The following is a 106,948-nucleotide window of genomic DNA, read 5'->3' as shown; positions in this document are numbered from 1 at the left end:
TTTTATTTTCTCCAATTTCCTTATTCCTTTAATGTAATCCAAATTTTTCTCAGCCTGTGCTATGTGTCTCATCATTTTTTATTTGATTTCTGGAAAAGGTCTTCATTTTTCTTCTGTCCACCACACCTTTCCTTTTGATTAGTAGAATTGCTTCTGTTCTATTCTGTTTGATACAAACACTACCAGTGTCTGGCACTGTCATTGCTTTTGACCCTGAACACCTAGGAAATCTACCCCTCAATGAAAGTGTCTGCATTCTTTGACAAGGATATAATGGTTTAGCAGGTTAATGACTATATTATGATTGTAGTATTCAATGATACCCCTTTTCTGATATTAGTTATCTAATACAGCCACCCTGATATTCAGAAATATTGTACACTGCAAAGATTTAAGTAACTTTTGTGGGAAACTGGATTGTTTGTTATTCTGATAATTTCCCCACTTTTCATTAAGTTGTCACCCTGCGGAAAATACTGCTTTAGAAATGTTAAGGTTGGAAATTAAATTTTAGACAACTGAAACAAAGCATCAAATTGACTCAAATTCCTTTAATACAAAAAGAAACAGAAAGATATGAGGCAACATTTAAGATGTAATCTTGTCAAAGTACAGGACATAAAAATATTTTTCAAAGCATTTGCAGCTGTTGATATAAATGAAATGTATGCTTCACATGTATTCTATGACTGATGTCTTGCTAGACTCTGACTACCAAACACAAGATAATACAGCAGGGGCCACAGCAACATTTTACTCCTGGAAGTAGGACACATCAACATGAGCCATGCAGTGAAATAAAGCAACTGATCAGAAACGCTGCTCAATGCTGCCCAACTATTTTGGACATTCTTTCCCTGTAATCATAATGAGGGCACAAGATGAGTTGGCAAAATAGGCAAAACAGACACTTGCTTTCTCCTGCTTTTAACTCAACAGTTAACAGGTTCTGTGGCAAAGCAGATAAACAACATGTTATGAAGGGAGACAGCAGTGAGTTATTCTGTCTCACAGAAAGAGTCTTAACTGGCTAATTATCATTTCCAAGTAAACAACTCATTTACAAATCAACATTGATGTAGGTATGTGCGTCTCAGTGTGTTACTTTGAAACAACCTGCTGTCAAAAGAAAGCTAAAGAATTTCAATTGGACTTATTTTTATTTTTATTTGGAAGAACTTATTTGACAGGGGCAAGTACAGTGTTGCCGTGGTTGCCTTACAGAAAAAGGTCTCAAAACCTGTTGACTGACTTAGACCTTTCTGTGTGAAGTCTGCATTTTTCCCCAGATTCCCTCTGTTGGCTTCTCTTTGACCAATTACTGCAGTGATGAATATGTTTCATTTGGCAAAAACGTATTTAACTCTAGCTGATGCGGTTAGTAGCTTCTCATTTCTTAAACATCCAGGTCGGAAGACATATCCTGTGGTCGTGGAAAGGATGTTACTCTGTTTCAGAAGGGTCAAATTATTGGCCTGCATCATGCAAAGAAAACAACTAAGGAGATTTGCTATGGACCATAAAGATTCGACTCTGGAGCAGTGGAATAAGGTTGTGTGGTCTGACGAGTCCTGATTTACCCTGTTCCAGATTGATGGGCACATCAAGGTAAGAAGAGAGGCAGCTGAAGTGATGCACCCATCATGCCTAGTGCCTACCGTACAAGACTGTGGGGGCGATGTTATGATCTGGGGTTGCTGCAGTTGGTCAGCTGTAGGTTCATCAACGTTATGACAAAGTATGAGGTCAGCTGACTACCTGAATATACTGAAAGATCAGGTCTTTCCATCAATGGAGTTTTTCTTTCCAGATGACACAGGCATATTCCAAGATGACAGTGCCAGGATTCATCGGGCTTACATTGTGAATGAGTGGTTCAGGGAGTATGAGACATTTTCACACATAGATTGACCAACATAGAGTCTAGACCTCAGTCCAACAAAATATTAGAGTGTGCAACTTTTTGGGGGACGGGCGGTGTATCTTGCATCTTCCAGAATGCCTGCTGGGATTGACTTCATTCCTCACTGATCTTGCAAGGGATAAGCAGTTGAAGCTGATAGATGTGAGGATAGATGAATAGATGGATGAATGGATCTTTATAGTGACTTCTGTACATATGTTATCATCAAAAGTTGACGGTCCTCTGGTCATGACTGAGTCAAAATTTTCCACTTGTGAAGACTATGAAATGTTTCAAAGGAAGACACCTTTTTGATGTGTGTAAGCTACCTTTGGCATTAAAACATTGGCTTTGTTGTTTAATAAATTTATTGAAGTATCATTTCATCATTATCATTTAGAGAGGGTAATTGGATGGTGCCTTTTACAATGTCTAAAGTGAAGTCCGCCATGGGTTCAGCTATTCAATCAGCACCTTCAGCTTGCCCAGGTATTCTCTCGCTCTCTTGCTCATACATGTTGAGGGCTGACATCTGGAACTGATGCTGCCTCAGATGCACTCACTGATGCTACAGGTCAATCACAGTAAGACAGAAATAGGCTTCAGTAAATATAGTAACAATCATTTGTCATTATCATGTACTTTATATCACTAAAAAGAATACCACATATATTAAACTGAGTAAATCCAGAACTACAGGTGCAACTAAAAATACTAAAATATCCTGAAAAAGTTAAATATTTTCCTTTGTTTTTTTTTTTATAAGGAATGGGAAATTTTCCAAATTCTAGACTCATGTAAACTAGAATGTTTCGAACATTTTTCAATTTTAATTTTGTAACCCCATAGATAATATTTGGTACTGTAACAAGAAGATTAGAAACACCTGTCCCAAAATACTGGGGCCACTGTTAATTAAAGCAACTTAATCTTCCAAAGCACCTCAGCAGTGCCAAATGTTAATTGCCTCAATGCCACATCTCATTGCCCAGACCAAGTATTGTATATTAATACTTGGTCTTTCAGAAGTTGGTCATTACTGAGGTTTGAATCCTTTTTTAATTTATCTTAGGGAAATATTATATTTTGATATATTGGATTTCTGATTTTCATGGCTTTAAGCCATAATTAGCGAAATAAACATAAAAAGGCTTGAAATATTTCTCTTTACATGCAATAAATACAAGAACATATTAAAAAATTACATTTTGAATAACATTTTGACATATGAAGAACGTTTCCACAATATCTGTTTTTTAAAGCTGCAACAGTAGTCTGAAACAATGAAAAACTAAGCTAAAATTAATAATCTCTCCTTTATACAAAATGTCAATGTAGAATCCCCAAATTAAACAAAATGTACTTTAATGCTCTTCAATCATACATGGCCAACTTCCCACCAACTACATAAATCCACATGTTAAGCTAACGTATGTTTATATTCAGGTGAAATAGAAATTGGTAGCCTACATTACACCAAGACCTCAAAGCACATCAGATAAGTCTGACTTATTATGCATTTTAATTAGGAGAGTATTATCAGTTAAGCTTCGTTATTAGCTTCAGGCCAACATTTTGATCCATGCAAATGAGCTGTGGATATTGTTGGTCATCTGAGGAGGAAATGTGTTGTTTTTATTACCAGCCAATAAGGCCAAAGTCCTGAACTTTCATTCACAAAATATTAAAAAATGTCTGCAGTCTGTAATGTGTAAACATTTTTTTTTAAATCCTGTCCTCTTCAGAGTTCTCTTGTGACTTCCAGTTTGCATTCTGTACCTTGGTTATCAGCGGTCATGGTACAAGCTCCCACCACCAGCTCTTGGGCCTCCACAGCTAGTTGAGAGGCTAGATCAGGAAGTGGTGATGGGGTGTCAGAATGTCAGTGCCTGGGGACGACCTGTTGCTCCTGATAAATAGAACATGTGAACAGTTGTAGGTACAATGATTTTACATGTCTAAAGATGTGTTACTGATCTGTAGATATTCACTGTCTCTTACCTGCCCTCTCCTCCAAACAGGCTTGGTGTTGTCAGCACTTTGTGGACATTCTAAAGACAAAAATACCATAGTTCTCATGCCAAGCTCTCTGACAACCTGTTTTCTTCACTAGACTTAACCACTTTGGATGCCAGGTACTCATGTGACACACAAATAGGAACTCAGGTGACAAGGAGAGAGAAGGAATAAATAGAAATCATACCTTTTATTGGTATGATTCAATTACCAGACTTAATGTTATTCAAAAAATGTGTAATTAGAACTGGCAGAATATCAAAATGTATAACTTGTCATGCACAGAGCTTTGCCTTTTACTGGATACTTAACATTTTGACTGAATGTACCATTCACCTTGCTATGGGGCGCATTTTGTAAGTTGTGGCAACACCAAAAATCACAGCAACAATTCTCTTCATTTAGCTATTAGCAAAACATTATAAAAACATAGTGTGAATTTTTAAAGTAACTTTTTTATCACATTAAGCGCAATGTTTGATCTTCTTCACATTGTGTGTTGTTGTAAAACATATACTTAAGTTACAATCACTGTTAAAAAAAAATCTATATGTTAATCTAAATCTAAATGTTAAATCTAAATGTTGATTGTTAAATCAAAATTTTTAAATCTAAATGTTAAATGTTGATTTGCGATCCTTAATATTTAGCTATATGTAAATTCACACTGCCGCCTAGTGGAAATACTAAAATAAAAGCTTCATTAAGCAATACAGACTTAGCAATAGCAACTTAGCTTGTCCATACCACAAACTGGGTCAGTACTCCGTCTATATCTTTATGGCCTCTAAAACTGCCATTCCAACATTTTGCAGCGGGCAGTTTGGCTAGTAACTCATAGGAGTGAGTACTGACAGACAATGGTTGGGATATCAACCAAATTAAAGTTCCTTTGAAAAGTTTTTAGGTTGTTATGACACAGACTGAAATTAGCATGTTGCCTCTTATGAACTACAAATTCAAAAAAGTTTCTATAATATAATTTTAAATGCCTGTAACCGCAGCGGCAGTGTCGGCATCAGACCAGACAATTATAACACACTGAAGATTTGCATCCTTATATTACATTTTCAAAGCAAATACTCACAGTGTGTAATACATTTTCACTGCTAAAAGGCAGTGGAGAAGATTTTGTTTAGTCAGAACACAACTCACACATGTACAGGAGAAAATCAACAGAGAGCCCAGCAGAGGATGTACTTCCTGCGTCAGCTCAGGAAGTTCAACCTGCCTCAGGAGCTGCTGATCATGTTCTACACCTCCATCATCCAGTCTGTTCTGTGTACCTCCATCACTGTCTGGTTTGGCTCTGCAACCAAACTAGACAAACACAGACTGCAAGCGGACTATAAGGACTGCAGAGAAAATCCTCGGTGTCGACCTGCCCCCCATCCAGGACTTGTACCGGTCCCGGGCCAGGAAACGGGCAGGGAGCATTACCGCTGACCCTCACACCCTGGACACAAATTCTTCAAACTCCTCCCCTCCGGCAGGCGCTACAGATCACTGTGCGCCAAAACAACCCGCCATAATAACAGTTTCTTCCCCCAGGCTGTCACTCTGATGAACACTAAACCATAACAGTGTCATACCTGTCAGATAAATACTCTCTGTAAATATACATGTAGATATACAATGCAACAATTCTCAAGCAGAATTCCATATTTCTATTTTTGTATATTTAACTTCTATTTTATAATGTAAAACTACCTCTGCAACTCACCACTGCACTTTATCATATTATTTTAGCCTGTACATATTAGTCAAGCTATTTGTGTTTCTTTGTATTATAGCTAAGGTTATTGTTATTATATTTTCATTTATTTTTTATTGTAGTTCTTATTCTTATTCCCTATTCTTATGCCTTGTACAAAGAGAGCACAGTTTACCAAAGTCAAATTCCTTGTGTGTTCAAGCATACTTGGCGAATAAAGCTGATTCTGATTCTGATTCTGATTCTGATTCTGAGAGATAAGTGGTATCACTTTGTTCACAGGGGGAGCCAAAATCACTAAAACAGAGCAACTTCACTGTTTATTCTGTTTGACTTGTAATGATGGAGGAGGCCAGCTTAAGACTGGCTTCTTCCCCCTGGTGGCAGCAGCCAGTCCCCATGAAAGTTGTGATATTGGTCTACGATAGCTGTTATTCAGGCCATGGTTTCTATACAGTCTATGGGAAACATGCATCAAGCATTTAGGATGAATAAAACAAATTTGACCTGCGCAGAGCTGTTTCGCCAGTCTGTTCTGCCAAAAATAGTAGAAGAACAAATCTTCCTCTCACCTGTTGATGTAGTTAAACACTGCTGTTGCTGAAGCCTCCATATTAATCAAACACTCCTCAAAGTGCACCCATATAATTCATTCTCCTTTAAGTCTGTGACTTTGAATATATGTCTTTATTATTACGATTATTATTATGATTGTTATATTATTATTGTATTATTATTATTGTATTATTATTATATTATTATTATAGTAGTAGTAGTAGCAGTGTTAAGTTCTTTCTTTTTTTGTCTATTGAGATGTTCAACAATCCCGGGATCTTTCTAAAATCTCTAGCAAAAAGAATGGTGTCAACTGCAGATCAGTTTTTTTAAGAGCTTTAATATCTCCATCCTTCCCTTAATAACTTAGTAAAAAAAAATGGCATCAACCAGCCCCCTTAATTGGAACGGCATGTCTTTCTGTAGGAGATGAAGGGTTGGATCAGTCTCTTCCATTTGAGCTGTTACTTGAATATTTTTTGTACTTAAGAGGCTCTCATTTAAATCATTAGTGGCCCATGTAAACATCCATCCATCCATCTTCTTCCACTTATGCGGATCCGGGGCAGCAGCCTCAGCAGGGAAGCCCAGACACTCCTCTCCCCGGCCACTTCCAGCAGGATGATACCGAGGCGCTCCCAGGCCAGCTAAGAGATATAATCTCGCCAGCGTGTCCTGGGCCTTCCCCGTGGCCTCCTCCCAGACGGACATGCCCGAAAACACCTTCCCAGGGAGACGTCTGGGAGGCATCCTGACCAGATGCCCGAACCACCTCATCTAGCTCCTCTCGATTCGGAGGAGCAGGGCTCTGCTTTGAGCCTCTCCGGATGTCTGAGCTCCTAACCCTATCTCTAAGGCCAAGCCCAGCCACCCTGCGGAGAAAGCTCATTTTGTCCGCTTGTATTCGCGATCTCGTTCTTTCGGTCACTACCCGCAGCTCGTGACCATAGGTGAGGGCTGGACCGTAGATTGGCCGGTAAATTGAGAGCTTTGCCTTCTGGCTCAGCTCCCTCTTCACCACAACAGACCGGTAAAGCAACCGCATCACTGCAGACGCCATCCCGATCCGTCTGTCAATCTCGCGCTCCCTCTTCTCCTCACTCGTGAACAAGACCCTAAGATACTTAAACTCCTCCGCCTGAGGCAAAGACTCTCCTCCGACCCGGAGAGGGGCAAGCCACCTTTTCCGACTTAGGCACCATGGCCTCAGACTTAGAGGGCAGATACCTCATTCCCGCTGCTTCACACTTGGCTGCAAACCGTCCCAGTGCGAGCCGGAGGTCACTGTTCGATGAAGCCAATAGGACGGCATCATCTGCAAAGAGCAGAGATGGAATCCCAAGGCCACCGAACCGGACACCCTCCGCCACTTAACTCGTTAATTAATACAGCTGCCAGCAACTGTATATGTACAATAACAGTACTCTACAGTAATTTTTGACCATGCACAATGTTCTGCCAACAATCTTACAATTTTTAATGTTTTTTGGATATTCAATATTCTTTAGATTTAAAAAAAAACATTTCAAAGTAGGGGAGAGCATACAAGTTATCTTGCCTTTTTCAAAAAAAAAAAAAATGGAGGAGGGATTTAGGTCCTCAGCCACAAGGGGGCAGACTGACTCCTCAACAGTTTAGGAGTCTTGGGATATAGTGATATTTAAAAGTGTAATGTTTTTTTTTGTATGTGTTTATGTTATGCCAGAACCCATGCTGATTGCCACGGGATCCAACCAAAAATGACAGTCTAACAGTAAATAATTATTTTTATCTGACACCACAGGCATCCACTAGGATTAATTAAATTATGGTACTTTTCTGTTGGATTTTAAGCAGAGGGTTTATTGTTGCTGTAATTAATTGGGGCAGCAGAGTGTGTGTAAGACATGATATTTTGCCACCAAGTGTAACGTGTCGCTGACTGAAGTGTTTGGAATAGTTTCAAAGTGTACCTGAGCAAAACCCAGCAGTTTCTTGTTGGAGATCTCTAGGTGTTTCCTGCTCAGCTCTGACCTCCTCAGTTGGCAGTCAATGGTTGTCAGCCTCTTGTTCAGCTCCAGCACCTCCTCCTAACAAACACACATCAATCAACAGTAATGTAAGCATGTGCAGAGTAACAGCAGCTGACAATGCTTTGAAGAAGAGGTTGCCAAGACTGCGAAACAGAGATAATGGAAAATAAATCTAAAATATTTTGTATATAAAAAGATTGATTGAAAATGTCTTGAATGTCCATAATCCAAATATTGCTTAAAGTACACATTTGCACACTATCTCAAACGTATTTGAGTATCTAGAAAAAGTGCTATATAAGGCCTATCCAATTATGATTATTATTATAATAGTAGATCAACTATTCTAAGGCAATGTGGTGTGTATGTTTCGTTGGGTGAGAACAAAAGTTATGAGGTTGATTTTAAATGTGCATTGAAACAGGTGGATTTAACCACACTTAAAGTCTTTGCATTAATCACAGAGTAATTCAGCAACTTTCAATGACCTACAAGGTCTTCATTAGGGCTTCTTCTTTGTTTTTTTTCTCTGTGGAAGTGTGAGTGAAGTACAAGCACGAGTAACAAGCTAAAGTTTGTGACATGTAACTTTACTTATACCTTCTTACCTTCTTACCTCATTACACCATCCTTTATTCATTTTGTCTGTCTGCATCTCTGATACTTTTGACTTTCATACAAACTTGTCCCCCTCCAACTAGAGCTGAAAGCTCTTTTTGCTGCATTGTATATCACCTATCTTCAATGTTTGCCTACAGCTGAATCTTTAGCTCCAAAATGATAAAGCATATACAGTATAAGCAGGTGTAAATCCAAATATTTAGTTAGCAGGTAAGAGGAAGGTGGAAAGACAGAGAGAAATACAGGAGAAGGACAGAAAGGGGAAGAATGATTTTTCCATGATGCCTCATCTAGCCAAGTCACACTTTTTTGTGCTCTGAAGGAGAATAGTCAGTTTCAACTTTTTTTTCAGTTTTCCCTTGATCAACTATCAAAACAGAATTGCTTTCCGTCATAGCTATTTTAAGGCGGTGTGTTGTTGCACAGTCAGAGGATTAACAACCTGAGATAAAATGGCACAAGCAGCCCAGTAAACTATTTAGAATAAAAATTATATCCATCAAAGCATGCTGATGTTGAAACAGCGGCAGAACTCTGCGGCTGAGTCTGCGGGGGCTGTTAGAAGTGCAGTTTGATGTGTTCCACAAAGATCAGACAAGAAAGCTGGCAGTACACTGACAGTGCTGCAGGGCTTTCAGCTCAAGACAGAGAAGGAGCACAGAGGACAAAATTTGACTCACCGCTTTATTCACACAGTATCATATGCAAGGAGAGAGGGTTCATATTTGCAAAAACATGTGTTGGCACTAACTTCAAAGAGAGGCATTTCTTAAATACAAATGCTTTTGTTGTCTCCCAGTACAGACTCTCAGATCAATAGTTGTACAAACTGGGATATGATACAGAGAGCCTACACACAAATCTGCACGAGAACATATAACCAAACATTGCAGCAATGCTACATCAATCAATCAATCAATCAATCAATCAATCAATCAATCAATCAATCAATCAATCAATCAATCAATCAATCAATCTTTATATAGTGCCAAATCACAACAAACGTTATCTGAAGACGCTCTTAAAAATATAGCAGTCTAGACCATACTATATGTTCAATTATTAAAGCTGGGGTTGGTAGTCAGATTTAGATCCACTTTTTGTCATACTGGTTAAAATGATCTTTATGTCCCGACGGCGATCAATACATAGTGGGGTTCCTAAAAAAGAGTGAAAAAAAGCTGCTATCTACAGCCGGAGTAAACCTGAGAAAACACCAACCAATCACCATTTTGGGTCCCAAAATTTTAAACCAGTCAAATCCCATCCTGCCGTTCTGCCTGCCCTCCTGTGCGTACATTTCACCGGCGTGCACTCCCCGTCCCCTGCCTCTGCTTCCCCTGACTCTACTGACTGCCCCTCTCGCTCCACCTTGGACCTGTCCCCTCTGACCCGATGAGGTACTTTGCTCAAGACTGTAGTCCGGATCAGAGTCTAAAAGCTCACACCACGGGGGCTGACAAGCAAAAGAATTAATGACATTCAGTAAGTCCTACAGAAATGTATATGTATGTCCGTCCGGACTCTGTAGGGATTCGTGGAGGAGCTCCGAGGGAGGAGGTGAGGGGTTAGACAGAGTCATGAGGAAATGCTACATTCAAATTCATGCTAGATTCCGAGATTACCAACCCGGGTTTCCGTTATCCGGTAATTTCCGGACTTTGACTGGTAAAATCTGCCAAAGTCGGGTAATTTTTAATCCCTCCGGTCAAAATGTCCCCCCCCGAATCGTATTATTATGAATGTGAATGCCAGGCCTATATGTGGAACGAAATGTTTCTTTTTCATGTGGAACTAAGCTTGTCGCATTTGTTTCATTTACCCTGATAAGCATGTACCACGCTTTAAAACAACAATAGCGGGATAGGTCGGACATGTCGAAACAAGCTAATCTAAAAAACTATTTTCTAAAACCAACAGGTCTAAGGAGAGGGATTATGTAGAGACTGAGGTGCAATCTGAAATCACGGAGACTGCCGCAGATGATGCCGTGGCTCCTGCCAAAAAGAAACAGAAAAGTCGGGCGTTCCGGCCCGAATGGAAAGACAAATATCCCTGGCTGAGGTGGGACATTATCGATGGATCAGAAAAAATGTTTTGCTCACACTGCGAAAAGTCAGACAAGAAGAATGGATTTACCAGAGGATCAACAAATATGAGAAGCTCATCTCTAATTGAGCACAGTCAGTGCAATGATCACGTCATCGCGGTCAATTTATTTTCACTGTTTATTGACGTTTCAGTAAAAAATAAATAAATCACTGTTTCATTATCACTCCGTCTGTTCAAGGTCACAAGACTGATGCGCATTGCAAGTTGCGGAGAGACACTTGAGACTTTTGATTTTAAGTCAGCTGCTGCACAGTTCACTGCAGTGAAAATGCGTAAAAAGTAGGCTAAAATGTCCCAAGTCAGAAACATGTTATGAGATTTTTTTTGTTTGTTTATCTTGAGTTTTTATTGCAATCTATTTGATTTCAAGTTGGCAGCACGCCGCGTTATTAAAATGGTATGAGCCAGTACAGATGTGTTTTTTTGTTTGCAAATTGTAGTTGCAATTGTTTGCAATTGTTTTATGTTCCTGTAAAAGAGCGCTGGCTTGTGCAATATTTATTTATTTATTTTAGAAGTCACGCACGTGAGTCAATTGACGGCACTCATTCTATTTGATATAGCCTTCTTCTCAATAAAAAGATTATGCTATAAATTGACATGCCTCAATATCATTCTTATATAGCCTGCATATCATTTTAAGCTCAATAAATTCAGATAATATTTGACCGCAATTTCAAACATTTGTCCAGTAAATTGAAAACCTGCCGGTCATGTTGTCTGGTGGCAATTTTTTCTAGCGGAAACCCTGCTACCAACCCCAGCTTTAAAGCTGGGAGTAGGACATGTTATTTTGATACATTTTTATCAATCACTAGCAAAAAGCAATGTATACATCGATAGGGAGTAATACACAAAGTGATCTAACACTGAGATGAGAAATCTCAGTTGTCTGTGTCAGCAGCTAGACTGCAATAAGTTTGTCCAATCATTCATTCGCCACCGAGCACAATGATTGGCTGACCGGCCGGATGACCTGTGACCTGCCGAAAGACAAACCGAGAGATTCATAAACCTGAGGGATCAGAATGATCATTACCGGTGTAAAACATTCAGCCACTGTTAGATGGAGGTTAGTCAATAATTATGTAGCACTTTATAATAATGGAACAGTTTTCTTAGTGAAATAATGCTTAATCCATGTTGAAGTAATGCATGACTAATGATGAATTTCTGTATGAATTATAAGTAACTCCTGTTGTTCACCATGAACTAGTGATCCTGTCTGACTTCATGTAATGACAACGTGTTTAATACATCATTAGTTAAAGTATGGTAATTAACAATACTTCATACATCAGTTCATATTTCACCAAATTTGCTGGACATACAAGTTTTTATTTTTAGGATGATTGAATATGAACAGCCTCTCAGGCAGAATTTTAAAATGTCATATTTCTGAGAACATACTGAATGGTAAATATATATATATATATACATATATATATATATATGTATATATTATATATATACACACATATATATATATATATATATATATTATGGCAAGCCGTTCAGGAAATAATATATTGAATGAAAGTCTGAATATATTGAATGAAACTCGATATATATGGAATGAAGTCTGAATATATGGAATGAAACTCGATATATATGGAATGAAGTCTGAATATATTGAATGAAACTCGATATATATGGAATGAAACTCGATATATATGGAATGAAAGTCTGAATATATGGAATGAAACTCGATATATATGGAATGAAAGTCTGAATATATGGAATGAAACTTGATATATATGGAATGAAAGTCTGAATATATGGAATGAAACTTGATATATATGGAATGAAAGTCTGAATATATGGAATGAAACTTGATATATATGGAATGAAAGTCTGAATATATGGAATGAAACTTGATATATATGGAATGAAGTCTGAATATATTGAATGAAAGCTTAAATAAGTACTCTGAACAACACTTCTAATCGTATTGTTTATTGTCATCAAAGAGAACTCATCTTTTATTAATGTCTCTCTGAAAATAACCTTTTGCACTTCTTTTTAGTGTTTCTGAGGGGACACATTTTCCTCTACCTCTGTAACCTGTGGTAATTTGGTCGTACTTTTTCATTACACTCACTCACTGTGTGATGATGCACACAGGTATGAGCTCCACCTGTTAACATTGAACAGGATGCTACATTATCACAAGTCATAACAAAAGTTAGCTAGCGAGCTAGAGGACTGAACCACCTGAATAAAGAAGGGGCAATATCTTTAGCCTTGTAGAAGTGTGTATAACCTGTGATATTTAATATTTTCGTATTTTCACTTGTTTACTACCCTCCTAAATGCTTCTGCAGCCCACTGCTTCGCGTTCCTCTCGTCTCTCTGTGCAGACGGTCCGATCATCACTTTTGGATGAAACCAACTTAATGGAGAGGAGGGGTGGGTTCCTTTTTCCTATACGGATTGACTTAACAGCACATGCATTACCCAAGGGGTTGATAACCCCTTCATTAATTAAAATTGCAGTGAAAACATCTCGTGCCTCTCTCATGGTTGCATTACTAAAAGCTACGTCTAACCGGAAAACAAATCACCACCCCTATGATCACACCCCAGAAAGACAAGATGGCGCAGGCCATACATGACGTGATTTTTCATTCCATATATTCCGAGTTTCATTCCATATATATCGAGTTTCATTCCATATATATCAAGTTTCATTCAATATATTCAGACTTCATTCCATATATATCGAGTTTCATTCCATATATATCAAGTTTCATTCAATATATTCAGACTTCATTCCATATATATCGAGTTTCATTCAATATATTCAGACTTCATTCCATATATATCAAGTTTCATTCCATATATTCAGACTTCATTCCATATATATCAAGTTTCATTCCATATATATCAAGTTTCATTCAATATATTCAGACTTCATTCCATATATATCGAGTTTCATTCAATATATTCAGACTTCATTCCATATATATCGAGTTTCATTCAATATATTCAGACTTCATTCCATATATATCGAGTTTCATTCAATATATTCAGACTTCATTCCATATATATCGAGTTTCATTCAATATATTCAGACTTCATTCCATATATATCGAGTTTCATTCAATATATTCAGACTTCATTCCATATATATCGAGTTTCATTCAATATATTCAGACTTCATTCCATATATATCGAGTTTCATTCAATATATTCAGACTTCATTCCATATATATCGAGTTTCATTCAATATATTCAGACTTCATTCCATATATATCGAGTTTCATTCAATATATTCAGACTTCATTCCATATATATCAAGTTTCATTCAATATATTCAGACTTCATTCCATATATATCGAGTTTCATTCAATATATTCAGACTTCATTCCATATATATCGAGTTTCATTCAATATATTCAGACTTCATTCCATATATATCAAGTTTCATTCAATATATTCAGACTTCATTCCATATATATCGAGTTTCATTCAATATATTCAGACTTCATTCCATATATATCGAGTTTCATTCAATATATTCAGACTTCATTCCATATATATCGAGTTTCATTCCATATATATCAAGTTTCATTCAATATATTCAGACTTCATTCCATATATATCGAGTTTCATTCAATATATTCAGACTTCATTCCATATATATCGAGTTTCATTCAATATATTCAGACTTCATTCCATATATATCAAGTTTCATTCCATATATTCAGACTTCATTCCATATATATCAAGTTTCATTCCATATATATCAAGTTTCATTCAATATATTCAGACTTCATTCCATATATATCAAGTTTCATTCCATATATATCAAGTTTCATTCAATATATTCAGACTTCATTCCATATATATCGAGTTTCATTCCATATATATCAAGTTTCATTCAATATATTCAGACTTTCAATCCATATATTCAGAATTCATTCCATATATATTAATTTCCTGAACGGCTTGCCAATAATATATATATATATATATACACACACACATATATATATATATATATATATATATACACACACACATATATATATATACACACATATATATATACAGTATTTACACACAATGTGTGTTTATTTAACAACATGTGTCTTGGCCAGCAGGCCAAACAAATGGGACAACCTGAAAATAAAATACAAAGTGTATACAGACATGGATGATGATATTGAAACTACTATGTTTTTTAAGATGTTTTGTTTTTCAGAGCTGGCAAAGAGAAAATCAACAGAACACTTCTGAAAAGGTGTATGACAACATTCACATCACATAGTCAAATTTTCAAATATCCTGTCAGCTTTTAGCTCTGACTTAATGTAGCATCTACGTACAAATGACAGTTTGTACATCAAAAAGTTACCCAAAAACTTGTGCAACGTGTGTTCCCTGACCAGCTTGCCACTGAGCCCAACAACTTTTCTAGGGGAAACCCTGATATTTGTTTTACTGTATTTGTTTTTACCATGCAAGTTAATAAACACTGCTGAAAATGACTGCTGTTGACGTGATTTATTTGTACACAAGATTGTTTACGTGTTTATGTGAAAAAAATACAATATTGTTATGTTTCAGAGACAAAAAGGGACTGAATTTTTTATTTTATTAAAGAAGAGTTTTTATTATTGTCTCCGCTCCTGGTTGAGGGGGTCCAGCAGCACTGCCAGAGACTCTCTGCTCAGCCTGAAGTCTGGCCTGGTGTCACCCTGGCCAAAACATGTGTCCGGTACAGGAACAGCCAGGTTGATCCTGTAGTACAGGTGTCTGTTCTAGATTAGGAAAAAAGGAGAAAAACAGAAGAAGAAAAATGGTTCATTAAACAATAGCTGCATAATTTAAGTTAATAAATTAATTCCAGTTAATTTTAGAGCTTTGATAGATAATGCTAAATCTGTCTATTTATCCACTTACAGTCAATCTAGTCTTCTCAATCTGGTTTTGATGATTCATGACACATTTTAATATTAAATTAAGGTCAGGGTTACTTAACTATGAATCAATTGTCAAAGTTAAACCATATGCCAAGCTATAGTTTTTATGCCTAGCTTTAAAGTCACTTCACGGTTATTAACGTAATGTATAGGTATATTAATTACTCCTGACTGTTAACTAGCTAATGATAATATTACTGTGGGTTTAAAGAACAGATTTACCTCTCTACGGTCCTCTCAGCCAGTGATACACCTCTTCTTCCAGCATAAAATTAAAAAATAAATAAATAAAAGTAACAGCTCTGGCTCCATAAATTATCTTCTCTTCTTTCTTTCTTTCTTTCTTTCTTTCTGTCTTCCTTTCTCTCTCTCTTTCTCTTTCTTTCGCGGGCCTGGACGGCAGAAACCTTGACGTAAAGGTGAGGTCGTGAACAATTGGTGACGCAACCCGGAAATCCTCCGAAGGCCAGACCGTCTCATTTCACAACGGTTAATGTGGCCCTCGAACGTGCCTCCAAAGGACTCACCTCCGCAGACCGCGTAGGCTGCGTCCTCCGAAGGATGCAGCCCCTGAATTGAGACACAGCTTGTGATCGTCACCTCACAGGCTATTCACTAACACAGAACACCTGATAAACATGTCAGAGGGAGAGAGAAACCAACGATTTAGCCCAACTTTTGCCCTCAAGTTCTGCCACTACGCAGAGCAAGAAGAGGAAGACTGTGATGGAAAAGGAGACGACTTAAAAACGCTGGATGAAGATACAAACACGAGTCAATATTCGGGATGCATTTCTGAGACAGCTGAATGATTAGAAGGGTCTCTAAAGTGACGCCATGGTTGCTGATTTTCTACTGGACAGGTAATCATGTCATTTCATTTGTCTTTGTGTTTATGGTTTAGTTCATCTATGAGACAGCTAGCGATAACTTCGGCTAATGCTAGCGGCCGGCTAACAGCTTGTAGCTATGTTTATAGAGACCTGTGTACAGTCTGTTAGCTGCTAGCTCTTCTGTTGCTCTGTATCAGACCTGTGTACAGTTTGTTAGCTGCTAGCTCTTCTGTTGCTCTGTATCAGACCTGTGTACAGTCTGTTAGCTGGTAGCTCTTTATCAGACCTGTGTACAGTCTGTTAGCTGGTAGCTCTTCTGTTGCTCTGTATCAGCATGAATGGGATTTTGTATAAAGTGTACATGCTGTCTTGTCTGTGTTTTCATAGCAACGAGAAGGAAACATCGACGTCCACACCGTTAAAACACGGGACGCAGAGGCTTGCGTGAGCTGGGGGGATGCCCAAGAAGAGAACAAGGAGGCCGGATGATCCACGCCAACATGTTTACCTTCAACAGCCATTATTTTTATTTCTGTAATAAATACATTTTCTAATAAAAGTAAATGTAAAACAACTCTTTGATATTGCAATTATTTGTTTATAATGTTGCATGTTACTTGATATGTATTCAATTATTTTGCAATTTGAAGAGAGAAGGCCAGTGTAAATTTAAAGATTTATTTAACAAATGTATACACAGCACACTCAAGTATTTTTTTTTACATGAAGATAAATATGAAATATGTACAAAGGAAATAAAGGGTCACCATAAAAGTATTGTCTGTAATCATGTTATAGTTTCATTCACTCCCAACTGAAACCTTTTTACTGTCCATGTGGGTCACGGATTTTCCAGATACAGCAACAAGGTATTACTACTCTATGACCTGCACCAAGTGCTCCATGCTGCCAGACAACAACCTGTCTGTGCAGCATGGCGGAACTTTCTGTTGCTGTCCCCAGGATCTGGAGCTCGTCCCCTTGCCTTGCACTCGACCCCGGCATTGTCCTCTCCGACCTGAGGTGCTTGGCTCAGGATCGTAATCAGCAGTCATCATGAGAGCTCTAACATATATAGGCCCTGTAGCCGTCTAGTAACTAAACATCATGAAATGCTAAATCAAAATAAACATGGCTAGCCAGGAGTTATTAGCCCGGCAGCAACAACTTACTCTAGCTGTATTCAGATGATAAAAACAAACACAAGTAAAGCTAACATGCAAGCTATGCTGTGCATTCTAACTAATTACATTATTTTTTAGTGTGGTAATATAAGCGGTTTACTTACATTGGAGTCAGACATGTTTTCCTTCGATGAAAATAAAGTAAATCGCTCGCCTCGCCACAGCTAGCTATCGTGACGTCATCCTCCAGCTGTAGTCTGCCACAGCGCGTTCATGTGTTTGGAGGCGTGTCCCTCCCCTCTCCCTACAGGCTGCTCTGAAGGGAGGGGGAGGGCTCTGCTCGGCTGTGTGCTTTCAAAATCAAGCTAACTGCTGCGGCTTTCTCAGGATGTCCTACTCCAGCTTTAACAAAGACCCAACATCAAGACAGGATACAACTCAGTCCCCTCTTACTGATAGGACTCGATCTTATCTTAATCCACCATGAGCATTGCAACTTGCAGTATTCAGCTAGTTACAGCGACGAGGAAAAACGTCCTTTTAACAGGCAGAAACGTTGAGCAGAACCAGACTCATGATAGACAGCCATCTGCCTCGACCAATTGATAAGATGCCTCAGTTACCTTCTTTTCACAAAAATCTAAGACAGTTCTACTACAAACCCCTTCATCATGGAGAATAATATACAGGATTATTTGATAGATTAGAACAGTTTCAAGTTCAGTTTTTATGCAGGGAAAACTGTTCCCTCATCTTGTGAAAGATGACTAGTGAAGATGAATAACAAGTCCACATTTTTTTAAAGGGTTTCCAAACCTGACATAATGTCATTGTTTAGATTTGACCAGAGAAGTATATATATGTATATGATGTTAATGTCCTGTCATTAAATGTCTTGTAAAGATACAATCTGGAAACAACAGAATGTAGATGTAGTCGAGCTACTTTATAAAGCATATTGTTGGCTAGGCTTTTTGTATATAAATCCAATTACATATATAAAGTCACATTAAACCAAAGCACTCAAATGTTTAGCATATCTTCACCAGTTATTTTGGGGGATTTTACCTTTATTTTTGGATAAGGCAGGAATATGGGGAGTTGAGACTGGGGGAAGACATGCAGCAAGGGTTCAGGCCAGAGGTCAAACCAGCAATTGCTAGGACTATGGAGGTTTAATCATAGACCAGACGTATGCCTCTCTTTGCAGCACAGAAGTTTGAATCATAAAAACGTATACAACCAGTTACTATAAATACCTCATTAAGACTTACCTTGGTGACATCTGCTTCTTGTGCTTGCCTCTTGCCAGCCAGTTGGTTCTTTAGGTCTCTGATCTCAGCCTCAAGTAGCTGGATAACCTCCTCGTAGTCCTGCTCTGCACTGCTGGTCTGGCGCTGCCCTGCCTCAGCCTCGGCTTCCTGGAGACGAGTCTTCAGACGGCTGTTCTCCTCAACAGTCAAACACGCTTTCTGAAAGGAGGAAGAATATTCATCTAAGTTTCTCACCTTCAATGATTGATGAACAACTTTGTGTCTCAGTTTGGACACATTTTAGTATGTCTTCACACTGTTTTGGCCTGTCTCTTACCTCTGAGGTTTTCTGCAGCTCCTCCTGTAAGGTTTTCTTGCTGTGTTCCATGTCCTTCAGCATCACCTGCCAAGAGAGGCAGCAGATGAAGCCGAGCAGACTTCTACAAGAGCAAAAGTCACATACCTGTTGTGGTTCTAGACCTCGTAACTGAAAATAAACTCAGATTTTTAATTTATCAAGTTGCCAAGAACATATGTAGGCTGTCTACCTAGGTTTTGGCACTTTTCTTGTGGTCCAATGAACTTTATTCATGCCAGTGAACAGTATACATTTTTAAGTCATTTTTAATACTACAGTTAAATAAATTACCAGTTTTTACACTTTTTATGGCCAACAATGTATTTACTTTTTTGAATCACTTTGCTATATAACAGTGTACATTTTTCATGGAGAAGTGGACTTTTACCACTTAGGGGAAGGTGCACCTAACTGTGAGTGTTTGTGAAATCTTTTAACTGATACAGTTCTTGCTTTTTAGTGACTGATTTACGGCAACTGTGTCAGAGCTGTACTTGCGAAGACACTGCAAACAAAACCTTCCTAATGATGTTGTGCCGTTAAGTACTCAAGTTGTGGGACTCCCATGCGGCATTTATTAAGCCTGGAGAATGCACTGCAAATGTTTAAACACATACACTTCTTTTGCTGGTAACAATTTTCTGGTAGCACATGAGACTCAAGTAAAACTGAGTATGTTGCTGCTGTGTTACACACTCTGCTCAGTCTTTTTTCTCCAGTTTAATGATATTATCCAAGAGAATCTGTGACATAAGAACAGTTTGATATGATTGTGGTTATTTGAAGCCCCAATCATATCAAACAACACTCTTTATGAGTGTTTATGTTCACCTTAAGCTGCTTCATCTGGGTTTGCAGTTGCTTCACCTCTGATTGAAACTGCTCCATCTCCTCACTGCTGTAGCTGCTTTCTGATTCATATGTCTACACAAACACACACACACACACACACACACACACACACACACACACACACACACACACACACAGACACACACACACACACACACACACACACACACACACACACACACACTGTTATACATTAATATTTCTGTATGTGTTTCTTCAGAAGTGAGGAGTAAAAAAACCTAAAGCCACAAACCGAAAAGTATTGCAAATCAGAAACTGTATAGACTGCTTACAGGAGAGTGGAAAGCTGACGTGTCCATCAAACTTGCAGCTTCGTGATAAGAAAACATAAAGGGACCCTCCCCTAAACCAAGCTCCTCAAGGTCTTCCTGAAAGATGTTTCGGGTGGCATCCATGAAGTCTGAAAGAAAGTCAAAAAAATATATTTTTTAAATGGCAGCATAACTGTAGCAAGAAGAACACCATTTGCTTGAAAGTAAGGGGTCTTGGAAGTATTCAGACCCCTTCACTTTTTTTACATTTTGTTATGTTACAGCCTTATTCCAAAATGGATTAAATTATTTTTTCCCTCAACATTCTACACACAATACTCCATAATGACAAAGTGAAAAATGTTTTGTAGAAATGTTTGCAATTAATTAAAAATAAAACACTAGAATATCCCATGTACATAAGTATTCAGACCCTTTACTCGATACTCTGTTGAAGCACCTTTGGAAGGGTTAGAGCCTCCAGTCTTCTCAGGTATGATGCTACAAGCTTAGCACACCTGGATTTTTAAGAGTTTCTCCCATCTTTCCCTCTATCCTGACTAGTCTCCCAGTTCCTGCCGCTGAAAAACATCCCTACAGCATGATGGGATGGTATTGTCCAGATGATGAGCGGTGCCTGGTTTCCTCCAGACGAGACGCTTGGCCAAAGAGTTCAATTTTGGTTTCATCAGACCAGAGAATGTGGTTTTCTCATGGTCTGAGAGTCCTTTAGGTGCCTATTGGCAATCTTTCATGAGCTTTGTGCTGAGGAGTGGCTTCCTTCTGGCCACTCTATCATAGAGGCCTGATCTGTGGAGTGCTGCAGAGATGGTTGACCGTCTGGAAGGTTCTCCCATATCATATATATATATATATATATATATATATATATATATATATATCCATCCATCCATCCATCCATCCATCTTCTTCCTCTTATCCGGGTCCGGGTCGCGGGGGCAGCAGTCTCAGCAGGGAAGCCCAGACACTCCTCTCCCCGGCCACTTCCACCAGCTCTTCTGGGAGGATACCGAGGCGCTCCCAGGCCAGCTGAGAGACATAGTCTCGCCAGCGTGTCCTGGGCCTTCCCCGTGGCCTCCTCCCAGTCGGACATGCCCGAAACACCTCCCCAGGGAGACGCCCTGGAGGCATCCTAACCAGATGCCCGAACCACCTCATCTGGCTCCTCTCGATCCAGAGGAGCAGCGGCTCTGCTTTGAGCCTCTCCCGGATGTCTGAGCTCCTGACCCTATCTCTAAGGCTGAGCCCAGCCACCCTGCGGAGAAACCTCATTTCGGCCGCTTGTATTCGCGATCTCGTTCTTTCGGTCACTACCCACAGCTTGTGACCATAGGTGAGGGTCGGAATGTAGATTGACCGGTAAATTGAGAGCTTCGCCTTCTGGCTCAGCTCTCTCTTCACCACGACAGACCGGTACAGCGCCCGCATCACTGCAGACGCCGCCCCGATCCGTCTGTCAATCTCCCGCTCCCTTTTCCCCTCACTCGTGAACAAGACCCCGAGATACTTGAACTCCTCCGCCTGGGGCAAAGACTCCCCTCCGACCCGCAGAGGGCAGGCCACCCTTTTCCAACTGAGCACCATGGCCTCAGACTTGGAGGTGCTGATCCCCATCCCCGCTGCTTCACACTCAGCTGCAAACCGTCCCAGCGCGAGCTGGAGGTCACCGCTCGATGGAGCCAGTAGGACGACATCATCTGCAAAGAGCACAGACGGAATCCCAAGGCCACCGAACCGGAAACCCCCCGCCACTTGGCTGCGCCTAGAAATTCTGTCCATAAAAGTTATGAACAGAACCGGTGACAAAGGGCAGCCCTGGCGGAGTCCAGCCCCCACCGGGAACGAATTCGACTTACTGCCGGCAATGCGAACCAGACTCTGGCTCCGACAATACAGAGACTGAATGGACCATAGCAACAGGCCATCCACCCCATATTCCCGGAGCACCCTCCAAAGGATACCTCGGGGGACACGGTCGTAAGCCTTCTCCAGGTCCACAAAGCACATGTGGACTGGTTGGGCAAACTCCCATGCCCCCTCCAGCACCCTCCCGAGGGTATAGAGCTGGTCCAGTGTTCCACGGCCAGGACGAAAACCGCATTGTTCCTCCTGTATCCGAGGTTCAACCAACAGCCGGACTCTCATCTCCAGCACCCTAGAGTAGACCTTCCCAGGGAGGCTGAGGAGTGTGATCCCCCTATAGTTGGAACACACCCTCTGATCCCCCTTCTTGAAAAGGGGGACCACCACACCCGTCTGCCACTCCAGAGGCACCGTCCCCGATGTCCATGCAACGTTGCAGAGGCGTGTCAACCAGCACAGCCCTACAATATCCAGAGCCTTGAGGAACTCGGGGCCGATCTCATCCACCCCCGGGGCCCTGCCGCTTCGGAGCTGTTTGACTGCCTCCGCGACCTCGGCCCTAGTGATGAACGAGCCCACCACCAAATCCCCCGGCTCCGGTCCCTCCTCGGAATGCATGTTGGTGGAATTGAGGAGATCCTCGAAGTATTCCTTCCACCTCCCGACTATACTCTCAGTCGAGGTCAGCAGCTCCCCATCCACACTGTAAACAGTGCGAACAAAGGGCCGCTCCCCCTTCCTAAGCCGTCGGACAGTTTGCCAGAACCTCTTCGAGGCCGACTGAAAGTCATCCTCCACGCCCGAGTTTTCACCTCTATATATATATATATATATATATATATATATATATATATATACATATATATATATATATATATATATATATATATATATATATATATATATATTGCAAGCCGTTCAGGAAATAATATATTGAATGAAGTCTTAATATATTGAATGAAAGTCTGAATATATGGAATGAAACTCGATATATATGGAATGAAATTCGATATATATGGAATGAAGTCTGAATATATTGAATGAAACTCAATATATATGGAATGAAACTCGACATATATGGAATGAAGTCTGAATATATGGAATGAAGTCTGAATATATGGAATGAAACTCGATATATATGGAATGAAGTCTGAATATATTGAATGAAACTCAATATATATGGAATGAAGTCTGAATATATGGAATGAAACTCGATATATATGGAATTGTGTCATTATAATCAAAGAGACCTCATCTTTTATTTCCTTCTCTCCAAAAAATAACATTTTGCTTTTTTTTTTTTTCTGAAGGGACGCATTTTCCTCTACCTCTGTTACCTGTGGTCATTTGTTCGTATATTTTCAGCCCACTCACTGTGTGATGAATCATCACTGATGATGCACGCAGGTATGATCTCCACCTGTTAACATTGAACAGGATGCTACATTATCACAAGTCATAACACAAGTTAGCAAGCAAGCCAGAGGACTGAACCACCTGAATAAGGAGGGGAGTGTCCCTCCTTATTCTTCTGTAGAAGTGCGTAAAGCCTGTGATATTTAATATTTTTACATGTTCACTGGCTTACTACCCTGCTAAATGCTTCTGCAGCCCACTGCTCCATGTTCCACTCGTCTGTCTGTGCAGATTGTCACTTTTGGATGAAACCAACTTAAAGGGATAAGTCAGTTTTTTTAAAGTGGCGTCGTATGAGTTACAGTACACTATTGCTCCTGTTAGCCACAATGCGTGCCGGTGAGCTCTTCCCCTTTAATGAGAAAATTCCCAGAGGACCGGCAGGTAAGCTAGGCTATTTTCTCTGTGGACAGGGCCCCCTATTTCGCGTAATTTTGCTAAAGTTAAGAAAATATGGTCCAGGCACTCATCACAGTGCAAATGCATGCACCAGTAAAACAAAATTGGAACTATTCAGTTTGCTGTCAGAAACCCCCTTTGTTTTGGCACTATTTTCGGACGCACCTTGCAGACCGGTGTTATTTTGCTGCATGAGCATGGATACACGCCGATCAGCTGCTTGGATCAACAAGCATGTAGCATTTTTAGCAGACACTTTTTGGAACGCTTTTTAGGAACAGCGACGATGACCTGCCGTTTACTGTGGACACAAGAGGATTTCTCTATGAACCAGAGGAAGAACTCCAGGTGCAGACCCAACGTACCGAAGAAGAGGGGAGAAAGTTCTGTGCTAACGAGTGAGCAGGAGAGATCCCACGTTACCTGGTGGTGCCGGTGTTATCGCCCTACTGGTTTCTACGCTAACTGGTTTCCGTGATCCAGCTGTGTTGTATTTACTTACAGGCAGGCGCTGTGTTCTGCATCAGACACAAGATTCGCCACACATTTACAAACATGTTAACAGAAGTTCTCGGGTCTCATCTCACATCTACTGCAGCAACAATGGTTGGATCAGTGAGCAGTACAGCATAGCTACCGACGAAAGTCATTAGATATGTAAAAATAAAGTATTTTCAAACTTAAACGGAGTTGAATTCGTTCCCACGAGAGCAAAATGTGACGTATTCGCCAGATCGCTACCTAAGCTCGTGAGCCACGGAGCTCACTCTAATTCACTGATTCTGACAGGTATCAATCAAGTACGTCATCATCCAGGTCACCGCCAGGGAACATGTTGGTTTGTGCCCATCTGAAACAACTGGTTTCCTTGAGTTCATATCAGGAAATACTGGACCATGTTTAGCGAAAGTTTTCTCTGAACTACGGCCTTATTAACCTCTGAACTGCAGCACACTACTACACCTTACTCTGTGACAGGTAAATACTTTATAACGGAACGTCTAACCGGAAAACAGTATCATATCCCAGGAACATGAGATGGTGCAGGCCACACATGACGTATTTTTTCATTCCATATATTCAGACTTTCAAGCCATATATATCAAGTTGCATTCCATATATTCAGACTTTCAATCCATATATATCGAGTTTCATTCCATATATTCAGACTTTCATTCAATATATATTCAGACTTTCAATCCATATATATCAAGTTGCATTCCATATATATAGAGTTTCATTCACTATACTCAGACTTTCATTCAATATATTCAGACTTTCATTCAATATATTTAGACTTTCAATCCATATATTCAGACTTTCATTAAATATATTCAGACTTTCAATCCATATATATCGAGTTTCATTCAATATATTCAGACTGTCAATCCATATATTTGGAGCTTCATTCCATATATTCAAACTTTCAATCCATTTATATATAGAGTTTCATTCCATATATTCAGACTTTAATTCCATATATTCAGACTTTCATCCATATATATAGAGTTTCATTCTATATAATCAGACTTTCATTCCATATATTCAGACTTTCAACCCATATATATCGAGTTTCATTCCCTATATTCAGACTTTCAATCCATATATATCGAGTTTCACTCCATATATTCAGACTTTCAATCCATATATATCAAGTTTCATTCAATATATTCAGACTTTCAATCCATATATATCGAGTTTCATTCCATATATATCGAGTTTCATTCAATATATTCAGACTGTCAATCCATATATATGGAGTTGCATTCTATATATTCAGACTTTCATTCCATATATATCGAGTTTCATTCAATATATATTAATTTCCTGAACGGCTTGCCATATATATATATATATATATATATATATATATATATATATATATATATATATACACACATACATACACCTATATACATATTATTGGATAATATGATGTGATTGACTTTTAATTGTCTTAGCTTTTTTGCTTTCAACAGTTGTGGTACATTCATATGCTTATAATCAAAAAATAGTCCTGAAGCAATAAAGCTATCCAAGACTTAGACATATGAAATTTGGAATTTAGTTTCTTGCTTCTTGTCAGTAGGCTTGTCAATGTAATACCAGATAAAGTAGGTTATACTACTTATCATAGCATATTTTGATAACATTTAATTACCAAGTTCAGATGAAAATAAGAGTTAAATGTTAAGAGCACTTACGGTAATACATAGACTAGTCATAATGCTCTGACTGTCTACAAGCTTTCACAAGAAGTCTCTGATGTTACAGGATTTGAAGACAGACATTTCACTTGCTGTTGACACAAGTAGAAGTGTGCCTCTTCTTGTGTGTCTCTGTAGTTGAGTCTCACCTCCATAGGCAACAGTGCCTTGCGGGTCTGTGCTCAGAATTTGTTTCAACTTGTTCCCCTTCTCTTCTGTGACATCCAACCCAAGGAAGGACAGAGCCTAAGAAAAAGAGGTCAAAGGGTAAACAGAGATAGAAATAAAAACAAGTTGGGACGCACTATGTAGCTATTGCTGAGAGAGGAGAGACGAAATCCTGCCATCAAACTGCAGCCCTCTGCAGACAGTGCATGTACAGTTATAATCCTTTAGTACTTCAGTCCTAGTCCCAAGAAGAGAAACATTAAAATGATTATATAAATACATATTTTTTTTTTTTTCTGCTGACAGTGGTTTATATACATGGGTAAAACAAGTTCCAGAGAAAGATCAGAGAATACCAGAGTTATTAAGCACTACTTTATCATTCAATTGTTTGTGAGTTTTTTTTTCTATTTTTGTACAAAAGATACTGGTAGCTGTGTGTGCCTTTTTTAATCTGATGCAATTGTTCTGTCAAGTTCATTGCATTACATGTTTGAAGGTTTTTGCACATGTATCCAAGAGTTGCGTGCTTCAGGTAAAATACAATATATTCCTCTGTGTCAAAGATCATTCATCATTAGATATTCCATAACTTTGCACCGATTGATTTAAAAATGGATACTTTCTCAGCCAAAAAAGCTAACTATCCTTAGAAGTTTGTCTAAGCTGAAGCTTGACTAAGTAACTTGTTAATGTTTGTAATGGCCCTGTCACACCTTGCCGATTTAGCCAGCGTTTTCCCGACTTATCAAAATGCCTCTTACGCTGACATACGCAGATGTTTTTTTCAATTTTGGGCATACATAACTTATTCATAACTTATGCCCAACGACAGTCCACTTGTGCAAAGCGCACGGCAGCGTAAGAACGCAAACGAAGTGTATAAAAAGGCTGCCGCTTGTTAATGCCAAAGATTTTTTTGATGCACTTGCATTAGTAATTAAACAAGGTGTGTTGTTAAATACTCTGCAGTCTCTTTGTAAGAACATTGTGAGCCGTGGAGAGTGTTAAAGGAGTGAAACCAGCAGGAACACATCCTCTGGTCTAACAAGAAGTTACACTGTTATTGACTGCGCTTTCAAAAACGTAACATTTTGAACTTCATTTAATTCAACAACAGCAGATTTAACGTTGAACATCACCAGACTCCAACATGCTGGCTTCAGCTTGAGACTGAGTGAGGGCTCCAAGCAGGGGTCGCGTTAACCGAATATTTTCCGTCGTTGACTGGGTTTTTAAAACGGTGAGGGGAAATCTGAAGGCCATCTGTCATTTTGACAGATTGACAGCATGACTGTGGCTAGTCCGGAAGACTTGATAACTGGGGCAGGTGAGGCTGAGAAAAAATTCAACGAGGCCTCACAAGACGGCAGGTTCTGCGGCGTCACACTCACACATGCAGACACGCAGACATTTTCAACTTTACGCACAGAGTATACATCAGTAACATTCCTCCTGCTGAAGCGAGTGCTTGCGGGATCAGAAAACAACATCAAAACAGCCGTTGTCTGTCCGGGGGAAAAGTCCAAAACCTCATGACAGTAGCCCCTGCATCACTACCACCGGAGACATTTGATTACGCACAAGCGGGCACACAATTCAAGTCCATGCGGACCAGGAGGAAGGTGTGAGACTGTGCGTCCAGGCCACAGCAGGTGAACTGTTCCTATTTTAAGTGCAATCGTTTAATTTCATTGTTCATATGGAGCTTCTGGGGCCACAGTCAGTGGTTTCTGTCACTGCGGAGAAAAAGTTACAGGTATTCATCAGCTTGATGTGTGATGGCACGGTGTGGATTCTCTGTTCAGCTTGTTCGGACTGAATATTAGTTAAAAATGAATGAAAATTAAATGCTATGGAACATGTCATTATCATCATTTTAAAAAAAAAGTGATTGGTAAAAATAGATTATGACGGGATTTCAATGACCCTGTCAGGCAAAAGACAGACAACGAAAAGTCTAGCATACCTCTGGCTCCAAGGCTTCTCACACACACACACACTCATGCAGACACACAGCTCTACGTGTGTGAACGTGTGTCAACGACTGCATAACTTACCTACAACTTATGGCAGGCGTATCCACACGCTGCAGTAAGTCAAAAAGTTTTGTGCATAAACAAAGCTTTTTTGACGTACTCGCCGTACTCCGACGTGTACCAGCGTGCTTCAGCATGCTCTTAACTTATACAAAACTTACCTATAACTTATGCTAACTTTACTATATGCCAGCACACGCTGGCTAAATCGTCAAGGTGTGACAGCTACCTTTAGATGTTTTTTACTCATAATATGTCGATATAGATCGATGATAGATATAGATGAAGATGAAAATCACTTCTAAAAGTTATTCAAATACACTATCTGAGAAAAGTGCTTCAAGAGAATCGAAAACAACTGTAAATAGATCCACAATTCTAACTACGTATAGTTAAAAATAAACTTGCAAAAAACTGAGCAACCAGGCCTTAGGAAATACATTTTGTACAAGGATACAGAATTTACAGAGCAACTGATCCCAAAATATCAGGGTGGGATACCACACATGTCCACCTTGAATCACAAATGCCTCTACTTCCTCTTAATGCATGGCTGCCCCCCTATTCACTTTACCAACACTATCCTCAAATTTCCTGATGACACCGAGTAGAACTGATAACATACAACAACTTAACAGCCAAGGTGGGGCTTAGGAAGCTGAGACAAGCTCACGTCCCTTGACATCTGTTGATTAACTTCTGTTGGGCCACCACTGAAAGCCCCCTAGCCAGCTGCCCACTCTCTGTTCTACCTTCTGCCTTCTGGAAGGAGACACCAGACAAAAAATATCACTTTTAAACTGAGAAACAGCTTGTTGCCACAGTGGGTAATATGTGTGCCCCCCCCCCCCCCCACCATGAAAGACTGAGGACTCTCGCTGACAAGTGCACCAACCCCCATCCAACCAGATTAAATCATTACACCAGCACTTAATTTTTTATTAGTGTCATTTGATTACTGTTTTAGAAATTGATGGAGGTTTTTTGTAAAGTTTGAATTGTCAATCTTGTATTTCCTGTGCATTTTGAAATATCTTGAGAGCTAATCTTGATGTATTTTAACATTTTAAATAAATTAATAATCATAGAAAATATTATTTTGAGCTATTAAGTGATCTTAAAGTGATAAAACTCCTGCATTTTAAATTGTTTTAATGCTGTCATGTGTTATAACCCGGTGGTTGTCAACTGGACGCATGTATAAAACCACCAATCTTACAGAAGGCAATACAAACTGAAAAGTGTATTTTTGAAAAAGAATTTGCATTTTTTGTGTGAATTGAGGCTGTATCAATAAAGATTCATTGATTGATTGAATGTGTCCCACAGTGTGTACAGCGTCTTCACTGACTCAGACAAAGTTCAATGGCTCCCTATTGATTATGAAAATAACATTGCCAAGTAGCTAAAACAAAGTTTATAGGTGTCTGAATTGTTTGGGTAATGTTTTTGCTCTGAACTGGATCATTCAATGTGTGACAAAGACAGAATGTTCATTGACTTGATTGGCTCAGAAAGAGCAATCCTTGCTCCTCACAAAGCTATGACTGTTTTTGAAACGGCCTGCAACATACTACCTAGTAATGTAGTAGGCAGTAGGTACTGCCCACTACATACTGCATTTAAATTTAGTATGTAGTATGACTGTTCTGTTTGATCTGTGTTGTAGTACGCTGGGCCAGACGTCACTGAATTTCCGGTTTCAGAAAGCGGAAGTAAACAACGGCCAAGCTGATAGAGAAACTGCTTCTTTAGCATTCACTTATAATTTAAAAACTTAAAAAGTGATTTATATGGAATTTAATCATTTTCACAGCACCCTAAAACTGAGTTCCCCCCGTCAAAAAAAGAAGAGAAAAGAAAAAGTGAAACGAGCGCTGTGCATTGTTGAAAACAGTACGCGAGGGAGACTTATCCAATGCATACTGAGAAATGTTCCGAAACAGTAGACACCCTGGGAGTTTTGGCATACTGCAGATTTTGCTCTTGTTCACATACGACTTACTACATACTGAATTTTGGCCAAATCACTACGTACTGCTAGTACTGTACAGTAGGCGGTTTCGAAAACAGCGTGTGCTAAACAGTGTCCTGGCATATGATTGGCTAAGAAGGCTGACCAATGCCTGACAAAGTATAACTTCTGATGATTGACATGAGATGGGCCCACAAACTGTGAGTTCCTGATTGCCTGTGGAATGTTTTTTTCTAGTGTACTCAGATTATGATAGGCTCAGGCAAAAGCTTTTCAATCAGTTTATTGGCTTTAGACAGTGTACTGGCTACTAATTGGCTTAGTCAGTATTTCCCTGCCCTTGATTGGCTTACAGGCAAACTGTCCACTCTCCTTATAGACACAGTCCAAATGTATGTGCAACTGATTGACTCAGAAAAAGCTTTCAGTACTCTGATTTGCTATGTTTTTTGTCTATTCAGACCTGGTTCCCAATATACTTAGGCAAAACTGCCTTACTTTAGATTAACTCGGACTATATGTATAATACCTTCATTAGCACACAAACAAAATCACCTGGTTTGATTGACTCAAAAAGAGGCTCTTAAATGTCTGAGCCAAACTATCCTGGCCTGTTATTGGCTATTTGTGTTTTGCCTCCTCATTGGTTGAAAGAGAACTGTCGATATTTAACAGCAAAGGCAATGATCTAACTCTGGATTCTTCCAGACTGGCCTGGTTCTTGAAAGGTTAAGTATACTAAATATTAGTATTCTGGCTTTTGATTACTTCAGGCCATGTTTCCAATGACTTTTCAAGCTGAAGTTATTGATAAAACAGATAGTAGAAGTTTTCAGTACTTTGATTTGCTAAGATTGTGGTTTTGCTTTACCATTGTTTCCATCCAATTGCTGAAAAAGGAGAGTAGATGCTCTCTTTTGTATTGACTGCCGGCTGAAACACAGTGCTCAGTTCTCTGGCTTAATTAACTCAGACGGTGACTTGAATGGCTTATGCAATGTCTACTGGACCTTCTTGTTACATGAATTTGTGCATCCTTAGGTCTTCTCTACTCGGCTGATCTGGAAATTGTTTCCCCTCCATCACAATAAAGGATCTTCCTGTTCTTTGGATGCGGAGTTGAGGAGAGAGGGATCTTTTGGGGGAGCTCAGAGCAAGGATATACAAGAGTATCCTCCACAGTAGTCTTTTGACCAAAGATGCGACATGATTGGTGCAGCATACACATACAGTATAACAGTTTAAAACACTGTGACAGGGTAAAAGATACACATTACAACTATTCAATGGTTATATCATTAACAAAATGTAATGGTATCACATATATAGCAGCAGTTTATATAGTTTTTTAACTGTTTAATAACATAGTCAACATAAATTCATACAGCTCCGTTGCTTTTATTTTTTATCATACTGATTGCAACTAAAATAAGCCAGAGTAATCATACCAATTAAAACTGATCTGTTCACATACATTAGAAGATTTCAAAGCAAGATTGAATGATCAAAACTAACAACCAAAATACACCAGCCATGTTAACACCTTATACATTACAATGAACCAAGGGTTCTTTGTATTCATATGTTTGTGAAATTATCTAAAAGATCCTACAATAGTATTTTTAATGAAGGGTTCCCTGGATGTTTGTACCTGTGCTCGAGGTCTCTGCCTGTTAGAAGGAACTTTTTCCTTGCTGCTGTAACTAGCTTAATAATGGGATGTGCAAAGCTCATGGTGGATTAAGTATCCTAAAAAGAAACCTTGCTCAAATCAAGAGCTTTGGGGAAAATATCGAAATCAGTCCATTGAAATAAAAGAGTAAAGAGGTCCCTGATACCTGCCCTCAAAGTACCTCATGAAACATGAAAATGGTAGCATTTAATGATAAATCATGGTGTATATCTGAGCTGTTATCATTCAAACCACACACTAAACCATAAGCAAATAATTATGACTCAATGTCTTGAATAAATCACACCAGAAATGCTTCGCCTCACACATCTGGATAAATATATTTTGCATATATTAAGCATCATGGCTCTACAGTAAATTGAGGACTCACCAAGTCTAACTTGTCTGATTTCAGGCGTATGTAGGGGTCCAGAGTTATTTTGGGTTTGCCCTCTGTCGGGGACCTCTGGCTTGTTGAACCTTGAAAGAGAAAAAAAAAGGGGGTGGGTATTAAACAAAGAGTGAGATGAGGTTAAAGAGAAAAAACATAATGCATATTATAAGAGGGGACACACAATCCTGGAACTGAGTGTTATAAAATAATTTCCTTAAAGAAAAGATGTACAAAATGTAGTAAATATTCTGTTTGTAAGCCACATCCAAACTGCAGCTACTAACAGAATGGAAAGTGTATGTAAGGTACATATAGAAACAACAGGGGGCAAATATAGTTGGACTGTGTGTAATATGAGTGTTGATAAATAGTTCATATTTAGATTTGGAGGGTGTGAGTGTTTGGGTGATGAAAGAGATGTGTGTGTTTTGGTGGGAGACTGTAAAGCAGACGAATAAAAGTAACAGAGTGTAGGAAGGTGGATGATTACAAGAATAATTGTGAGGGACAGTAAAAGAGGGTAGGGCCCACAGCCAACAGTGATATCAATTTGATGCGTTTGACTGTCCCAGATTTATGTTTGCTTGCATTGGTGACAGGAACATTTGTGTGCCTGCACTCTTCCTGATACATTGGATATATACAGATCACTCCATCTCCTCCTATACCACCCAAAGGATATTCACAATCCTCCCATCCTGTCTGGTGGTGATTGATCTGCTGTTGTGACAAAAACTTATATGGTAATCACACGGCTTGACATACTTGTGTGTGTGCGGCAGGTACAGTCTTACAGGTTTACTGAGACTATATGAGCTTGTAAGGATCACACACCCATTGCCTGTTAATAGGAAGAAAAAACACTAGACTTAAATACTAGCGATGGATTTAGGCTCTGTCAGTTGCAGACTGCAACAACGGGAAACCCTCAGCATATTACAGAGGTGTAACATAATGATTGAGACTTCAATATAAGCAGATTTTGTAATGAGCTTGGCCTTATGTTTTGCTTTATTCCTTAAAAAACAGCAACTTTTAAGGAGACAGCAACTATAAGAGTTATTTCTACTGGCTGGATAATTAGTTTGTGAGAGTGTCTAACTTTAGTAACAGTCTCTAACCATCTACATGTACAAGTGTACATCTCTGAATGCCCTTAGTGTGGGATTGTGGCCCTAATACAATCAAAACTGATTCCAGAAGCTAACTGAATTATTAACCCCCTACTAAAGGATTCCTTAGTTTTTAGAACCATCCTCCAGTGGACACTTAGAGAGCTTTTGGCTAAGGTTCAAAGGGACATGATTTAATTACACCAGAACAAGCAACTCTTTCAGCTGTGGGATTTCTTGTCATTGTTCTAAGGCTAGCAAACATATTAAAAGAAAAACAAAATTATCCATATACAACTGATTCTCATGAATGAATGTCGCTTAGACGAACCATAGCCATAAATTCTGAAGTAGTCCAAGTAAGTTTCTTCTCTTCAGCATACTGCTGAAATCTTCCATGGCTAGCAACTGGCCTAACCAACAGGAGCCTGTAGTGGAGCTAAGGGGTCACAGCACCTGAAAAATAATCGTGACTGGGTAATCCAGGTCAATGGGATTTGGACAGGCTGTCAAGTGGCTTTGAGCTAAGATCCATGGAAGATCCTTAAGATTAGAGCTGCTGGTCTGTTTGACATTCTACAATTATGTGATCAAGGACCTGTTTTAGGTGGGGAAATGAGTCTTTACTCCAAATGAGGGAGCTAAAGTATCTCAGGGTCTGGTTCACAAGTGAGTGTATGACAGACACATTGGTTCAGCTGAAGCAGAAATGCAGGCATTGCACCAGACCATTATGGTGAAGAGGGAGCTGAGCCTGAAGGCAAAGCTTTCAATGAGACTCCTGGGTAGGCCTTGGTGCATTGGAAGGGATCATATATCCTGTCTGAATCCCTAATCAGGAGCTGAAAAATATTTCTGGGGCAACTCGCTTAGCCTACTGCCACGAAGACACTGTCCCACATAAATAGAAGAGGATGGACATACATATGCCTTTGCAATGGGTGTCTGCCAGCGTGCTTAACATAATAACGTTTAATGTCAGAGGCCTTGGCCACCCAATTAAGCTGAAAAGAGTTCTCACATTTTTGAAAAAAAGAAAAAGTAGCAGTGGCCTTCCTACAGGAAATTCATCTGTCCAATGAGGAGCACAAAAAAACTCAAAAGAGACTGGGTTGGGCAGGTATATTACTCTAGCTTCACTAGTAATAAGAGAGGAACAGCAATACTTATTCATAAAAATTTGCCCTTCATCTTTAAAGATCAACATACTGACCGTAAGGGTAGGGATGTAATAATTCGAGGGATGCCATATGGGCAAGAACTAACACTGCTTAACATCTATGCACCAAACGAGGACAGTCCTAAATTTATGCTAGATATGATTACACTATTTAGTATAATACAGACTTTGGATTAATCTCTGGAGACTTTAACTGCTGTATGAATAGTAGTCTGGACAAATCCTCCTCCACACTCTCCAACCCTAATGCATCAAAGACGCTGAGGATAGCCTCAAATGATGTAGGTCTTGATGTATGGAGCCCTACAGTGAAAGACTACACCTTCTATTCCGCTAGACAAAACTCATATTCTCTATTAGACTTCTTTTTTTTACACCAGGAACATCTTTCATCTGTAATTTCTTGTAAAATAGGGCCCATTCTCATCTCAGATCACTCACCAGTTCATTTAATGCTATCCCTTCCTCAACAGACACATCAGACCAAACACTGGAAATTTAACTCTTCACTCCGCACAAATATTGAAGCCTGCAATAACATTAGACAGTGGCTGGAACAATATCGACAGGATAATGCGGCCTCCCCTGTTTCCCCCACAGTAATGTGGGATGCAGCTAAAGCTGTAATTAGGGGCCAACTGATCTCCTACACGTCTGAACGTGAAACTGAACAACTTAAGAAGGAGTTAATCAACCTGGAACAATCCCATAAACAATCACCTACAGATGAAAACTTAAAGAAACTAAATGCAACCGGAGCTAGTCTTAATCTCATTCAAACTGAACATATTAAAAAACTCTTGTTCTTCACCAGACAGCAATATCATGAATTTGGTAATAAGCCCAGTAGGCTGCTAGCCTATCAGCTTAAAAAAGAACACGCAGATAACACAATAAAATGCATATGCAATACGACAGGCCAATTGAAATACAACACACAATCAATACAGTCCTCATTTTTTGACTTTTATAAACGGCTTTACACATCACAAAACCCTTCTGTCAGCGCATTCCTGGACAAGGTATCTCGGGTTTGGATGGATAGCCCATTGTCCCCATTTTTATTTAACATGGCGATTGAACCACTTGCGGAAGCCATACGGGCTAGTGAAGAGATTACCAGTATTGATATCAGGAAAACAAAGAATAAAATTTTGTTGTACGCTGACAATATAATCTTATACCTGTCCAGCCCAGAGAGATCGATTCCAGCAGTGTTGGACCTCATCTCTAAATTTGGAATGATATCAGGCTATAAAATGAATCTGACCAAATCCAACGCCTTACTGATGAATTCACCCATCTCTAATAAACTCAAGACCACCTCGCCTTTCATTTGGGCTCAAGGTGGCTTTAAAAATCTTGGTGTGCATGTGTCTCCTAAACTAAAAGATATTTTTCAGATGAACTACATCCCATTACTTAAGAAAATGAAGGAAGAGTTAAAACATTGGAAAATGCTCCCCATCTCATTTCTTGGGCGAATTAGTGTAATTAAAATGAACGTATTGCCACGTTTCAGCTACTTATTTAAGTCACTGCCCTGCTACTTAGATAAACCATTCTTTAAGTCCATAAATAAAATGCTAACCTCTTTTATTTGGAAGAACTCCACACCTAGAATAGCCTTTCAAACTTAAACAAAATCCAGAGAGAAGGGTGGGTTAGGATTGTCAGATTTACAAATGTACTACTGGGCCGCCCAGACAAAAGGCCTGATTAGCTGGGTACAAAATCGCAACAATGCCCACTGGATTGACACAGAAGAAGACCTCTGTTTCTCTACCTCCATAACCTCACTACTATTTATCAACAACATAAGTACACTACATCTGGTAAAGAGAACCTATGTAATCTACAACACTCTCCGGGCTTGGAAAGATGTAAAAAAGTTCTGTGGAACCTCTGACAGAATCTCCGGGCTTGCCCCTTTATCCTCAAACCCAGATCTGCCACCAACGATTGGGAAGTCCCTGCTGATAAAGTGGAAGGAGAATGGGATTCATCAGTTTCAACATCTGTTCAGCAAAAACACACATAAATCCTTTGCTGAATTAAAATCAGAATTTGATATTCTGGAACAAGACTTCTATAAATACTTACAAATTTGCCACTTAATTAATACTCTGAAAGGGGAGGGACGACTATCTTTGGGATTGACATGCCTAGAGGAGGTTTTGACAAGTTCCGCGTCACTAAGAGGTAAAATCTCTGTTATCTACAATGCTCTGGTAGATCATCATAGCTCTTCCCTGACCCCACTGAAGAATATGGCAGAAGGACCTGAGAAGTGACCTTAGTGAGGACCAGTGGGATACTATTTGCCAGAATGTATTTATTTCACTGTCTTGTAACAAACTAATTGAACAGAATTATAAGTTTATGCACAGGACGTACCTTACTCCACTCCGCCTAAGCAAGATGTTTCCAAATTCCCCCCCAGGATGTCATTGTTGTAAAACATGTATAGGGACAATTATGCACATCTTTTGGGAATGCAGAAAGTTAAAATACTTCTGGAGGGATGAACATGACCTGACTGTCAAGGTTGTGGTGACCTCGCTGGACTGTACACCAATATGTAATCTCTTTGGTACAGAACTGAACAAAACACTGGATCCCACACACGAAGAGGATTGCTATGATATCGTACATAGCAAAGAAATGTATCCTGCTCGGACCAAATCAGCACAGACCCCCTACATTTAACCTGTTCAAACAAACTTTGAATGAAACCTCACGTCTGGATCAACGCACATACACTCTGAAAAACAAGGGGGATGTTTTCCTAAAAGTTTGGCAGCTGCTTATGGACCTCTGACATCCACCCAGCATGGCTGGCCATGCTTGGACTCTGAGTACAAAAAGACAATGTAATATGACCATGGTTTATGTATTTGCACTTATTATTTGTACTTATTATATATTATTATGTACGTATTTGTGTTTTACAAACTGTTTTTATTAGTTTTTTTTATTTTTTTATTTTTTATTTTTTTCCTCTTTTACCCCTCTTCTTTTGACTTTCCTCTCGTGTTTGTTTTTCGTCTTGTATGTTATAAAATGTTGAAAATAAATAAAAAGATAATTTAAAGAAAAAAAAGAATGAGAAGGGTGTTAGAGTTCTGACCAATAACAGTAATATTGCTGAGCAAAAATTACCAAACCATAATAAGTATATGTATGAAATTGCTTCATTATATATTTCCTTAAAACATAAGCCTGAAAATGATTGTCATCAATTCCAATACAGAAATTAAATCCAAAAGCTCATTGGTCTGTCTCAAAGCACTCTCTGAAATCCTTGCAACATTTGTATGTTTTTTAAGTTGTTTGAACAATAATGGCGGGGACGGAGGCTGTGTTAGAGCCATATGTGTGTCAATATTATGTGTGGACTGTTTGTGTGTTTGATGCACTTGTGTGGACACTAGGTGGTGGGTGTGTCAAACCAGGTGTTAGAAAGCATATAGGGAAGAAGACCCAATCAGTGGCAGGTGAGCTGCCTACCGGGTAGCAAACAGTTTTTGACCGTCTCGATCGTCTCGATCGTCTCGAACGTCTCGTTCCGTGTTGTGCCGTCATTTTCATCGTATTGTCTACAATAGACGTAGCCTGTAATTCTACAAGTTCGATTAGATGCAAGTGTGGATTGATCGGCTGTGCGTGTATTGTGTGTCTAATAAACCCGTTGATGTCAATGCACGAGCGGACTTCATTCATTCATCCTGACGAGGAGGACGCGTCAACTGAGTCCCGGTAAAGCAGCCCCTCAGTGGCTTATAGGTGTTTGTTTAGTTTGGCGAAAGCAAGCCACTACACTAAGTCAAAAACTCTGCTTCACTGGAAATTGGAAGCCGAAGTAAGTCAAAAACTTTGCTTCACTGGACATTGGAAGTCGAATTAAGTCAAAACTTTGCTTCACTGGACATTGGAAGCCGAAAGGACGCCGAAAGGACGCCATCACGGCACGGACGCAGATTCAGCGATGGACGCGTTGGATTCACGCCCCGTGTGGCTCTCTGGAGGACGCCGGATGCATTGGTTCCTGCCGGGGAGGATACCGATCTTCAGGATAGACATCCGACGAGTCAGTGATCCGAACGGGTCTACTCATCGGCGCCCACCGATCTCATGAGGTATGTGTAGCGCTACCAGCTGTATGGCCATGTTGAATGTGTGCACACAAATTTGCGAGTGTAAACCCAATGCATTGGTTTCTAAAATCGAGTTGATGAGCGCGTAATAGGACTGAACTTTCGGATGAACTGTGACTTTTGAACGTGCGTTTCTGAACACTATAGACTAAAACTTGGACAATCATGGAGAGTAAATCTGACGAGCCGGCTGCGGCTAAAGAGGTCACGGCTGCGCCTGCAGCGGCTGTGACTGCGTCTGTTGAGATGGGCACTGTAAATGAAACGTCTGTAAAAAGTAAAAGGCCTGTTAAATTAACTTTCAAAGCTTTAGTTGAAAAAATAGATAGGCTACAAAATGTAAGGAAAGATCAATTGAATAAGGCCAAAAATCATAGAAAAACAATTCAAGAGCTCATGCAGTGCAACAGCGTTACAGAGGTGAAATGCTCACTGGAAAAAATGGGTTTCTTTTGTGGGAAAGCTAAAAACGTGCATGATGCTCTGGTGCCTTTACTTCCTGCGGAAGAAAGGGATAAACAAAATACATGGTTTGCTGCAAAAATGATTGTGGAAAAAGGTTTCATTTCTGATGTTGAACATTGGTTGACAAATAATGACAATATTGGTGTTTTGTTTGATGATGTTAACCCGGTTGATGATGTCAGATCTGATGACAGCATATCAAATGTTGTTAGTAAACGCTCCCATAGGAAAAGCACATGCAGTGGTAGAAGCAGTCACAGAAGTGGTAAAAGTACATCATCTGCCCGCATCAAAGCAGAGGCAGAAAGGGCTGCACTTCTTGCTCATGTCACAGCTTTAAAGGAAAAGCATGCTCTGGAAGCGCAGGAGGAACAGCTGAGGAGAAAAAGGGAACAGCTTGAGCTTGATGCCCAAATAGCTGCATCTACAGCAAAACTGGCTGTTTTTCAAGCTGCTTCAGTTTGTTCGAGTGACTCTCAAGCAACATCAGATGGAATGAATTCTTACCTGGAAAGGAAAAAAGGAAAAAGTTCAACAACCAAAACTCTCAACCCTGCAGCAAAACCATATGAACCCGTAACATGGAACACACTGCCACAACAGAATATTTCAGAACCTTGTGAGGAAACAAGTGCACAGTACACAAGGATGGAACACAGGACTCAAAGAACAGCTCAGTTTGGAGCAACACAACCATAAACCCTCTCAGCCAACAATGTGCAGCATGCACAACAACAACAACAACAACAACAACAACAACAACGAGACATCTTTACTGTGATGCATCGACAAAATGAAATAACAGCAGCACTTGTTCAGCAGCAGCGCCTAATGTCCTTACCATCTCGAGACATCCCAGTATTTAATGGTGATCCTCTTCAGTACAGAAACTTCATCAGAGCCTTTGAGCATGGAGTGGAGTCAAAGGCTAACGAAGCTGACTGCCTTTACTTTCTGGAACAGTTTACAGGAGGACAGCCCAGAGAGTTGGTTAGGAGCTGTCAGCACATGACTCCAAGCAGAGGTTACCAACTGGCTAAAGAGCTTCTACAAGATCACTTTGGAAATGAGTACAGGATTGCTGCAGCTTATATAGAAAAAGCCCTGGCTTGGTCTGCCATTAAGTCTGAGGATGTGAAATCACTTCAAGCATATGCTCTCTTTTTGCGTGGCTGTTGCAATGTAATGGAGGAGCTTCAATATATGCAAGAATTGGACATGCCAACCAACATGAGAGCGATTATGACGAAGCTGCCATTCAAGCTCAGAGAACAATGGAGGACAAAGGCATATGATGTTTTGGAGAGGTACAACCGCAGAGCTTGTTTCAAAGATCTTGTTATGTTCATTGAACGTCAGGTGAGGATTGTCACCGACCCACTCTTTGGGGACATCCATGATGTACATTCTGGTTCTGCTGGATTCAAGAGTGTTGACAAGCCAAAGTTTCAGCCCACGTTCGCCAAAGTTGAAGGTAACAGCTTTGCAACAACGGTCACGGTAGTTGACAGGAACAAGGAAGCAAGGAGTTCATGCTCAGTCTCGCAAAGGCAGGACTCCATGAAAGGGTCTCAACGTGTTTGTGTATGTTGTTCTCAGGTTCACACATTGGCAGAGTGTCACATGCTGGAAAAGAAGAAGCATCGGGACAAAATTGACTTTTTGAAGGAGAAAGGTGTGTGTTTTGGATGTCTGTGTATTGGACACAGGAGCAAGGATTGCGATAGGCGCTTGACTTGTAAAATTTGTGGTCAAAATCATCCAACTGTTCTCCATATCTCGAAGCCACGAGTCGGTGCAGAAAGTGAACGAGCTAAGGAAACAGCACACATCACACCAGCTTCCTCTGAAACTTGTGGTCATACAGGGGCTGGAAAAGACATATGCATTCCTGGATCCTGGAAGTACAGCTACATTCTGTTCAGAGAGGCTGATGCAAAGGTTGAACATCACCGGCAGAAGAACTAACTTCCTGTTACGCACAATGGGTCAGGAAAAAGTTGTTTCTGCTTGCGCTTTGAACGGTCTGGAGGTGGCTGGTCTTGACAGTAACTTGTTTTACAGTCTTCCAGAGGTGCTCACACAAAGTAAAATGCCGGTGAGCACTGACAACATTGTCACACAGGAAGAGCTGGTAAAATGGCCTTACCTCTCTGACGTTCAGATCCCCTGCATACATGCAAGCGTTGGCTTGTTGATTGGAACCAACGCCCCCAAGGTATTGGAGCCTTGGGAGGTTGTCAACAGCCAGGGGAATGGCCCATACGCCGTAAGAACTGTGTTGGGATGGGTGATTAATGGTCCCCTGCGAGACGGAGAGAACAGCAAACCTAAAACAGGATTTTCAGTGGCTGCTGTTAACAGGATCTCTGTGTGCAAATTGGAGGAAATGCTGAGCAACCAGTACAGCCATGACTTCAATGAAAGAAGTTCAGAGGAAAAAGGAATGTCGAGAGAAGACATCAGGTTCTTAAAAATTATGGATGAGTCAGCACAGATTCAGGGTGGACATTACAGCCTGAGAATGCCCTTCAGGAACAATCATCTAACTCTTCCTAATAATCTCTCCATGGTCAAGCAGAGGCTGCTGGGATTAAAGAGGAGGTTCAGTAAAGATGAGCTGTTCCACAAGGAGTACACCAGCTTCTTCACTGATGTTATCAGAAACGGCTATGCCGAGAAGGTGCCTTGTCATCAGCTGGAACCTGGAAATGGAAAGCTCTGGTATATTCCCCACCATGGTGTTCGTCATCCTAAAAAAGGTAATCTAAGTGTTGTGTTTGACTGTGCAGCTGAGTTTAAAGGAACCTCTCTCAACAGTCAGCTTCTTCAAGGCCCGAACCTCACAAGTTCGCTGTTTGGAGTCCTTACAAGGTTCAGAAAGGAGCCCATAGCATTCATGGGAGATATACAGGCCATGTTCTATCAGGTCAAGGTGGCTGAAGAAGACAAAGACTTTCTTCGTTTCTTGTGGTGGCCTGTTGAAGTAAAGAGAGGTCGGAGTCTTTGTAAAAGGTACGGTGTAATCTTTACCTGTCTTGCAAGCAGAGCTGTGCATTTGGAAGTGGCTCCATCCTTGGACACTGATGCCTACATCAACGCTTTGAGGAGGTTCATAAGCCGAAGAGGACAAGTCTCTTGTATACGTTCAGATAATGGCACAAACTTTGTTGGAGCAAAGAAAGAGCTGAAGGAAGCACTGTACAACTTGAATCACAACCGGATTCAGGGAGTTCTGCTGCAGGATGGCATCAAGTGGAGCTTTAACCCACCTTCAGCATCCCACCATGGGGGTGTGTGGGAACGCATCATCAGGATGGTCAGGAAAGTTCTCACTTCTGTGTTACATCAGCAAACTTTGGATGATGATGGGCTCCACACAGTTTTGTGTGAGATTGAGGCCATATTGAATGATCGCCCCCTCACCAAGCTTTCGGATGATCCCAACGATCTGGAACCTCTCACTCCTAACCACATTCTCCTGATGAAAGGTAAACCAGTTTTACCACCTGGATTATTTAACAGGGATGATGTGTACGTGAAGAGAAGATGGAGACAAGTCCAGTACATTGCGGATCTTTTCTGGAAAAGATGGGTACAGGAAAACCTCCCTCTACTCCAAGAGCGGCAAAAGTGGAACCAAGAGAAAAGGAACTTTGTTCCAGGAGACGTCGTTGTTGTGGTGGATTCTGGAGCTCCTCGTGGATCCTGGCTGCTTGGCAGAGTGCTGGAAACTTTCCCTGACAGGAGAGGCTTGGTACGCTCTGTACGTCTCCAAACAAAGACAAACATCTTGGAGAGACCTGTCACAAAGCTTTGTCTGTTGCAGGAGGCTACAAGCTGTTAGAATTTAACAGTTAGTGTTTTTTTTGTTTTTCCACATGGGTACATTACAAAGAATTTAAGGGTTTTGTACAATTATATGTATATTGCTTACAGTATAGCTCTTTGGGTTTAAAATGTAATGAAATTGTCATGTCAGCCGCCATTAACAATTAGGGGCCGGTGTGTTAGAGCCATATGTGTGTCAATATTATGTGTGGACTGTTTGTGTGTTTGATGCACTTGTGTGGACACTAGGTGGCGGGTGTGTCAAACCAGGTGTTAGAAAGCATATAGGGAAGAAGACCCAATCAGTGGCAGGTGAGCTGCCTACCGGGTAGCAAACAGTTTTTGACCGTCTCGATCGTCTCGAACGTCTCGTTCCGTGTTGTGCCGTCATTTTCATCGTATTGTCTACAATAGACGTAGCCTGTAATTCTACAAGTTCGATTAGATGCAAGTGTGGATTGATCGGCTGTGCGTGTATTGTGTGTCTAATAAACCCGTTGATGTCAATGCACGAGCGGACTTCATTCATTCATCCTGACGAGGAGGACGCGTCAACTGAGTTCCGGTAAAGCAGCCCCTCAGTGGCTTATAGGTGTTTGTTTCGTTTGGCGAAAGCAAGCCACTACAGGCTGATTTCATGCTTTGAATAAAAAAAAAAATTGGTCACTGAATATATGAATTGTTAATTTGTGTCCTCAAATTGATTTCAAAATCAAATAATATAACCAGAAAAATATAGTCTGCTATACTATCAGAAACAAATGAGTCACAAATTTTTAATACGAACACTAAATAAAAAGCCCATTATGCACAATTACAAGGGTCTCAGCAGCAGAGAAAGGGAATCATGTTGATTATAATGAGATAAAAATTGCTCATAAGATTCAAATTAGAGTGTGCACATGGAAGTGTTTACCTGAAATATGTATATCTGGCGGGCAGATGTCAGGAGAGGGGGAAGACACTGTAGCTGGCTCCTCTGTACAAATCTGGAAAAATGCAATAAAAATACAAGCATTACTACCATGGATATAAAATATACTACACAATAAAGACTTTTATATCAAAAAAGTCATTAATTAGGATTAGCTCATTAGTTTTTGTCAAGCACCTTTTACCCTCCCTCTGCTTTCTATATAACCCCATCTGGTCATTCAGTTTTCATCTAGGATGGGGATACATTTTATTCCCAATTCTGCAATAATGCATCTGTAAAGGTGGATTTATACTTCTGGGGGCCCCCTTACGCAGCAGCTAAACAGAGTTCTTATTCTTTGTGACCTTAATATACATGTCTGTTGCTCTTCATCATCTGTGTTGACCTTTAAATTAATCAAACCTTTAGATAATTTTAACCTGACACGTGAAGCACTCCAGTCATGACAAAGGGAAAAAACTTGATATTGTGATCTCTCTTTCTCCTGACCCCAATCGACGGTTTGATCTGCTCTAGTCCCCTAAATTAACTCTCTGTCCCTAGCTTTTACTGCCTCTAACACGTCTCGGTGGCAGTGAACATGGTTCCACTGGGGAACAACATAGCACTGAGATGGCTCGAATCAAGGTCTCCAATGTTTGATTGCTTGCCAACGATTCTCTTTTCTAATTCTCCTTGACCTCAGCTCAGCCTTTGATATAGTGGACCACAATGTCCCATTCAGCCATCTGCAATATTCGGTTGCAATTAGGGATGTTGGACAGGTTCATTTCCTATCTATCAAACATAACTTTTTCTGAAATGCTTGGAAATATCTCCTCCTCCTCTTGTTGGGTCTCCCAGGGGTCTATTATGGGTCCTGTCTTTTTCAATGATTACATGCTTCCCCTGGGGCAAATCATGCATAGGCATGGTATAGACTTCCACTGTTATGCAGATAATACTCAGTTAAATGCCCTGTTAACGCTTGGCACCACTGATGTTTCTCACATTATGTCCTGTTCAACTGAAGAATTGGATGTCTGAAAATGTTTTGCAGTTGAAATCTACCTAAATTAAGAATCTGTCCTACCCCTTGGGTGCTCTATTTAATCATTTTTGTAAAGAGGCCCGCAACTCAGGGGTCATTTTTAGTCTGACTTTTCCTTTGACACCTAGGTGACCACAGTTATACAGTCCTGTTTGTCTCAGTTGAGACAGTTGACTAAAACCAGGTCTTTCCTTTTCTTCTGCCGATTTACAAAAAGTCAACCATGCACTTATTTTTTTCCATATTTGACTAATGTAATGCACTGTATTCTGCCATCAGGCGCAACAGCCAAATGCTGCTGCAAGGCTTTTAAATGCCAGAATAGAAATCATACAACACCTGTCCTTGTTGCTCTTCACTGGCTTCCCCTGAGTTTCAGATTTGATTTGAAGATTTTACTGCTAGTTTTTAAAGCCCTCAATGGCAAGGCTCCAGCCAATACCTGTCAATTCAAACTCTCCTGCATGAGGTTCTCCGGCAGGCCCCTACATGTAGTTCCTAAATCTCAAATGGTCAAAAGAGGTGACTGAGCATTTGCAGTTCGGGCTACGCAGCTGTGGGTTTCCCTACTTGAGGAGTCTCAAGGCTCATTTATACTCTACATTGGATACACAAAGATACAGATGGGGTCTTCAGTCCATACTCTTGGTTAAATTCAACATATTTATTAATTTACATATTGTGAATGTTTTTGATGGCTGGAACAAAGAATGCTGACCTCAGGTGATCTGATGTGGACTTTTAAGCGCCCGGAGTTGTGACCCGCAGCACGATGGACCCCATTGTGAAGAGATGTGCTGCTGGGAAAAAGTCCTTTTCCTGGGATAAAGGCTATTTCCACTGCACTGTCTTGGCTGGAGACACGCAACATACAAATTTAAAGGCATGTACACAGTTAGTTACATATTAACATAGAAAAGAGAATAAAATGGTGAGAGTATTTGCAGCTAAGTCAATTTGTGATTTACAGAATCAAACACTTCTTCACTTTTTATTCTAATATACAAACAACACCTACCTGAATTTAGCTTTGTTGAGCATGCTTTTGGCCTCCTCATGGGTTACACCTATCAAGGACTCCTTGTTAATGGCAATCAGCTGATCTCCAGGCCTCAGACGTCCATCCTGCAAAACAAGTAGGTAGAGGATTGAGTAATGCTGAGTGGAAGAACCCAGGGACCCCTGTTGGCTCAAATGGCTCATTTTTGTTAAAAACATATTCTATATTGTGTTAATATTTGCTAAATTGACTTTGTGTATGAAGTAGGGATGACCACAATTGATCAATTATCGATTAATTGATTGTTAAGAAATTACTCGAAACACACATTTTTATTATCAATTTTCCGTCATGTGGAACAAACATCATGTGGTCTCATATTACACTCATCTAACAGGGAGGTTTTTTAAGTTTAAAGCATGTTTGGATGTGAATCAGCTGTTAAAGGTGTTGCGCACAGCAGAGACGCTCAGCTGGGGGCTGCGGCTGCACATCAGGTCTCCACGTGCGCTTTTTTAAAGAGGATCAATACAAAACTGCTGCCAACAACGACACTGACACGAAGGTTCATAACTATAAACATGACATTTCCACCTCAAACATGTACCTGTATTCAATCCCGTCAGTTAGATGCATTTTGTTGCTGTAGAAAATATAATTTAGGGGTAAAACAACGTATTTGGCATTGTTTTTGACGTAAGAATAACAATGTTTTTTTTTATCAATTAATCGATAATCGATCGTTAACATTTCCAAAAATCGATCACGGAAAATACTTAAAATGTACATCCCTAGTATGAAGGTATGTAGTATCGCCATTATTTCCAGATGAAAAAAACATAGTCTAAGCCATTTTCCGCTGAAACCCCTTGGTTATAAATGGAAAATGGACTATGCTTTCTCTAGTCTTCTGACCACTCAATACACTATTAAATTGCAATATTATCATCATTATTATTCTTATTCTTCTTCTTCTTATTATTCTTTATCTTCTTCTTCTTCTTCTTCTTCTTCTTCTTCTTCTTCTTCTTCTTCTTCTTCTTCTTCTTATTATTATTATTATTATTATTATTATCATTCTTATTTGCATTCTTATTTGCATTTTTATTTGCATTATTATTACTATTATTACAGTTTTTTTTATTATCATTGTTATTATTATTAAGCCGATATAGTATTTATCTTATCTTCTCCCACCATGCCTCTAAACACACTGGTCACTGTATGAGTTATGTTGATACATGAATTGATGGTATTGCCACTGAAACAGTCCTACTGCACAGCATGAATGACAGATGGCTTTCTTAATAAAATTAGATGCTGTGTATATTAATGCACGAGGTACAGCAGCATAACTTTGAAAGCTTTGTAAATATCTGAATATACCAAAAGCATTGGACAGGACCAACAGACCTAACATCCAATGCGCTTTACTACATCCATAATTGACATTGGACACTTATTTTCAAGTTTATTTTTCTTTTTTTCTTTTTTTTTCTCTTTCTTTTTTACTTTTCTTTTTCTTTTTTTTTCTTCTTTTTTTTCTCTACTCTTGTCTGTATATATATTTCTGGTTTGTGTCATGTTTGTCACAAACTGTCAAATATTAATGCAATTTATTCTTGCAGCAAAAGAAAAGAAAGAAAACATTTTCTTCTGTGCTTGTGACTGTGTGCATGCGACCATCACCATCCCTCTTAGAACTCTGGCCTATCTTTTATTGACAGCTAATATCATGTTCTGTAAAAGAGGGCGTGCACACCTAGGTGGGCCAAAAAAAAAAAAAAAGAAAGTAAAAGAAAGATTACATAAGGATATACAAAGGGACAGGGAAAGAGAAGGAGAGAGAGACCTAAGAATATTTTCAAGTTTAAAAAAAAAATGTAACCCCTCAGTTGCAACACGAGTGTATCTATTTCTGTGTGTATAAGAGAAAGCATGCATTTGATGGGGGACTTGGTGTCAGTCTCCAGCTCAACCTCTTGGCAGAGGTTTAGCGAGTGAGGGGAAAGTGGTGAGAATCTTCTGTTTTCATGGCATCCCTAGAACGTCCCAAAACACTGATATTTCCTTGTGAGTAGGAGCACTGCTGCACTTGTTGCCATGTTTCTGTCAAGCACAAATGTAAAAAGACACTGTAGCCATGATGCAGAGCTCATTCATCATGTTAACAATCAACCTGGGGCGCTGCTGAGCAACCTATGGAGTAGGACGTGTTTTCAGAGTCTTCTGCAGAATCCGTTAAAAAGTATTATTCAAAGGCGTTTTTTTTCCCACGCAAAACGTTAGTTTGCAAGACTTTTTATGCGCCTGTATTGCCACTTGATCCACCTTATGAGTTTTGATGGCTAGTAAGAATACTAAAACTTGTGCGACAGCCCAACAGAGGCCTAGCTCGCAGGTAGCCGCGGCGGCAACAACAACTCCGCCCTCTGGCTCTGCGTTGCCGGAGGCAGCACCCCGAGCTATCAACGTCGAGACCTTGAAACTAGAGCTGTTAGCATCTCTGTGGAAGGATATTGCTGATATTTTTAAAACTGATTTCCGAGCGGCTTTGGGAGATGACCTATCCACAATTAAAGCTGACCTACAATCTGGGAGAACCAAGCTTGTGAAGGATAAAGCTGCTTTGCAGGCCAAATTTACGACGCTGAGGGCTACTGTGGGGGGAATGGAGGAGTCGCTGTCCGCCTGCACGGATGATGTTGTCGAACTTAAAGTTCGAGTTGAACATCTAACTCCAAGCTCGAGAACAAATGTGAAGACCTTGAAGCCAGATCTTGTCAAAATAACATAAGAATAATTGGGGTTCCAGAGGACACGGCCATTAACACCGCTGCGGTCGCAAACCTACTGAAAGACAGCCTTTGGACTGGATAAAGAGCCACGACTAGACCGAGCACACAGGAAACTCCAGCCGACTCCCACACCAGGTGAGAGACCATGGCCTGTCATCGCCAGGTTCCACTACTACAGCGACTGTGCAGAGTTTCTACGACGTGCAAGAGAGGCTCAGCAGGGTGACACCGGTGATATGAGGATCTCCATTTTTCCCAAACGCACCGCCAAGGTTGCCCGTGCACGGGCTGCATTTGGCGAAGTCAGAAGGCAGCTGCGAGGCATGGAAGGGGTCCGATAAGGTCTTTTATACCCGGCCCGACTCTGGATCAGCTACAAAGGTACTGAAAAAGACTTTAACACAGCAGAGGATGCCAAGGCTTACATTAGAAAGATGAACAATAGGTGATGTTTCGCACCAAACAATGTGCTGTTGCCACCATACTTAAATGGTTGAATTTACACAATGATACCTTTCCAGCAGTCGTTCACATTTTTATACATGTAGATGTTTTACTGTTTTGATTTTGGAGATTGAACTTATGCTTGTTTGGTCTTGCATTGTACATCTCTTAAAATGCAGGTACACTCAAAAAAAGCAACATGGTTGTCTGTTTTATCAACATAAGTATAACATATAGCTTCTATTATATTAATTCATGTTTAGTGGTTAAACATTTTTAATTCATGTAGTATTAACACAATCTGGAAAATCCTTAAAACTTCAAGATTGCTTTATGTCCACACAACCTAAAGGGTCTAGGTAGGAATCCCATCTGCAATACCTCTCCAGAGCAGAAGTGGCAGTAACATGCAACATCTATGGTGGTGAAATGTCTTAATCAGTAAGCACTTCTTTTAAAGGCTACCAAGTCAAGATCCATATTTTTTGTTTGTCATTGTTTGCCTTCTCTGGGGAAGAGTTCTACTCCAACAAAACCTAGTCTGTTTTGTGGTCTTTTTCCAAACTTGACACCAACTGGGGGTAAACTAAGTTGGCACGTTTAAAGTGCTAAATGTAAACATTCTTGATACGTCAAAAATGTATTATTTTCTCAATAATTACTATTTTAGAGTTTATTTTCACATGATAAAAAGGTTTGTCTCATAGTTCAAATCAGTTCTGATGAATATACGGGCTGCACAGTGGTGCAGTGGTTAGTGCTGTTGCTTCAAAGTTAGAAGGTTCTACCTACCTCTCTCCTTGATTGGGAAAATGAATGTGGTTAAAATGAATGTCTTGCCAATGTTTCTTTACTTGTTTCAATCAATTCCTCTATTTTTACCTAAGTATTTTTTCGATTCCCTTAACAAACGTAAATTTAATGGTGGCCTTGCACTCACAAATTTTAAAGGTGACATATCATGCAAAATTAACTTTTTAATGGTTCTTTACCTGAAATATGTGTCCCTGGCATGTCTACAAACCCCCCGAGAATGCAAAAAATCCATTCTGCCCCTGTTTGATTTCTACACCTTTCTGTAAATGTGTGTGAAACGAGCCGTTTCAGACTTCCGTGGTTTGTTACGTAACAACAATATCCGGTCTGTCACGGAGTCAGAGCTCGGAGCTTGTTCAGCCCCTAGACTGTATAAAATAATACTGAATCCCTCCCCCGTTTTTCATTACCTGCACAAATGTGTGCTAACAAGGAGCTTAGGAGGGAGGCATGCTAGTTGTAGGCTGTCTTAATAAACACAAAGGTCGGTTTTACTCCCCACGTCTGCAGATTTGAAGATCTAGTGGATGATTTTTATTTATCATGGATAAGTGCTAGCGCTAGTTAGCATAGCTACATAGCTACATGTCGTAGCTGTAGCTGTGTACCAAGACACACGTCGACATACTGACAAATAAAACAACAAGAAACACAGAATCTGTGACCAATCCTTCAGAAAAGGTCCCGCTGCCTTTCTGGCAGAGGTCGGTTTTACTCCCCACGTCTGCAGATTTGAAGATCTAGTGGATGATTTTTATTTATCATGGATAAGTGCTAGCGCTAGTTAGCATAGCCACATAGCTACATGTTCGTAGCTGTGTACCAAGACACACGTCTACATACTGATAAATAAAACAACAAGAAACACTAAATCTATGACCAATCGTTCAGAAAGGTCCTGCTACAGGCGCCTCTCCGTCAGGATCAGATTCAGAGGGTTGAAGTAACGCGATCTCTGAGCAGCCGTGTATATTCAGCCAACATGTAAACATTAGATCAACGTGCTGGAGAGCCGAGGCACATCCACTTCCGGAGGGGGCATGGTCAGAGGGAAAACAGAGTGTTCTGAGGAGGAATGAAGAAAAGGACTTTTCAGGCATGCCAAAATCTGATTTCAAAGTGTTTTTTTGAGCATAAACTTTAAAGACATGTTTTGGGGACCTCTTAGATCAATATATATTGATGAAAAAAGCGTGATATGTCCCCTTTAAGTTTTATTATTGGGCCATAAATATTCATAACATACTCTACTGGCTAGGTTCACCTTGTTTATCTTGGTGTAAAATGGAGGCTTCCTCTTGCTCTCCTTTAACTTCCATTTCTGCGCTTATATTTTCCTCTATCCCAGCCAAGTTCTCACAGTACGTCCAGAATCCAGTTCTTTTAAATACTTTGAAGATATGGTATCAGTGTAGAAAACATTTCAAATTTGTAACTGCATCTCTTCTTGGTCCATTATATACCAATCATCTGTTTTCTCCCTCCCACTTGGACTCTGCTTTTTTTTCATGGCATAACCAAGGTATAAGATGTCTTCTTGATCTGTATTCAGATGGTATCTTTCATAACTCTGTTGACTTAGCACCCAATACAATTTGCCTAGAAACAATTTCTTCAGATACTTCCAAGTGAGACATTTTGTTTCTCAGCGTTTGCCTGGTTTTCCCTCTTTGCCATCTCAACATTTCTGTGAACAATTTTTCACTCTTAAGTTCAAAAAGAAAGGGATTGTCTCAGAAATATATAACCTCATTCTTGACCATTGCGATCGGTCCAATACTAAAACTAGACTGGCATGGCAGGCAGAGTTGGGACCTCATCAAAGTGAGGAGTGGTGGGAGGATGTTGTAAGAGGGATGCGTACAGTTGCCTCTTGTGCACATCTTACTCGCATTCATTTCAAGGTTGTACACAGGGTTAATTTCTCTAAATCAAGACTTGCTGAGTTTTATAAAGAGGTAGAAGACAAATGTGATAGGTGTTCAAGCTCAAATTGTCACTTAAGCCATATGTTCTTTCTCTGTCCACGCTTAAGAAACTTTTGGTCTTGGTACTTTAACACTATGCCAGTCATCTTGGGTTTACACTTACAACCTTGCCCATTAATAACTATTGTTGGGACTCCAAATGTATGAAGTAATTTCAAGTCTATTCAAAAAGAAATCAATAACTTTACCTCACTGCTTGCTAGACGCCTTTACATTGCAAGTCTCCCAACCCTCCATCTGTTGCACAGTGGTTACAGGATACATTCTCCTTTTTAAAACTTGAAAAAATCAAATACACTCCAAGAGGAAACACTGACAAGTTCTTTAACAAATGGCAACCTTTTCTTTCACATGTTAGAGATCTGCAGACTCTGCCGGACTAAGAGGTGTCTTATTTCTTTCATCATTGCTGTATTCCCACATTTGTGTGTGTTAATTTCTCCTGCTGAGCTGGGTTGGGGAGGAAGGGGTTATTTTTCTTTTTCTTTTTGAGTTATGGGACTGGTATATTTATATTGTAAATGTGCAGGTGATTCTGTATTTATGTACCTCTACAGGTATACAATTATGCACATGTATGCACCTTGTTTCTCCTGTTAGGAGTGTCGTTTTCCCAGTCTCATTGTTGTGTTTTTTCTTTTCTCCATTTAAATGAAAAATTTTAAAATGTAAACTTGTACGCAAATTACAATGTCATTGAATTTCACTCAATAAACAGAACTGGCAAAAAAACAATCAACCATGATAAATGGAGTATTTACCTTTTCCTCTCTCAACTAAACACTTACATACTTCCACCAATACACTCCTGTGTACTCGCCCTTACTCCTAGGCTAGAGGCAAGTCTTGAGATAGTCAATAATTAGCTGCTTTTAAAACAGAAAATTAGACATGTAAGGACTGTACAGTATGTTTCATGCAAAAAACCCAGCACTTGTTTAGTGTGTGTGTGTGTGTGTATGTGTGTGTGTGTGTGTGTGTGTGTGTGTGTGTGTGTGTGTGTGTGTGTGTGTGTGTGTGTGTGTGTGTGTGTGTGTGTGTGTGTGTGAGATTGGGGAGCAAAAGCAGGGTGATGTGCTGAGGAGTGTCCTAGCCCAAATGCTGACCTTAACACATGGTTCAGCAGGTCCATTCTGTGACTCAGGGACCTCTCTGATAAAGCAGCATGAGCATTAGAACAGCAAAAACACCAAGAAATACCTCAGCAATATTTCAGCAGTGTTTGAAATTCTTTAATCCATCAATTCCTAAATATTCATCCGGATTTAACAGGCTAGCAAGACTGTAATAATCCCCTTATGGTAATTTTCTTCAGGAGGCCATGGTACTACAGATAATAGAGAAAAATATGTTGTGCTTCGGGAGCACAAGAAAAGAGTTTTGGCATTATGTGATTTAACCGTGCACTAATGATAATGTGACACAACATATTATTTGGATGACCTTTTTTTAGAACATCCAGCCCCTTGAACATATTTCATTGCATTTTAATAATTCAAAGACAGCTGCTGCTATATATGTTATTTGGGCTATTGCTTCTGTAACTATATTGTTTTACCATGCTGTGATATAATTTCGTATATTTTTTATAAGATTTTCTTTGAGGAGATCTGAATTATGCCTAATGGTGGGGGAGGTGGATCAAGATTTACAGATGTAATGTTCAACTTTGTTTTTTATGGTAGATTCAAGCTGTAGGTATATATATAAAAAAAAGGTGATTTCTCCTGTTTCTGAATTTCTCAAAAAGGTCAGATAATGTTAATAATATGGAGCTGTTACAAAAAATATGCAAAAGATGGGTGATTGTGATTGTCAAAGAGTGGAGTCTGTCATTTTATGGAATTTCCACCAGACTGTCAGAGTAGATGATATTGTCAGTGACTTAAAAGAGTATTGATGTTTGATTGATTGACTAAGAAACGGTAGGTCTGAAATATTGACATCCTTGCAACATTTTTTTCTCTATCTCTATCCATGTACTGCTTTGTTGGTTATTGTGGACCCATTTTGGTATTATTGGAGTTGGGTTGCTAAAAGAAATGGAACGAAGTGTTTTGGTTTTGGTTATGTTAATTTGATTCTTGGTGCCTCATTTTTCCAGTACTATTTTGTGATAGTGGAGTCAAGTGGTTTGAACCAGAAGAGGGTGGGTTGAATTTGGATCATAGCCAACAAATAGTTAATTTTGGGGAGGACTGACATTTTGATAGTAAGTGTTATTGGTAAGTTCTGCCAGCATTGTAGATTAACTTTCATGGTCTGTTTTTTTTTTGTGTGTTTTGCCCTCCCTCCTGATCCTTTTCCTTTCTCCCTCAGCAGGTACATGCAGAGGGGCGGGGCCGATCTCCACGGGAGCGAGGCTCACAAGACACACCTGCCTCTCATCCCGCAATCAGCCCGGCTTCTTAAGCCTGCTCCAAATTCTCCTCAGTGCCAGAAGATTACCGCTCATGCTTGTGTCTCGTGTGTCCTCGCTTTCGTAAAGATCTTCTGTCTAAGTATTGTGCTCAGCGTAGTTACTCTGGTTTTTTTTTTCTAGTGAGTTTTTTCCATCCTGGACACCCTTAGTTATTTCTGACCTTTTGTTCTCGTTTCCCGTCAAGGTGATTTTCTGTTCATTACCTTTTTGTAAATAAACGATTTTTTTGTTCGACTCGGCATCTGGGTTCTGGCTCTCCTTACACACCCGTAATATTAACTTCATTATTAACATTATTGGAAGCACAATAGATGAAAATAACATTTAAAAACATAATATAGCAGGACAAATCATATTAATCACAATAAATATTCAAAAAAAGCCAGATGTGAAAATAAGATCAAGAGCATTTCTACATATTTGAAGGTAATTGACTACCTGTTTTGTAACTCTTGCAGATAGGCATCCGCATTGATTCAAATATTATGATAAATGCTCTTCAGTGAAATTCCATTCAGTAATTTTTCAGTCATATTACTGCACTCCACAGGCATCATTATTCATATCTACAGCTGTAGGGTTTAATTCAACCATGCTCATTCTTACCCGATGACAGTCTCCCCCAGACAGCACCTCCTGAATGAAGATTGCTGGGCCATCAGGCCTGTTGGAGCCTCCTCCAATGGTGATGCCGAAACTGCTTGATCGTGCCACTGAAAGTAGCTGAATCACTCCTTCACCTGGGTGACTGTGAGCATGACACACAAACACGAACACACACACACACAAAAACATTAGTCAGAGTAGGGGGACTCTATTTTGCAAGAGACAGCACTGTCCAGTGCTCTGTGCCCAGGATGTTGAGCAAGTGAAAGTGTACTTTTAGTATTTGTGCACCAGGGATATGCCAAAATGTCTATGCATATTGACTTGGTCTAATCAAGCCAACAGAACCCAATGCAGAACATTCAGTTCATGTACTTTCCAAATGTATCTGGTCACCAAAATGCCTAAAATACCAAACTAAGCAAATGCCCCAATACTAGAAGCAGTTCAGTACTGTGATTTTCAGATATAGGAATGCTTAGACTGCTTCTCAAACAAACTGCATAAATAAAGGGCAGTTGCGCTTAGTTGTAAAACATGAAGGTTTTTAAAGAGGACCTTGACAAAGAGCAGATAGCTTTTTCAAGTGTTGCACAATTATATTTCAATAATAACATTTTCAAATGGTATTGGCCATAATGTTGCAAATTTACTCCTCAGTCTTCTTGACAGTAACTCTAGTTAATAAAAATATATTTCTAACTTTTTACCTGAGGGATCGCAGCATGGGCCCATTATTGTTGTACATATTTTGGGAGCCTGCTGGGCTCAACAACAAAGGACTCTGGGAGCGGGACGAGGAACCAGATGATGTACTTTCCAGGTGGCGGCCACCTTCAGAATGACAAGTAAAAACAAAAAAAAGAAAAAGAACACAAGTTAATGCAGTCAATGAACCTGCAGGGTAATGAGCAATTGGCAAAATGAGGAGAAAAATGTACACATCTACATTAAAAATATTTAAATGTGTTGAAGTAAAAAGGGCACAGTAACCAGCTTCATAGAGTATGTGGTGATGAGAATTTTTTCATGACCCATTTCAAACATACTGCCCTAAAAAAGAAGCCTTCACTTAATTGCTGCTGCCAAAGATGGGTACATTGGCTTTCAACTGAAAACCTGTATTGTACAGTTAAACATTTCTTAAGCCTGAGTGACTCTAAGCACTGTATAATACCCCATATGCTGACCAAATCAACTCCCATTTAGGTCAGTTGCAATAACTGCATGATCTGCATGACTGAATGTTGAAGGTGGGGTGGATTTTCATTCAGAATCAGCCTCCATTAAGGCAAGACCAGTAAGTGCTGAGCAGCTGGCCCCCATCTTCACAAAGATCTTCAACACATCACTGGAGCTGTGTGAAGTGCCCTCATGCTTCAAAAGCTCCACCATCATCCCAGTCCCAAAGAAACCCGCCATCACAGGACTCAAAGGGTGCATCTCAAAGCTCTAAACTGTAGTCTCCTCGCTCCTCGCTTCTTGCTCCTCGCCCAAACCGGAAGTAGTTACTGACGCGCCATTTTAACTTGCGTCCCAAAGCTCTAAACGCTGCTGGAGGTGCGAGGATTGAGGAGACTGATCGGAGGAGGGATACTTAACATCAGCTGAGTTTAATAACAGAAAAAATATGGACCTTGAAACAGTCACTAAGGGTACCCTGAAACAGATCATAAACATTTATTGGTTTCTAAACAGTCTGTATGTGATGAGCTGAGATTTAAAAGTGTGTGATGTGAGTTTTAAACACAGAGTCTAATATCATAGATAGAATATATATTAATGATCAGTTATTCCTCCTGTTAACGTCCCTGTTTGTTCTTGTTTTCTTCATGAAGAGAAATCTGACAGTAAAGTTTGTCTGTTAGTAAAAACACTTGTTATATTTTCTGTCAGGTTAATAAAGTTTCATATGAGGCTGATCATTAATGAGCACAGGGTTTGAAAAGAGTTGAATGGTTTCTATTTTCCCTTAAAGTAATAAATAATTTAATATTTTAAAAGTGAATCGATCCGTGATGCTTCAGGACAGAATAAACAGAGAGCAGATTCTCGTCATGTGCAAGTGTGTGTTAAACAGGTAAACACAGAGTTCTGTTACTGTTTATATTTATCAGTTATTACAGTGAACATGTGTGTTAAACAGGTGTTTGTTAAACAGGTAAAGCACAGAGACAGAGCTCTGATACTGTTTATATTTATCAGAGTTATTACAGTGAACATGTGTGCAGACACAAACAGCTGTTAAAGCCGTCATCACAAACCGACGTCGCTTCACGTGACGTTCCGGAGGAGAGGACGTCTCAATTCTCTAAATACAAATCTCCTCTTTCCTCTCTCCTCTGGTTTCATTTCCTCCCATCTCTGGTGGGCGGGACTAAGACACGAGGAATCGACGCGAGGAAACGACTCGAAGGCGCTTAGAGCTTTGAGATGCACCCCCTGACGTCTGTGGTCATGAAGTCCTTCGAGAGACTAGTGTTGAGCCACCTGAAGGACATCACAGGCTCCCTGCTGGACCCCCTGCAGTTTGCCTACCGGGCAAACAGGTCAGTGGAGGATGCAGTCAACAGGGGTCTGAACTACATCCTGCATCACCTCGACCCCCCTGGGACCTATGCTAGGATCCTGTTTGTGGACTTAGCTCAGCGTTCAACACCATCATCCCGGACATCCTGCACCAGAAACTCACCCAGCTCACAGTGCCGGCCTCCATCTGTCAGTGGATCACCAGCTCCCTGACTGACAGGAGACAGCAGGTGAGGCTGGGGAGCACCACATCCAGCACCCGGACAATCATCACTGGCGCCCCACAAGGATGTGTTCTCTCCTCACTGCTCTTCTCCCTCTACACCAAAGACTGCACCTCACCCCTGAAACTCCTGAAGTTTGCAGACAACGCCACCGTCATCAGTCTCATCCAGGACGGAGACGAGTCTGCTTACAGACAGGAGGTGGAACAGCTGGTTCTTTGGTGTAGTCAGAACCATCTGGAGCTGAACCCGCTTAAGACGGTAGAGATGACAGTGGACTTCAGGAGAAGCTCTCCTTAACTCTCCCCCCTCACCATTCTGAACAGCACTGTGTCTACTGTGGACTCTTTCAGGTTCCTGGGATCCACAATCTCCCAAGATCTGAGGTGGTCCTCCCACATAGAGACAATCAGAAAAAAGGCCCAGCAGAGGATGTACTTCCTGTGTCAGCTCAGGAAGTTCAACCTGCCCCAGGAGCTGCTGATCATGTTTACACCTCCATCATCCAGTCTGTTCTGTGCACCTCCATCACTGTCTAGTTTGGATCTGCAACCAAACAAACACAGACTGCAACGGACTATAAGGACTGCAGAAAAAATCATCGGTGTCGACCTGCCCCCCCCATCCAGGACTTGTACCAGTTCCGGGCAAGGACACGGGCAGCAAGTATCACCGCAGACCCCTCACACCCTAGATAACAAATTTTTCAAACTCCTCCCCTCCAGCAGGCGCTACAGATCACTGTGTGCCAAAACAACCCGTCATAAGAACAGTTTCTTCCCCCAGGCTGTCACTCTGATGAACACTAAACCATAACAGTGTCATAACTGTTGCTGTGAAATAAACATGGATCAATACTCTGTAAATAAACATGTAAATATACAATGTAAATTTTTTTTTTATTACTTAACTCACCTACATATACTTTTTTTTTATGAAAAACTACCTCTGCACTACACACCACTGCACTATTATCATATGTCATGCCTATTTGTTGTTCTTTTGTTCTTTTGTGTTTATAGTTGATGTTATTATTATTATATTTATACTTTTATTTGTATGCCTTATTCTCATGCCTTTGTACAAAGAGAGCACAGTCTACCAAGACAAATTCCTTGAGTGTTCAAGCATACCTGGCCAATAAAGCTGATTCTGATTCTGATTCTGAAGACCATTAGGTGAATCTGTGTTCAGGATGGTAAGACCCTGTAGTCAGGGACTTATGAGCACTATAACACAAGCCAAAATGTCAATGGGAAATATGCAAAATAAAAATAACCACATTGGTCTGAATATAATATGTTTTTTGTGGGATTTTCTTGCATTCAAGGTCTGCACTTTTGCATGCCAATATACGTAGCTTACTTTCATAACAGTGCAGGGAAGTGCCTACTTTTTTCCCAATCACTTTCCCCTCTACTTTCAGTAAATTCACAGCCTTTGAATATAGCATCAATGTTACAATCTCCCTTAAAGTGATCAGAATGGAGGTTAGATACATTTACACAACAATTAAAGACAGGAGGAAAAGTGAAGACTGCTGCTTGTGCTGGCTTGGAAACAGAAATAAAGATGTAAATAAAAGTTGAAACAACAATGAAAACAAACATATTTCCTGCGTTGTTTAACGGTTATATTACATGGTATACCATAAGGATAATAATAAGCCTTCATGTCTGGAAGCACTGGTAAATTATATATTTACAAGGGTCTCCAATCTCAGTGCAGCAGGTTGGCAGTGACGCGCTGTCTCGCAGTGCATACATAATCATATCAAAAATAAATTCATTAAATACAAAATTTACATCACGTTGTTGGGTTAGTGTTTGTTGTGTTTTATTGCTGGTAAATATAGGTTATTAGGCATGTAAGGGTATTCAAGACTTTTGTGTACTGTATCCAGATTTCCACAAAGCCTGGAGGCAAATAATTAGCCTTTTTAGCAATTGAGCTACTTGAGTCATTAGAGAGTACTTTCAGCCCTAATTTGAATTAAAGCTTTAGACTGAATTCTAATAAAGTTGAATGAAAATGTTATTCATTATTTTATAATGAACTCTTAAATGAATTCAGTTTCTTTGAAATTATTCATACTGAAAATGTCTAATTCCATCATTAGTTCTTGTAGGTTAAGTCAGTTCTCACAATTCAGTTCATTAGAATTCATTTTAAGCTTACTGCAACATACATCAGCTTGAAGAGGGAGAGAAACCAAGTGTAGATTCACAAACACACATTTTTTGCCAAACAGCATTCAGTGAATCTCAAATGCAAAAAGACAATGGATAGTGAAAATCTCGATAGGGTTAGGGACACATTTCAAGTTACATATTTAATAACCCATTTCAGAAGACAGCTAATGTCAACATAACGCCATTTATCAAGTTTCATTTATGTTTGAGAAAGGCATATGTTCATTTGATTAATGCTCATCTTGGAAACATAAGCACAAGAAAACCCTGGGTGTATTTAAGCTTACAATGATATGATAACTGTGTGCCTTTCTCTTGAAACTCCATTGTTTTTTCACATTACTATGCAAGCATAAAGAAAAAAATAACAATAGTCTTTTTCACTTTTGCCTAATAAGTGCATTATTTTGATCATTGACTACTTTAGTAGCTCAAACATATGTTATTGCTCATATTTGTAAAGCTGGGAGGCCATCAATACAATGTTTACAGTGCAGTACAAGCAGACGTAGCATCTAACATTGTGGGTATAATCCTCATTCCGTTTGCTGTATTCTTTTTTAAATCCACTTAAAGATCCTGACAATTTCATCAGCTTGTTTGTCAATTATTTCATGAGAAGGTACACAAGTTAGCTTTCTTGCCATATTGCCATTTTCACTATTTTTTTGCAATTATTCAATAATCTTGTTTTAGATATAGTTTTTCGATGCAACTTTTCAAGTCTAACAATACAAATTCAAATTATGGGATTCAAGTTCAATCATCTTACTGAAGTTTAGCTATTCAAATTCAAATACAAACGATTTAAATTCAGTCCCAACCAAGCGGCAACCTCCGGTCTAAAAATATGAGTCAATGTGGAAGTGTTAAAAGCTGCAGTTCATCGAGGATCCGCTTGAGGCTGGCTCCGGAAGTACCGGAAGTCACATACACATGAATGGGAAAAAGACGATCTTTGCAGCATTAATAAACATGTTTACAACCTGGTACAAACGATGAGTGTAGTCTGAATAGCTCATTTCTCGATGTCCTCTCACTGTGAGGGGGGTGAATTTTTTTCTAACGCGGCAATTTCGAAGATATTGAGATTACTAGTCTTCCAATGAGAGGCACAGCTGCCTGTGAGAACACTGCAGCTGTTGGCTAGGAGGCTCAAAGCCCGCCTCTTTACGTCACACTGGGTCGACAGAAGCAATATGGCTGCTGCTGCCGATTGGCTTCAGAACAGCGTTCAGAAACAGATGGGTGACGTCATGGATACTACATCCATATTTTATACAGTCTATGGTCCCAACTGACACGTATTTCTTTCCATCGTTTTGAAGTGTTTAACCATACAGAATAGAGACTCTTATCTAAATTGACAGAGTTGCCTTACATTTTTGTATCCTCATTGTGGAACTAATGTGCCATGTTTATTGATGCCATTGCCAGCACAGAGCATAAATGATTGCTTATTTACTACAGCAGTGCTAGAACAAACCTGAACCAGCCTGCTACTTGCTTTCCTACTGTAACAGATGTTGGCTATTATGTAATGGACAAGTGCCCTTGTCATGAGCCATTTTTGAAGGCAGACTTACTCCATCTACCCTTAGGCTTGGTCCACCAAATAAAGGAAAGGTCCAGTGGCTTTTAAAAATAGAACTATGGTTAACTGTAGATACCATGCTTATATCTGATCACCTGGGTGGAAGTGTCTAAAATGATTACCATATGAAACATTATTAATAATGAGATAACATTTACATCAACTGGTGTATAACTATTCCTGCACATTAATATCCAATTTACTGCTTGTAACATACAAAGAATGTGTAATGCACAGTGGGAAAAACAAAGCAGGATTTGCCTACCTTGCTGGATTGGAGAGTTGCGTGTAGATCCTGTGCTACCACTAGATCCATACTTTTCCAGCAACTCAGAAAATTCTCTCCTATGACGGTAAACCAAAAGAGAAATGTTATTGTCAAATTAGTTTGTCAGTCAGGGACAATAAGTGAAGATTTACTTATTTATTGCAGTTCTCTTGACTGTGACATTGTATAAGTCAGAAATGACCTTAACTTTATTCACCAATAAGATTTTTTTTTATTATTTTTGGGCTTTTTGCCTTTATTTGTATAGGATAGTTTTAGAGACACAAGACTTGTTGGGAGAGAGGGGCGCCCAATCTGCCAAGTGAGCTATACTGGTGCCCACCAATGAGAATTTTTTATTTACTGGAAGATAATGAGTGTTTTACCTGAAGAAAATAAATGTTTAATCAATAACAATACATTACTTCCACAGTAAGAGTGTGTATAAATGCTATAATGGTCAAGCAACAGACTGTTGTTGTAAGACTGGTGTAGAGTACAATCCAAGACATGTTCAAAATTCAGTCAGGATACATTGACCAAAATGTCTAACTGTTGACGAGATGATGTTAGAAACTATCTTGGAAAAGAAGACATATTTGAATGCTCATTCCTCTATAAATGATCACTTAGCTGCACTATTTGTTTATAAACTCTTATCACCTTTTCTTTGATGACACCACTTACTCAAACTACCCAATGCCCGTACCGTGTTGCACTTTGTGGTTGCTTTATAACTGTTTTCTTCAATTTGAGTCAGTGTTTCTGTCACTCAGCTCCTTGTGTATTTCAACATTTTAACATCCCTTGCTCCGCTTGCCCACTTTTCTTTGCTATTGATTGGTCAGCCCTTAATCAGGAATCTGTAGTTTTGTGCACTTCAGATATTCTATGAGTAATGTTAAAAATATCACCATGTTGTTTACTAATGTGATAGGTATATTTGCTATTATCCACAGGAAGAGGTGAAGTCATAAACTCTATAAATGAGCCAGACTCCTTTCAGTGGATATGACATCTATGATCCAGTTGCCCCTGGCTTCACTCTCACTTTCAGAAATAATACCTGTTGTTGTGGGATTTTGATCAGAAGCAAGTATTAAACACAACCGAATGATTAGTAAGGAAGCTAGGTAATACCTTCTCTCATTGACTGTTACTCATTTGCACCACAAAAATCCTATGTCCTGCCCTGAAATGCTTGAACATGGCCTCAGTGATAGATTTTGCCAGTCAGCATTCAAGCTGTCTCATAAATGTGAGTGGGGGATTGAAGATTATTTTTCTATAATGCCTCATTGACATACATTTTTATGATAAATAATTAGAAAGGTTCCATTCAACTCTATACATCACATAAATCATACAGACATACACCCATCAGTCAGAGTCCCCCCTACCTAACTCAACTGGGCCTGAACATCCTGACCTGATGAGAGTTGGACCCTAGACCTCTGATGGTGTGCTGTTGTATATGACACCAAGGTGTTAGCAGCAGATACTGTGAGTCCTAGAATTTGTGGGGTTGGAGCCCTATGATTCAGACTTGGTTGTCCAGCACATCCCACATATGCTCGATAGGATTGAAGATCCTAAGGTCAAGTCAACACTTTCTATGATTGCTCCATGGTCCAGTTCTGATGTTCACGTGTCCATTGTAGGTGCTTTTCAGGAGTCAATATGGACACCCTAACTCAGGCATGTCAAACTCAGTTTGGCTCTGGGGCCGGATCCAGATCTTCTGTTCTCAGGTGGGCCGGATCAGTAAAAGAATGTCAACTCCAAATATTTAGCTTTGTTTTTCAGTACTGTGCTTTATCATTCAGCCTACATTTGTAGCCTACCCTACATATTATAATCACGGATGACAAGGGATCTGTTCTAAGCACAACACATTTATTCACAAACAATGGAATTGGAAAAAAAAAATATTTGGCAGTGAATGTGTTAACAACTGGTTTATTTTAACAGTTGAGTGAATGCAGTTTTACACCTGAACCAACTCACCACACTAAACAAACTCAAGTGGGAGCTATGAAAAAAATATGTTTGCCTTAATTGTCATACTGCTTTGAAATAAATAAAAAAAGAAATACAAAATAAAAGTTATAGCAGTGCATGGGCAATAAGATTAAGCTACATCAGATCAAACTATAGGCTGGGCCTACTGAAGCTTAGAATATACTGTATTAATTGTCTTTAATATGAAACCAGCTTAATCTTATTTTTAATGATCTGTATTCATGAGTGAAAACAAATTTCGTGTCATCACACTTTTTTTCTCTCTCTCACTGCACTCCTGCAGTCTACTTGCTGCTGCTGGCTCCTGAAACTTGGCATCTTTTTGCCTTCACAAGTGCATCGATATTAGGTGTCAAATCCTGAGTAGCAGCACACTTAACAATGTCATTCAAGTGTTCATTTGTTAACCTTGAGCGCTGCTTTGTTTTATTATTGGTCATTACGGAGAACACCTGTTCACAAAGATAAGTAGTCCCAAACATGGATAGAACCTTTGCAGCCATGGCTGTTAATTTGGGGTAGCCTGGCACGAGATATTGATAAAACTTATCCAATCCCACGGACCCAAATTTATCCTTCATAGCGGAGTCGCACTGCAAGTCAATTAGCTCGAGTTGAATGTCAGCTGGCATATCAGAAGGCTTCACTGTAAATGGCGAGCGAAAAAAGCCAAATTTGTTCTCAAGTTCACTGAATACCTGAAACCTCCGCTCAAACTCTCGCAGCAAATCTGTTATGTTGTCTTTATATTTATCCAAATCACCATCGGGATGGTCCGGTGCCTTCGGACGCACAGCTGTTAGACAAGAGAAATGCTCGGTGTCACCGTTGGATAGCTGCGTCTCCCACAGTGACAGTTTCATCTTGAACGCCCGTATACTGTCGTCATATTGAGTGACAACTCTGTTACGGCCCTGCAATGTAGTGTTAAGTGTATTCAAGTGTTGTGTAATATCAACCATAAATGCAAGATCCTGCACCCATTCCTTGCATTTAAGTTCCTTCACTGGGCGTCCCTTCTTCTCCATGAACTGTCCAATTTCCCCTCGTAGCTCAAAGAAGCGCTTGAGTACTGCACCTCTGCTTAACCACCGCACGTCAGTGTGGTATGGTAGGCCAGCATGAATGTCATTTTCACTGAGAAATGTGTCAAACTGACGGTGATTTAGACCGCGCGCTCTGATAAAATTGACACATTTCACAACCACACTCATAACGTGGTCCATTTGCAGTGTTTTGCAACATAACGCCTCCTGATGCAAAATACAGTGGAATGCCCAAAACTCTTGTGCTCCATTTTCGGTCTGTACTTTGTCACGGAATTTTGTGGCAACACCTGCCTTTCTCCCGACCATTGATGGCGCACCGTCGGTAGCCAGGCTCACGGCACGGGACCAGTCCACTCCCACCTTGTTCAGTGCTCCAACGAGAGAGCTGAAGATGTCATCTGCTGTTGTGGTGTCCTTCATGGGCACCAATTCAAGCAGCTCCTCTGTGATGGTCAAAGTTTCATCAACACCTCTAATGAATATGGCCAGTTGAGCAATATCTGTGACATCGGTGCTCTCATCTATTGCAATTGAAAATGCGATAAATGACTTGATTTTCTCTTTCATTTGGCTGCTCAAGTCACTTGATAGTTCTGTCACCCTGTCTGCGACAGTGTTCCTCGTTAGACTAATATTGGCAAAGGCAGGTCGCTTTTCAGGGCACACGACTTCTGCAGCCTTCAGCATGCATGTTTTTACAAACTCCCCATCAGAAAATGGCTTGGATGCCTGCACCAGCTCGTTGGCAATAATGTAGCTGGCTCTCACAGCCCCATCAGCGATATCGCGGCTGCGAGTAAAAGCAGACTGCTGTTTCTTCAGACCAGCTAACATTTTGTTTATCTCGTCTTTCCTTAGTTGTCCTTTCAAGTGGTCATACTTGTCTTTATGGTGAGTCTCATAGTGGCGCCGAATATTAAACTCTTTGAACACTGCAACTTGCTGATTACATACCAAGCACACTGGTTTTGTATTCACCTCTGTGAATAAATAATTCTCAGTCCATTGTTCCTGGAAAACTCTGCACTCCATGTCTACTTTTCTTTTTTTTGACAGTGCCATTTTGGGAAGGGTGTGTTGACCAATAACTTGTTTAGTAGTGGTGAATGGTGAAGATTGCCGGTTTATTTTTACGTGGACACATCACGTTGCGAATGTATGTTCCCTGTCACTATCTCGTGTCAGTACCGCCTGCTGGACATGAGCCCTTTTACACATTTGCTGCCCTCTAGCGGCCGGAGGGAGCATTTGGTTTGTATTTATTTTAAAAAATCATAACTTTTGATAGAAATGAGCTAGAGACTCGCTTTTTTTTTTGACATACTCAGAAATTTATGCCGGGCCGGATTAAATCATCCAACGGGCCGGGTCCGGCCCGCGGGCCGTATGTTTGACATGCCTGCCCTAACTGGTCTGCAACTTCACAGCCCCATACATAAAATTGTGATGTACTTTGTGTTCTCACACCTGTCCATCAGAACCACTGTTCACTTTTTCAGTTGATTGTGCTCCAGTAGCTCTTCTGCTGAATCGGACCACATGGGCCAGCCTTTACTCCCTACCCACACCAATGAGCCTTGGTAGCCCATGACTCTGTCTTCGGATCACCAGTTTTCTGTCCTTGGACCACATTTGGTATGGTAGGCCTACTGAAAACTGCAGATTGGGAATTGTTCACAAAGGCTGCATTTTTGGAGATGCTCTGACTCACGGCCAAATTCCACCAGATCCGTGTCTGGCACCGGATCTGGGGTCTCATTTATAAACGTTGCTTACGCACAAAACGGGGCCTGAAATTGGCGTAACAGACCTGCATCACCATCATCACTAAAATCTACATATTCTATTTGTTTATGTGTGTTGTTGTTTTTCTATGGTGAGTCGTTCACAATAAGCTGTCATTAAAAGATAAAAGCGTGTCTTAAAGTTCATCAAATATTTCATCAGCTTTGTCTCACCGTCACATTTCTCCAGCGTGTAGAGGAAACACACGGGCCGTATCCTAACGTGTTCGTCAGAAGGTAAAACTAAAATAACATCAGAAGACGTAAATCAGCCACAGAGCAAAGTGACAGTCATTTTTTCAATGTTTCTAACGCTGTGCAGAGTCCCTGAGTGTAATTATACTTTTAATAAGATTGCTGTACGACGCATGTGGAGCGCAGAGACACGGCCCCAGCAGCCTCACACACTGATTACATCTTCCTCACCTGCACGTGTTTACTGTGTTAATGAGAAAAGTGTGGAGTAAAGCCATGCCCGGTTCTCACAGTTGTTATCTTACATATCATCATAATCAGTCAAAGCGCAGGCCAAGCTGCACGTGATGAAACACATTAAAACTTATATTCACGGTTTAAACTTCTGAGAGAGGAGATCTCTGAAGGACGTGAGCTCTATGTATGTGAAATAAAAAGTGTGTCCTGTAAACATGAAACACTGCAGTGAGACCTGTGTGTAATGATGAATGATGGATGCTCTGGCACTGGTGACGGATACATGAATGCTGCAGCGACGTGCAGTCACTCCATATTTTTATTTTTTATTTGCATTTCTTTTGTGTCCCTCCTGCTGTAAGAAACAAACAATAAGTGCTCTCTGACCTCCGCTTCATTCATGAGGACCACGGTTTGTGTGTCAGAAACTTTATTTTCTCCGTCTTCCTCTCTGTTGTTGCCGTGATTCACCGTGAGAACCTTTGATCTTCCGGCTCATTTGTCTGCATATTCATTCATAAAGTGCTTTGCATTGATTGTATATGGTTGAATGTGGGCGTGAAAAGGGCGGAATAAGAGGCTTATCTACGTGCGCATATCTCCAGGTGGTTTGTGATTTATAAACAGAACATGGCGTAAAGTTTGTGTGCGAACGGTTTTATAAATCAGATTTCTTTTTGGCGTACGCCATTTCTGGGTTTTCAGAGTACGTACTCTTTTAGTAGGGATTCTACGCACTCTTTTATAAATGAGACACCTGATAGGTTTCTAATCTAGTCAATGTGTCAACTCCCACTGGATCCGCTCCATTGCGTTCCGGCTGCGTCTCTGATCCGGGACACCAGAACGCAATGGATCAGATACGCAAGACTTCTGCCGGATGCCGGAGCACGACGCATCAATTAGCACAGAGCAGATGGAACGGGACAAGAAGTCAGGCACCAAAACCAAATTAAAACATCCGGTTAATTTTCAGAATAAAACACTCCGTGTTATCGCCAGATCATTTTCACTTAACTACGACAACAAACTGTCAGAGCCAGGCTTTGAGTCATCAGGTAAGAGGAGGTTAATCAATGCAGTAATTACCGCGGGAAAAACCTCGGTCACATGACTCCAGCTGTTCAGCAGTCCCGCTCCCGCTAGTCTTCTAGCCATTACAACTTGTTATTAGTCAAAGTTGCCCCATTCCACTCACCTATTTTTCTTGCTTCCAACACACTAGCTTCAAAACCAAAATGTTCAATTGCTGCCAAACACATCCCAACCACTGACAGATGCTATTGTCAAGAGATAATCAGGTTTGAGACCTATTTCCTTTCCCATGTTATTCTCAATTGGAACCAATAAATTGTACTCCAAAGATGATCCATCCAGACATTTAATTAATCAAATATTGACCCCAACAGTGTAAAAGGTAAGACTAAATTAAACTAAGAACAGTGCAGTAAACAGTTACTAAAAATGATGGTCCCCTTCTGTTCATCCTGTACATGCTCCCCCTCTGTCACATCATACGCCACCATGGACTCCAATTTCACTGCTACGCCGACGATACCCAGCTCTACATCTCCACAACAACCATCACTCCTGCCGTCATCTCCACTCTCACAAACTGCTTCACTGACCTCAAACATTGGATGAGCAAAGATTTCCTAGAACTCAACTGCAATAAGTCTGAAATCATTCTAATCGGCCCCAAATCCCTCCTCCCCTCCACCCAGAACTTCTCACTACGCATCGACAACCACACAGTCACACCCTCCCCAGTAGTCCGTAACCTTGGCATCATCCTCGACCCCACCCTCTCCTTCAAACCTCACATCAGAAGCATCACCAAAGTATCCTTTTTTTCATCTCCGCAACATTGCACGGCTCAGATCCTCTCTCTCCTCCTCTGCTGCAGAAACCCTCATCCACGCCTTCATAACCTCCAGACTGGACTATTGCAACAGCATTCTCTACGGCCTCTCCTCCACCGACCTCAAAAAACTTCAATATGTCCACCCACTCCCGCTCCAGAGCCCACATCACACCCATCCTTCAGCACCTCCACTGGCTCCCCATTCAGCACCGAATCCCCTTCAAGATCCTGCTCATCACCTACAAAGCCCTCAATAACCTCGCCCCCTCTTACCTGACCAACCTCCTCAAACGCCACTCCCCATCTCGCCGCCTCAGATCATCAGATGCCAACCTCCTGTCCCCTATCACCAAGTCCAAGCACCGCAACTTGGGGGACAGAGCCTTTGCCATCGCTGCCCCCACTCTCTGGAACTCTCTCCCTCCACACATCCGTAACATCCGTTACAGTACACTATTGCTCATGTTAGCCACAATGCGTGCCGGTGAGCTCTTCCCCTTTAATGAAAAAAATTCCCAGAGGACCGGCAGGTAAGCTAGGCTATTTTCTCTGCGGACAGGGCCCCCTAGTTTCGCGTAATTTCGCCAAAGTTGAGAAAATACGGTCCAGGCACTCATCACGGTGTAAATGCATGCAGCAGTAGAAAAAAATTGGAACTATTCAGTTAACCGTCAGAAACCACCTTTGTTTTGGGACTATTTTCGGACACACCTCGCAGACTGGTGTCTGCCGATCAGCTGTTTGGATCAACAAGCACGTAGCATTTTTAGCAGACACTTTTTGGAACAAAAACTACAAACTGCAAAAATTAGTGATTCTGACAGCAATGATGACATGCCATTTACTGTGGACACAAGAGGATTTCTCTATGAACCAGAGTTTACAGAGGAAGAACTCCAGATGTAGACCCAACGTACCGAAGAAGAGGGGAGAAAGTTCTGTGCTAACGAGTGAGCAGGAGAGATCACACGTTACCTGGTGGTGCCGGTTTGTAAACTGTGAGCCCATGTCAACGAACCCAGAGAGCTTCTGCTGTCGGGAGAGGGACTTAGTGACAACAATACTTCAGGACCTTTCTGAATCAGAGGATACCGGTGGCTCAAATACGGCTCCAGTCTGCATCACCCATCATCCAGAGTCCCCTGCCTTACAGGAGGTTTGCTTGTTTGAACAGCCGGGATAAAGACAGGTATGTACCATCTTTTAAATTTGCAGAAAAGTGAGTTTAATTCACTCTAAAGACCGATACCATTACTTGATCCTGCTACGTGCTTGTTGATCCAAACAGCTGATCGGCGTGTATCCGTGCTCATGCAGTGGAAGAGCACCGGTCTGCGAGGTCTGTCTGAAAATTATGCCCAAAGTAAGGGGGTTTCTGACGGCAAACTGAATAGCTCCAACTTTTTTACTGGTGCATGCATTTGCACTGTGATTAGAGCCTGGACCATATTTTCTCAACTTAAGCGAAATTACACAAAATAGGAGGCCCCGTCCGCAGCGAATTTTAGCCTAGCTTACCTGCCGGTCCTCTGGGAATTTTCTCATTAAAGGGGAAGAGCTCACCGGCACTCATTGGGGCTAACAGGAGCACTAATGTACTGTAACTCATACGACCCCACTTCAAAAAAACTTAAATATCCCTTTAATGTGAAACTACCTCCGGCTTTCTCATTTATCTAGAGCACAATCACAACAATTTGTTGGTGGCGTGGTTTGTGAGCTGAAGACCAGGTTGATGCAAAAGAAACATCCTAAACCTGCTTAGGAAGTGTGCTGCATACATTTGTGACTCATTTACTCTGGACAGTTTTCTAGGCTCTCCCTGTTGGTAAGCATGTCCCTTGTGCTTACTACATTTTGACTTGATTTCAAGGAGAGAATCTGTTTGAAGTGAGACACAAACAGACAGGCATAATCCCCCTCCTCTGCCCACCATCCCCTCTACTCCTCTTCATCTCCTCTGATCTTGACTGCATGGCTAAAGCAGAGAGCACAGATTAACACAACTCATCTTGTCAGGAGCCCTGCTCTAGGTTAAGCCATCTCCCCTCAGTCTGCTCTCATTCCAATATGGGGGGTGGGGCATTTATGCTTCCACACTACTGACACCCTATTTTGAGAATATATCACTACATACTGTATGCATTTATTTATGAATAAATGCTAAGGTAGATAAGAGACATGGAGGAGAGATAACACCACATCTAAGCTACAATAATGGAAGAGTGAATCCTGAACAAACTGAAGTTTGACTCATTAAATAGCTTGGATCCCTCTTCTTTTTTAACTTAAAAAATCTAACACATATCTAGTCAGAGCTTAGGCGTAAATACGACCTGCATCAAAGTCTCTTCATCTCTTCATAGCATCTTCAGATAAGACAGTTCTGCTAGTTTGATTATACAAATCCACTTCCAACTTTCACCTTACAAGTAGATGATAGGGTTAGGAATGGATAAGATAAGCCCTGTGATGCTGACAGCTGGTAATGGCCTTGTTTTTTCTCACCTGGTTCCAGTAAATGACTTGAAAACCAACGCCAGCCAAAGCCCCAGTATTAATGTCTATACTAGCTTCAATGTTATATGTATTGCATAACAAGTATTTTTAATTAATTTTTTACCTTGTTTTTTAGTGGTTAAGTCCATCATTACTTTGTCATGAAACTAAATTAATCAAAACTTGTTTTTTGATGGTTTATTTTATTATCTTCTATATGTATGTCAAAAAATGAGCACTTGAAGTGTATAATTAAATCAATACATACAGTATGAATTGCATGAAATGTATGTTGTAAAGTTTTAAAGTTTTTTTGTTGTTGTTCTATGGTGCTGTCATCCGTCTCCCCCCAAAAAACCTCTATATGCTACTGGTATTTATTCCTATTTACAGCAAACTGGTTCAGGGTGATCCCATTCAAATATTGCTTTGAAAAAGCAACCCACTAGTAAGATGGGTTAGCTGATCCTGGAGAGCAAAGTATTTGATTTTTAAATTCAGATAAATTAAATGCCAACAAAATTATATAGAGCCTCTTACTTTGCTTCCTCATCTCTGGCTATGAGAAGGCGCATGTGATTGGTTGCTGAGGCTGCTCTCAAGACGTCCACAGCTCTGAAAAACAAACACAAAAACAAATGTGCATTATTGCTGAGGTATAACCTTGTTCAATCTTGTTTGTTAAACAAATACAAGATCAGGAAGACTGGACTACCTTTCACTTGTGACTCCAACTAAACTGTCACCATTCACCTCCAAGATCTGGTCCCCTGGCATGAGGTTTCCTATCAGAGATGGAAGAAAAGGTTTAAGTTATCTACATCAGCAACAAACGGCACTAGTTCTACTGGTTGTAATTCAGGTCAAAAGGGTGGTTGACATTTCTAGTGTTGACAAGAATTGGGATGGACATTTGGTAATTGAAACAGAGAACTTCATTGCTGTGGCATACAGAAAATGGATGATCACTTATCAACAGATGTCCAAGTGTTCTTTATTGTCAAAAACAGCAGTATGCACCAGACATACAGAGGATTTGATATTGCGTTTCTCTCTCAGACCCTAGCAACAACAACAACAACAACAACAACAACAACAACAGATAAACATAGGAAATACACACATGATGAAGAAAATGGATAAAAAGACCTAGCTTGAAAGAGATAGGCTAAAGTTTAAATAAGTAAGCTAATAAATATAATAAAATACTGTTGGAAATATGTGTTACGACAACATTTTAACATTACTTCCAGAGAACGTCAGCATTAGATGATATTTGTCACTTTATTTACTACATTGGAAAATAGATGGAGATACACTTTCTGTTCTTCAAGATAGACACAGTTCTTTTTCTATAACATCCATGGTTTTGGAAAAGCCATATTCCAGAACAAAGACATTGTATCTATTATAACACATAACACAACTTACAAAATCTGTTATCTGAAGATTTCTAAAGCCAAAGCTGATGGGTAGTAGCCAATCAGGGTTTAAAAAATTGTGCTTTCTATATCTCCATGTGTTTTGTTGTTTGGTGTTTGGTGTTTGTTTAGAGATTTCTCTATCCCTTTTTTCACATCCACACACTAAAGAAGGACTCATTTGGAGTTAGGTATCTTTGAAATGTAGACTGGATGAGCCAGGAACTGGGATGTGATCAGCTGATTTTTCAGCAGCCTGACATGAGCCATAGCCACAGCTTTATTATACAATTATACTAATAAGTTAAGCTTTCACTTAGCAAAAAAAGCTAAATTGGAAAATGACAAATTCTAACAAATTCCAGCATGAAATTCTGGATTCTATGTGCGATGATAGTAGGAGAAGAACAGATGGCATACATTGTAAATCGAACCTGGACAATAAATGACTTTCAAATATGAATACAGACTCAAAAGTATCCTATCAATGCATCCTTGACAAGTTTTGTAATGTACATTACAAGACAAACATGTGTTGTGGGACATAGTACAGTTACAACATTAAGAGGACAACTTGGGTATTTTAATGTTTGGAGTTACTTAGATCAATAAATGAAAATCATTGTGCAGTTCTACATCTAGTATACAAGTTATCAAATAAAATGTGGACGCAGGGGTTTATGTTATGTTATGTTATGTTATTTTTATGTTTTAAAATGAAATGACTGTATGACTGTACACCCATCCACCAAATTGGAAAAACCTGGCACTGATAAAGCTTATTTTCTTAAAATGTTATCAAAATGTCAAGTTGATTTTACAACCTTAAAGAAATAAAACTAGCTTTTTTCTGACTAGTCTTGTTAGATATTGAGGTTACACTCAATATCATTGCCCCTCACATCCTATTATAGAGATTGGAACATTTAGTTGGCACTAACACACTAAGCTGTCTTAATTCCTATTTGTTAAATCGATCTCAGTCAAACAAAATGAAAGTAATGAATCCTCTGGCATATGGTGATGACCAAAGTGAAACACTTTAAGCAGGTTCCAAATTTTACAAACCAAAGTAGAGAGGTGAGAGAAAGAATAGGGTGAGGCAGGGAAATGTGACTCCAGTCTGTTGGCTGCTCTTCTCTGCTGAGATGATGACTGCCAATAAAGTCTGCTACACCAATTGTAAACCATGCAATAGCAATACAACCTGTGATGCTTATTTCCACTGTAATTGACTCTGGAGAGGACAGCACTGTCAGCAGCCTGGCAAAGAGGACACTCAGTGATGGCCTTGGGTTTTATACTGTAGCTGAATATGAGTAGGCACACCAAAACTGCGTGTGCTGTGTGAAAAACTTGAGTTCTCAGAACATGGATGTAAAAAGGTTTTTTATTGTAGGTCTTACAGGTACAAAAGTGTGATGCAGAAAAAAAAGCCTTAGTAAATTCCATAATACTTTTGTTGTTATGCAGATGATACCCAATCAGCAGATGAAAACTATTCAGTGAGCTAACACTCATGCCTTCATGAATTTAAACGTGGATGACTGCAGTGATATTAAGTAATATCTCTGCTGTGTGTTTTTTGTTGTGTCCCCCCTCTCTCCTATACTGTCTGCATACGGTGCTGCATTCAGCCTCACTATAGTAGCATATGATTGAGCTCAACTGTGCCCGACTGAAAATCAGGAACTAAGAGTGGGAGGGAGGATGTGTGTGCGCATAGTGATATTCTTTAATTGGAGGCCTTACAGTTTTTGACATTGTTGTGCTTTCAGTTCAGTCAGGTCATTTAGATTCTCTTTTGTTAGTGATTTTTTGGAAAGAAGTTTGTTTAGTAAAGTTGGTCGTTTTCCATATTAATTTAGATAAATAATTTAATTCTGATCCCTCCTTTTCCCTGTGTTTCATTTTTATTATTACTCCCTAACCATGTTTAGGAAATGTAACAGTTTCTCTAGTTACTTGAAAATACAACAATAGACCAAGAGCTGAGCAGTATGTGATTCACCTTACAGTGCATGCAAATCCCTCTTAACTGCACCAGAGAATGGAGTAGAGTAGAAAAACCCAGGAGGTTACACAAGGCAAAAACTTTTCAAGCAGGGTTCATGGGTTGAAGCTTTTAAGTGTTTGGTATTTGATTACAAAGTGTCAGGATCCCTTGACAAAAGTTCACTTTAAGGGGTTCAGTTCTATGTTTTGTAGTACAATGTCTCCAAGATTCAGCCTTAAATCTCCTCCTTCATGTCAGTGGCAAGCTCCTCTGCAAAAAAGACATGCAGGAGGATTTTGACTAAAGATGTGCGTGCCTTTTTAGAACACCAGGCAGACAGATTGCTTTTGTCTTATGTATTAAAGGATTACAAAGCGGTTATGTGGTGGTTGAGTCAAGACAGGGGGCTCAACTGAATACTGTACAAGGTACTGATAATTGAACTGTACTCTTCTAGCACTATTCTAGTTATCTGACCACTAAAAGTGCTATTACAGTGCATGTCACACTGACCCATCGCACAATATTTCCCACACTATGGCTGAAGATGTTACATGAAGTAAGAATTTAATATTCCCATTCATTTGCGTGCACACATGATAGCTATACCACCCGGAGCTATGAGGTGTTCAGTGTCTTGCCCCAGGATGCACACATTTTCAATTGAGGGACAACTGACTCTAACACTGAGTCTCAGTTGTGGGTCACAGCCACTCCCTTTCTGTGGTTGCTTTCATACAAAATGTATTTTATATTGCGTTCTTGCAAAATATTGAAGGAGTTTAGTTCTATACTGCTGCATGTGAATAATTACTGCTCACTAAACAAAAATGCTTATCATAATACTGATTCTTAGCTAATTAATGCTTGCTTCACGTTGACTGGTAATGACAGTTATGACTGTGTTGACAGGTAATGACTACATGTTTAAGATTGTGACTAAGATTAAACAGCCATTACCTGAAGTCATAGTAACTTGATTATTAGTACATGATTACTAACTGGGGCAAATGGTGCAACCTACATGAATTCAAACTGAAATGTATCATGAGTCATGCATTACTTCAACATGAAGTTAACATTAATTGGCTAAAAAATGTATATCATTATTTCAAAGTGTTACCTCGAGAGTTGAACCAGTGAATAGGTTAGGCCAATTGGCGCCCCAAATATTGATTCATTTTAAAGTAATTTAAAAGACAATCTCTATTAAGCACCACGACAACCAATAAAAGAATACCAAATGCAATATTCTCTTATTATTCAGAACAGCAAGGGTCTGTTTGTGCCCAATGTTATTTTCAAGAAGCGTGCACAGTCTCCCAAAGCTGTTGCCTGTAAAAATCTTCTTGATTCACAAAAAAGGCAGTTCATATATGGAAATGAAAGTTAGACAACAACAATTAGTGCAGAAGTTTTTTGTTTGCATATTTGTTTATTTATTATTAGTAATTATAGGCAGATAATTTAATCATTATGACACTTACTACTACATTGTACTGTCACTGTAAATCTGAATATTCTCAGTCTTGACAATGAAGACAATGAAACCCAGTCTACAAACCAGTCTAGGGAATTAGTTATAGCTTGCAAATGTTAATTTTTCATCAATAGTGTCTCATTGACCAAATAATTACCATAGACGTCTTTTACTTATAAGACCCCCTAATTTATTTAGCCTTTTTTATTATATTGCATATTTTTAAAAGGTAAGGTCTGATAATTCTCAAAGATGTTTTAGGTCTATGTCAGTACCAAGTTGAAAAACAGGAACTGGACTCTGGTATGGAAATTCTGAAGGTTCAGGAAAGTCGAGCAAGCAGGGGTGAGGAGCAAGAGGGAGGTTGAGTAACAGCCCTTGAATGCTTTGAGCCAAAACCAGTACAAAATCTACCTGAGGGCTGTACCTTGCAAAATAGAGGAGTGACTGTTCTGTACTGGATTAAGTTCCACTGCTTACCACACACCATTCTTTTAAAAAGAAGGGAAACAAACATACAAAAAAAAAAAATTGATGATTATTTTAAATACTTAAAAAAATTGCCAAATTGATTGTTGAAAGTGTTTATGGACTAAAGCATGGTGAAATGGAGAATCCCAACTTTGTGGGTTGTTTCTGTAGTTGTAGTCGTAACAAACTACTGCAAGAAGACAGCAACAAGAACCAGACAACCTCAATGAAAAGTTGGTTTCACATAGCAAAACTCAAAACTAAGCAAACATTTTGTCTCTTTTCTAGAGAAAAAACTTCCATTATCTTCATTAAGCCACAATTGAGCCAGAAAATTTGGGAAATATATACAAAATAGAGGGAATATTTAACACAACAAAATGTATATAATATATATATTTCTTGAAGATGGATAGTCGGGAGGGACTCACAGTAGAGGCTACTCAGATAAGCACACTTTTATAATTTATTGTCCTTTTTGTCATACTTGAATTTGAAGTGTTTTTAAAGCATCTGTGCATATGTGCCATCTCTGATATCTATGGTCATAGTTACATTTCAGAGGATAGAGAAGTTTCTTACCATCACTTGAAGCAAGGCCACCTGGTAAAACCCTTTTGACATATACTCCGAACTCCTCCCCTGTCAGCTCCTTTACTCCACCAATCACTTTGATTCCTGTTGGCATAAGAAGAAGAGTGGATATAAGAAGCTGCAATTGAATGCATCCTTGTTCCATTATAGAAAAAAAGTTTAAAAAATGAATAATTTAGGTCAGCTTTGCACAATGCAAGTGTTTGAGTGGAGTATCAAATCAGAGCAGTTGTGCAACATGAACAGAATTAATGAATACATCAGAATTTGTCTTCCTCAAATAGACAATATCTCTTCAGCGCATGTGTCCATCATTATGAAGCTCCTTATCCATATATGTCCCAACATGTACTGTATATGTTAAGACTGAGGGTATGCAAAGAAGGAATACAGCAAGGACAAGGTAATCTTTGATTTCTCCTCTAATTTGGATCATGTTTGGACCTAATAGTCCGACTGAGGTTTACATAAACCATTTGTGTCATGTTTGGGCATTTATGCCCTTCATATCTAAATACTAAAGGCAGATTCCATCCATCCATCCATCCATCCATCCATCCATCCATCCATCCATCCATCCATCCATCTTCTTCTTCTTCCACTTATCCGGGTCCGGGTCACGGTGGCAGCAGCCTTAGCAGGGAAGCCCAGACACTCCTCTCCCCGGCCACTTCCACCAGCTCTTCTGGGAGAATACCGAGGCGCTCCTAGGCCATCTGAGAGATATAATCTCACCAGTGTGTCCTGGGCCTTCCCCGTGGCCTCCTCCCAGACGGACATGCCTGAAACACCTCCCCAGGGAGACATTCTGACCAGATGCCCGAACCACCTCATCTGGCTCCTCTCGATCCAGAGGAGCAGCGGCTCTATTTTGAGCCTCCCCCGGATGTCTGAGCTCCTAACCCTATCTCTAAGGCTGAGCCCAGCCACCCTGCGGAGAAAGCTCATTTCGGCCGCTTGTATTCGCGATCTCGTTCTTTCGGTCACTACCCACAGCTCGGGACCATAGGTGAGGGTTGGAACGCAGACTGACCGGTAAATTGAGAGCTTTGCCTTCTGCCTTCAGCTCTCTATTCACCACAACAGACCGGTACAGTGTCCGCATCACTGCAGACGCAGCCCTGATCCTTCTGTCAATCTCCAGCTCCCTCTTCCCCTCACTCGTGAACAAGACCCCAAGATACTTAAACTCCTCCACCTGGGGCAAAGACTTTCCTCCGACCCGGAGAGGGCAAGCCACCCTTTTCCGACTTAGCACCATGGCCTCAGACTTAGAGGTGCTGATCCTCATCCCCGCTGCTTCACACTCAGCTGCAAACTGTACCAGTGCGAGGTCACTGTTCAATGAAGCCAATAGGACGACATCATCTGCAAAGAGCAGAGATGGAATCCCAAGGCCACCAAACTGGATACCCTCCGCCACTTGGCTGCGCTTAGAAATTCTGTCCATGAAAGTTATGAACAGAACCGGTGACAAAGGGCAGCCCTGGCGGGGTCCAACCCCAACTGTGAACAAATTCGACTTACTGCCCGCAATGCGGACCAAACTCTGGCTCCGACAATACAGAGACTGAATGGACCGTAGCAACAGGCCATCCACCCCATATTCCCGGAGCACCCCCCAAAGGATACCTCGGGGGACACGGTTGTAAGTCTTCTCCAAGTCCACAAAGCACATGTGGACTGGTTGGGCAAACTCCCATGCCCCCTCCAGCACCCTCCCGAGGGTGTAGAGCTTGTCCAGTGTTCCAAGGCCAGGACGAAAACTGCATTTCTCCTCCTGCATCCGAGGTTTAACCAACAGCCGGACTCTCCTCTCCAGCACCCTAGAGTAAACTTTTCCAGGGAGGCCGAGGAGTGTGATCCCCTTATAGTTGGAACACACCCTCTGGTCCCCCTTCTTGAAAAGGGCAACCACCACGCCCGTCTGCCACTCCAGAGGCACAGTCCCCGATGTCCATGCAACATTGCAGAGGCGTGTCAACCAGGACAGCCCTACAACTGTTCCTCCTCGGAATGCATGCCGGTGGAATTGAGGAGATCCTCAAAGTATTCCTTCCAACGCCCGACTATACTGTCAGTCGAGGTCAGCAGCTCCCCATCGACACTGTAAACAGTGCAAAAAAAGGGACGCTTCCCCTTCCTAAGCCGTCGTACAGTTTGCTAGAATTTCTTCGAGGCCGACTGAAAGTCGACTGAAAGTCGACTGAAAGCACCAGCAGCCTTGCATCCGCAACTCTGGACAGCCGCCTCGGCAATGGCAACGTTGAACCAGGCCCATTCCGACTCCATGTCCCCCGCCACCCCCAGAACACGGTCAAAGCTGTGCCGGAAGTGGGAGTTGAAAACCAGCCTGACCAGCAGACCCTCACTGTCCATTTCGGTCTGCCAGGTCTATCCAGCATCCTCCCCCGCCACCTGATCCAACTCACCACCAGGTGGTGAACAGCTGACAGCTTTGCTCCTCTCTTCATCCGAGTGTCTAGAACATACGGCCGCAGATCAGCTGATACGACTACAAAGTCGATCTGCGACCTAGGGTGTCCTGGTGCCACGTGCACTTATGAACACCCTTATGTTCACATGGTGTTCGTTATGAACAAACTTTGACTAGCACAAGTCCAGCAACTGAACACCGCTCAAGTTCAGATCAGGCAGGCCGTTCCTCCCAATCACGCCCCTCTAGGTTACGCTGTCATTGCCCACGTGAGCATTGAAGTCCCCCAGCAGGACAATGGAGTCCCCAGTCGGGGTGCCTTCCAGCACCCGTCCCAAAGACTCCAAAAAGGGTGGGTACTCTGAACTGCCGTTCGGTGCATAAGCACAAACAACAGTCAGGACTCATTACCCAACCTGAAGGCACAGGGAAACAACCCTTTCGTCCACTGGGGAAAACTCCAACACACAGACAGAGAGCTGGGGAGCTTTGAGCAAGCCGTATGAGTTACAGTACACTATTGCTGTTAGCCACAATGTGTGCTGGTGAGCTCTTCTCCTTTAATGAGAAAATTCCCAGAGGACCGGCAGGTAAGCTAGGCTATTTTCTCTGCGGACTGGGCCTCCTATTTCGCGTAATTTCGCCAAAGTTAAGAAAATACGGTCCAGGCACTCATCACGGTGCAAATGCATGCACCAGTCTGCATCACTCGTCATCCAGAGTTCCCTGCCTTACAGGAGGTTTGCTTGTTTGAACAGCCAGGATAACGTTACCATTATATACATTTTAGAGGACTCGTTACCCGTTACTTTATTTCATATTTCCAACTGCTGATGAAGACAAACGATCTCTTCGGGCGGGGTACTCTTATGTCAGCACAGTAGCATTGTGGGAGTAAAAAAGTGCGTCTAGTAGTAAACAAACACAATGGCTAATAATGAGCATTCAGGCACGAGTTTTGAGACCAGGAAATACAAACATTATTTCTCCCTCCTCGAGACAAAGGAAAAGGTTATAGTTGTGAGTTGCCGTCTATGTGAAGGAAGGAAAACGTTGTCCACCTCCAAGACCAGCAATTCCAACCTCACGAAGCACCTCACGAAACAACATCCCTCGTTGCTGCCAGAAAGCACGGTGCTGAACACACAGTCGACCCAGGTGAAGCTACCGTTAGCTCGACAGAGCATGGAGGACCCACTCCATCAAAACAGCCAAGGCTAGTTTTAAAGGTAACATATTACGCTCTTTTTCATTAAAATATATTGGTCTAAGAGGTCCCCAAAACATGTCTTTAAAGTTTATGCTCCAAAAAACACTTTGAAATCAGATTTTGGCATGCCTGAAAAACCCTCTTTTTCAGCCCTGCTCAGAACAGTCGGTTTTCTCTCTGATCACGCCCCCTCAGGAAGTGGATGTGGCCTCGGCTCTCCAGCATGTTGATCTAATGTTTACATGTTGGCTGAATATACATGGCTGCTCACAGACCGCGTTACTTCAACCCTCTGAATTTGATCCAGAATCTGATACTGACGGAGAGGCGCCTGCAGCAGGACTGAACTATTGGTCACAGATTTAGTGTTTCTTGTTGCTTTATTTGTCAGTATGTAGACGTGTGTCTTGGTACACAGCTATGAACATGTAGCTTATGTGGCTATGCTAACTAGCGCTAGCACTTATCCATGAAAAATAAAAATCATCCACTAGATCTTCAAATCTGCAGACGTGGGGAGTAAAACCGACCTCTGCCAGAAAGGCAGCAGGACCTTTCTGAACGATTGGTCACAGATTTTGTGTTTCTTGTTGTTTTATTTGTCAGTATGTCGACGTGTGTCTTGGTACACAGCTACGAACATGTAGCTATGTAGCTATGCTAACTAGCGCTAGCACTTTTCCATGAAAAATAAAAATCATCCACTAGATCTTCAAATCTGCAGACGTGGGGAGTAAAACCAACCTCTGTGTTTATTAAGACAGCCTACAACTAGCATGCCTCCCTCCTAAGCTCCTTGTTAGCACACGTGTACAGGTAATGAAAAACGGAGGAGGGGTTGACTTATATTTTATACAGTCTATGGGCAGAACAAGCTCCGAGCTCTGACTTCCGTTATAGACCGGATGTCGTTGTGACGTAACAAAAACACGGAAATCTGAAACGGCTTGTTTCAGCACACATTTACAGAAAGGTGGAGAAATCAAAACGGGCAGAATGGATTTTTTTCATTTTCGGGGGGTTTGTAGACATGCCAGGGACACATATTTCAGATAGAGAACCATTAAAAAGCTGATAGGCGTGTATCCGTGCTCATGCAGCAGAAGAACACCAGTCTGCAAGGTCCGTCCGAAAATAGTGCAAAAAGGAAAGGGGTTTCTGACACCAAACTGAATAGCTCCAATTTTTTTTACTGGTTCATGCATTTGCACCGTCATGACTGCCTGGACCATATTTTCTAAACTTTGGCGAAATTACGCGAAATAGGAGGCCCCGTCCGCAGAGAAAATAGCCTAGCTCACCTGCCGGTCCTCTGGGCACGCATTGTGGCTAACAGGAGCACTAATGTACTGTAACTCATACGACCCAACTTCAAAAAAACTGAAATATCCCTTTAAGCCTGCCGCCACAAGACAAATTGGCAATAGTACTTTGGTCAGAAGAAAAGTGGTGCATGTTAACTTCCTTCTCTCCTTATCCTCAGAGCACTCCCCCACTATAGCATATCATCAGATAAGAGAAACATAATTGAATGTATAAGTAGTCACTGTCAGAGTGAATATAAATGCAATGCCTCTCTTCCTTCTGTTCAACTTCACATCTTTATTTACAAAAGCATTATTTCCTGCTGATGATGCTTCAAGGGCCCATTTCTTCCTGAGGATTAACTGTAGCTCTTTACAAAAAAATATATATTTAATGAGATAAAATCAAATCAAATAAAAAAAACAGATAAGGCAAGAAAAAGAAAACAACATTTTTGTTGCACTACATAGATCCATTTCTACATATTACAGAAAAGATAAGGAAGCCTGCTCTGTAGACAAAATTGACTGTGACACTGATGATATTCACTACAAACAATATTCTGTTCCACATGCTGAGATGATACAGCGTTCAGTTGCATTAGCACAGAGAATACTTTGTGCTGTCCTCAGCACAGGACTGCAGGAGTGTTTGCTTTGCAGTGTAAACAGGAGGCAGCTCCTATACTAATATAGAGTTCAGATGTATAGTACACATAGCCCAAGTCCTCTGGTGCATTGAAACAGTGTATACACTTGCACATAACAACATTGAACGTTAATATGAAGCTTTCACTGGTATTTCAAAGCCGTCTTCAATCTGTATCTTCATTTGTCAATAGTTTATGGGGCTTTTTCAGATATAATATCTCACTGGTCAACTTTTATGCAAAGGCAGGGGGCAAAAATGAATGCATGGTTAGTACCTTTTTAGTACCTCAGCTGTAACAGAAAAGACAGTTGTGAAGAAGCAGCCTGTTCTGATTGGGAAAAACACTCCTTTGTGCGTAAAGGCTCAGCCTCTATGTACAGGGGTTGAGCCACAAACAGCCCCAGACGATTCAACCCCTGACTATTTAAAAAAATCATGTGAGTTATATTAACAGACTTCTAGACTTCTAGGTCATCCAGAGGTGGAACTGTTGTCTTAGTTACTGAAGTTTGATTATGACTACGCTTATAAACCCTTCAAAAAAAGTTTGGAAACGTTATTTAAGTCAATTGTTTCTCCCCTTTAATAATTCCAATTGGTGTTGTATTTTATATTGTTTGAAAGCCTGATCTTCTTTACGACGAGGTATGCCTTGTTGACTTGTAAGGATTGTGCATTTGTGGAATGAGCAACAGTTAAATGTGTGGGTCACCCCCCCCCCCCAAAAAATGTGCCAAAATCCCCTGCATTATTCTCCTGTTAATATGCACTTTTGCCTTGAGCTATAAGTTCTGCTAGGTGTGTTCAAGTCACAGGTGTATGACTGGCACCTGATTGGAACCTAACTCCATCCTCCGGGATGACAACGCTCTCCCCCCGCAGATGTGATTGCCTGCTAACATCAGTCTGATTAGCTGCACATGTACTGTATGCTTAGCTTGTATGTCGTTGTTCAAACTCAAAGTACTTCAGTGATAATTGAATACCATTCGACACAAAGTGCATTTTCATTTTGACTTGTCAACTGAGCCATCTGTCGGAGTAATTTTTAAAGTGGATTTCATTCGCAGTGGTGTCATTATTTTCCAACATGGCAGCAGCAAGAGCAGGAAGACGCTGCAGCAGCTTCACTAAAGCTTGCCAAAAGGGACAAACTGGATGCGATTAAAAAAAAACAACACATTAAATCTGGACCAAAATGACATCACTTTGACATCATGAATGTGTTAATACTGACAGCACTAGGTTATACATTACTCCTAATCTCAAAATTACACACTGGGCTTTCATGCGCATTACCATTCCATCCGTAGGGAAATATTTGACATTTTGATAAATAAAATACGTAACAAAGACTTTAATTCTAGGAAACTAGGAAAAGAGAAATGTGACGAGGGCTATGGTCTGCATTGCAGAACTGCAAAGCTGTTCAACATACTCAAAAAGGTATTTAAAGATTCATAAAAGTACAAGTGCAATTGTGGCATGCTAAGTTATATTCAAATGAATAAAAGAAGGTATTATGAAGTGGGAAACCCATTTTTTAAAACCCTCTTTATATATTTGTAATGACTACGGTTCAGTTTGTGGAGATTTTTTATGTCTGTAAATGTACTTTTACTTGTGTAAAGCATCTCCACTTCAAATGGATATTTTTTTAAAGAGTGAAGTTCAATTAATGTATATAGGTTGTTGTTGTGCAGGCACGGCCCCACCACTGGTGTGGCATTGACGTCCAAATAATGACAACAGTTCCCTGTATTCTTAACCCAGCTGAGTAAAGTGGGTTAGGGCTTTGCAACATGACCTACTTCCACACCCAGGCAAACAGACAAGGATAAACACTGCAGAGACAAGCCTGCTGGAGTAAAGATTTAAATCATATCAGCTATACAAAAACAGGCTGTCATAACCAGATGGAGAAAGATTGAGAAGGCCAAAATACCTCTTATATGTAATAATAATAATAATAATAATGAAAAATAAATAAATAAATAATAATAATAATAGTAATAATAATAATAATAATAATAATAATAATAATAATAATAATAATAATAATAATGATAATGAAAATAAGAATAAGAAACGTTTGCCCGAAGATAACGTCTCCTATTCATATTATTGAAAAAACACAAAGAACACTCACCCAGGCCATTTTCACAGTCTGTAAACTCCATGGAATAAACAGCACGGTCAACCCCATATGGACCCATTAATGTCCTGAGATAAAGCAAAGAAGAGTATGGAAAAAGGATAATGAGAGAGACAGAATAAAGAAGTACAACATTATATTAGAAAATATACTTAGTTATTTAACTGTACTATTTCATATCAGACTCATCTTTTGCAAAGCTTCACAGTTTGTCTGTAACTTATTGATGTAAAACAAAAGTAAGCATTATGTTTAACAAACATTAAGGCTAGATCTGAAACAGTCATAGGCAACATCTCAGCGTTTTATGTTTGTACAATACTAGAACAGAAGTTATATACTGAATCCAAACCACATATTTACAAGCTAACCAGGTTCTAACTTTGTAGTGTGTTTACAATGCTAGCTCGCATACTAAAAACTACTTTAAACATATGATATTCAATTCTGGAATCTATCCTCAAAAAATTAAATAAGCAAAGGTAAAGCTAATCTTAACCTTGGTTAACAGTAGCAGCTTTGTTGGGTTTAAAGGCACTGTTCAAAATCAATAAATTAGCACTCAAACAGTAGTCTTCCAATTGAACGTTTTGTGTTTGCACTGTTAATGCAAGCTATCAGGAACATACAGTGTTATTTGATGTGAAATAAAAGGAAACTTCCGCATTTACATGCAGTGTGTATTCATGTTCAGATATAGAAAAAGCATAAAAAAACACCAAATAGCACTTACACAGCCCATTCAGAGCTGTACATTAACTGTTTTACCCATAGCACCGGTGCTACAGAGGTTGATAGTCTTGTAGCTCAAGACAAAAACTTGTAGCATGATCTTTAAGATGTCTGTTACATCTCTAAAACCAGCCACAAGTTGTGCAGTGTATCCCTTAACAGGTTGTGACTGGCAGTGAACATAAATGTTATAGAAAATGTCAACTCTTACAAAGATTGCCAAGGAAAAAATACAGATCGCCCTTTAATGGATGTCACACACAGGATGTAACTCTCACTAACTCTGCACACAAATAAAAAAAAAGAAAATGCTTCTCTCTCTCTGTGTGACACATGGCCCACTGTACAGCCCTGCCATTGGAGATTTTTTTTCATAAAAGCAGAGACATATTTGGTAAAACAACACAATTGTAGTTAAGTCACTCACCCTTGTGTCGTAGTTGTGTTATCTACATGCATTCCAAACATAGTCTTTCAATGTGATTGAGGCAACATTTTCAAACTAAAGCAACAGTTTTATCTTTGCATCAGATTGAAGTAGGGATACATCTTGGGTAGAAAGTGTATCTCTTTTGGGCCCTGTGACTAAAACTTAATTATAGGCTCAGTATCTTTATACTATCAGTGTCTCAAACAATCTTCAACACATGCCTACACTTGTAAAGCTTTAAACATTCAGCAGCATATCTCCACTGCAACATATAACACTATTGCATGTTAAGGCTGAAACAATATATTTTAGGACTTTAATGTCTGTATTACAAGATTATATGTCATTATCTGATTATAATGTGTCCTAAAAGGGGAAATAAATCACCTTCTAGGTTATTGTGTAAACTCACATGGTTTCAAAGAAGGAGATGAAAAAGAGAATCTGGCATGGTGCTGCAACCACATTCAAAAATGGGAAATTTTAGGTTGGCATCTTTTAAAGCCAGCCTCAAGTGAACGTATAAGAAATTCAGTTTTTTATTTAGCTTTTGTATATGGATTAATCGTTTAATTAACACCCAAGTTGACTAAAAGGTACCAAATACTAAAATACTCAGGGTAGAAAATTAGGCTCCTTTTTGTTTATTTGATACTTCAACATTCAGTTTAACTTTCATCCATCCATTATCTTGACCACCTATCCAATTAGGGGTCACGGGGGGCTGGAGCCTATCCTAGCTTCGGGCGGAAGGCAGGGTAAACCCTGGACAGGTCGCCAGCCTATTACAGGGCAAACACAGAGAGTCAGACAACCATTCACGCACACACTCACACCTACGGGCAATTTAGAGTGATTGCCCGTAGTGATCAATCAACCTGGTGAGCATGTTTTTGGACTGTGGTAGAAAGCCGGAGTACCCGAAGAGAACCCACGCATGCACAGGGAGAACATGCAAACTCCACACAGAAAGGCACCTGCCCGGCCGGGGATTTGAACCAGGCTAGCTGTGAGGCAACAGCACTACCCACTGCACCACCTCAGTTTAACTTTTCAGCTGTTTTAATTTCTGTCACATTGTGATCTCTTTCAGCTCCAGATCTAAAATGTTTGAGATGCCTGAAAAAATTACATATAAAGTTTAAAGTTATAGCTTGAATGAAGTTTAGTCATATTATTCACGAGTCATTTTAACATCAACCTGCCATTTTACCTTAAATGTTGTGTTCCTGACAGGTTGTTGTGTAATGATTATATAGAGTTGCAATTAAGCTGCTCATTATTTGATGAGGGGAACACAATTATTACAAAATCAATAAATTCATTCTGTTAATTTAGTGGCCAAACTGCCATACATTTCATGGTTCCAGCCCCACCAGTGTAGGGTATAGGCCTTTATTTAATTTAAGAAATAATTAAAACGTTTTTTGTATTATACATATATATTTCTAAATAGGCATAGCTAGTCATATGAAACTAATGCAAACTGAATAGGCTCAGCATCAAGCTGAACACTATAGGTTTAAATATGACAGACATAACAGAAGTTGTTAGATACCGGAAAGAACAATAATGGATTACCCGTGGCTGCATTTTGCAAAAAACGCCTCAGAGCTTTAGGACATCATGAACTGTTGCCCTGATTTCTGACATGATGACATATGCTGCATGTCGTCTTTTATTTGACTTTCTACGACCGAAACATCCCCGAGAGTGTATTATAGGAAAAGGTGATCTTCAAGAACATTGCACATCAACTGCGGCCAAAGTTTATTGACCATAGTTGCTCCGGCAACTAAATACTATCGCCTTTGTATGCGCGCGACGCACAAGCGGCATGGACAGATGGTGACAGGTCTACCCTATGGTGTCGTACCAAATAACACCAGTAAAAACCTCGCGTGCGAGCTCTATTTGTATGTTATCGAATGTGTTCGTCTGTCTCCATAACGCCGCATGAAATATGTTGGACACAGACCACCTTCTTTACCAAATGTCGCACCACATGTACGCTACTGATTTACTGAGTGATACAGATAACTGCAAAGGCGCGCGAACGTTGCGCGAGCCTCGCTTCAACAAAACGGTATTTTTTTCCTTATTCAGCAACATCCACCATACACAACAAACAGCCGAAACATCACTTCAATCTATATGACGCTGAACACTTCACTAAAGTAAACACACAGACGCGTCAGTCAGGATTTTGACAACAATCAACCTCAACCAACGTCAAAAGCCAGCGTTTCGTCTTTTTTCCTTCATCTTTTGTTTACCTGCTAATGATGACAGCGCCTTTATACATCACGGAAAAGGTTGGCATTTTGACATGGATCCCGCTTCTACGGTTTGACAGACGGTAGGTCGGTCGGAGAATCCCCAGCTTTCAGCCCTCACCCAGCAACCTCAAGGTGGTCTGTCAACACAGCCAGCCTCTAATTCCAGTTAACCAGACTGTCAGCGCCAAACATTCCACCTCAACCCACAGAATTAATCTCTTACATAACTAAAGTCGCCGAAATTAAAAGGGCATTGACAGCACTGACACTGCAAATTATTTTCGCAGCTTATCTGTCATACATATTTAGAGATATTTCAGCTTCCTCTGCCTGTTGGACTACAGTAAGTATTTGTTGCTTGCCTGTGCAGGATATCATATCAAAGCAAAGCCGGTCCATTTCAGAAGACTATTGTCTTTGAGAAGGATTATACTACATTTTGACAGTAACAATAATTGTTCAAGTTATTTTACTAATTTGTTATAGAGAAATACTCCCTGTTAATTTAGAAGGCATTTTTAAAAAATAAAGTTTAGAATGAAAAACGTTCATTAGCTTGCTATTTTATAAAACTCAGTCAAGACATTAACATTAGAGAATATGAATGGACCTATAAAATGATGTGTATGAAACTGCACAGACAGCTGTTTATACAAAAATTCAAAATGGCCAGGAGGGTTTCAGAAGCCCTTGACACATTAAAACTAAATTACCCCAGTCTCTGAGAAACAGGAAATTAATCCTCTTTTAATATTAATTTCTTGGGAATGGATTGTCAAAATCTCAGATCATCTGTGTTTTATTGCAAACAACAAAGACTATAAACTAATGATTGTATAAATTGATGATCAATTAATTGGTTATATTTTGCTTTCAAAATAAACAAATTAGTTTTTTTTTTTTTAAATGATGAAGACATTTTGAGATGATGATTACATTTGATATGCAAAATTTGGCTTAGTTTACCAAGTCCAGATCAGTCAAAAGACATATCCAAGTGTTCTCGAGGCCATTAACACAAGAAAAAGCTCACAGCACAAAAAAAGAAAAGACAGTTATAACAGAGTTTTTAACAAATGGGCTCATTCTAACTGGCAGCTTTTTGTCATCATTGTATGAGTGTGCGTGTGGATGAATAAAATATAAAATCTACAGTGCTTTATTGTAATGATCGAAAAGCTTTATGAATATCCATTCGTTTCCCATTACCACAGCATTGGATAACAAAGAAGTGGGTTGATAACAGGGTAACAATAATCACAAGGCTAACAAAGAAACAAGGCCTTGAACGTTGATAAAATGCAGTTTGTGAATATCAGTCAATCTTTATTTGTATAGCACCAAATCACAAATTTTTTTTATCTCATGACCGTTAAACAAACAGAGCAGGTCTAGACCATACTCTATGTGAAATCATTAAGAAAGACCCAGCATCAAGGCAGTATAAGATCCAGTCCCCTCTTACTGACAGGACTCGATCTTATTTCATCTTAATCCACCATGATCATTGCACCTTGCAGTATTTAGCTAGTTACTGCAGCAAGGAAAAACATCCTTTAACAGGTAGAAACCTCGAGCAGAACCAGACTTGTGTTAGTCAGACAGCCATCTGCCTCGAGAGAGTTGGGGGTGGAAAGAGGGATAGAGGAGAATAAGAGAGAGAGAGGGATGATAGTGTTAATAGAAAGAAGATCTTTTTCCTACAAAGTGAATATTTTTAGTGCCACAATGTTCAGGCCTTTGGAATTGTAGCTTGAAAGAGTAGTTAATCAGCAGCCCAACTCCGGGAGCCAACAATTTACTCCAACGGTTTACACTCAACACTCATGATAATGATGGGTGAAAACAAACATATCATAGTGTAACCAGGTCCAATACAAACCAACATCAGTAGGGTCTACAGAATCCTAAACAACAGTTTTGATTGAAAATCATTGTTATACTTTTTAGATTTGTACTCTGATCTTAATAAATTCCAATTAGACAGCTACTATTGGTTCAGGTGCTGAGGGGCTTTTGAAGAGGTCAGTTTTGTACCGGCAAAGTAAATACTGCTTTATTGATCACATTCAACACAATTGCAAACTGTGGGTGTTGTAGTGAGAAATACAATAATACAGTCATTACAAGTTTTCAAAATGACTTGATATGATGCTACCAATAATTGGTAAATTATATGCAAAGACATTATCAGTGTGAACCTTTTTTAAACACCACTCATTCCATTCGTAGGTTTATGCACTTTATACCCACAAGCAAAGACCAAATTCATTTCTGAGCTGAATACATGTTACACTTTGTCACAACACATCAGTTCAGTATGTCTCTTGCAAGCAATCAAAATAAATATATGATTCATCTAGACTAACTGTTAAACTATTGAAAACATACCTTGCAAGGATTAGAGGCACTTTCAACCTAAGCAACATTTCTTCCTGTTATTGCAGAAAAATCAGGATATCTGCTTTGTTGTTATCATCGACTCTGATTATTGTCCGTCATGATGCACTCTGGCTGCAAAGCAGTTACAGATAAGAAGATACCGTATGAGAGTGACAAATGATGAGGAGAAAATAAGCTTATGGCAAAAGGATAATCCATATGGTGCAATGTGCTAAGAATAGGTCTTTATAAGAAGGCTGCTCAGTAACTCTAAATAGTCGCACTGGTTAAAACATGTTTTACCATAAGGTGTACTTCATTGTACTTGTGGGAGTGTATGTAAATGTGTGTGTGTGTGTGTGTGTGTGTGTGTGTGTGTGTGTGTGTGTGTGTGTTTGTGTGTGTGTGGATTGTCCTATGAGGGAAAACTCATGTAAATCAACCACTGAGTCCCCTTAAGTCATTTTGATCGATCAATCAATCAATCAATCTTTATTTGTGTAGCGCCAAATCACAACAAACGTTATTTCAAGATGCTTTTACAAACATAGCAGGTCTTGTCCTTACTCTGTTAAATTATTAACAAAGACTGAACATAAAGACAGGATACGATCATGTCTTCTTACAGACAGGACTCGATCTTATCTACTTTTAATCAACCATGAGCATTGCACCTCGCAGTATTTAGCTATTTACAGCGTTAGTCCAATTTATCTTGATTTAAGGGTAGATTGTATGCAAGCTGTAAAAGGTCAGCATTTACATCCCAAATGGGGCCCTTTGAAGTCAGGCAGAAATTCCTGACTGTGATCTTACAAAATTCAAATTATTTTCTCACTGACTTGATGGTGTAATAAAACATGTAGCTCCTAAGCATTTTCATAATCCACTTAAAGGCACTATGAGGAGTTTTTAACTGGTTTAGAAACAGACAGAAAGTGATACTGATGCCTCTGTATGACCCTCAAAAGCAAACAAGACTATCTCTGTTGTCATTTTAATGCCTGAAACCACTCTGAGGGGGTAGGTGTCAGAACAGATGACTGACATCTCACTTTAGAAACAGGCTGTTTTAATGGCTAATAATCACATTGTGTGATATATCTAAATGTTAAAAGACAACATGATGAGGTTATTGTCTGAAGACACTAATTTTGCATGCATAGGACAAGAGATAAGAGGTATCACTTTGTCCACAAGGGGTGCCAGAATCGATACAAACCAAAAGCTCCTCACAGCAGCTTTAATGTAATCAGACTTGGCTTTTTGAAATGATACACTGTTTTCTAACACTGCTGGTAGGTAAGGCAAATCCTGTGAATTTTCTTGGGGTAACGTGACTTTAACACATTAATGGGTAATTGTAAAGTCTGAGTGAAGAGAACCTTTATAAAACCTAAAACTACTGAATTAACTCTCGCCCAGTTTTCATCAACATAGGCCGCAATTTAAACATATGTATTCCAAAGTTCATTAAATGTATGGTTACAATAAAAGGGCTGCAACTCTGACAAATAGGAGTATCAATTTTTGCTTGATGATTTCACGAAGAAATTAAACACTGACACAGATTTTTCCATGAACTGGTTAGAAAAGAGCAATACTACAACTACTACTGCATTCTTATTAAAAAGAAAACCATGAAAGATTTGCAGTTGAAAACAAGGCAGGTGTTCTTTTCATCATCTTAATACAGTAGCACACCAGAGGTACATGACTTTGACTCATGCCCCAAACGCTTCACTGTCTTAGCTTTAATTCTCTGCTATCTAAAATTAATGATTAGGTTCGTTTGTGTTTCAGTCCAATGTTTGGGCAAAACCATTTCAATTAATTTGGATAACTAGTGTTTACTTTGATCAGCCACAATGTTACATAACATGAAATCCTACATTTTTGAAAATATAATACCTAAAAGAGATCAGCAGCCCATAAAAGCATCTTAGTGAGGTGCTTTGAAGGGTACTTGAGAGCTGAACCCAAAAAATTAAATCAAAGGCTGCAGTGTTTAATGTGTACGTCTTCACACAAAACTGAGCTTGAGCAGTGAGACTTTTTTTTTTGCTTCAGTGTGCAGGGTCTATAATGTATTGATATATTTTTGTTTTAAGGCCCACCAACTCTGTTAGCACATAATATAAATTCCTGGTTGATCTTGTGACACTTGTGGGTACTAGTGATTACAGAAAGAGTCAAATATGAATCATATATCAATAACTGGAGGCAGCATCACACCTTGAGCTGCCCCTGAGGTAATCTCTTAGCTATGTATACAATCTGAATCCTGTACAAAAGAAATCTACTGTCATGAATTTGAACCGGAAAATGCAAGGCTGACTGTCAAACACTACTGACCATGAATGTTATCAGAGATGGGGTCTGACAGAATTGTTATGGATTACTGTTTTAAATCTATTTATAAGCTCTATGCAGCAGACTTAAGTACTTTAAAAAATGAAGATCCTTGATTGGTTGTATTTCTGCAAAAAAAAAACTTAAATCATACATCCAAGAGTGTCTTCATTTTACCAAAATAGTCCAACTGCTTACAAGTTTAGCCTATTATCATTAGAAATAACTGTGATAATAATAAGATGTAAATTATAGACTGTCCTTTTTTAAGCAACTTTTGAGTCTATTTGATATTATTTTTATCATATGTTGCGGCAAATGGTAATAAACAATTACCTGAATGGAAGGAGATCCTAAAGAAGCCCTACTCTGTGAATAAGCAGTCACAAAAGCACGCATATAATGACACACACATTCTCATCACAGAGATTTACTCTCTTCTCCCTCTCCATTGCAGCCATGGCAACAACCATTTGCCTCAGAACTTTAATCACTAAATCTGCACAGTGGGTCATTATCAGATTATGGGATTAACCAATCCACACTGAAAACTCAACAGGCCCAAACCCAATCACAGAGAGACATGCTTGCACAGAATCTCTTGTGTGATTGTGTTGTGTGTGTGTGTGTGTGTGTGTGTGTGTGTGTGGTGTGTGTGTGTGTGTGTGTGGTGTGTGTGTGTGTGTGTTGTGTGCATGCGTGTGTGCATGCATGCGTGTGTTGCAGTAAAAAGCAATACAAAGAAAAGACAAAAACTAAAGCTATCACTGTCATGAATATTCAGTAGCAAGGCTGCTCTCTACAGTCAGGAGGAGAAGCTGCAGGTTGAGTGAACAATCTGCCTCATAAAAAATGCAGAAACATACAGGGATCTAGATAGAGGAGGAAAAGGAGAAGCACTGAAGACATTAAGTAACATAAAAGCACTTTGAGTGGTCAGAAGACTTGAAAAAAGCCCCATACAAATACAGTCCAACATGCTGGCACTGTGATTCTATACCCACCTTAGGAAAGCAGAAGAGAACACATTCTATACTTTATGTATTTAAGTTATGCTGTTTTTCATTTAATTTAACAGCTCACTGTGGCTGTCTTTGTTTGTACTGTTACTCTGTAATATACAGAATGAGCCAAAGACCAAAGCTTTTGTTAAGCTACATTAAAACTCTCACCTACTATATGATCAAAGGTTCTGAATGGTGAATGAATAATAACACTGCATATATATAAACAGCTGACAGCAGGGCAGCTGTCTTAATGGTTGAGAGAAGTAAGGAGCTCATACATCAGGAGTAGCAGTAAGCAACTGATGTTGTTCATGAATCTAATAAGAAGCTTCCTAGAGGCCTTTTTATAGAAGCTGTCAAGGCACCTAAGAAGATTTAACGTTAGTGACATGCACACAGATAATGAGACAGAGGAAGAAGACAGGAGCTCAGTGTGCCAGTTCCTTTGGCAGTCTTAAGGACTATAGCAGCATAACTAAAGATGGCTTAAGCCTGAGATACCCCTAACTATAAGCTTTATCAAAAAGGCAAGTTGTAAGTGTTGCTTGTCTTGTAGGTTCCTCTGGATTGTTGCTGCTGATGGATTGCTACTGTGGACCTAACTGACTCCCACTGCCACAACTATTAATATCAGCCTGACCATTATTATCACTGTTATAAAGCTAATTTTCATTTTCAATTTACTCCAACTGCTATAATTGGTATTAGTATTTCTACCCTATTATCAACATCGTTATTGTAAATTCTAACATTAGACCAGTTGACTTTAAATGCCATCAATTTCAAGACCAGCCTATAATCATCAATTCGCTGGTCCTGTAATAGTGCACATACTTTTACCATTATTATTGACCCTGTATCGATCAACTATATTTATGTAGCACTTTCTCTAGTCTTCTGACCACTCAAAGCACTTTTGCATTACATGTCACATTCCCTCCAGGATGGCAGAGGCTGCTATGTAAAGCACCCATCAGAATTCACAAATCCCATAGCACAGCCATGGTAGCAGTTGGGGGCTAAGTATCTTGCTCATGGACACTTCAGCATGTGGACAGTGGGTCCTGGGATCAAAGCCCCAACCTTCCAAGACTACGGTCTCTACCACTGAGCCACAGCCACCCTCCGAAATGCTCTGCTCAAAGAGGGATTGAGGAGAATAAAAGAGAGAGAGAGAGAGAGAGAGAGAGAGAGAGAGATGATAGTGATGAGACGGGTAGTAGTAGTAGTAGTAGTAGGAGCCGTTGCCGCTGGAGTCAGACACGTCCACAGCAGTAAGCCATCTACGGCAGTGACTCAGAGGAACCTACGAGACAATGTAGCTCAGGGACTCCAGAAAGGTCTATGGTTAGTCTATTAGTTAGTCTAAGATTAGTCTGTTAGTAAGTCTATGGTTAGTAACTATAATGTCTAATTTTGTGTCTAGGTTATAATGTAAACTGTTAATAATAGCACACATTGTACTTTTATCTACAAGCATGACATACCTTTTATCATTTGCAGATTCAGTTATAATAATGATGATGAATCATGAAAATGTATTCATCTGACAACACCAGGAAGCTATTTAACTTAATGCAATTATCACAACAAAAAGACACAGAAAGTGTAATATTATCATTAGATGCTGAGAAAGCTTTTGACAAAGTCAACTGGACATTCTTATTCCTAACTCTAAAAGAATTTGGATTCAAAGAGACATTTATAGGATGGATTAGAGCACTTTACACTTCACCAATGGCCACTGTTCCCACTAATGGGTTCATTTCAAAAAACTTCCCCCTGCACAACGGTACTAGACAAGGATGCCCACTCTCTCCTTCCCTCTTTGCACTATTCATCGAACCACTTGCAGCTTCAATCAGAGAAAATAGAAATATAAGAGGTTTCCAAACATCTTCAACAGAACATAAAATAATTCTTTACGCAGATGACATACTACTCCTATTAAAAGACCCCCAATCCTCCCTCCGAAAATGCTGTAATATAATCACGTCATTTTCAAAAAAATCCGGATACTCTGTTAACTGGTCTAAGTCCACAATCTTACCAAACAAATTAGAAGAAAAAATAGTAGCAGCACTAGCTTCCAATCACCAACTCAGAACAGGGAATATCAAATACTTGGGCATTAATATCTCCCCCAAACTGTCTGATTTGTTTAATCTAAACTTCTCACCTCTCCTACCAGATCCAAGATGGCGCCACAGACGGTCGCCCTGGTACTGCGCTCTCTCGTACTTGTTGCGTTTTTCTCTTTTCTTGTATCTTTATGCTCCGCTTCTCTGGTTTCGTTTACCAGAGAAGAACTTGTTAACATTGGACAGTCCTCTGCCGAACTTTTTACACCGGTTTTCATTGAACCTGGAAGTTACACAGAGATTCTTGCTAGTGGAGCCGCAGCTCTCTATGGTCTTTGCCGGAGACGCCGGCGCCGGGGCAAGCGAGCAGGCGCGCTCGTCAGACTGAGACAGTGGGGGTTACGCAGTGCGCTACCGTCCATTCACCTGGCGAATGTCCGCTCCCTGGCAAACAAGATGGATGAACGGCTGCTCCTCAACTCAAGAAACTCGGACTTTTGCAGATCCACCGCCCTGTGTTTCACTGAAACCTGGCTCAGTGAACACATCCCAGAAAGCTCGCTGCACTTACCGGACTTTCAGCTCCACAGAGCGGACCGCGTAAAGGAACTCTCTGGGAAGGCGAGAGGAGGCGGAATCTGTTTCTACATAAACGAAGGTTGGTGTACAGATACCACAGTGTTGAAGAAGTCATGCAGTCCAAATCTGGAGACTCTTTTCATAAACTGCAAACCCTTCTATTCGCCGCGGGAGTTCTCCTCCTTAATTCTGGTCGGTGTCTAAATCCCACCTCAGGCCTGCGTAACGGAGGCGTTACAGCACCTGGCTGACCAGATTACAGACGTGGAGAAAAAACATCCTGACTCTCTGCTCATCATTCTCGGGGATTTTAACAGAGCAAATTTAACCCACGAACTACCTAAGTACAGACAGCATATTAAGTGTCCCACCAGGGAGTCTAACACTCTGGACCACTGCTACACAGTAATAAAGGACTCATATCGCTCTGTCCCCCGTGCAGCTTTAGGACTATTTGATCACTGTCTGATTCACCTCATCCCGACCTACAGGCAGAAGTTAAAAATGGCTAAGCCTGTAGTTAGGACTGTGAAGAAGTGGACGGAGGAGTCAAAGCAGGAGTTACAAGCCTGCTTTGATTGCACTGATTGGAGTGTTTTTGAAGCTGGAAACCTCAACGAACTCACTGACACTGTGACTTCATACATCAGCTTCTGTGAGGACATGTGTGTGCAGACCAGGACCTTCCGCACATACAACAACAACAAGCCCTGGTTCACACCTCAACTGAGGAAGCTGCGTCAGGCCAAAGAAGAGGCCTACAGGAGTGGGGACTGGGACCTGTTCAAGCAGGCCAGAAACAAACTGACGAGGGAAATCAAGGTAGCTAAGAGGAGCTACACTGAGAAGTTAAAACAGAGCTTCTCTGCCAACGACCCCTCAGAAGTTTGGAGAGGTCTGCGTGAAGTTACAAGCTACAGGAGACCCTCCCCCCACCCTGAAGGTAACAAAAGACTAGCTGACGACCTGAACAGCTTCTACTGCAGGTTTTCACACCCCACACCCGAACACTCTGATTTACCTGGCCCCCCCCCCCCCCCCCCCCCCCCCCCCCACAAGCCCCTCCCCACCCCCCTCTGACCCCCCACCTGCGCTGACGATCTGTGAAGATAAGGTAATCCAGCTCTTCCAGAGACAAAAGACCAAGAAGGCTCCAGGACCAGACGGCTTGTCCCCCTCCTGCCTGAGAGTCTGTGCTGAGCAGCTGGCCCCCATCTTCACAAAGATCTTCAACACATCGCTGGAGCTGTGTGAAGTGCCCTCATGCTTCAAAAGCTCCACCATCATCCCAGTCCCAAAGAAACCCACCATCACAGGACTCAATGACTACAGGCCCGTCGCCCTGACGTCTGTGGTCATGAAGTCCTTCGAGAGACTAGTGTTGAGCCACCTGAAGGACATCACAGGCCCCCTGCTGGACCCCCTGCAGTTTGCCTACCGGGCAAACAGGTCGGTGGAGGATGCAGTCAACATGGGTCTGAACTACATCCTGCATCACCTGGACTCCCCCAGGACCTACGCTAGGATCCTGTTCGTGGACTTCAGCTCTGCGTTCAACACCATCATACCAGACATCCTGCACCAGAAACTCACCCAGCTCACAGTGCCGGCCTCCATCTGTCAGTGGATCACCAACTTCCTGACAGACAGGAGACAGCAGGTGAGGCTGGGGAGCATCAAATCCAGCACCCGGACCATCAGCACTGGCGCCCCACAGGGATGTGTTCTCTCCCCACTGCTCTTCTCCCTCTACACCAATGACTGCACCTCAGGGGACCCCTCGGTGAAACTCCTGAAGTTCGCAGACGACACCACCGTCATCGGTCTCATCCAGGACGGAGACAAGTCTGCTTACAGACAGGAGGTGGAACAGCTGGCTCTCTGGTGTAGTCAGAACCATCTGGAGCTGAACCCGCTCAAGACGGTAGAGATGACAGTGGACTTCAGGAGAAGCCCCCCCCACTCACCATCCTGAACAGCACTGTGTCTACTGTGGACTCTTTCAGGTTCCTGGGATCCACTATTTCCCGGGACCTGAGGTTGACCTCCCACATAGACACAATCAGAAAAAAGGCCCAGCAGAGGATGTACTTCCTGCGTCAGCTCAGGAAGTTCAACCTGCCCCAGGAGCTGCTGATCATGTTCTACACCTCCATCATCCAGTCTGTTCTGTGTGCCTCCATCACTGTCTGGTTTGGCTCTGCAACCAAACTAGACAAACACAGACTGCAGCGGACTATAAGGACTGCAGAAAAAATCATCGGTGTCGACCTGCCCCCCATCCAGGACTTGTACCGGTCCCGGGCCAGGAAACGGGCAGGTAGCATCACTGCTGACCCCTCACACCCTGGACACAAATTCTTTAAACTCCTCCCCTCCGGCAGGCGCTACAGATCACTGTGCGCCAAAACAACCCGCCATAAGAACAGCTTCTTCCCCCAGGCTGTCTCTCTGATGAACACTAAACCATAACAGTGTCACACCTGTCAGATAAATACTCTCTGTAAATATACATGTAGATACACAATGCAACATTCTCAAAGCAGAATTCCATATTTCTATTTTTTGTACTATGTAACTACTATTTTAAAAATATAAAACTACCTCTGCAACTCACCACTGCACTTTATCATATTATTTTAGCCTGTACATATTAGTCAAGCCTATTTGTTGTTTCTTTGTATTTATAGCTAAGGTTATTGTTATTATATTTTTATTTTATTTTTTATTGTAGTTCTTATTCTTATTCCTATTCTGCCTTGTACAAAGAGAGCACAGTTTACTGAAGTCAAATTCCTTGTGTGTTCAAGCATACTTGGCGAATAAAGCTGATTCTGATTCTGATTCTACTAACAGTCAAACAGGACCTACGCCGTTGGTCTAACCTCCCTTTATCACTATTAGAAAGAATATCATCAGTAAAAATGTCTATCCTTCCTAAAATCAATTATTTATTCACAATGATTCCAGTCACACCATATAACTCCTGGTTAAAATCAATTAACTCGGCAATAACCAAATTCTACTGGAAAAATAAAACACCAAGAATAAAACTTACTACTCTCCAAAAACCCAAAGCCCAAGGCGGACTTGAACCTCCGGACTTTGAGCTTTACCATCTATCAAGCCAATTGAAATATTTGATACAATGGCACAGAAAATGTAATTCCTCCTGGCTTGATACAGAACAAGCACTCTGTGGGGACCTTCAACTAGCCAACCTTCCATTTATCACACAAAATATAAAACAACACCAGTGTTTCAAAAGTATAACAATAGCAACGACCCTCAAAGCTTGGTGGAAAGCTGTTAAAATCACAAAGTCTCAACAAATTGCCCCATCCCTCCGCTCTCCCATCTGGAAAAACCCTGATTTCTCTTTTAAAAAGAAACCACTCCACTTCCCCAACTGGGTGAAAAAGGGCATCACGCACCTTCAGCACATTACGGAGGAAAACACTCTCATCAGCCTCACCAAACTAGCCCAGAAATTTAGTATCACCCCAAACTTTTTAGAATACATACAACTACAATCTATAGTGACACCAATCCTAAATAGCATTGTTAACTCACTGGATGACCCCATTCCAATTGACAGAATCTTAAATATCTTCAGTAAAAAAAAGAGCATGTCAAAAATATACGCAATCTTAAACCAGTCCGACACCTCGGTGTCATTACCGATATCAAAATGGGAATCAGATCTCTCAATAACAACTAACTGTGACTTCTGGAATCGAATCTGTATATACAACTACAATAAAAGCATTAGCAAAAACTTACAACTTATCCAATATAAAACCATCCATAGGACACACTACACTGTGGCAAAACTACACAAAATGGGATTATCAGAAACAGACAAATGCACAAACTGTATTCAAGATACAACAGACACATATCTCCATGCATTTTGGACCTGCACACCGGTCCGCCAATTCTGGCAACAAGTCATCGACAGATTGTCAACCATGCTCAACTGCAACATCCAGCTGTGCCCAACAACTTGCATCCTTGGCGACATATCGGAAATAACACAACATAATAAACATTCCACCATTCTCTTAACGGCCCTAATCATAGCAAAGAAGACTATCCTCTTAAATTGGAAATCAAAGAGAAATCTAAACATTAAGATTTGGGAGAATCTAGTAATGGACCAAATATCAATAGAGAAATGTTGTGCGACAGTTAATAATACACTGGACTCATTTGAAAGCAGCTGGCTACCAATCATCACTAAATTAACAGCTTTAACTGACTGATCTCCAAACAACCACAAAACAAAACAAAATAGTAGACTGCCAAATATTTTCATGACTTGAGTTTTCCCATATACTTCTCTCCAACCTATTGACTTACACCCACATTCACAAACACATGGACACCCTCTTACCAGGGTTCATCATATACACACAATCACAAACCACACACATACACATTTATATGCTCACACCCGCATACATATACAGGAGCTTTAAAGGGGCCTTGCGGTCACTCTCGGATGGCCCTTGGGATTCGACCTGGCACGGGTGGTCGGCCCCGCACCCCGGGGTGGTTGGGGCGTTGGGTTTGGTGGGGCCCTTCGCGGTGTGGGTGGCTGGGCCCTGTGGTTGGGCTCGGGGCCTTTTGACGGGGGGCTGGCGGTGCCTGCCGGGTGCCTGCGCGGCCTCTGGTTCTACTGGTGGGGGAGGTGGGGGGGTTGTGGGGTTTGGTCCTGGGTTCCCCCTCTGGACGCTTCTGCGCTCTGTCCCTGTGGCTGCCTGGGGCGGGGCCTGGGGGGCCTCCTGGGTCCTGGGGGTTTGGTACCGGGGGCGGGTGGGCGGGTTGGGCGGGCGGTGTCCTGGACTGGGGTTGGCCGGCCGGCGTGGTGGTGGTGGGGGGGGGGGTGGTGGGGGCAGGGGAAGGGTCCATTCATTGGCCTGCCTTTCCCTTCTGGTCTCCCCGGTTGGTTTTGGCCCTCCTCTGGCCGGCTGCGCCTACTCTGCTCGTGCGGCCTGCGGCAGGGGTTGGATTGGGGCATCACGTGGTGCCGGGTTCCCCTCCCTGGCTGTGGGCTCCCTGCCTCCCTGTGGGATACTGGGGGGGATCTCGGGTCAGGTGCCACGCCCTGCCAGGCGGCTGTGGGCCTTGTCTATCGCGGGGTGGGGGGGCTGGTGGGTGGGGCTGGGGGGGTCTGGGACTGCTGGAGTGCCACCGCCCTAGGGCCCCCTGGAGTGGGCTTGCCGCAGACGGGCCCTGCCTCTTTTAACGCACTACACTAGAACAGTTGGACAAAAAAAAAAAAAAAAAAAAAAAAGACAATAGGGTTGGGGGTGCTGTTGGGTGGGCGGGTTTTATACAGGGGGAGGGGCAGATGATGGGGCATTAGTGCACCAAGGCTCTCCCCCCCCCTCTCCCGCCTCCCTTCCACCCCCTTATTTTAATGCACCTCACTAGATACTGATATAGGTAAAGACATGGGGTGGGGGGTGTGGGTTGGGTGGACCGGTTTTATACTGAGGGGGGGGCAGATTGTGGTGCAGTAGTGCGCTACGGCTCTCCCCCCTCTCTCCTGGGAGTGGTCGGGCCGTCTGGGGGGGGCGGGGGGGATTGGCCCTGCCGCCTCCGCCCTCCCCCCGCTCCGGCGCGCCGGTTGGCGGGCTCTGGTCCTGGTCCTGCCCGTCTGCCTGGCTGTCTGCTCCCGGTGCCGGGCCCCCTCGGCCCTGGTGGCTCCTTTGGCTCCGTCTTGGGGGGCTGTGGGGGCGGTGTTGTGGGGGTGTCCCTTGGGGGGGCTGCGGGATCTCTCTCCCCTCGCCCCCCTTTCCTCCTACTGGGTGACCTGGGGGTCGCCCTGGGTGCTCCGGCGGTACCTGTTTGCTTCCGGTCTGGGTCCTTGGCTTGTCCCCTGGCCTGGGTCTCCCGCGGCGGGTTGGGTCCTTCGGTCCGACTGCTCTCGCGGCCCGGGTGCCAGGCCATACCGCTCGGCTGATCTGACCCAAGTGGTTTCATCTGCACCAGTGGTGGTCTCGTTACACAAATAGAACACAGCACGGCGGCAACCCTCTGCGACCCAAGCTTCAGTAATGATTGTGGACACTAAGGGTTGCTTAATCATTAGTATCACCCCACGGATTTTTTTTTGGCATCATGGTGAGATGGTCCCTCTCCATCTAAGTATGTTTGGTCTCTCTCTCGATGTCCCTTTGTATATCCTTATGTAATCTTTCTTTCACTTTCTCTTTTTTTTTTTTTTTTTTTTTTGGCCCACCTAGGTGTGCACGCCCTCTTTTACAGAACATGATATTAGCTGCCAATAAAAGATAGGCCAGAGTTCTAAGAGGGATGGTGATGGTTGCATGCACACAGTCACAAGCACAGAAGAAAAAGGTTTTCTTTCTTTTCTTTTGCTGCAAGAATAAATTGCATTAATATTTGACAGTTTGTGACAAACATGACACAAACCAGAAATATATATGCAGACAAGAGAAAAAGATAGAAGAGAAAAGAAAGAAGAAAAGAAAGAAAGAAAGAAAAGAAAGAAAAAAAAAAAGAAAAAAAGAGAAAAAGGGGAAAAAAAGAAAAAAAAAAGAAAATGTATTTATGTCTTCTCTATGGGTTCGTTTGGCCTCCTGTGGAAAAGTGTAGAAAAAATGCTACAAAGAAAACATCAAAAGACCTCTTCCCTCTGAAATACCAATTACTTTCCCCTCAATTTTCCCTTTTTTAGGGACAAAAAGCACTACTGCTTATAAGCTATATAGCTGAAGGCTACTCCTTGGGGGTTTTGCTGTCTAAGGAGATTTGTTTTGAAAGTTGTGAATATGCTGCCTTTTGAGTGGAAAGCCCTTAAATTAGATTAGGTGGAATAAAATTCTCATATCATTAAGAATTTTAAATTTAAGGATATTGACCTTTAAGCAGCAGGTATCCTACTTAGTGTATGCATTTGTTATATTGCTTTTTTTCTAAATGAAAATTGATTCAACAGCAGCATCAGGATGTTGCTTTCATGTCTTTAAAGTACTTATTTACCTTTCTCTGTACAGATAGTATTTTTATTTTTATTTAGAACTTTTGGATTTGTGTTAAGGTTTATATATTTATTGTCCTTACCATCTTGTTGTGTCCTTACTGTCTTCTTGTTAAAGGGATATTTCAGTTTTTTTGAAGTGGGGTCGTATGAGTTACAGTACATTAGTGCTCCTGTTAGCCACAATGCGTGCCAGTGAGCTCTTCCCCTGTAATGAGAAAATTCCCAGAGGACCGGCAGGTAAGCTAGGCTATTTTCTCTGCTAACGGGGCCGCCTATTTCGCGAAATTTCGCCAAAGTTAAGAAAATATGGTCCAGGCCCTCATCACGGTGCAAATGCATGCACCAGAAAAACCTCGGAGACCGGTGTTCTTCTACTGCATGAGCACGGATACACGCCGATCAGCTGTTTGGATCAACAAGCACGTAGCAAGATCGAGTTGCGGTATCGGTCTTTAGAGTGAATTAAACTCACTTTTCTGCAAATTTAAGAGATGGTACATACCTGTCTTTATCCCGGCTGTTCAAACAAGCAAACCTCCTGTAAATCTTGAATCTTGAATCTTGACTTGGGAAAGAGACAGCAACCTCTCATGTCAACTTCTATTTGCACTTTAAAGGTTTGTGTTTGGTTCTGGAAGCATATTGAAAATTCTTACACTTAGGATTTGAAAATTGAAAGAAGTATATTTATTTCAAACAATTTTAAGTAATAGGAATTTAATATAAAAAAAATTAGAAGCAAGCTTGTGGACAGATGTTTAGAAATAAAATGCATTACAGAATGTGTATTTCCATTGAATTTCCTGTAAGTACCCATTAGGGGATAAAAGGAAGGGTAAAGGATGGACTAATATAAGGAATAATAAGGAAACACAGCTCTGAAGGGTTCCATTGAGATTTCTATATAGATATATATTTAGGTAAAAACATACTGATTATTCACATGTACTTTTGTTTGCACACATTGCAAGACACCATAATCATTAAAGGTCATCCCTCAGGCTCTTGTGCTAGCTGCACAATATCTTGTTTATTTTGCTGCATGAACAATCAGCTCCATGCTAACTGTCTTTTTCAATGGTTGGTCATAATAGTTGCTCCTATACAGATTTTGGTATCAGAAAATACATTACAGGTACTACAATACAGAACTGATGTAAGACTTCATTCAATTATCATTATCATTACCTTTTTTGTTGTTTTTGTCGTTTTTACTGTAAGTCAATCAATCCATCTATAAGTAAGTTTTCCTACCACCAAAACAGTAGCCTTAACAGAAGAGAGCTTTGTTCTGCTGTCATGGATAAATCATGGCTGTCAATGATTGTAACTGGTGGCATAATAATTTTAATGAGTGAGCTCTTTCCAAAATGGGGCATACAAATTGTCCGCGTTCCATTTCTCCATGTAAGAGCATGGGTGAGAGCCTTCCTCTTTCTCAGATATACCCAGTATACGAACATTGTTACGCCGGCTTCTGCACTCCAAATCTTCAACCTTCGTGGAAAGAAATGTAGCTATCTTTTCAGGTTTTTCACAACATTTTGCAGCGTGATAATCTCGTCTTCAGCTCAGTGGCGGCTGGCCAATAGGGGCGCTAGGGCGCCGCCCCACCACTCACCACAAGAGATAAAAAAAAAAAAATGTAAATTAAATAATAAAATAATATTCTGAACTGTATGTATATATATATATTTTAGATGAGCAAGATTCATATTATATAGTTAAATAATTATTAGTAAAGCTGTTTCGTTCATCTGTGTTGTCTGATTGGTGACGTGTTTTCCCCATGGGTTTTCCCCATAGACTGGTTTTCCCGGTTTTCCTCCGGGGCGCAGAAATCTTTGGCCATAGACTCTCGTTAAAAGTTGTACATGCGCAGTAGCTCCTCTTCAATACAAGAGATAGGGCCGTGTCGGGGCGCATCTTCCCTGCGCCCAGAGCTGAATGCAGCTTAATTTACATACCACCACCCTCCCGCCATAGGGCCGACGTCACAGCTGTCTGTCATAAAGCACGGCTGATTGACAGCTTGAGCCGTGGGAGTAGGAGACGATCGGACAGAGAAGCAAAATGGAGACAGAGAAGTTAAATAATTCAGTGAAGTCACTCAAAACATCACCTTTTGAGAGGAGAACGTACCAGGAGAAGCTCGGCGTGAAAGAGCGTGGACCTGATCAGCCCAACATCATCATTAATCAGCAGTCCAAAGACAGAGGGAGACAATACACCCGGTCTTTTTCCAGGACCTGGTTTAGCAACAAGGCTTGGCTAACTGCATGTAGTGATGCTAATGCATTATTCTGCTTTCCCTGCCTCCTTTTCCAAACGTCAGGATCTGACCCAGCATGGATAAAGACAGGTATCACTGATTTAAAGCACTTTTCAGAAAAGTTAAAGAGGCATGAACAAACTGGGATC

The 106,948-nt window shown here is 40.7% G+C and overlaps 1 protein-coding gene across 5 annotated transcripts; it reads right to left on the bottom strand.

Moving 5' to 3' along the window:
- Positions 1-2,253: 2,253 nt before the first annotated feature.
- Positions 2,254-89,316, bottom strand: si:dkeyp-72e1.9 (syntaxin-binding protein 4). Of its 5 annotated transcripts, XM_034711887.1 has the most exons (22): positions 89,109-89,261; positions 85,665-85,738; positions 77,901-77,996; positions 72,666-72,735; positions 72,491-72,565; positions 62,298-62,377; positions 56,204-56,327; positions 55,494-55,635; positions 46,438-46,544; positions 46,138-46,273; positions 44,369-44,441; positions 36,903-36,975; positions 36,591-36,634; positions 32,705-32,793; positions 26,609-26,705; positions 20,575-20,702; positions 20,261-20,353; positions 19,409-19,474; positions 19,093-19,290; positions 8,141-8,257; positions 3,905-3,954; positions 3,252-3,812 (listed from the first exon to the last, which is right to left on the bottom strand). In XM_034711887.1, the coding sequence occupies exons 1-22, from the start codon at positions 89,153-89,155 to the stop codon at positions 3,752-3,754; spliced, it is 2,040 nt and encodes a 679-aa protein (XP_034567778.1). In that variant the 5' UTR covers positions 89,156-89,261; the 3' UTR covers positions 3,252-3,751. The 5 variants fall into 5 exon arrangements, 2 of the variants coding, with proteins under 2 accessions (XP_034567779.1, XP_034567778.1); XR_004635225.1 differs by lacking the exons at positions 36,591-36,634; positions 36,903-36,975 and adding an exon at positions 2,254-2,471 and having other exon boundaries at positions 3,683-3,812; positions 89,109-89,288; XR_004635226.1 differs by lacking the exons at positions 36,591-36,634; positions 36,903-36,975 and adding an exon at positions 2,254-2,471 and having other exon boundaries at positions 3,683-3,812; positions 19,409-19,462; positions 89,109-89,286.
- Positions 89,317-106,948: the final 17,632 nt, after the last annotated feature.

Source organism: Notolabrus celidotus, chromosome 20 (genome assembly GCF_009762535.1).
Source record: "Notolabrus celidotus isolate fNotCel1 chromosome 20, fNotCel1.pri, whole genome shotgun sequence".
NCBI classification, from domain to species: Eukaryota; Metazoa; Chordata; class Actinopteri; order Labriformes; family Labridae; genus Notolabrus; species Notolabrus celidotus.
The sequence above is the reverse complement of the archived record's forward strand: the minus strand, read 5'-3'. Positions and strand labels throughout refer to the sequence as shown.

Bases quoted from the DNA above. Each gene is read 5' to 3' on its own strand.
- si:dkeyp-72e1.9 (XM_034711887.1), bottom strand. From the start codon at position 89,155: ATGCCAACCTTTTCCGTGATGTATAAAGGCGCTGTCATCATTAGCAG. The intron at 46,545-55,493 runs GTAAGAATGAGC...CTTGTTTTGCAG, and splicing joins CTGGGGGAGACTGTCATCGG to GATGGACGTCTGAGGCCTGG. The intron at 46,274-46,437 runs GTAGGTGTTGTT...GCGTGTCTCCAG, and splicing joins CTCAACAAAGCTAAATTCAG to CCAAGACAGTGCAGTGGAAA.